Consider the following 144179-nt stretch of genomic DNA (forward strand, 5'->3'; position numbering starts at 1 on the left):
CCAAGTTTCTCCCAACTTCCTTCTTCGTGTGTGTGAAGTGCTTGTTGATGTCCCCCCCCCCCCAATCATCTTTTTCTTGCTTATACTTCATTTTTATTGAAAACATTCTGTTATCATGCCACGTTTTTATAGTCTGGGCTTCTAACCCCGAGTCAAACCGCAAAGCCTTTTTTCTCTGCTTTTGAAAGAAGATTAGCATTTTCTTCTGACCTATCCAGGTCTGGATCGTGGTTCTTCAATTAGCACTGTTGATTGAAATCAAGTGGTGCCCCGGCTTAAAGGAAAGGCCCACAAACAATCAAGAGGGGGGAAAAATTAGATGACTTTTGTAAACCGATACTGTGAGGTATTTTCCCCAAGAATAAATATTTGAGCAGGATGCCTCCACGGCCTGCTAGCTGATCTCAAATAACCCTGTTAAAAGGTGTGAAGTCATCCATCTGTCTATGCACCGTTTTCCTGTTGCTGTGGGTTCTTGTTTTTTAATTTCACTGTATATTAAAAACTGGCAGTCTGGGAGATTGGCTGCGAGCACAGGTCAACGCTTCCATAAGACTGAGAATATTTAATTGGCGAAGGGACGCGGTGGCTCAGTGGGTTAGGACGCTGAGCTTGTCGATCGGAAGGTCGGCAGTTTGGCGGATCGAATCCCGAGTGCCGCGTAACAGAGTGAGCGCCTGTTACTCGTCCCAGCTTCTGCCAACCTAGCAGTTCGAAAGCACGTAAAAATGCAAGTAGAAAAATAGGGACCACTACGGTGGGAAGGTAACAGCGTTCCGTGCGCCTTTGGCGTCTAGTCATGCCGGCCACATGACCACGGAGACGTCCTCGGACAAGCGCTGGCTCTTCGGCTTTGAAACGGAGATGAGCACCGGCCCCTAGAGTCGGAAACGACTAGCACGCATGTGTGGGGGAACCTTTACCTTTACCTTTATTTAATTGGCATGTTAGTGAAATTTGGCAGGACTCCTTAGAGAAGGAATAAGAAAAAATAATAAGGGAAGAAAACAACAACGTTCAGCTTGGAATGACACAAGAGATCCAATTCCCTTTGTCTCCTTTCCTTGTATGAATCCTTGGCGGTTCAAACTGCAGGCAAAACACCAGAGGAAGAGCTGTTTGCAAATGAGGGTGCACCAGCCTGGCTGCAGAGTTTGTGAGGCTCTGCAGTTGGATGGGGCGGCTGTTTTGGAAAAGGAAGCTTTTTTCCGGATAAATCCCAGAATGCTCACCTCGCAGATGGATTGTGGGAAAGGGAGAGCAGAAGAAGGAGGACAGTTGTAAAGAAGGAGGACTAGGGCTGACATGAGAGCAGAATTCCAGGGTTAGTGCGAAGTTTTATTTCTCCCAGCTTGTGGGCTGGTTTCCAAACGTTTCGGTACCAGGCTAGGTGGGGTCTTCAGCAGACTTTAAGGGACGTCAGTCTTTTCCTGCCCACAAGGGCTTCGTGTGTTCAGTGGGTCTTGTGATGAGAGGGTCATGTCAGGTGAGGGTCTTGTGCTGTGTTTGGGGGGGGGGATCAGGTAAGGGTCATGTGATGTGACTAGTGATGGGTTTTGTGTGGGGGTCATGGGTGGGTCACATCAGGTAAGGATCTTGTGATGGGTTTTGTAGGGGGGGTCAAGTGTCGATCACGTCAGGTGAGGGTCTTGTGATGGTCTAGTGATGGGTTTTCTGGAGGGGTCAGGTGTGGGTCACGTCAGGTGAGGGTCTTGTGATGGGTCTAGTGATGGGTTTTCTGGAGGGGTCAGGTGTGGGTCACGTCAGATGTGGGTCACGTCAGGTGAGGGTCTTGTGATGGGTCTAGTGATGGGTTTTGGGGGGTCAGGTGTGGGTCACGTCAAGTGTGGGTCACATCAGGTGAGGGTCTTGTGATGGTCTAGTGATGGGTTTTGGGGGTCAGGTGTGGGTTATGTCAGGTGAGGATGTTGTGATGGATTTTGTAGGGGTGGTCAGGTGTGGGTCACGTCAGGTGTGGGTCACATCAGGTGAGGGTCTTGTGATGGGTCTAGTGATGGGTTTTGGGGGGTCATTTGTGGTTCACGTCAGGTGTGGTTCACATCAGGTGAGGTTCTTGTGCTGTGTTTGGGGGGGGTCAGGTGAGGGTCATGTGATGTGACTAGTGATGGGTCTAGTGATGGGTTTTGTGGGGGGGTCATGGGTGGGTCACATCAGGTAAGGATCTTGTGATGGGTTTTGTAGGAGGGGTCAGGTGTCGATCATGTCAGGTGAGGGTCTTGTGATGGTCTAGTGATGGGTTTTCTGGAGGGGTCAGGTGTGGGTCAAGTCAGGTGAGGGTCTAACATGACCCACCCCTGACCCATTCCCTCACCTAATGTAACCCTCCCATGACCTACTGACCACTCAAAGCCCTTATAAGCAGAAGAACTCCAACACTGACATTCCCTAAACTCTGCTGAAGATGTTACCTAGCCTGCTAACGAACTGTTTGGAAACCAACCCATAAGCTTGGAGAATAAAGCTCCACCCTCATCCTATATGCCAACTACAGTATTCCAGTATTTGAGGAGTGCCCCAAAGAAGAGGCAGTCAAGCTGTTCTCCAAAGCACCTGAAGGCAGGACAAGAAGCAAGGAATGGAAACTAGTCAAGGAGAGAAGCAACCTAGAGCTAAGGAAAAACTTCCTGAAGTTAGAGCAATTAACCAGTGAAACAACCTGCCTCCAGAAGTTGTGGCTGCTCCAACACTGGAAGTTTTTAAGAGGAGAGTAGACAGCCATTTGCCTTGAGCAGGGGGTTGGACTAGAAGACCTCCAAGGTCCCTTCAGCTTCTATTCTGAACTGAATTGAAATCCTTGAGTTAAGTGACATACTGGCGCTCCAAAAACACACCGTTCTGTAACGTGAAGATGGCTTCATGCAAAGTTGACCTTGTCTTTATGCTCTTCTTAATTTCACCCACCCAGTTTAATTACTCCATTTTGCCATATTACGAATGAAATACAAACAAAGATACAGAGAGTCGTTGACTTACAACCACAGTTGGGTTTGGAATTACCGTTGGGAAACAAGGCAGTTGTTAAGTGAGTTGCATCCAAATTTTGGAACCATTTTTGCCATATTGTTAAGTGAACTATTGCGTTGTTCAGTGAATCGTGCCATTGTTAAGCAAATCTGGATTCCCACATTGACGTTTCTTGTCAGAAGCTGCCCAGGAAAGGCTGCAAATGACAACCTAGGACACTGCAGTCATCGTAAATACATGCCAGATGCCAAATGTCCAAATTTTGATGGCATTGCCATGGGGATGTTGTGATGGTTGTAAGCACAGCTGCTTTGGGAATTCTGGGAATTGAAGTCCACACCCCTTAAAGTTGCTGAAATTGAGAATCACTGCTTGGGGATCTTCTCCAACCCCAAAGTTCAAAGGAATCAATATTCTTCCTCTCCTGTTTCTTCAAGGCAGTGAGTTCCAGTCCTGCCATAGGCATGAAAAACCAGCTGGGTGACCTTCTCTCTCTCAGCCCAAATCCACCTCACAGGGTTGTTCTGAGGAAAATATTGGAAGAAGGCCCAAAGTGTATATACATTGCCTTGATTATTTAGTGAAAAGTAATAAAGGAGCAAGTTAAAAAATATTTTTTAAATATCTAATAATAAAGCTATCTAAACCATTTAGGATACTCCCAATGAAGAACTGTTGGACCAAATCCTGTGAAGTTTTAAAAACAAGTCTCCAAATTATGTACATCAGCAATTTTGTTTAGACATCCTGAGCAAAATTGAGCTTCATTTCTGTTATGGAAAAAAATTGTTAGTATCATGCTTTGTAGCTGGTATTCTTTGATCCCTGTTACATTCAGGCACAATGATAGCTGTGCTGTCATAGACATATTCATGCAATTGTTGGCATTTTTCAGTGAAAAAGGTTTTTTAATACACACACACGTGTGTGTGTGTGGATGGATAGATAGATAGATAGATAGATAGATAGATAGATAGATAGATAGATAGATAGATAGATAGATAGATGATAGATAGATAGATATAGATATAGATATAGATATAGATATAGATATAGATATAGATATATAGAGAGAATATATGTATTGTGTATTATAGGTAATATAAGTATTAAAAAACCTATTTCATATATATTTCAAATATATATGGGCCCAATTGACAAAAGAATGCTCAGGACCATATTGGTTGGAAATATGTGGAAGAGGCCTTCATCCTGCAGTGGGTAAGACTGGCTAGAAGGAGGATGAGGATGCTATATTCATATATATCATATAAGAATATGAATATATTATATATAAAACTGAACACAATTCAAACCACACTGAAGTTATTCCCCCGAATCGAGATGAAACATTTGCAACCTAATTACCCGGAGATCAAACCAACACCCCATCTATGAATATACCTGGATTAGGGGTCCTCAATCCCCGGGCTGTGACCCAATACCGGGCCGTGACCTATTGGGAATAGAGCCACGTGAATGGCTGCTGGAGCACGCCCGCGTGCAGCTGAACTTGTGTGAGCAGCGAGCCGGCGGGCACCTGTGTGCACATGCCAGCCCATCACCATTTATGTATGTATGTGAAGATCCTGTCAGCCAAATCAGTTGTCCTCAACCTTTGTGGTTTGGTGGCCTAGCTGGGAAAGGATGAGGGGAACTGGTCCACGCAAGTGACGGGCCATCCCACCGCTCACACAAGTTGAGCTGCACGTGGGCATGCTCAAGCCGGTCATTCATGCAGCCCTATTCCCGATAGGCCTTGGCCCGGTACTGGGCCACAGCCTGGGGGTTGGGGACCCCTGATCCAGGTCGCATTTGTCTTAAAGTTGCTTTTTTCAAAAGGCAACTGTATTTTGTTTTTCCTTGAAGATATTTCGCTTCTCATCCAAGAACTTCAGTCAGAACTGAATACTCTTCTTGGATGAGAAGCGAAACGTCTTCAAGGAAAAACAAAGTACAGTTTCCTTTTGAAAAAAAGCACCTTTGAGCTACATATACGTATGCATAGGCATGCTTAAATGAAGAGGATATTGACATTTTGCTGTATTTTGTCACATCCATAACCTCTGAAAGAGCCCTTAGTGAGGACAATTATATTGGAAGATGAAAATGATAAAAATTGGGCTTTTAAGCTACTGAATTTCAACGGTGTGATAATACAGGTAGTCTTTGTGTTACTATCGGAAGCTACCAGGAATGGTCAGATTTGGCCAACCCTCAACAACCCTGGTCAATATTGCTAATAGGGAGGGAAACAAGGAATTGTAGGGCCAAATTATGGGGTGACATTGTCTGCCCTGGAAAACCATTGCTCAGAGTAGGTACAGGTAATTGAACAGTCACTAAGTGAACTATTTTAAGTTGAGGACTATTCTGTACATCGTCAGAATGACTCTAACTCAGGGATAGGCAACCTTGGCTCTTTTATGACTGGTGGACTTCAACTCCCAGAATTCCTGAGCCCGCCATGCTGAGGAGAAATGGAGAGGTTTCCAAGCTGAGCCATGCTGGCTCAGGAATTCTGGGAGTTGAAGTCCATGAGTCATAAAAGAGCCAAGGTTGCCTACTCCTGGCCTAGGCCGCTTTATGACTCGTGGACTTCAACTCCCAGAATTCCTGAGCCAGCCATGCTGAGGAGAAATGGAGAGGTTTCCATGCTGAGCCATGCTGGCTCAGGAATTCTGGGAGTTGAAGTCCACAGGTCATGAAGGTTGCCTACCCCTGCTCTAGAGTTTGTGGCTGTCCCACACTTCATAATATGATGTCCTGAGGATCTTCTACTCATATATAGAAGGCGGCAGAACTGTCTAAAAGTTTTCCAAGCCTGTGAAAACCAAGAACTCACCTTACGAGCATAGACAGGTCGTTTTCAACTAACAACTATTCATTCAGTAACCATCTGAAGTTACAACAGCACTGAAAAAAAGTGACTTATGGCCGTTTTTCACACTTACGACCGTTATGGCATTCCCCAGGATCACGTGATCAAAATTCAGATGCTTGGCAACCGACCATTGCAGTGTCCCCGGGATCATGTGACCATTTTTTGCGACTTCCTGACAAGCAAAGTCAATGGGGGAAGCCAGATTCACTTAACAACCATGTTACTGACTTAACAACTTCAGCGATTCACTTAACAACTGTGGCAAGAAAAAGTCTGGCAAAACTCACTTATCAGCCTGTCTCGCTTAGCAACAGAAATTTTGGGCTCAATTGTGGTCGTATGTCAAGAACTACCTGTATAGGTAGTGCTTGTTTAATGACTGGTTACTTAGTGAACATTCTGAGTTATGACTGCCACGCAGATAACCCTCCCCAAAGTCACATGACTTCAATTCAGGATCACACTGCAGCATTCCCTGGCCATGTGACATGATATAATGCCTTTTTTTGCCAAAAGCTGGCTTTTACAGCCGGTTTCTACCAAAACATGCCCTTAGGAATGTATTGACCTGCTTACCGGCAACTCAGCCTTCCATCCTTCCGAGGTAGGTAAAATGAGGACCCAGATTGTTGGGGGCAATTAAGCTGACTTTGTAATAATGCCGCTTGGGGTGTGTGTGTGAAAGCCCTAATAAGCAGGCATATACACAGAATGAAGGCTACTGCTAAGCAGATTGATTTGTGCTTCTTAGATTGTAAGCCGCCCTGAGTCTTCGGAGAAGGGCGGGATATAAATGGGATTAAAATAAAAATAAAATAAACTATAATTTCCATCATCCTGAGCTAGTGGCAGAGAGTACGAGAGGCAGCAACTTACCTGTCCTTGCCATAGCGCTTATAGTTTATCTCTTTTTTCCCCAAAAAAACTTCTCACCCTTTTTTAATCTTTGCAGTGATTCAGTGAGATCAGGAGGTTTGAAAGAGAGACTAAGGCAGAAAGCATGGATGAAATTCACTCCAAGTGGAGATTCAGACCTATTTTGTGGAGTGTCCAAAACAATGTTTTTCTCTTTACTGCTCTCCTCTTTCACTCTGGCAATTCGCTCACTGAAAAGACGGAGGCTAATAACGGTACTTCAGCCCTGTCAGTTCACAAAAGAGACTTCTGTAGCCGTCAGGTGCCTCTGTTTAAGAAACCCTAAAGGCATCTTTCTAAAAGCATTTCTAAAATAGCTCCTTGATTGCAAAGAGTGAGCTTGGATACGTTTGTGGTCTTGATTTCCCCATTGACTCTGCTCTTGGGCTGAAGGACATTGCAAGGGCTTCAGGAAAAAAGCTTCCACTTGAAACTCAGGGCTTGCAACGTTGCCAAGTTATTCTTCCCACTAAATCAGCGGCCCCCAACTTCCAGGCACCAGGAATTTCGTGGAAGACAATTTCTCCACGGATCGGGCGGTGGCGATGGTTTTGCACGCAACCTGTCCATATATTTTATTTTTTTATTTATTTTAATTCCATTTATATCCCGCCCTTCTCCGAAGACTCAGGGCGGCTTACAAGCTTAGCAGTAGCCTTCATTCTATGTATATGCCTGCTTATTAGGGCTTTCACACACACCCCAAGCAGCATATATACAGATGAAGCTTTGCTCACTCACCCATTGCTTTGCGTGGCCCGATTCCTATCATGTTTCCCCAAAAACATATATTAATTTTTGCTCCAAAAGACACATTAGGTCTTATTTTGTGGAAAATACAGTACTAAATGCATCCGCCTGGCTGGTGATCTTAACTGGCTCTTATTTTTGGGATAGAGCTTATATTACGAGTGTCCTGAAAAACCTTGCTAGGGCTTATTTTCCAGTGAGGTCATATTTTGGGGGAAACACAGTATCAGGCCACAGACAGGGTTGAGGACCCCTGCCCTAAGTTTTATTTCTTTACTGTGAAGAGTGAGAGGGCAGTGGTGGTCAAAACGGAGCATACGATCCTGTCTTGTCTTCTAAAGCAGGGCTTTTCAACCTTTTCACCCACTGTACCACTTTTAGGATATGGCAACATCCGAGTACCACCAGTCGCCTAGCAAGGGGTCAAAAACTTGATGACCCAAAAAAAAAAAGGAAAAAAGTGATGAAGTACAGGTAGTCCTCGACTTACAACAGTTCACTTAGTGACTGTTCGAAATTACAATGGCACTGAAAAAAGTGCCCCCCAAGCCACAGCCGAGCAAGACACCTGCCAGCCCACCAGGCGGCGCTCTTCCTCCTGTCCGAAGTTTTCATTGTTGTGAGCGTTTCTGTTGAGGATTGGCAGCGGGGGTGGGGTGGGGGTGGGTGTTTGGTTTTTAATCCCCCCCCGCATGGTGGTTGCAGAAGGTTTTGGTCACTTCACATGACCCTGAGACACTGTGACAGTCATAAGTATGAATCAGTTGCCAATCATCTGAATGTAAATCACAAGACCCTGGAGATGCTGCAACATTCCAGCTGATCGGCGCTTCTTCTGGGCTTGGAAGCGCCAGGATGCATCCGGCCTGCGGACCACCAATTTGACACCCCTGTTGTAAAGGAAAGGTGGGGTACTATGGCTCTTATATGACTTGTGGACTTCTACTCCCAGGATTCCTTAGCCGGCGTGGCTCATTTATTGATCCTAACATTAGCAGTCCTAATTAACCCAGAATTTAGATTGCTGGCTCAGGAATTCTGGGAACTGAAGTCCACAAGTCATATAAGGACTGTAGTTCCCCACACCTGATCTAAAGTGTGTTCTCCATGTTCTCCATCTCTCATAACATCATCCCTTTCATGCTACAGAGGCAAACAAAGGCCTTTTTTGTCATAGCACGCTCAGAACGGAGTTCCGGCACCTTTTTAGGATGGAACCTTGTAGGGTAGGCAAGGCAGGTTGTATGACATGTGTGAGTTCCGGCACCTTTTTCTTTTACAAAAAAAGCACTGGGCAAACACACTCCCTTGATACAAATGTTCTGGGAAATGTGGCTATGCTAGTGTCATTGCAAGCCAGACCTGGATGAGTTCTAAATTCTGGATTAATTAGGATCCGTTTCCCCAGCTGCTTCAGTTGCCAAATCTTAATTAATGAAGCAGAGTGGCTGAAATGTTTCATAGAGGAAGCTACTATTTGGAAGAACAGCTCCAAGAATACTTTAAGATGGGATTTTGGCCACGTGACCATGGGGATGGTGCAACCGTCGTTAAGTGTCAAAAATTGGTCCTAAGTCACTCTGATAACTTCAAACGGTCACTAGATGAACTGTTGTAAATTGAGGACTATCTGTAATGTAAAATCTTTCTAAACCCTAATCCAGGGGTCTTCAAAATTGGCCCTTTTATGACTTGTGGACTTCAATTCAGTGTGCCTGACTGAGGAATTCTGGGAGTTGAGGTCCACAAGCAGGGGTCTTCAAACTTGGCCCTTTTATGACTTGTGGACTTAAACTCCCAGAATTCCTCAGCTAGGCATGCTGGCTGAGGAATTCTGGGAGTTGAAGTCCACCAGTCATAAAAGGGCTAAGTTTGAAGAGCCCTGCCCTAATCCCTGCTTTTACCTAGGCTGCGACAGGCTGAAACTGCTAAACTGTTTTCAAAGGCAGCCTCTCATAAATTGCAGAGTTCAAATATCCACAGCATAGATGCATGTAAAGCATTTTAAAATGTTTTATACAGTTGTTTTTATTGATTGTAAGCTACCATAGAGTTGACTCAAGGTGAGATGGGTGGCTTATAAGCTCTATCAATAAAAAAAATAAGTAAAGTAAATAAATACAGTTAATCCTTGACATACGACAGTTGGCCTAGCAACTGTTACACAGACCTTCCCTGGGCTATTTATGACCCATATTAAAAGTTTTGACAGCTGGCCTATCCCCCAGTCATGTGAACTCATTCGGCAATAATTTTAGCATACTCTGGTCACATGTACATGATTTACGATGTTTTTTTGTAGAAATCAGCATTTATTTCTGGTTTCTAGCAATCAATGCCAATTACGGACAATTGATTTGCTGAAATAATTCTGCATTCAATTAACAATTGCCACAAAAAGAGTCATAAAATCGGGCGCGGTTACATGGTGACCTTCTTAATGACGTAGGGCTATAAATTCCTTGTAATATCCATTCGCCCTTCAGAGTGCCAATATATTCGTGCCTCAAAAAATCAGAGTGAATAGACCTTGATTTTGTCAGCTATGAAAAGAAACCTTGAGTTATGAAAATAATTTCAACTTGCCCAGGAAAAGTACTGTTTCAATCACTGTCCTGCACACAGAGGCACAGAAAGTTTATTCCGCTGCGCTTATTCCCTGCCGCAGTTCGTTGATCTGGTTTTCTCTTTTTTTTTTCTTTTCACAGATAAATTTTGTGTTTCTGTTTAACATAGTTAGGATTCTAATGACAAAGCTGAGAGCTTCAACCACTTCGGAAACCATACAGTACAGGTAAGTACAGTAGTAAATGAGAACAGAACTTACGTTGCTAAGGGAGCTGATTGTTACATGAGTTGTGCCCAATTTTACAACCTTTTTTGCTCTAGTCATAAAGTCAAACACCTCGGTTGTTAGGTTACTCACAAGGTAGTTAAACAAATCTGGTTCCTTCCATTGACTTTGCTTGCTAATGGTGATAAAATGACCCTAGGATATTGCAACCACTGTAAATTAATTAGTGAACAATTAATCAGTGGAACAACCCGCCTCCAGAAGCGGTGAATGCTCCAACACTGGAAGATTTTAAGAAGAAATTGGACAACCATTTGTCTGAAATGGTATAGGGTTCTCTGCCTGAGCAGGAGGCTGGACTAGATGACTTCCAGGGTCCCTCCCAACTCTGTTATTCTAAGTAGTTCTAAGCACACGCCAAGCATCCAAATTTTGATCATGTGACCCTGAGGCTGCTGCAACGGTCATAAGTGTGAAAAATAGTCCTAAGTCACCTTTTGAAACTTTGAATGGTCACTAAATGAATGGTTGTAAGTCAAGGACTATCTGTATGGCATGCTTTGGTTGCCACAGTATAAAAAAGATGTTGAGGCTCTGGAAAGACTCCAGAGAAGAGCAACAAAGATGATTAGGGGGAAATGGAGTATAAAACATTCGGAGAACGGTTGCTGGAATTGGGTGTGTCTAGTTTAGTAAGGAGAAGGAGGTGGCAGAGGAACAGTCTACTTGAGAGGCTCCTACAAAGCTGAGGGGATCAAACTATTATACAAATAGCAATAGCACTTACTGTAAATACCACGTCATAGTGCTTTACAACCCCTTCTAAGCAGTGTACATAGCATCATGTCCTCAAAAATCTGGGGTCCTCATTTCACCGACCTCAGAAGGATGGAAGGCTGAGTCAACCTTGAGCAGGTCAGGATCGAACTGCTGACAGTGGACAGAGTTAGCTTGCAATGCTGCGTTCTAACCACTGCTCTTCAAAGCACCTGAAGGCAGGGCAACAAGCAACAGATGGGTTTGGAAGCATAGTATGTCTGGATTTTGTCTTGGTGCTGGATTTCATGCTTGATCTTTTGACTTCTCCTCCACAGGAAGGCCGTCAAAGCAACGTTAGTCCTCCTGCCACTCCTAGGAATCACCTACATGCTGTTTTTCGTCAACCCAGGAGAAGATGAAATTTCCCAGATCTTTTTCATCTACTTCAATTCTTTCTTGCAGTCTTTTCAGGTAAGAAGCCAGAAGGCTAGTATCAGGATTGTGTCATGGTACCACTTGACGACGCTTTAGGAAGGCCACACTTGGAATCCCGCATCCGGTTTTAGTCATCACACCATGAAAAAAAGATGCTGAGACTCTAGAACAGACATGTCAAACACAAGGTCCGGGGGCCGGATGTGGCCCGCGAAGTGGTTTCATCCGGCCCGCGAAGCCATCCTGGAAACAGTGAGGGAACGGCCCCCACTGCCTTGGCCCTGGCCCAGAGACCCTCCTCCTGCCAGAGACCCTCAGATCTGTCCCACTCCTGCCCAGGCCCCCATAGGCACCCTTGATGCCAAGGATGTAGAGCTGGCCACGCCCACCCAGTAGGCCACGCCCACCCTGGCCACACCCACCCGGCCCCCTGAGGGCAACCGCAATGCTGATGCGGCCCTCAATGAAATTGAGTTTGACACCCCTGCTCTAGAAAGAGTGCAGAGAAGAGCAACAAAAATGATCAGCAGGCTGGAGGTTTAAACATACAAAGAACGGTTGCTGGAATTGGGTGTGTCTTGTTTAATGAAGAGAAGGACTAGAGGTGACATGATAGCAGTGTTTCAATATTTGAGGGGGCTGCCCCAAAGAAGAGGGGGGGATCGAACTATTCTCCAAAGCACCTGAAGTCAGGACAAGAAGCAACGGATGGAAACTAATCAAGGGGGGAAGCAACCTGGAACTAAGGAGGAATTTCTTGCCAGTGAGAACAATTAATCAGGGGGACGATTTGTCACCAGAAGTTGGGGGTGCCCCAACACTGGAGGTTTACAAGAAGAGATTGGACGGTCATTTGTCTGAAATGGTATAGGGTCTCCTGCTTGAGCAGGGGGTTGGACTAGATGACCTCCAAGGTCCCTTCCAATTCTTTTAAGTCTGAAGGAGTGGCTCTCTAATCATGCCAAAATTCAGTTCAGCATTCATGTCAAAAACTGGACGCCTGTATGTAAAAGTCTAGATTATAATTTTTGTCCCTATCATCTATATTTGAAATGCATCCATCACTTGGACTAGTTTCTTGCACCTTAAATTCAGCACTGTTAATAGAGAGTAGAGTTATAATTAAAAGAATGCAGGCAAATTCTCAAGCTGAGAATCTACGTCTTAATATTTCTCTTTTTTTCCTAGGGGTTTTTTGTGTCTGTGTTTTACTGCTTCTTAAATAGTGAGGTAAGTTGTACTACCCCTGTTTTTATTAAACCATAGGGAATTGTTTGTGGAGAAATGAAACACATTGCAACAAACAACATATGAATTATTAGATATATTTATTCTCCAATCACACCAAGAAGAGCACCATTAATTTTATGAAGGGTAGAATAGAATAGAATAGAAGGGAAGGGAAGGGAAGGGAAGGGAAGGGAAGGGAAGAGAAGAGAAGAGAAGAGAAGAGAAGAGAAGAGAAGAGAAGAGAAGAGAAGAGAAGAGAAGAGAAGAGAAGAGAATAAGAAATAGAAGAGAATATAGAATAGAATAGAATAGAATAGAATAGAATAGAATAGAATAGAATAGAATAGAATAGAATAGAATAGAATAGAATAGAAGAATAGAATAGAATAGAATAGAATAGAATAGAATAGAATAGAATAGAATAGAATAGAATAGAATAGAATAGAATAGAATAATGGAATGAAGAATAGAATAGAATAGAATAGAATAGAATAGAATAGAATAGAATAGAATAGAATAGAATAGAATAGAATAGAATAGAATAGAATAGAATAGAATAATAGAATAGAATAGAATAGAATAGAATAGAATAGAAATAGAATAGAATAGAATAGAATAGAATATTATAGAAACTTTATTGTCACTTTAAATGGACAGTAATCAGCATACATTAAAATGAAAGATAAGTGGAAAATGAGTTATTATCTGCTGTAGGAAGAGGTAGATTTCAGTACGATGGGCTGATTCCAATGCCTGCCCTCAAATCCACATTTGTAGGATTATTCATTTTCTCTTTTTAATATAAAGATATATTAAATATAACATAAATATTTTAATATAATATTTATATTTTTAATATATCTACATTAAAGAGAAAGCGATAATCTTAATAAAAGAATATTTATATAATATTTATTATAACACAAATAATCTTTTATTAAGATTATCATTATATAAAAAACAAATGGAATGAGAAAGGGGAAGGACTGTGGGATAGAGGGGGAAAAATCATTGACTTCCAACCTTTTTCAGTGCAGTAAAATGCGAAATAAAATTAGAGCCTCAACTTCTTTACTTTTTCATACTTGGTAAGTATTAATAACTATTGCTATAACGACAAAGTTGTCAGCAAAACCTAATGCTGAGCTTTCATTTGTTTTTCTGTCTTGAGCATGAAATGTAGAAGTGGTTTCTAGAAACAAAATTAGATGTATCTTTTTTTTTTCTAATTACAGAAGGTACTGGACATACAATGAAAATTGAGCCCCAAATTTTCCACTGCTAAGCAAAACAGTTGTTAAGTATTTTTTTACCCCGATTTACAGCTTTTCCTGCCACAGTTGTTAAGTGAGTAACACGGTTGTTAAGGGCTTCCCCATTGACTTTGCTTGCCAGAAGGTCACAAAAGGGGATCACGTGACCCCAGGCCACTGCGACCGTCATAAGTATGAGTCAGTGGCCCAGGGTCTGAATTTTGATCACGTGACCCTGGGGATGCTGCAAGGATTGTGTGAACAATAACATAAGTCACTTTTCCCAGTGCTGCTGTAGTGGAATAAATGCTCTTAAGTGTCTTACTAAATATAAGACAAGGATTACTTGTAATTCTCTGGTATAACTCCATCATTTAGGTGGGATTATTTATTTTCTACTAGCAGTCCTATCAGCTTCAAGGAAGTGACAGTCAGTACTGCAGACTATTTGACAAACAAGGATAAATGCCAGATCCATCTTCATATTTACTTTAAAGGGTGGCCCTGATTTGTTGGCGGGGGGGGGGGGGCAGCAGAATCAAGATCACATGAAGTACTAATACCACTTTACAAGGCCTTGGTAAGACCACACTTGGAATACGGCATCCAGTTTTGGTCACCACAATGTAAAAAAGATGTTGAGACTCTAGAAAAGGTACAGAGAAGAGCAACAAAGATGATTAGGGGACCGGAGGCTAAAACATATAAGGAACGGTTGCTGGAATTGGGTATGTCTAGTTTAATGAAGAGAAGGGCTAGGAGTGACATGATAGCAGCCTTCCAATATCTCAGGGGCTGCCCCAAAGAAGAGGCAGTCAAGCTATTCTCCAAAGCGCCTGAAGGCAGGACAAGAAGCAACGGATGGAAACTAATCAAGGAGAGAAGCAACCTGGAACTAAGGAGGAATTTCCTGACAGTGAGAACAATTAACCAGTGGAACAACCTGCCTCCAGAAGTTGTAAATGTAAAAGTGGTTTTTAAGAAGAGACTGGACAACCGTCTGTCTGAAATGGTATGGGGTCTCCTGCCTGAGCAGGGGGTTGGACTAGATGACCTCAAAGGTCCCTTCCAGCTCTATTCTATTCTTTCTTGGAATCTCCCCAGATCTCTCAAGTTGGTACAAACAGGAAATCCTCGACTTACAGCCGTTAGTTTAGTGATCATTTGAAGTTACAGCGACCCTAGAAAAAAGTGACTTATGACTGTTTTTCATACATACGACCATTACCGCATCCCCATGGTCACGTTTTCAAAACTCGGACGCCGTGTCCTGGGGTTATGTGATCCCCTTTTGCGACCTTCTGACAAGCAAAGTCAATGAGAGAAGCCAGATTCACTTAGCAACAATTGCAAGAAAGTTCTTCAAACTACAAAATTTCACAAAATTTCTGTCTCGCTTAGTAACAGAAATTTTGGGCTCAATTATGGCCACACGTCAAGGACTACCTGAACATAGAAATCTCTGTCGGTTTTTTTTAAAAAAATTAGCAAACCCAAGTTCACAAATCTATATATGAAAAGGGGAAACAGGCACTGAAGTATTCACCCTTTTTTATTAGGGTAATTCTGATTTATTTTCACTTGGAGAAGCATCCCTGAATACACCACACCAGGCCTCTAACCAGATTCCTCTCTCTTTTTTTTGGATTTTCCAGGTGCGTTCTGCAGCTAGAAAAAGGTGGCATCGTTGGCAAGACCATCATTCGCTCCGGGTCCGTGTGGCCCGTGCCATGTCCATGCCCACCTCTCCCACCAGGATTAGCTTTCACAGTATAAAACAAACTGCGGCTGTGTGAACAAACCCAAACCCCTGGAGCATTGTTTCTCAACCTTGGTCCCTTTAAGACTTGTGGACTTCAACTCCCAGAATTCCTCAGCCAGCATGGGAGTTGAAATACACTCACTCTGGCTAGGGGATTCTGGGAATTGAAGTCCACCAATCCCTGCTGCAGAATCTGAAGTCCACTCACACTGGCTAGGCTATTCTGGGTGTTGAAGTCCATTCATACTAGCTGGGGGATTCTGAGAGTTGAAGTCCACTCACACTTGCTAGGGGATTCTGGGAGTTGAAGTTCACCCAATTTAGCTAGGAATTCTGGGAATTGAAGTCCACATATCTTAAAGTTTCCAAGGTTGAGAATCACTGGTCTGGAGAGAGCTGTTTTCCCTGGTGGCTTTCTCCCCTCCCAATTGAACCTGTATTTTTTCCCCTCATTTTTAATTCCCAAAAAAGCAACTTGGGTTTATTTCTGCAGAGAAAATTCTGTTTTAATGTGATGCTCTTTTTTCCAAAGGAACTGCAGTTTTTTTTAAAGGGGGGCAGTGGGCATTAAAAGGGATATTGGAGAGGGATATCAGCGAGGAATTTCCCTTGTTGTCCAAAATGCTAATTCTTTGGCTGGAAAGAATGACCAAGCGAGACACTGCAAGGGGAGAATATGTGGCTGGTGTCAAAAAAGTCAAGAGGGTAGCTAGGAAAATGCAATTGTGAAGCCCTGCCAGTTTTGAAAACCACCATTTACTTTTGATTTACATCCTGCCTTTCTTATGCAACTCACGGCACCCTAGCATCCCTTCCTCTGATTTTCCCTATAACAACAACCCTGTGAGGTGAAAGAGCTGAAAGAAAGAGACTGGCACAAAATTACCCAGCCAGATTTCGGACCTAAGGCAGAACTAGAACTCACCGTCTCCTAGTGATTGACTCTAAGTCTCCCAGCCACCTTTCAGCCTAAGGCAGGACTAGAACTCACCGTCTCCTGGTGATTGGCCCAAAGTCACCTGGCTGGTTTTGTGCCTAGGGCAGAACTGGAACTCACAGTCTTTCAATTTCTAGACCAGCTGTAACCACTACACCAAACTCTCCTCTCAACCTTTCCCTTCCCTCCCTCCCCCCCCCCAGTACTCTAGCCTTTCAAAAAGAACTAATAAAATTATTTATTTATATAAATTTCCCCCCTTCCTCTTTAACCGTTTTGTTGAGTCCGTTATTACAAACAAATGACTCACACACCTAAGGTGATTCTCAGAGACCGCCTGGAGAAGTTCCTGCCATTTTCCTTGGCAAGGCTTTTCAGAAGTGGTTTGCCATTGTCTCCTTCCTAGGGCCAAAGGAGTGACTGGCTCAAGGTCACCCCGCTGGCTTTGTGCCCAAAGCAGGACTAGAACTTACTGTCTCCTGGTTTTTAGCCTGGGACCTTTAACTACTGCACCAAACTGGCTTTCGGATTTGTGATTTCCCTCCTACATTTTTCAGGAATTGGGTTTTGCTTTGTTTTTCCCCCCTCCTGGATTTAACGCAGCCTATCTTGGTTACTCTGTGCTAAATACAGATTTAGCATGCAGACTCTGCTAATTTGGGACCCAAGGTAAAAGGTAAAAGGTAAAGGTTCCCCCGCACATGCGTGCTAGTCGTTTCCGACTCTAGGGGCCGGTGCTCATCTCCGTTTCAAAGCCGAAGAGCCAGCGCTTGTCCGAGGATGTCTCCGTGGTCATGTGGCCGGCATGACTAGATGCCAAAGGCACACGGAACGCTGTTACCTTCCCACCGGAGTGGTCCCTATATTTCTACTTGCATTTTTACGTGCTTTCGAACTGCTAGGTTGGCAGAAGCTGGGACGAGTAACAGGCGCTCACTCTGTTACGCGGCACTCGGGATTCGACCCGCCAAACTGCCGACCTTCTGATCGACAAGCTCAGCGTCCTAACCCACTGAGCCACCGCGTCCCTTTTGGGACCCAAAGGAACAGCTAAATAAATACATTTTATTCTACTTTTTATGAATAAAGAATCCGTGTCTGTAGTTTCACAGAGCAGGGGAATCTGTTCTTCAGAAGGCCCTAATACATGTTTATTCAAAAAGAAAAGAAGAAGAAAAAATGACAGGGAAATAGATTTATTGCTTTTTAGGTGAAAAAAAGAACACCTGGTTTTTTTTTTAGTGGGCATCAGAGATTAGTAATTTTGCTAAGCCATGGCTTGTTGGGGTGGTTCATACAACCTGCTAATATAAAAGCTAGAAAACTACATGATGGCTTTGCATGATGTTGAATGAAATATATATAGTGTATGTATACACACACACACACACGTACATATACATACACAGATAGCCCTCAACTTACAACCACTTGTTTAGTGACTGTTTGAAGTTACAACGATGCTGAAAAAAGTGATTTACAATTAGTCCTCAAACGCACGACCATCACGGTCTTCCCACAGCAGCAGCAGCAGAATTTGGCAACTTAGCATCCATCAGATTACGATTAGTGTCACCAGGATCATATTATCGCCGTTTCTGACTTTGCCAGCAGGGTATCTGCTGGCAAAGTCAATGGGGGAAGCCAGGTTCACTTAACAAGCATATGATTTGCTTAACAACAACAGCAGCAAAAAAAGGTCATAAAATTGGATGGCTCACTTAACAATCATCTTGCTTAGCGACAAGTTCCAGCTCCAAATTTGGTCATAAGTCGAGGATTAACTGAACTGTCTCTAGCTTGGTTTCTATAATTGATCAAGCTTAGTCAAATCTATGCTGAATCCAGTTTTAAGGTCTATGGGGTGCAGAATAACAGAGTTGGAAGGGACCTTGGAGGTCATCTAGTCCAACCCCCTGCTCAAGCAGGAGACCCTGTACCATTTCAGACAAGTGGCTGTCCAGTCTCTTCTTAAAAGCCTCCAGTGTTGGAGCACCCACGATTTCTGGAGGCAAGCCGTTCCACTGGTTAATTATCCTCACAGTTAGGAAGTTTCTCCTTAGTTCTAACCTGGTTTTGTCCTTGATTAGTCTGCACTGTCGCTTCTTGTCCTGCCTTCATGTAATTGCAAACAAACTTGCAAACACACACATTCATACAAACACATGTGAATGCTGCTGAGGTTTCTGTGATGGTTGGTTTATTAAATAAACCTTTATTGTCAAAGTACAACAAGTGTACATTGAGCTTAGCTGAGCCTCCCCCCCCCCGTGCTCTCTCCCCCCAACACACAGTGACAACAAACCCTCCATCCTACCACACCATCATTTAGAGCAGGGGTCTTCAAACTTGGCCCTTTTATGACTTGTGGACTTCAACTCCCAGAATTCCTCAGCCAGGCATACTGGCTGAGGAATTCTGGGAGTTGAAGTCCGCAAGTCATAAAAGGGCCAAGTTTGAAGACCCCTGATTTAGAGTTTCACTCCTGCCACCTTTTTGCACAGTGCAGTGGTTGTGAGCTACTGCAGGGGACAAGATCAACCCTTAAGATAAGATAAGATAACTTTTGTTGTTATTTTTTTTACCGTGGGCACAATGGCGCACATCAAAAATGAAATTTAGTTGCCCGTTCTCAAAGTGAGACACATACATGACACACACCTAAAACATACTACATACAACATATGTATAGACCCACACCCCTACATATACATAACAATAAAATATTAAATACTGTCCAACTTGAACGTATAAGAGAAGAAGAAAGCCTGAGAGTTCACAAGGTTAATGCTGTAATGCCTCATTTTGGCCAGGTGGACCTTGGCTGTGGGTTTGGCTAGAGTGGGACTTCAGTGGGAGGTAGTTACCCCGAAGAAGTAATTTAGCATATTTTGAAAGCTCATGGATAAATTTGTAATTGCCTTGTTTGTAAACAAGGAATCCAGTGTGAGAGTGTGCTGCTGAGATGTTTGTGTAAAACAATAGCCTGTTTGTTTGTTTTTGGTAGGGATAGTGATGTTATTTGAGACCAGTCAAAGAATTGGGTCAGTTGGCTTAAGAAGCATTGCTGCACAGGTCAAAAAAGTGAAAATGGGTCTTCAACCTCATGATATAAGCCAAGGTCTCCAAACTTGGCAACTTTTGAGACTTGTGGACTCCCAGAATTCCTCAGCCATGTTGCCATGTTTAGAGATCCCTCAGATAAGCTTGCTTTTCTTACATACTACTTCACTTTGCTCATTTAAAGCAGATGGGGCTTTCCTGACCTCTCCATTCCTAATCAGCTGACCCTGTTTTTAGGAACTATTAGCAGTCTTGAAATAGAAAGGTAGATTTTTTTAAAAAAACATCTGCTTTTTCAATATTTCTGGATTCTGTGTGGACAAAACAGCTGGGCTTTGATGAGGGCGATTTATACCTTCAAAAACAAGGTATTTAGGCTAGACTGCAAATTTGTCTGAATAAATTATGTTAGTGTATAATAGCCAAAATTCAAGAGGAATCTTATCGCCCCCTTTTCAGCTAAATTTTTATTTAAAGGCAGAAGTTTTCATCAGATGCGTAGTGTGGCTGTCGATTTTTCTCAAACTTGGCTCCTTTAAGAGGAATGGACCAATTCCCAGAATTCAATTCCCATTCCCATGACTGGCTGGGGAATTGGGGAAGATGAAATCCACACATGCTGGCTGGGGAATTTTGGGAACTGAAGTCCACACACCTTTGAGTTGTGAAGTTTGAAAACATGGACTAATTTGAGGTGAGATTTAAAATGGAAAGGAGAAGGAGAAAATCTGTGGCTTATAACAGAGTAATTGCTCTCGTTTTTGAGCCCCAGGCTCAAAAAGTTCACTTTTGTTTTATAAAGGGAAACTTTGTATTAAAAAATACTCAGAATGAAGGAAATAATGAATGACAACTTAATTCCAAAAGTTGTGTTACACTGGAATGATCTAGTTAGGCTCTCCTGGAATTTTTATGTGATGTTGAAATACAGTGTAAATATTTTCAATAAATAAACACTTCTGGATTTTAAGGTCTGTGTGATTAATTTTGGGGAAGGAAAGGGAACCAGTTCGTCAGCCCTTTAGAATTCAGAACAGGGACCCCAATAGGGTTTTTCCCCCCGCTGGGAATGGTTTAGTATAGGTCTACAAACAGTTATGAACCTTCTCAACTAATGAAACTTCTTGGATGAGAAGAAACGTCTTCTTCAAATTAAAAACAGTCTAGTTGCCTTTTGAAAAAGCATCTTTGAGATAACTATGACCTGGATGGCTGAGTATCTCCACAGACACTTTTCAACCATAAAGTAGAGTAGAAAGAATGGAACGGGATGAAATGGAGTGGAGTAGAAGGGAAGAGAAGAGAATGGAGTGGAGTGGAAGGGAATGGAATGGAATGGAAGAGAAGAAAATAGACTAAAAACTTTACTGTCACTTTCAACGTACACTAATAAGCATACATTAAAATGAAATTTCATTGCATTCAGCTCTTTAAAAAATATCATTTTGCATATACCCACATAAAGTAAAGGTAAAGTTTCCCCCGCACATGCGTGCTAGTTGTTTCCGACTCTAGGGGCCGGTGCTCATCTCCGTTTCAAAGCCGAAGAGCCAGCGCTTGTCCAAGGACGTCTCCGTGGTCATGTGGCCGGCATGACTAGACGCCAAAGGCGCACGGAACGCTGTTACTTTCCCACCGTAGTGGTCCCTATTTTTCTACTTGCATTTTTACGTGCTTTCGAACTGCTAGGTTGGCAGAAGCTGGGACGAGTAACAGGCGCTCACTCTGTTACGTGGCACTCGGGATTCGACCCGCCAAACTGCTGACCTTCTGATCGACAAGCTCAGCATTTATGACACAGAGAAACATCACAATATAGTTTGAATGTATACATATACGTGGCGGGGTAAAAAAAAAAGAATCCTGCGAATTCGGATGGCATAAGAAACAAAGCTCTTACAGAATCTAGTAGTTCTGCTATAAATACTTCAAAACCTCCTACCAGAGTTTTTGCATAACTTTCATTAAATGTGATCATATGATTGTGTGATGTTACAAATGACATCCACCCTCTGTTGGTTGTCCTCTTCTTCTTTGTCTTTCCATATTTCCAAAGAATACATAGAAATCTGGGTCTTTGTTTTGGGCCAACTTCTTTGATGATCTCTGAGTTTGTTTTCTTGGCTGTCTATCAGAAGTCTTCCCCAACTCCAACTTCCAAAGCATCAATACTCCCCTCCTGCTTCTTCAAAGTCCAACTTTCTCTTCCATAGAGGGTCACGGGGAATAGAGACAGTCCCCATGTTAGAACCATAACAAAGCCTGCCCTTCATAGCTGTGATGGTCATAAGTCAGATCGTCTACATGACTGATCTGATCTTGTGACTTTTTGCACGGTTGTTAAGCAAATACCGCAGTTCTAAAGATTCCACCATGATCATTAAGGAAATACCACACTCATTAAACAAACCAATGCTTTGCTATGAATTGTTTTTACTGAAAATGTGGAAGTAAATGCTGGTTAGTGACAAAATACATAATTACATAATAAAATGTAGCCGTGATCACAGGGCACTGCATATGCCGGTAAATGCAAGCAGTTGCCCAGTGCCTGAAGACAGTGATGTAACTGGGAAAAGGCCATTCTCAGAACTTCAAATTCTGGTTATGAGGAATATCCTTTATAACTTTGAACGGTCACCAAGCAGCCAGTCATAAGTTAAGGACTGTTGTGGGAAGTCAGCCCCCACCCCCACCCCCAGAGAAACAAAATATTTTTGGAAATATTAAAAGGAAGAATATTATATTTCCCCAAAGGATCTTAAAGGCAGGAAAACCCCGCCCCTGCCCCCCAGTCTCTCTGCCCCAAACAGAAACCAGGTCTGCAGAAATGCAGATGTGATAATCTTGGCAGAAAGATTGGAGTCAGGAAGCTGATGGGATTAGAAAGACAAAGATCCCTACAATCAACAATGCCTCACACCAAAAAAATCCAACACTCATCAGCCACAGCCCCAGGGAAGCAGGATATGACCTTTGGGATATAATTGGATTAACCCCCCCCCCCACCATCAGAATACCAGAAGGGCACACTCAGATTCAGGTCAAAGTTCATGCCACAGGAACAACTCCAAACAAAAGCCCAAGGAAGTATAAAAACCCACTCCCTACTACATGTGCTCTCACTCTTTTCTTCCAGAGCCATCTTTCTGTCTGGCTCTCCTCTTCAATAAACTACAACCTTCTTTCTAAAGCAGTCTCCATTTTGATTATTCCCAGCTTGGACTGGGCCCTGATGAAGATTTTTCTTTCAACACTTATCTACACCACAGGTTACAAAATTAAAAAACACTGGAGTTGAAAAGAGCTTGAACCATTGGACAGGGCATGAAAAACGTTCCAGAGCATTCTTGACGGTGACAAAAATCACCCTAAATCAAGGTTAGAACCATTGGAGACAATTCTGGGATGCAGCAATATATCCTGCGAGTTTTGATGTGAGAAAGGGAATTCTAAACACGCAAACAAAAGGAACCATACTGTAATACTTGCTGACCCTAGCTAATATATTATGCAGTCCTAAGGAACGTTTTTAGATCTGGGCATGGATTCAAAACTTTTCTGAGAGCAGATTGCTTCCATGTTAAGCTGTAAACCATTGTTGGCCGGGGAATTCTGGGTGTTGAGGTCCACAGGCCTTCAAGCTGCCAAGTTTGAAAAACACTGCTGTAAATCAAATTCTCAGCCGGTAATAGCAGATCTAACAATAGAAACAGGAACTTCAGAGTGGCTTAATCTAATTGCGGTTCTCACCGCCACCTTAGTTTAATTGGTGCTCCTATTAGAAATTGGAGAGAGTTACAAATGGACTTTTTTTTTGGTCCCATTGGTTCATAATAAATGCTGCAGGAGTCGGTTTCCTCCCTCTGTAGGATCATTTATAACAGCCTCTTCATTCTTTGCTGGAATCTCTTTCAGAGCCTTTGCAGAATTTTATCAGCTGCCAAGGAAAGTGCTGCGTTTAGCTCACACACACACACACACACACACACACACCCGTAAGCCACTAAGAGTCATTGACTTTGACTTCGGAGGAAGCTTCTGCTAAGCAGCTTACTCATCCCATTCCCTATTGTTCCGGCCTTCATTAAAGGAGAGATTAAAAAACGACGACTTTGCAGTACAATGTGCAAATGACTCAGCTCGTCTTGCAGGATGACTCAGCATTCATTAGCACAGGTGGCAACCCAAGAAGTCCTCGACTTACAACAGTTCATTGAGTGACCATTCAAACTTACGGCAGCACTGAAAAAAAAGAGGCTTATGACCGTTACGATCTATGACCAGGTGATCAAAATTCAGAGGCTTGGCAACTGGTTCATACTTAGGGCCATGGCTGCATCCCCAAGATCATGTGATCCCCTTTTGCAACCTTCTGAAAAGCAAGCACAAGGGGGAAGCCAGATTCGCTTAACCCCCGCTGCAGTGATTCCCTTAAGCACTGTGGCAAGCAAAGTTGTAAATTCACTTAACAAGTTTCTCACTTAACAACAGAAATTTTGGGCTCAGCTGTGAGCATCAGTTGAGGACACCCCTGATTTAGACAATTCATGCCCCGTTGGTTTCAGAGATATTTTGTTACCTATAAAAAGAAACAAAATAACCACAGGCAGGCAAACAGACTGCAGCTTCTGACTTCCTGCTGGAAGCTTCCATTGAGCTTCCTTGTGGGAACCTAGTAGAGAGTATCAGAAATCCTTCCTTCCTTCCTTCTTTCCTTCCTTCCTTCCTTCCTTCCTTCCTTCCTTCCTTCCTTCCTTCCTTCCTTCCTTCCTTCCTTCCTTTCCTCCCTCCCTCCCTTCCTCCCTCCTTCCTTCCCCTCTTCCTCTCTAGTATCTTCCCCTGCCCTCCCCTGCCCTCCCCTGCCCTTCCCAGCAGGCACATCAATGGCTGCTGGGTAGGGAAGGGAGCAAAGGATTGCAAGACTGCCTGGGAAACTGTCATGGAAGGTTAAAAATGAAGATTATTTAGCCACAGCAGCTGAAACAGCCACAACTTTCCCAGAATTTATTCCCTTGGGTGTCATAGGTCCTGGATATCAAACACGTTCTGTATGTTAATCCACCTTGGTTCAAAAATTGTTACCCTATGTTGCATCATTTTGCCCAGTAAAAGATCATGACAATGACAGTTTTATACACACAGACACACACACACCCCTCACACACATATAGCAATTGCAATAGCATTTAAGATTTATATACTGCTTCATAGTGCTTTACAGCCCTCTCTAAGTGGTTTACAGAGTCAGCATCTTGCCCTCAACAATCGGGATCTTCATTTTACCAACCTTGGAAGGATGGAAGGCTGAGTCAACCTTGAGCCAGTCAGGATCGAACTCCTGGCAGTGGGCAGAATTAGCCTGCAATAGGGGCATTCTAACCACTGCGCCACCAGGGCTCTTCTAGCACCTGAATTATGATCACATGATGCGTGAGGTTCTCTTTGATGCGAAAAATGTGAAAAATATTCTTAAGTCTTTTTTCAGTGCCATTGTAAGTTCAAATGGTCACTAAGCAAACTGCTATAAGTTGATAACTACTTGAATATATGTACAATAACTGAAATGATTAAAATTGGACCATAGAATTGAAGGTGTAAGAGCAACGTTTCGACGAAATCCCATCCGTCATCCTCAGGCTGGTGGCTTCTTCTCCCAGAAGAAGGAAGCTGAAGCCACCAGCCTGAGGATGACGGATGGGATTTCGTCAAAATGTTGCTCTTACACGTTTAGTTCTACGCGGGGAAAAACCCGAATGACCAAAGATCCACATATATATATATATATATATATATATATATATATATATATATATATATATATATATATATATATATATATATATATATATATATATATATATATATATATAGTTTACCACAGCATCTTATCTATCCCAAGTCAATAAAGCTAGTTTTTCTTTCAAAATCGCATTCTCTATTATTGGAGCCTAATTCAATATTACACTGCTAATTCAATCCTTAACTATGGTTTCTATTTCCCAGGGCTGTACAGATCGATATAATGATAGAAAAGAGCGGGATCAGATCACGTGAGTTGGGCACTCAATTTTCTTTTTACAGCATTAGATTGGTGAAGATTTAGCAGAAGAATGCAATGCATTTTCTCAAAGGTTTTCTACCTTGCAAGTGAGAGCGTCTTTGTTCTTTTTCTCCTCTTTTGCTCATATCATAGTTCACTGAGTTCATAAATAAATAAATACTGCAATATATACGCTTCCATTCAAATCTTCATCCATAAAAGAATATTTAAATAATAATCAGCAAAACCAAAAGCCAGAATAATCAGCTTTTAATAGATTTCTGGCAAAAAAAAATGTGGGTTTTTTTTTTCTGATCTTACTCAACATAGATCAGAATTCACTGGTAGATGGTGGTCCTATAGAAATAATAATATTAATAGCGAGAACAGCAATATAATTTATCAAAGTCATATTCTACTCGGGTCTCTGCAGCTCAGGAGGGCTCGAAAAAAATGCAGTCAAAAAATCACACCATCCATTTCTCCTTATTTCCTCTTTGGAATTTACTTCCCATCAGGCTTGGCAAAATTTTGGGTTGATTTATTAGAGCTACCTAAGATGCTTTTGAGGTTTTTTCCCCCCCCTGCACATATTTATTTTTATATACACAGGTAGCCTTTGATTTACAGTCCCAAATTTTCATTGCTGAGCAAGACAGTTGTTAAGTGACTTTTGCCTTATCTTACTACCTTTATGGCATGGTTGTCAAGCAAATCTCTGTAGTTGCCAGGTGAACCACACGGTCGCTAAGTGAATCTGGCTTTCTTCCATTGACTCTGACTGTTGGAAGCTGGTTGAGAAGATCTGAAGTGGTGATCATGTAATCCCAGGACAATGCAAGCATTGTAAATACATGTCGGTTGCTAAATGCCGGAATATTGATCATGTGTCCATGGGGAAAGCTGCAACAGTCGTAAGTGCGAGGACAAATCATAAATCTTTTTTTTTTCACTGCCAATCCCAAAGGTGCTTTTTCAGGAGGCACCTGGACTTTCTTGTGTTTCTTCTGAAGATGTTTCACTTCTCATCCAAAAAGCTTCTTCAGCTCTGACTGGATGGTGAGAAATGGGAGGATTTATACTCCTTGCAGACAGCTGGTCATTTGCATTCTTTGAGAGACTCATTGGGGACACCTGGAGTTTTATCTGTGTCGGCAGATACAGAGTGGTGCAAATGGGTGTGGAGCCTTCTTGGCTGCACGATGTTCTTCTGCCCAGTGTCCCTTCACGGTTGGAGTCACGCGGAGGCTATTGGGGATGAGTGTGTTGTCTGCATCTCAAAATGAAGTCCAAATCGTTCCTGTAGTCTGCCATGTTTTCTGGAAATCCGTTCATACTCCTGCACCATTCAAAGGGTGTTCATCCCAAAATGCGTAGCTAAAGGTCTATGGAGATTCTCAGTCATCCAGGTCATGGTTGTCCCAAAGGTGACCTTGAGGACACAGATAATCTTCCAGGTGGCCTCAAGGACTCCCTAAAAGATTGCAAATGACCAGCTGTCTGCAAGGGTATAAATCCTTGCATTCCCCACCATCCAGTTAGAGCTGAAGAAGCTTCTGAGATGAGAAGTGAAATGTCTTCAAAGGAAAACAAAGTCCATTTGCCTCTTGAAAAAGCATCTTTGGGACAACCATGAGCTGGATGACGGAAAAGCTCCATGGACATTTCACTGCCATTGTTACTTCAAATGGTCATTAAATGAAGGACTACCTGTAAAAGGTTAATCATGGAGATTAAAGGCGGGTGGTGAGCCCTCCAGAGCTAAGAATAGAAAGATATTTAATGAAAGCGCAGAAAGAATCTGCAGTACAAGAGTCTTCAAATATCATCCTGAGGGGCTGCCACAAAGAAGGGGGGAGTGGGGGGGTCAGCTTATTTTCCAAAGCCCCTGAAGGCAGGACAAGAAACAATGGATGGAAACTAACCAAGGAGAGAAGTAGCCTGGAACTAAGGAGAAATTTCCTAACAGTGAGGACAATTAACCAGTGGAACAGCTTGCCACCAGAAGTTGTGGGTGCTTCATCACTGGAGGCTTTTTAAGAAGAGACTGGATAGCTATTGGGTCTGAAATGTTATAAGTTCTCCTGATTGAACAGCAGTTTGGACTCCAAGGTCCCTTCCAGCCCTATTTTCATCGGTTGTTAAGTGAATCCGGTTTCTCCATTGACTTTGCCTGTCAGAAGGTCGCAAAAGGGGATCACGTGACCCCATGACTGTGGCCAAGCGTCCAGATTTTAATCACGTGACCATGGGGATGCAACAACGGTTGTGTGAAAAACAGCCATACAGCACTTTTTTCACTGCTGTGGTAACTTTGAATGGTCACTAAGCAAACTCTTGTAATACAAGGACTATCTGGAATAAAGAAAGGTGATGTTTTGTTTCACTATTGTTGGAGGCCTCTGGACAAGGAAAGTTAATCATGAACACAATAAAAAAAAACACCACACCCAGGGATCGTCAAACTATATATAATAATGAAGTAGAATTAAATAATGGCTGGAGTATTATGGGATGACTTTGCTTTGTGCAACTGCCATGGAACTTTTTCCTGTATTGAATTCTAGGAGTGGAGAAATATTGGTCTTGAATCAGCAACCGTCTTACTTTTGCTTCCTGTAGTGAATTGTATAAAAATAACTCAAAAAAGCCAACTTAGGAGAAATTTCCTGTCGATGAAAGGAATTAATCAGTGGAACAATTTTTGCCTCCAGAGGTGCTCCAACACTGGAGGCTTTTGAGATGAGACTAGACAGTCATTTGCCCAGAATGGTATAGCATCTAGAGCAGGGGTGTCAAACTCAATTTCATTGAGGGCCGCATCAGCATTGCGGTTGCCCTCAGGGGGCCAGGTGGGCGTGGCCAGCTCTACATGGTTCGCATCAAAGGTGCCTATGGGGGCCCGGGCAGGAGTGGGACAGATCTGAGGGTCTCTGGCAGGAGGAGGGTCTCTGCGCCAGGGCCAAGGCAGTGGGGGCCGTTCCCTCACTGTTTCCAGGATGGCTTCGCGGGCCGCATGAAACCACTTCACGGGCCAGATCCGGCCCCCGGGCCTTGTGTTTGACATGTCTGATCTAGAGGGTTAGGCTAGGGTTGGACTAGAGGACCTTTAAAGACCCTTCTGACTCTATTCTGTATTCTGTACCTACTTTCCAGTTTGCTTCTTGGGTGTGAAATCCAGAGAGGTCCTTTCCTGCTTGTGTACAGAAATAAAAGACCTTTGTCATTCCTCAATTCCTGTGTAAATCAGTGGCGTAGCGTGGGTTGTCAGCACCCGGGGCAAGGCAAGTAATTTGCGCCCCCTAACCGCACGCCTGGCACTCCCCCCTCCACAGTGGGCGGCGACCCGGCGGCTCGGATCGGATTTGCACAGCCAGCACTGCAGTGAGAGAGAGTGAGTGAGCCAGGCAGGGGCAGAGAGCTGCGAGTGCGAGCGCGCCCCCCCAGATGTTGCACCCGGTGCGGCCCGCCCCCCCTGCACCCCCTACGCTACGCCACTGGTGTAAATGTTGACTTTTCCCACATTGGGTTTCTCTATCTAGCCAGTTTCTGGATGACTAGAAGCCTACGAAAAATGTGAGTTCATAGGAACTAGCAACATTTTTTGGCTTGTTATTCCCCAAAACTTTCATGAAACAAACCCACAAACAAGCTTTTTGTTTCTCAGTCTTATTTCCAGCAGCTTCAGGAATCTTGGTCATCTAACCTTGAATTTATTCAGTCAGCGGCCTTTCTAGCTAATGAATTGCCAGCATGAATGAAAAGGAACAGGGCCAAAAAGGTGGAACTGCGGAAGGAAGAAAGCTTATCTCCACATGTGGGTTGTTGTTTTTTTTTTTGAGCTTCCATTCTCTGCCTGGCTGTCCAATTCTATTTCCCCAAACATTTTTTCTAAGCCTTTAATTGGATTCCCACAACCAAGACAGTTTATCATTCTAGGCGGTTGGTGTCATCCATTCAAAACGGTCCTTGAAAAATTTCCATCCGAAGGTGGATTTTCTCCCCCTCATGATTGTTTGGTGGGACGCAAGACTGAGCAACATCCAACTTCTTTCACCGCCAGCACTTGCAAAGTATTTTCATCCATCTTTCTGAAATAAAATAAAATTTAAAAAAGGAAAGGGCTTCTCTCTAGTTAAGATCCCCCCCAAATGACTTTCCAGGCCAGTGTTTCTCAGCCTGGGAACTTTTAAGATGGATGGACTTCAACTCCCAGAATTCTGTGTGGCTGGGGAATTCTGGGAGTTGAAGTCCACCCATCTTAAAGTTGATATGGTTGAGAAACACTGTCCTAGATCAGTGTTTCTCAAGCTTGGCAGCTTGAAGATGTGTGGACTTCAACTCCCAGAATTCCCCAGTCAGCCATACTGGCAGAGGAATTCTGGGAGTTGAAGTCTGCCCATCTAAAAGTTGCCATCGTTGAGAAACACTGATCTAGACAATTACAGGTATTCTTCAACTTGCAGCCATTCAGTTAGTGACTGTTCGGACAACTCTGAAAAAGGTGGCTTAAAACTGGTCTTCACAGTTACAACCATCATAGTCACATGATCAAAATTTGGGTGCTTGGCAAGTGGCATGTATTTATGCCAGTTGCACTGTCCCGGCTCATGTGATCGCCATTGGTGACCTTACCAACTAGCTTCTGACAAGCAAAATCAATGGGGAAAACTGGATTTACTTTTCAACCACATTGTTGAAAGAAAAATCTTCATCAGGGCCCAGTCCAAGCCAGGAATAATCAAAATGGAGACTGCTTTAGAAAGAAGATTGCAGTTTATTGAAGAGGAGAGCCAGACAGAAAGATGGCTCTGGTAAAAACTAACCACATGTAGCAGGGAGTGGTGGGTTTTTATACCTTCTGGGGCTTTTGTTTGGAGTTGTTCCTGTGGCATGAACTTTGACCTGAGTCTGAGTGTGCCTTTCTGGTATTCTGATGGTGGTGGGTTAATCCTGTTATGTCCCAAAGGTTATATCCTGCTTCCCTGGGGATGTGGATGATGGTTATGTCCTATGTTGGATTTTTTTTTTGGTGTGAGGGATTGTTGATTCTAGGGATCTTTGTCTTCCTAATCCCATCAGCTTCCTGGCTCCAATCCTTCTGACAAGATTATCACATCTGCATTTCTGCAGACCTGGTTTCTGTTTGGGGCAGAGAGACTTGAGTGGGGGAGGGTTCTGTCTTTTTAAAGAACTCCATTATTTCTTTGGGGAAATATATTCTGCCTTTTTAATATTTCCCAAAATATTTCTTTCTCTGGATTCTTCCCACAACATGATTCACTTAACAACTGTGGCAAAATAGGGTTTTAAAGTTGGGTGCAATTCACTTAACAACCTCCTTGCTTTGCAAGAGAAATTCTGGTCCTATTTGTGGATTTAAATAGAGGATTACCTGCATGGTAACACAGTTACTTCTTTCTGCACGGTAGCGAAGATAATTCTGTTTCAAAGGCAAGTCAATTTTCAGAAAACAAATACTGCAGTTGCTTTTGTCCAGCCCTACATAAATTCCAGCTGCTTCTTAGCATATTGAGAAGTGTTAAGGGACCTATCTAAATATAATGATTCCATATTGTTGCTTCTAATCTTCCTTTGATTTATTATAACCGTGCATGTTCAGTGCAAGGCTGCAAATGTGGAACGGATCTGTCAATTAGAGGAACTCAGGACAAAAAGGGGGTGTATTTTTTCTTAAGCAAAAATGAAATATTTCCCCATCTGCAAAAGATCTGAGATCGGCATAATAACCCATTAAAATCATCCTTTTTTTTTGCAGAATGAGTAGACCCTTGATAGGGAAGCTTCCAAAAACAAAGAGACCAAACACATTGTCAGAACCACTCCATTTTTTATTATTATTTTAATTCCTAATTATGGGTTTGGATCAGCTGCCACCACATGTCTCCCAGTTGTACCCATTTCAACTGCATGTTTTTCTGATGTGGTGGGTTAAGCCTCCCAGAATGCATTGCTGTCATGGCCAATCCCAGAATTCTTAAGCAACCGCTAGTTTCTCTCTGGAGATTCAATGTAGTCCCAATGTGAGTTTTGTGAACTAAAAAAATGCCTTAATATGTTTATTTAATACAATGGAGATGTCAGATCCACCTTAGCCAGATCCCTAGGGGGGAAAAAGACCCTCAACGCCATTAGGAAGTGATGGGTTCTTTTATTATTTATTTATTTATTTATTTATTAGTTGAATTTATATACCGCCCTATTCCCGAAGGAGTCAGGGCGATTCACAGGGCAAGTTAAAAACAATACAAAAGAGAGAATAAATCAAAATTAAATTAATACAGCCCACAATTAAGATAATATTTAAAATTTAAATTTAAAATTAATTTAATTTAATGTAATTTAATTTAATTTAATTTAATTAATATAATTTAAAATCCCTCAAGGGACGCGGTGGCTCAGTGGGTTAGGACGCTGAGCCTGTCGATCAGAAGGTCGGCAGTTTGGCGGGTCGAATCCCGAGTGCCGCGTAACAGAGTGAGCGCCTGTTACTCGTCCCAGCTTCTGCCAACCTAGCAGTTCGAAAGCAAGTAAAAATGCAAGTAGAAAAATAGGGACCACTACGGTGGGAAGGTAACAGCGTTCCGTGCGCCTTTGGTGTCCAGTCATGCCGGCCACATGACCACGGAGACGTCCTCGGACAAGCGCTGGCTCTTTGGCTTTGAAACGGAGATGAGCACCGGCCCCTAGAGTTGGAAACGACTAGCACACATGTGCGGGGGAACCTTTACCTTTACCTTTACCTAAAATCCCTCAGTCCAGGCCAGACAATTCAAACAACCAAGTTTTTAAGTCCCGGTGAAACAAGCGAAGGTCGGGGGCAGTCCGAAGCTCCATCGGCAGTTCGTTCCAAAGGGCGGGCGCACTCACAGACAACGCCCTCCCCCTGGGGATCACCCGCCGGCAATCTCTAACCGGCAGAACCCTAAGGAGGCCCTCCCTGTGGGTGCGCACAGGACGATGGGAAGCTGATGCTGGCAGCAGGTGCTCCCTAAGGTAATCCGGACCCATGCCATTTAGGGCTTTATAGGTCATCACCAGCACCTTTTACTAAGGATTACTGGTTGCAGTAAAAGCAGACTAGATCTGAAGTTCCCGCACAAAAGGTTACAAGCTTTTCCCCTTCATGTCCGCCCTCTCCCCTCAACCAGTTCGTCTTTGAACAATGTGTACCACTTAAGTCAGGGGTGTCAAACTGGCAGCCTACAGGCTGGATGTGTCATGCCGAAACTGCGCCCACCCCATGGCCGGCAATGGGGAAAAAAGTCGCGATACGTTACGACGCGTCACGTGACGTTGCGAGTTTGACACCCCTGACTGAGGCGTTTTGGAAATCATTCGGATGTTTGGAGCAATTCGCGTTCTTTTCCCAAGCTTCATAGCTTGAACAGGCTGGTTTCTCACACCTCTTGTTTCTGTCAGACCTGTTGTTTCCCCCTCCCCCCCCCAACTTTTTTTTCCTCATCTGTACTCCATACATGCTTATTGGCCATTTCTTCTCTTTCTCCCCTTCACCAAGCTAAAGATGGCAGATCTGACAGAAGAGTCCCAAAGGTGCTTTTTCAAAAGATGACCGGACTTTCTTTGTTTTTGCTTGAAGAGGTTTTGCTTCTGATCCAAGAAGCTTCTTCAGTTTGGGTGGAATTGAAGAAGTGGACCTTGGTGGAACTGAAGAAGCCTCTTGGATGAGAGGCAAAACGTCTTCAAGGAAAAACCAAGAAAGTCCAATTGCCTTTTGAAAAAGCAGCTTTGAGCCAACCATGACGCGGATGACAAGCATGGAGCATTGGTAGTCCTTGACTTACGACCCCAATTGAACCCAAAATTTCTTCTGCTAAGCAAGACAATGGTTAAGTGAGTTTTTGTCCCATTTACCACTTTTCCTGCCCCACCTGATCACTGCAATTCTTAAGTTAGTAACATGGTTGTTAAGTGGGTCATCCGCATTGACTTTGCTTATCAGAAGTTCGCAAAAGGGACGACGCCAGGGACACTGCAACCGTCATAAATACAAATCAGTTGCCAAGTGTCCAAATCTTGATCACATGATCATGGGGATTCTGCAATGGTCAAGTATGAAAAACAGTCATAAATCACTTTTTTCAGTGCTGTTGTAACTTTGAACAATAATTAAACAAATGATTGTAGGTTAAGCATAACTGTATTCTGTTTGGGCCACTCCCTCTGTTTCAGCCCAATCTACATCACAGGGTCGTTGTTATGAGGAAAGTAGGAGATAGACGTGGTTGGATATGTTTGACACCTTGAATTGTTTATAAAAATAATAAAGACGAGATACAAATAAATACAGAAATATTTCTGCATGGATAGATTTGCCAGATGGAGGGGAATATGGATAGTGAAAAGTGTCATTAAAGGTTTTCAAAAGCAGACAATCATTTGACAATCATTTGACCAGGATGGTATAAGGACTCTTGCCTTGAGCAGGGGGGCTGGACTAGAAGACCTCCGTGGTCCCTTCCAAGCCTACAATTCTATGTTCTAAGGCAAGGAAGTATCCATATTGGATAATAATATTAATAATGCTAATACTAATACTACTACTACTAATAATAATAAAGTTGGAAGGGACCTTAGAGGTCATCTAGTTCAACTCCCTGCTCAGGCAGGAAACCCTATATCATTTCAGACAAATGGCTGTCCAGTCTCTTCTTAAAAACTTCCAGTGTTGAAGCATTCACCGCTTCTGGAGGCAGGTTGTTCCACTGGTTAATTGTTCTCGCTGTCAGGAAATTCCTCCTTAGTTCCAGGTTGCTTCTCTCCTTGATTAGTGTCCATCCATTGCTTCTTGTCCTGCCTTCGGGCGCTTTGGAGAATAGCTTGACTCCCTCTTCTTTGGGGCAGCCCCTGAGATAGCGGAAGACTGCTAGCATGTCCCCCCTCGTCCTTCTCTTCATTAACTAGACATACCCAATTCCAGCAACAGTTCCTTATATGTTTTAGTCTCCAGTCCTCTGATCATCTTTGTTGCTCTTCTTTGCACTATTTCTAGAGTCTCAACATCTTTTTTACATCATGGTGACCAAAACTTGATGCAGGCCTTCCCAAGGCATTATAAAGTGGTATTAATGCTTCACGTGACCTTGATTCTCTCCCTCTGTTAAAGCAGCCTAGCACTGTGTTGGCTTTTTTGGCAGCTGCAGCACACGGCTGGCTCATATTTAAGTGATTGTCCACTAGGACTCCGAGATCCCTCTCACAGTTGCTACTATTGAGCAAGTTACCACCTATACCTGTGCATTTGATTTCTCCTGCCTAAATGTAGAACCTTCCTTTTTTCATCCTTGAATTCCATTTTGTTAGATAGCACCTAGTGTTCGAGTCTGTCCAGATCCTCCTGTATCTTAAGCCTGTCTTCTGGAGTGTGGGCTATTCCGTGCCAGCTTGGTGTCGTCTGCAAATTTGATGAGTTCCCCATCTATCCCCTTGTCCAAATTGTTGATGAAGATGTAGAAGAGCTCTGGGCCCAGAACTGAGCCCTGGGGCACATGATGTTGTCACATGAATAACAAATGGGAAAATCAAAGGGTCATTCTTGCAAAGGTGGTCCTTGACTTACAATAGTTCGTACTGACTGTTCAAAGTTACAACGGCACTGTTTTTCACACTTACGACCGTTGCAGCTTCCCCCTGATCACGTGATCAAAATTCAGACGCTTGGCAACTGACTTATATTTATGAAAGTTGCAGTGATAGTACAAGAAGTCCTTGATTTACAACAGTTCATTTAGTAACCGTTCAAAGTTACAGCAGCATTGGAAAAAGAGACTTATGACCGTTTTTCAAAGTTACCTATGTTCAGGTGATCAAAATTCAGACGCTTGGCAACTGGTTCATACTTATGACCACTGCTGTGTCCCAAGGTCTCGTGATCCCCTTTTGCGACCTTCTGACGAGCGAAGTCAATGGGAGAGCCAGATTCACTTACTGTCCTGTTGCTCACTTAACAACTGCACTGATTCACTTAACAACTGTGGCAAGAAATGTCATGAAATGAGGCAAAACCCACTTAACAAATGTCTCACTTAGCAACATAAATTTTAGGCTCAGTTGTGGTCGTATGTTGAGGACAACCTGTACTGCTGTAATCCCTAATTGATGCAAGCAGTCTTGATTTATGATCATAAGTGAGTGCAGAATTACAATCCTAAATTGTTGCAGTCATTAAATAAATGTGATCAGACCTGATTTTAAAGCAATTTTTGCAATGGTTGTTAAGGAAACACAATGTTCATTAAGCAAATCCATTTTCCCCAGACAGCATTTTTGGCTGGCAACAAGAAATAAATGCTGGAAAGTAGCAAAAAAAACAAACCATCAAATATCATGATCATATGACCGAGAAGGCTGCAGTCAGAAAGGTGAGCTGGTGGCCGAGCACCCAAAATGTGATCATGTGTTGGGGGAGGGGGCAGAACACAACTGAACCGTAATAACTTCAAAATTGGGTTGTAAATAGCCTTCAGGGGGTCCATTGTAACTTTAAATGCTTGCTAAGTGATCAGTCATAAATGAAGGACTGACAGCTTGAAACATGCAATTAGATAAAAAAATAGTAAAAAGAAATGTGATTCCTCCTCCTCCTCCCTTTAGTACTGATGTTGTTACCTAGTTGGGTCATGAAAGGTCTGCAAGAAAACCACCCAGCTCAGAGAGCACCAAGGACCCCACAGTTGTCGTCCTCCTCCTCCTCCTCCTCCTCCTCCTCCTCCTCCTCCTCCTCCTCCTCCTCCTCCTCTTGTAATCATTTTGAGACTATTAACAAAGGAAAATCATCATGAAAGATTATAAAAACCTCGTTGGAAAGAATGCTGAATCCTGGCCCACATATTTCCAGCTCTGGAGCTGAGACATCTGCATTCCTCCAATTTTTGTTTATTCCCAAAGTTTTCCCATTGGGGTCATTCAACAGACAGTCAACTCCATCATTTTTTCTCTCTCCAGGGTTAAGCTCCAGAACAGTTTGATAAGACAAAAGATGAATAATCAGCATGTCAAGAGCTAAATAAACTCTACATATTTCTCAGCTGAATCAAAAGAAATGGCTGAATTATTTATGATACTCCCTGTTGAGTAGAGAGGCTTGCCCTGTGTTTTAATCTATTTTAACGACTGGAGGCTAAAACATATGAAGAACGGTTGCAGGAATTGGGTTAGTCTCGTTTAATGGAAAAAAGGAGTCAAGCTATTCCCCAAAGCACCTGAAGGCAGGACAAGAAGCAACGGATGGAAACTAATCAAGGAGAGAAGCAACCTGGAACTAAGGAGAAATTTCCTGAGAGTTAGGACAATTAAACCGGTGGAACAACCTGCCTCCAGAAGCTCCAACACTGGAAGTTTTTAAGAAGAGACTGGACAGCTATTTGTCTGGAATGGTACAGGGTTTTCTGCCTGGGCAGGGGGTTGGACTAGATGACCTCCAAGGTCCCTTCCAACTCTGGTTTTCTGTTTGGAGTAATGTTATAATTGTTGAAATGTTGTGATTGTGAATGTTGTGATTGTGAGGTGAGTTAAAGTGCTATCCAAATATATGGAATTATTTATTAATTCTGATCACTAATCACTGCCCCATAACAAGGCTGATGAACCCTACTTATAGGGTAGGTAGTCCTCTCCTTACGACTTGTTTAGTGACTATTCAAAGATACTACAGAGGGCTGCCCCAAGGGTACTTAAGACCTGCTTCCAAAATTCTGACAGCCTCTCCTCCCCTCCACCCGTCACATTATCACATTTTATGTGCTCAATAATTTGCCTGAATATACAGACAATTGCAATGTCCTGTGGTCACATAACCACCATTTACAGCCTTTTTGCCCAAAATCAGCATTTACTTTCAGTTTCTGACAAAAATCGGTTTGCTTAATGACCACAGTCCACTTAACAGCCACAGATTCAATTAATGTATTACATGGTGATTCACTTAACAACCACCCCCCAAAAAAGGTTGTAAGATTGGGTCAGTCACAGGATTACCCTGCTTTACAACAGTCATGACTTACAACCTTAATAGGCAGTGTCCATAATGGTCATAAGTGAAGGACTCCCTATATTACTAATTATTGCAGGCCAGGATTTATTTATTTATTTATTTTAATTCCATTTATATCCCGCCCTTCTCCGAAGACTCAGGGCGGCTTACAAGCTTAGCAGTAGCCTTCATTCTATGTATATGCTTGCTTATTAGGGCTTTCACACACACACCCCAAGCGGCATTATTACAAAGTCAGCTTATTGCCCCCAACAATCTGGGTCCTCATTTTACCTACCTCGGAAGGATGGAAGGCTGAGTCAACCTTGAGCCTGGTGGGACTCGAACCTGCACTAATTGCAGGCAGCTGGTGTTACTTAAGGAGGCATTAGCCCACTGCTCCACCAATAATAATAATAATAATAATAATAATAATAATAATAATAATAATAATAATAATAATAATAATAATGATGATGATGATGATGATGATGATGATGATGATGATGATGATGGTGGTGGTGGTGGAAATAAAGAAGATAATAAAAGGAATAAATAATAATACTGCAGCCATGCTCTATGAGTTGATACACATACACATTAGACAGAACTGCAAGAATTAGGTGTTCAACAGAATGAAGGCACGAAGGAAAAAAAAGCGTCCCTAGGTCTAGCTGCAAAATAAAATAATACAATAAAATAAAAACGAATTTTAAGCACCCCAGTCCCCTGAAGAATTGAGGATTGAGTTCCCCTAGTTGTATTTTCCATCCCACCAAGCATAAACTAATGGAACGTGTGGATGATCTCAATCTCAATCAGAACAGAACTGGGAGGGACATTGGAAGTCTTCTAGTCCAGCCTCCGATCAAGCAGGAGAACTTATAACATCTCAGAGAGGTGAATGTCTAGTCTCTTTTTAAAAATCTCCAGTGATGGAGCACCCATTATTTCTGGTGGCAAGCTGTTCCACTGGTTGATTGTCCTCACTGTTAGGAAGTTTCTCCTTAATTCCAGGTTGCTTCTCTCTTTGATCAGTTTCCAACCGTTGTTTCTTATCCTGCCCTCTGGTGCTTTGGAGAATAATGTGACCCCCTCTTCCTTGTGGCAGCCCCTCAAAATTCTGGAATACTTCTATTATGTCACCCCTTCTTTTCTCTAGACTAGCCAAACCCAAATCCTGCAACCGTTCTTCATATGTTTTAGTCCCCAGGACTTTAATCCTCCTAAGTTCCTCATTTCTGCACACTTATCCAAAGCCTCAACCTCTTTTTTACATCCTGGTGACCAAAACTGGATGCAGTATTCCAGGTGTGTCCTTACCAAGGCTTTATGAAGCGGTACTAACACTTCACGTGATTTTGATGCTTTCCCTCTGTTCATACAACCTTAAAGGACCAGAGAAATGTGTTATGTATGTAAATAGTTAGCAATAGGCCTTGGAAGAGATTGCAAACACAGTGCAGCTTTGCAAGGTTTTAAGCGGGAAAATAAGGTGCATTCATTGGACGCCACAACCAAGGAGCGGGAAAAGAGACTGTTTGTATTGGTTACAGTTCAAACGCTTTCCCTATAAAAGGGTTGCAACATTTGACAGTTAGCAGTTGACTTTGTGTATTCAATAAACTCATTCCTTGTTAAACCACTCTGAGTCCTCGTCTATCAGAACTAAACAACTGGCGACGAAGGTGGGATAGACAGAAGACCAGAGAATCGGCAGAATTGTCGCGCAAAGGCGGCGGAATTCGAATACGTGTCAAGTCAACTCAGCGGCCGCGGCAGAATAAAAAAAATTCTCCGAATGGCGCAGATTGGGTCACTGAAGGAATTTGACCCTAACTTCCCCGAGGATTGGGAAGAATACATCGGGCAGGTCGAGGGATTCCTGTTGGTGAACGGAATCACCGACGACCGGAAAAAAGCGGCGGCACTCTTGACAATCTGCGGCACACCGGTCTACAGAGTTGCTGTCGGGCTGTGCCAGCCTCAACCAGTCTCCAGCGTGCCCTATGCCGACCTCCTCGCAAAATTAAAAGTTCACTTTACTCCCCGAAGGTCCGAACTCTTTTGGCGGCGCATCTTCGAGAAGCGGAATCAGAGACCGGGGGAGTCCATACAGAAATTCGTCGCTGCCGTCCGGGAAGCAGCAGTTCGTTGCAAATACGACAATTTAGAGATTAGAATTAGGGACAGAGTCGTGCTGGGCTTACGCGATGAACAATTACAGAATAGAATAATCGCCAAACCTACCGGCGATTTACAGGAAGTGTTAGACGAACTCCTCACGTATGAGTCAACCGGGTACCGCGACCCCCCCCGCAGTAGCATGGCGACAGCACCCGAAATTAACCAAGAGGGCTATGTGGACTGCGGGGAGGTGGATCAGCAGTGGGAGGAAGAGATCGCAGAAGTCTCCAGGCGATTCGGAAAGATGGCACCAAAACAACTCAGAAGCGAGGGGCCTGACCCTGGCCGCCGGCAACAACCCGCAACACCGCAAAGACCACCGACCGGGGCACAACGACCGTGGCGGGACACAGCAACCAGACCGCGCGACAACGAAACGCAGAACCGATGCGGCAGCTGCGGCGGCAACCATTCCCGCGCTTCCTGCCGATTTCGTACCGCCAAGTGCAGGGCTTGCGGCAAGACTGGCCACATCCAGGCCATCTGCAGAAGTCGCGGTCGGGACACCCGTCTGAACGAAGTCGATGTGTGGCCAGAGGGTAAGGTAACCCCTAATGCTAGTGGCAAGGAGATCCCTAAACCCCGGGTGGAAAGTCCAACTCTAAGGGAGGTGGCCCGCGTCAATCGGAGACGGCGGGGAAGGGGGCACAATTTTCCGGACGGAAAATTAAAAATTACAGTCCTTCTGCAAGGGGTCCCTTGCAGAATGGAAATCGACTCAGGGGCTTCAGTGTCGATAATTTCCACTGAAACCCTTGAGAAAATTGAACAACTAAGTGGAAAAAGAATTCCACTTAAACCAACAACTATTCAATTAATGGACTTCCAAAAAAGTCCAATAATCGTAAAAGGGAAGACCAGCCTTAAAGTAAATTTTAAGGGGTTTAAGGGGGTCTTAGATTTGGTAGTTACGGAGGGGAATAGGACCAGCTTAATAGGGCTTAATTGGTTTCCAGCCCTAGGAATTTGGATAGGAGGAATAAATTCAGTGATTAGAAATAAGACCCTCGAATCCGTCTGCAAAGAATTTGCAGACGTATTCGATGGATCTCTAGGCAAGTACAAAGGGCCCCCCATTAACTTTAACCTAGACCCCTCAGTAAACCCGATCAGGCTAAAGGCCCGGAGAGTGCCTTTTGCCTTAAAAGAAAAAATTGAGGCCGAGCTCGACCGGCTTGTAGGCCTCGGAGTTCTAGAACCTGTTGAGGGCGGTTTGTGGGAGACGCCGATTGTCACACCCCTCAAACCCAATGGGGATGTGAGAATCTGCGCCGACTATAAAGCCACCCTCAACATTGGGATGAAAAAACATGCTTACCCGGTCCCGACGGTGAAGCAGGTCCTCGCCACGATCCAGGACGCCGCCATCTTCGCCAAGCTCGACTTGGCGCATGCGTACTTACAGTTAACTGTTTCCAAGGAGGCTGCAGAGGCACAAACAATTGTTACCCACAAGGGGGCGTTCCGAGTCCACAGGCTGCAATTTGGAATTGCAGCAGCTCCAGGCATCTTCCAAGAAGTGATGGAGAGGACCTTAAAGGGCATACCTGGAGTATGCCCTTACTTTGATGATGTCCTAATAGCTGGAAAAGATGAAGGAATGTTAGTAGAGCGGCTGGAACAGGTACTGGGCAGATTTAGGAAGGCTGGGTTAAAATTAAAAAAGGAAAAATGTAGCATTGGGGTTAAATCCACTGATTTTTTGGGGTTCAGGATTGACAAAAGTGGAGTCCATCCTACCCCTGAAAAAATCAAAGCAATAAAAGGGGCTCCTGAACCAAGGAACAAGGCAGAACTACAGGCCTTCCTAGGCTTGGTAAATTTTTATCACACTTTTGTACCACATAAGGCTGCCATTGCAGAACCTCTGCACAGACTCCTAGATAAGAAGACCCCTTGGCAATGGCAGAACAAGCACAAAGAGAGTTTCCAAACTCTAAAAGACATCCTTTCCAGTAATTCAACTGTGACTCACTTTATTGAAAACAAACCAATCTTCCTGGCATGCGATGCTTCGCCTTATGGCGTAGGGGCGGTGATCAGCCACTTAGACAACCAAGGAATACAAAGACCCATTGCATACTACTCCCGCACACTAACCAAGGCAGAGCGGAACTATGCGCAAATAGACAGGGAGGCATTAGCTATTGTGGCAGGAGTTAAGAAGTTCCACGATTACCTGTATGGTAGGAACTTTACTATACTGACTGACCACAAACCCTTGCTGGGACTGTTTACCACAGATAAACAGACTCCTCAGATTATGTCACCCAGGATGCTGAGGTGGTCCATTTTCCTCTCAGCATACTCATTTTCCCTCCAATACAGGCCAGGTAAGGACATGGGTCATGCAGACGCTCTTAGCAGATTGCCTCTAAGCACAACAGAGGAGGACCCTGCCCCAGTGGGACAAATAATGTCCCTACAGGATATTCCTGATTTGCCATTAACGGCAAAAGACATTGCTGAGGCAACCAATAAGGACCTCATCTTAAGGAGAGTAATGGCCTGGGCCATGAGTGGTTGGCCCAACGCCAACCCGGACGTAAAATACAGTCCATTTTTCAGAAGGAAAGATGAACTATCAGTTCATATGGGGTGCTTACTCTGGGGAACTCGCGTAGTCATTCCGGAAATCCACAAATCAGCTATCCTAGTTGAATTGCATGAGGGACACCCTGGAATAGTAAGGATGAAGGCCCTGGCTAGGAGTCACTTGTGGTGGCCAGGATTGGACCACGACATTGAGGAATGCGTTGCCAATTGCCATCTGTGCCAACGCTCCAGGCCTGAACAACAACACATCCGCACACATAAATGGGAGCTAGCTAGGAATCCTTGGTCCAGGATTCATATTGATTTCGCGGGACCTTTCCAGGGGTTAACGTTCCTTGTAGTGGTCGACAGTTACTCTAGATGGCTAGAAGTAATACCGGTCAGTTCAGTAACGGCAGGCAGAACAATACAGGCATTAAGGGGCCTCTTTGCCACTCATGGGTTGCCAGATTTAATAGTGTCAGATAATGGGCCACAATTCACATCTATTGAATTTCAGGATTTCCTCAAGGCCAACTCGATTAAGCACAAGACTTCTGCACCCTTCCACCCCTCCACCAACGGATTGGCTGAAAGGAACGTGAGGACCACGAAGGACGCGCTTAAAAGGATCATTCGAGGTGACTGGCATCAGAGACTAGCTGAGTTCTTGTTGGCTCAACACACAACCCCCTGTTCGGCTACGGGGAAAAGCCCAGCTGAAATGAGGTGGGGCAGGAAAATATTGACCAAGTTGGACAGATTACATCCTGACAGACTCCAACCAAACATCGAATTTGACATTCCTAACAGAACATTTGCAGTGGGGGACTTGATTTGGGCCAGGAACTACGCCCAAGGGGACAAATGGATTCCAGGGGTGGTAACTGAAATCTTGGGTCCCCTATCTTACATCATTGAGGGGGAAGGGAATAGGATTTGTAAAAGACACGTAGACCAACTGAGGAAAAGATCGAGGGGGTGTGTGCCTGCTGAGGGGGACCAAGGATTAGTAAGGGGAAACAGTACAGACAACATTAGGCCTGGAAGCGTTGTGGGGGTTGGGCATGATAACACATTCCCTGATGCCCAACAACAACAATTCAGTCCAATTGATTGGGAAATACCCCTGCGAAGTAGGCCAGTGACCACTGAATTCCAAACACATCCTATTATTCAAGACAGTACATCTGTAGACAGTAACCCAGAGCCCAGGTCCAGTAGTAACCAGCAGCCTAGCAGTCAACCAGAAAGAAGGGTCCCTAATAGCCAAAGCAACAGATACCCGTCCAGAATACATAGGCCACCAAAATACCTAAGGGATTTTGTAAGAAAATGACATCAACTGGGGGGTAAGGGGTGTTATGTATGTAAATAGTTAGCAATAGGCCTTGGAAGAGATTGCAAACACAGTGCAGCTTTGCAAGGTTTTAAGCGGGAAAATAAGGTGCATTCATTGGACGCCACAACCAAGGAGCGGGAAAAGAGACTGTTTGTATTGGTTACAGTTCAAACGCTTTCCCTATAAAAGGGTTGCAACATTTGACAGTTAGCAGTTGACTTTGTGTATTCAATAAACTCATTCCTTGTTAAACCACTCTGAGTCCTCGTCTATCAGAACTAAACAAAATGGGTGCTGCCTAGGGAACAAACAGATAAGAGAGGGAGGAATTTGCAGTCACTTAAAGGGTCAAAGAAAGAGCCTGATTTTGATCAGGCAGTTAAAAGCAGAGAAGGGAGGTTCCTGCCTTCAGACCTGCAAGTTTCTGTTAATGTAGCCTTACAACAAAGCAGATTTAGCACACCTAATCATATCTCCTGTCTGGTTTATCCAGGAGGGCTGACATAACCTGCTGATGGAAATCACCCATTACAGTAGTCCTCGGTTTACATCAGGGGTCTTCAAACTCGGCCCTTTTATGGCTTGTGGACTTCAACTCCCAGAATTCCTCAGCCAACGTGCCTGGCTGAGGAATTCTGGGAGTTGAAGTCCGTGAGTCATAAAAGGGCCGAGTTTGAAGACCCCTGGTTTACACTGACAACCATTTGTTTAGTGAAGTTTTGAAAAAGTGATTTATGACCACTTTTCACACTGACCACCACTGAAGCACTCCTACACTCATGAGATCAAAATTTGGGTGTTTGGCAACTGGCATGTATTTATGACGGTTGCCAGTGTCCCAAGGTCATGTGATCACCGTTTGTGACCTTCCCAGCCGGCTTCCACAGAAAGATTCATTGCAGGGAGCCTGATTCGCTTAATGGCTGTGTGTTTCACTTAGCAACTGCAATGATTCACCTGGTCACTGTGGCAAAAAAGGTGGTAAAATGAGCCAACACTCACTTAACTTCCTCTCCTAGCAACAGAAATTTTGATGAGGGGGAGAAACAGACCCGCAACTGTTTAAAGAAGCAGTAACTCCTCTTTTCCAAAGGCCTGGAGACTAAAACATACGAAGAAGGGCTGCAGGATGTGGGTTTGTCTAGGCCAGGGGTAGGCAACCTCGGCTCTTTTATGACTCATGGACTTCAACTCCCAGAATTCCTGGGCCAGCATGCCTCAGCTTGGAAACTCTCCCTTTCCCCTCAGCATGGCTGGCTCAGGAATTCTGGGAGTTGAAGTCCACCAGTCATAAAAGAGCCGAGGTTGCCTACCCCTGGTCTAGGCTGAAGAAAAGAAGAAACAGGGGTGACTTGATAACATTATTCCAGTATTTGAGTGGCTGCCACAAAGAGGAGGGGGTCAACCTATTCTCCAAAGCGCCTGAGTGCAGGACAAGAAACAATGGTTGGAAACTGATCAAGGAGAGAAGCAACCTGGAACTAAGGAGAAACTTCCTGACAGTGAGGACAATTAACCAGTGGAACAACCTGCCTCCAGAAATTTTTAAGAAGAGGCTGGACAGTCACTTGTATGAGATGGTAAAAGGTTCTCCTGTTCGAGCAGGGGGCTGGACTAGAAGACCTCCAAGGTCCCTTCCAGCTCTATTCTATTCTATTCTATTCTATTCTATTCTATTCTATTCTATCTATTCTATTCTATTCTATTCTATTCTATTCTATTCTATTCTATTCTATTCTATTCTATTCTATTCTATTCTATTCTATTCTATTCTATTCTATTCCATTCCATTCCATTCCATTCCATTCCATTCCATTCCATTACATTACATTACATTACAATATAGTGTGTGTGTGTGTGTGTGTGTGTGTGTGTGTGTGTGTGTGTATAAAACTGGTTCACATAAATCTGAGATGGGTACATGACACTCCAGTTCACCTAAAGCCAGATTAAGAAAATTCCTTTCCCATGTTTGCAAATCTCGCTGGGCTTAAGAAATTAAGCAAAGCCTAATAACCAGGTTTTCCCAAAGCACCACCCATCCAGAAACCCCCAACTCCATTTTATCCCAGAATGAGATGTTTGGGCATTGACCCTCATAACTGACACCAAATTTTTTGTTGCTAAGTGAGACAGTTGTTAAGTGAGTTTTGCATCAGACAGTTGTTAAATGAAGCATTTGCAGCTGATAAGTTAGTGACATGGTTGTTAAGTGAATCTGGCTTCCCCATTGACTTTGCTTGTCAGAAGGTCGCAAAAGGGGATCATATAATCTCAGGATACCGCGACCGTCATGAATATGAGTCAGTTGCCAAGCGTCTGAATTTTAATGTGACCACAGGGATGCTGCAATAGTCCTAAGTGTAAAAATGGACATGTCCCTTTTTTCAGTACCATTGTTACTTTGAATTGTCACTAAACAAATGGTTTGTAGTTTGCCATGTTATACAGAATGAACCAGGAAGTGACAAGGCTTGGAGGTCTAAAGACTGAACTGTGGTGAATGACCCCTTCCTCAAAATCATAGGATAATTATTTCCACCCTCCCAAAAATTTATTAAGGTTGTCTTTCTGAACTAAAACCTCCAAGTTGCTTGCTTAAGGGGCCTCCCCATCTATTCGTCTACAACAATAGGAGGTAAATTATATTCTCATTTTCTTCAGCCCACTTCAAATTAGGTGAGAGGGGGAAAGGGGTTTAGCCACGCATATGACCCCAGAATAAAAGAACAGGGGAAACTGCATGCAAACTCACGGTGCAAGATCGAAGGCGTTCTTATGAATTCCCAGTGATATTAAAAAGGCACTTATTATATTATGTTCTTCTTTTGTTTTGCACTGACTACTTTGAGAGTAGAGGGGGGGGGAAATACAATTGCTGTAAATGTTCAGATGAAAAAGAGCAAGCAGGGATTTCTCCACCCCAAAAGATAAAAAGAAAATAGGAATTTGTGCAAAGGGATGCTTGTTTTTCTGTTGCTAAAATCTCGCTCAGCATCCCCTCCCCTCCGTGTCTGCTGCTGTTGTTCTGAGCATCTATCTAGACTACACGTAGTCCTCAACATATGACCACAACTGAGCCCCAAATTTCTGTTGCTAAGCAAAGCAGTTGTCAGGTGAATTTTGCCCCATTTTACGACCTTTTCTGCTACAATTGCTACATGAATCACTGGGGTTGTTACGAACCCAATTGTTAAATGAATCTGACTTTGCTTGTTAGAAGATGACTTAACAGGAACATATGACTCCGGGACAGTGCAACTGTCATAAATATGAGTCACGTCTGAATTTTGACCACGTGACCATGGGGAAGCTGCAACGGTCGTAAGTGTGAAAAACGGTCCCTTTGTTCAGTGCTGTTGTAACTTTGAGCAGTCACTAAATGAAGTCGGCAGTTGTATTAAGCAAATGGCTGCTGTTGTTAAGTGAATTATGCAGTCATTAAGCAAATCAGGCTTCCCCCATTGACTTCGTTTGTTAGAAGGCTGCCAAAGGGGATCACGTGATCCCCCAGGACATGGCAACGGTTATGAATACATTTCCATTCCCAAGATTGCCCGAAGTTTGATCATGTGACCACAGTAATTATGAGGGCTGGTCATAAATCACTTTTTCCAACACCATTGTGACTTTCAACGATCCCTAAAGAAATGGTTGTGAGTAAAGGACGACCTATTATGTACAAGATTATCACAGATGGCTGATATTTTTAAAAATTCGTTTCTCAAGGCGCAGGGGTAGGCAGCCTTGGCTCTTTTATGACTCGTGGACTTCAACTCCCAGAATTCCTGAGCCAGCATGGCGGAAACTTTGGCCCCTTCATGACTCGTGGACTTCAACTCCCAGAATTCCTGAGCCAGCCATGCTGCGGGGAAAGGGAGAGGTTTCCAAGCTGAGCCACGCTGGCTCAGGAATTCTGGGAGTTGAAGTCCATGAGTCATAAAAGAGCCGAGGTTACCTACCTCTGGCTTAGGCCTAGGCCGCTTTATGACTCGTGGACTTCAACTCCCAGAATTCCTGAGCCAGCCATGCTGAGGGGAAAGGGAGAGGTTGCCAAGCTGAGCCATGCTGGCTCAGGAATTCTGGGAGTTGAAGTCCACGAGTCATAAAAGAGCCAAGGTTGCCTGCCCCAGGTCCAGGCAAAGGAGAAATTTCCCTATTATTTCAAGATTTCATCCTTGAAGGAGACCATAAATAAGGAACAGTTAACTCGCCTGGAATTCATTCTTCCATTTGCTTTTCCTTGGGATTTTACGGAAATACAGGGAGTCCTCACTTAGTGACCATTTGAACTTACAACAGTACTGAAAAAAGTGACTTTTCAAACACATGACCGTTGCAGCATCCCCATGTCCACGGGATCAAAATTCAGACACTTGGCAACTGATTCACATTTATGATGGGTTGTGGTGTCCCGGGATCATGTGATCCCCTTTCCTGACCTGACGAGCAAAGTCAATGGAGAAACCGGATCCACTTAACAACCAGGTTACTAACTTATCGACAGCTGTGATTCACTTAACAACTGTGGCAAGAAAGGTCATAAAGTGGGGCAAAATTCACTTAGCAACTTAGCAACAGAAATTTTGGGCTCAATTGTGGTTCTAAGTCAAGGACAACTTATATCAAAATTCAGAAAGCCTACATATCTTTCGAAAGAAGATCAGCCAAAGAAAACCCTCAGGGGTTTTGGTTTAGAGGCTTCAGATGCCACTCTGTCTGGATGCAACCTGTCCAGTTTAGTAATTAATCGCCTTCCCCAGCGTAGTCTATATGAACCCGGGACCAGGGGGTATGTGTTTCCTCCCACCTATGAACTGGGGCTTGAGGCATTTCAGGCCTAGACCTCTGACAGGTATAGCAATCATGGACTTGATCCTCTACAGCCTTATCCAGGCCAGGCCACCACAGGTAGCTTCTAGCCAACACTTTCATCCGTACAATGCCTGAATGGCCTTCATGTAAGGAATGTAAGACTCTGTCCCTCAAGGTTGTGGGAATAATAACTCTGTTGCCCCAAAAACCCTTTAAATTTCACCAATAGAGTGGCTTCACCCTTAACTTTAACCCGAGCATTCTGAAAATCTGTTAAAATAATGTCTGACGGTCTTAATGTAGCCCACTGGTTGCTGCGTCTGCAAACAAGGTTGAATGTGTCCTGTGAAATAATTGAGACTGCCGAGCCGGAGTCCAATTCCATTTTGTATGGAATTCCTTGTAACTCTACTGAGAGCTTAAGTTTAGGCTTAAGGGGACAACGAGCCCCGGTGCAACAAACGCTTCTCCGGCTCCTGAAGAACCCGACAGTGGCTGGACCCAGGGCCCCAGTACCTTTCCTAGTCGGTTTTTCCGACTGATGCTTGGGTGGCCTGTCTCTCTGGCAAGCTCTGCATACCAACGCGATGTGCCCGGTCCTACCTCAAGCTCTGCACGTGGCCAAACGGAATCTGCAGTTTGCGCGGGAGTGGTTGCCTCTGCACCCTTTACATCTTGGTAAGAGAACTGCCTTGTAATTGTTCTCTCTTTGTTGATTTCCATGGTTTTGTGCGCTTGACTGTCTCTGGAGCTTGTTGATTTTGGGTTCCTCTTCTGACGATTCTCTGCCGCAAATGGTGACCTTGTGGTGTATGAAAACTTCTGTCTTTGGGGGTTTGGTGGGCTGTACAGTTTTTACTGCACCTCTGGCTGCTTTGTCAACCATGATCTTGTCTTGAGCTTCAGCGAATGTGAAGTTTGGTCTGGCAAATAATCTCTGCTGCAAGGTTCTGTCTCTTAGTCCGCAGACGAGTCGGTCTCTCAAGCGCTCCTCTAAATTCGAAAATTTGCAGAGACGTGCGGCCTGCCTTAGGCCTGCGATAAACTTGGATGTCGTCTCACCGGGAAGCTGCACTCATTGGTCGAATTTAAACTGCCAGGCCATCTCCGACATTTTTGGCTGGAAATGCCCGGTCAGCTTTTTCTTCAGGTCAGCAAAAGATACTACTTCAATGGGCGTTGGTGTGAAGAGGTTCTCGGCTAAATTGAAAGTCGCTGGCCCACATACACACAGCAACGTTGCAGCTTTTAGACCTTCCTCTGCTATCTGGTTAGCTCGTAGGTAATTTTCTACCTGTGAGAGGTAAGACGGCCAATCTTCTGGATGTTTGATGTCAAATTCTCTGAGTTTGCCAACTTTTGGCATTTTTCCTCAATTCCCGCTCTGCCATTGGATACTGCTTCTAGTCTCAGGGAACGCTTCCTCTGAGCACACAGCCGCTAGTGTAGTTTACTAGCCGGCTGGGGGGGGGGGAAGATGCCTCTTCCCTCCAGCGAGTAATGCCGTCCCCTCGTGAATTCAGCCCTCAGGCAGAGAAGCAGGATCCCATCTTCGTCGCCACTATTAAGTCGTGGGCTCTGATGAGCAGGAACAAGAACACGCAGAGGAGTACAGACAAACACATACTTTATTTAAGCAGAAACTGTACTAAGAGATTAGAGTCACCCTGACTCAATATATAGCCAGGCCCTATGGTATTAACCAATTGGATTGAAGCTATACATGCCGCCCAAAGTTGACCAATAGCAGGACTGGAGATGTCCTGTCTGAGTCGCTGGAGAACCGTTAGTTCTCCAGCAAAGCACGTGGTGATATTCCAAAAGCCCAGTACATAACAGTAAGGACAATTAATCAGTGGAACAGCTTGCCTCCAGAAGTTGTGGGTGCTCCACCATTGGAGACTTTTAAGAAGAGATTTGACAGCCACATGTCTCACACAGTGTAGGGCCCCCTGCTTAAACAGGGGGTTGGAGTAGAACAGGGGTGTCAAACTGCCAGCCCACGGGCCAGGTGCGTCATAGCAAAAACGTGTCCACCCCATTGCCAGCAATGGGGAAAAAAAGTCACAATACATCGCAATACGTCATGTGACATTGCAAGTTTGACACCCCTGGACTAGAAGATCTCCAAGGGGCCCTTTCAGCTCTATTTTAATTGATGTTAAGCGAGAAAATCTCAGCGCCTACTGATCAGTGTAATAAAATTCATGGGTTTGGTTTGCTCTCCGCCCTTGCTGACAGATGGTAATAAAGGCACAAATCCCTGCAGATTACAGACTAATTAGCTAATAACATCAACAATGCCCTCCCCCTAGGTTTTACACTTTTCATATAAGTGATCACTCTCAGTTTAATCCTGATAGGTGTAAATCAGGATTTGGGGTTTCCCAACACTCTCTCTCTCTCTCTCTCTCTCCCAACTTTCTCTTTTTTACCTGGCCAAGGGGCAGAAACACATTCTTAATTCCATGCAGCTTCCTTTGATTGTCTTACATTTTCACCTGTTTTTCAGAAATATAAAGAAGGCTCTGGTCACACCTGTGACAGACAACTTTCCCTGCTAATGGGGATATAGGTAGCGCTTGAATTAGGACAGTAATTGAGGCCTGCGATTATGGTTGTAAGTTGATAAGTTGTAAAGTGGATCATTATTTGTCCAGACGCGATTTTACACACTTTTTTTTTTGCAGAGGTTAATTACATGAAGCATTATTCACTATGGGCTTCCAGCAAAAACATAAATCACAGTTACATGATACAAATGGTCAAGCATTCAAATGTGGCCCCATGCAGCCATGGATGATACATCAGAACTTCAGAAATGGCATGTAAGTCGTTCTTTAAGGGGACACATAACTGGTTGGATGGATGGATGGATCTGTAGCTGCTGACAAACGTACTCAATGAGTAGTTCCCCAATGGCGCTATATTCTTCCATCCATCAAAGAGAGAAGCAATCTGGAATTAAGGAGAAACTTCCTGACAGTGAGGACAATTAACCAGTGGAACAGCTTGCCTCGAGAAATTGTGGGTGCTCCATCCCTGGAGGTTTTTAAGAAGAGACTGGACAGCCATTTGTCTGAAATGGTATAGGGTTTCCTGCCTGAGCAGGGAGTTGGACTAGATGACCTCCAAGGTCCCTTCCAACTTTATTCTATTCATTCTAACGGTTGTAAGTCAAGGATTACTTTTTTAGAGTATCTCTCAGTTTTGACACATTTTGGTCAATACGGGTGATCCTCGACTTATGATCATAATTGAGTCCAAAATTTCTGTTGCTCAGCAAGACAGAAGCAAGTGGTCTTAAGAGACCACCTCTACAAATATGGCTTTTTCTGTTCTTCTGAACCTGGCAGCCATTGTTACTGGATGGATCTTTTCGTGTTAGCATTGTGCCACCTAGTGGCCCTCTTAGGAAATGCTCTCTATCTCTTTCCATTCACCAACTTTTCCCCAACATAATTATCGGCTTACAACAGTTCGCTTAGTGACCGTTCAAAATCACAACGGCACTCAAAAAGTGACTGATTGGTTTTCACACTAATGACTCTCACAGCATCTTTGTGGTCACGTGATCAAAATTCGGACATTTGGCAACTGACTCGTATTTATGATGGTTGCAGTGTCCCGGGGTCATGTGATCCCCTTTTACGACCTTCTGACAAGCAAAGCCAATGGGGGAAGCCTGATTCACTTAACAACCGTGTGACTAACTTAGCAACTGCAGTGATTCACTTAACAACTAGGGCAAGAAAGATCGTAAAATGGGGCAAAACTCACATAACATTTTCTTTCCAAAGATCTGCAGGCTTTTGGAATTTTGAAACAGGCAGTCATCGACTTACGACCACAATTGACCCCCTCAAAAAAATTATGTTGCTAAGCGATACAGTTGCTAAGTGATTTTTGCCCCATTTTACAACCTTTATTGCCACAGTTAATAAATGAATCACTAGAGTTGTTAAATTTATTTATTGATTGATTGATTTATTTTATTAAACTTATATACTGCCCTTCTCCCGTAGGACTCAGGGCGGTTCACAAGATTTTTTAAAACAATACAACAAATTACAAAAATTAAAAACAATTAAAATAATTACACTAACCTTGAAATATAACCCAATTACAATTAAAAATACAATTAAAACCCCAGTTAATACTCTCAGTCTAGGCCAGAAAGCTCAAAGAGCCAGGTCTTCAGGTCCCGGCGGAATGAGCGAAGGTCAGGGGCAGTCCCAAGCTCTACGGGCAGCTGGTTCCAAAGGGCCGGCGCACCCACAGAGAAGGCCCTCCCCCTGGGTATTGTCCGCTGGCAATCTTTTACCGGCGGTACCCTGAGGAGACCCTCCCTGTGGGAGACCCTCCCTGATCAAGTTAGTAACATGGTTGCTAACAACTGTCTCACGTAGCAACAGAAACTTTGGGCTCAGCTATGGCTGTAAACCGAGGACCACCTATATGCTCATCTCATGCTACACCACTTTTAAGACAAACGTGGTTGGTTAAACACATTTATTGGCCAGATTCACACTTCACACTAATCCCCCAGACCTCACTTTGTATGTGATTCTAGAACAAAAACAAACCAATCTATTGTGATGGTGCACACGATAGGCCAGTGCTCTTTCTTTCGACCCACCAGCCATTTTGTGAAAAAAACTATCCTTTTTCTTGAAATGCGACTCATTCATATCACTAGCCCAATTCTCACAACCGTGACATCATCACCTCATGCAATGAAAGTGTGACACATTGGAAGGGAAAGGGCACCTACAGGAGATCATAGGGGCAGCAATGTCTTGCGCACGATAAGGTCATAGTGCTAATGTTAGGATGACATGGTGGTGTGCCTGGTATCCTTGTGGCTTTGATCAGAGATCTCTGAGGTTGGGAAATTCATTGAAAAAAATTAGTATATTCATAGGACTTTGGGGAGGGATGTCAAAAAATGTCAAGATGGTGGCCAGACTCAGACTCAGCTGCCGTCTTTTGACCACTCCCAGACTTCCTTGTACAGGTAACTTGGACCCATTCATTTAGTGACCGTTCAAAGTTACGGTGACACTTTAAAAAAGTGACTTAGGACCATTTTTCACACTTACAACCATTGCAGCATCCCAGCGGTCATGTGATCAAAATTCAGACACTCGACAACTGACTGACGGTTGCAGTGTCCCAGGAACAAGCCATTCCCTTTTGTGACCTTCTGACAAGCGAAGTCACTGGGGAAGCCGGATTCACTTAACAACCATGTTACTAATTTAACAGCTGCAATGATTCACTTAAGAACTGTGGCAAGAAAGGTCGTAAAATGGGACAAAAGTCATGTAAGAACTGTCTCACTTAGCAACGGAAATTTTGAGCTCAATTGTGGTCCTAAGCCAAGGCATCAGGATTTATTGGCCAAAATCATTAATGTAAGATTGGGAATGCTTAAAAATGTAACTTTTTCATCAGTTCCTCTTTTAACAGTTAGCTAACCTTTAGAAAATAATGATGGCTTTATTACCAATGATTTCTTTTCCCTTAAGAGACAATAACCTGTGTATGTACATTTCATAAAAATTAGTAGATGCCTCTTTCTTTTTTTGGCACAACTTAGCAAAAGAGCATTTTGCTTCATTAAAATATCACTTTGGAACAGAGCAACACTTTTTTTAAAAAATAAAATAAAATAATGAAGCTTATTTAATCTGTGAAACAATGCCAGGAGCATTTAAAAATGATGGGCCCTTTCCTCCCCTTGAAAGAATATCTACAATTATATTTAGCCCTCTGATCAACCTTTAAAAAACAGACAGAAACCTGATTCTAATAGATAATTGCTCTGATTTTCCATTTGGTATTCTTGCAAGTGAGGACTTTTTTTATAGGCAAAAACTGAAGCCAATCAAATCAAATAAAGTGGAAATCACAAAAAGCTGTTATCTGTAATTTATTCAGTTTGATTGTTTTTAATTGAACAATTGAATATCTTTTGATATTTGAGCAGCCCTCCCCCATTTTTTTTTAACACTTCTACCATTCATGGTAGTTTCAAACTCAGATGGATATAAACATCTGTCATCTTTGTTCTCCAAAAATTATCAAATTGAGGCAAAAAGCATTTCCTTCCAGTTAGGAAACATTGCACCTTAAATGCTGAACAATAGCATGAATCCAAATTATCAAGAGGAACACAGATCAAATTCTAAAGTTGCCCTTAGGTGCATCAACTATTTCCAAAGCACATTCTTGCAGGTGACATGATAGCAGTATTCCATTATTTGACGGGTGAACAAAAAAAAAAGAGGGACTCAGCCTATTCTCCAAAGCGCCAAAGGCAGGACAAGAAGCAACAGATGGAAACTATTCAAGGAGAGAAGCAACCTGGAACTAAGGAGAAACTTCCTGACAGTGAGAACAATTAACCAGTGGAACAACCTGCCTCCAGAAGCTGTGAATGCTTCAACACTGGAGGCTTTTAAGAAGAGACTGGACGGCCATTTGTCCAAAATGGTGTAGGGTTTCTTCCCTGAGCAGGGGGTTGGACTAGATGACCTCCAAGGTCCCTTCCAACTCTGTTATTCTGTTACCTGTTTGAGAAACAGAAGGTTTCAGAAAACCATTAATCCAGAGAGAGGTGAAGTAAGACTGCCACATGTTTGCATTTTAACAGTCTTACTAAGATTAATCTATTTTGCTTCCTGTCAATTTGCTAAGAATAAAACCAGCTGCTTTGAGGAGGGACATTGGGTTCATTAAGTGCAAAAGGCAATTTAATTCCACCCACTCTCTTTATATTATTTTAAGGTTTCCTGCCATCTAATTCTGCATTTTTTATTCCGTGCCAGATTTCAACCTTGTTATTGCTATTTATTGTGGAAAGCATCCAGACTGAACAATTTCTATTAAGTGACAGTAAAATCCACCAGCAATTTATTAATCTATAACTAGAAGTAAATTAATTTTAATGAGACCAAACTATGACAGAGGTAGTCTAAACTGTGCTTCTGAATTCTCTAAACAACCAGCTTAGAAAGATTGTGTGCAGCGAGATATTAACTAAATAAATATAAAAGGCTGCCCTTTGTTCTCATAACATACATGGTCCTGATCAGAGATGTGTAGAATGTAATGTATTAAACTTAACATGGGCCCCATATTATTTTGAGCAGGCAAAACAGGGAGGGATGGGGAAGTGAGAGTAAACTTTAATGGACAAAGCAGCAAAAGTGTAGGTAGTTTTCAACACACAGCCACAAATGAGCCCAGAATTTTCCATTGCTAAGCGAGACAGTTGTTAAGTAAATTTTGCCCCATTTTACACTCTTCCTTGCCACAGTTGTTAAGTGAATCCCTGCAGTTGTTAAGTGAGTAACATGGTTGCTAAGTGAATCTGGCTTGGCTTGTCAGAAGGTCTCAAAAGGGGATCACGTGACCCCGGGACACTGCAACTGTTATAAGTCAGTTGTCAAGTGTCTGATCACATGACCGTGGGGACGCTGCAAAGGGTCATAAGTGTGAAAAATGGGCATAAGTCACCTTTTTCAGTGCTGTTGTACCTTTGAATGGTCACTAAATGAACTATTGTAAGTCATTCCCGTAGTTGTAGTTGTTCCCTCAGGGGTAGGCAACCTTGGCTCTTTTGTGACTCGTGGACTTCAACTCCCAGAATTCCTGAGCCAGCCATGCTGAGGAGAAATGGAGAGGTTTCCATGCTGAGCCATGCTGGCTCAGGAATTCTGGGAGTTGAAGTCCACGAGTCATAATAGAGCCAAGGTTGCCTACCCCTGCGTCTCTAGGTCATTCCCATCTACCATTTAAGTTCTCTGTTAACATTTACTCATTGAGCGACCATTCAAAATTATGGCAACACTTTGTGATAGTGCTGAACAAGTGGTACTCGTAACAAGTTCGAAGTTCCAGCCATCACGATGGCCCGCAGTCACGTGATCATGATTTGGGTGCTTGGCAACCTGCTCACACTTACAATAGTTGCAGAAACCCGGCTACAGCAGCCACTAACCCCACCCCATCCCGGCCTGCTTGCAAGACATCCAGGACTTTTGAGCTTTCAACTTCCCCAGTGACTTTGCCTGTTGGAAGTCGGCAGGAAGCTGTGACAAGGTTGTCACTTAACGACCCGCAGTCCTCACTTAATGGGGGGTCCCAGCATTGCCGTCGCTAAGAGATGTGACACTGCACTTTATATTGTTTTAGTGAGAGAAATTCCTGATTTTTGTCGTTAACCAAGAACTGCCTCTGCGGACTGTTCGTTTAAAAAAGAAAAAAAATAATAAATTTATGGCTTTAATTAAATTTATGGATTTGGAGTGGAAAGATAAGATGGGAATAGAAAAAAGAAGGAAGCTATAATTCTCTTTCCTTTCCTTTCTCTTCCTTTCCTCTCCTTTTTTCTTCCTATTCTATTTTCTCCTTTCCTTCCTTCCCTTCCTTCCTTTCCTGGTTTTCCTCCCATATTTTTTTCTTTTCTCCTTTCCCCCCCTTCCCCTTCCCACCCCTCCCCTTTTCTTTAACTTCTTTCCTTTTTTTCTTTTTTTTCTATCTTTTTTTTCTTATTTTGTCTTTAATTTTCTTTCTTTTATTGTATTCGAGAACTCAAATAAATATTTTCTTCCTTCTCTGAGGCAATCCCCTTTAAAAATAGGCTAGTGACTGTGATGAGGGTGAGATTGTGTCTTATCCCTCCATCTCCCTTGCCTGCTCATATCACAATCTCTGGCTACTTTGTGGGCTGTTTGTTTGTTTGTGTTATCCGCTCCAATTTAAGGGAGCTGATATTCTGTTTGTTGTCCCTTTGCCACTCCACATTCCAACCATCTCTTTCATGTCTTAAAATTTGTTCCCTGTTTTTCCACAGCCGGTCTCCATGGAGGCTGAAAGCTCCAACTCTCTTCACAGGAGATGAAAAGCAAAAACAGTCCTTAATGCAGTTTCAGAACTGTGCGGCAAACGAGGAGAAAGGACTCTCCAACAAGCATAGTTTTACATTTGCCAAAGAAAGCATAAAAATTGTATAAGATGGAGTCTTCTCTCTACCAAAAAAAAGGGCCCCAAAAAACTAGTCCTGGATTTTGTAACTTCAGTTAACCAAGATGATTAAAGAGCAACTAGGATGATTAAAGGCCTGGAGACTAAAGCATATGAAGAACGGTTGCAACATTTGGGTTTGGCCAGTCTAGAGAAAAGAAGGATCAGGGGTGACATGATAGCAGCATTTCAATATTTGAGGGGCTGCCACAAAGAAGAGTGCGGGGGGGGGCTCAACTTATTTTCTAAAGCAACTGAAGGCAGGACAAGAAAAAAATGGATGCAAATTAATCAAGGAGAGGTGCAATCTGGAATTAAATAAATAATAATAAATAATAATAAACCTTTATTGTCAAAGTACAACATGTGTACATTGAGATTAGCTGAGCCTCCCCCCGTGCTCTCTCCCCCCAACACACAGTGAACCAACTACACCACACACCGGCCTCCCAAGTCAAAGAGAAACTTCCTAACAGTGAGAATAATTTATTAGTGGAACATCTTCCTTCAGAAGTTGTGGATGCTCCAACCTTGGGGGTTTTTAAGAAGAGATTGGACTGGTCTCAAATTATATAGGGTTTGCTGCTTGAGTAGGGGGTTGGACTAGAAGACCTCCGGGGTCCCTTCAAACTCTATTCTGATTGAATCCCACATTATTTCCCACAAATATACTTGATGCTTAAAGCCTCACAGTTCAAGATCAATGTTTTCCATTGTATTAATCATGTCTTTCTACAGCAGGAAAGCATTATAATTAATCTCCCTCATTTACATGCAGTATTGTTTATGCATAGGTAGTGACAGATTTTATTTTCCTGGGCTCCAAGATCACTGCAGATGGGGACTGTAGCCAAGAAATTAAAAGACGCTTGCTCCTGGGGAGGAAAGCCATGGCAAATCTAGACAGCACACTAAAAAGCAGACACATCACCCTGTCAACAAAAGTGCGTATAGTCAAGGCTATGGTCTTCCCAGTTGCAATGTATGGCAGTGAAAGTTGGACCATAAGAAAGGCTGAGCGCCAAAGAATGGAGGCCTTTGAACTATGGTGCTGGAGAAGACTCCTGCGAGTTCCTTGGACTGCAAGGCGATCAAACCGGTCAGTCCTAGAGGAGATCAACCCTGACTGCTCTTTAGAAGGCCAGATCCTGAAGCTAAAACTCAAATACTTTGGCCACCTAATGAGAAGGAAGGACTCACTGGAGAAGAGCCTAATGCTGGGAAAGGTTGAGGGCAAGAGAAGAAGGGGACGACAGAGAATGAGGTGGCTGGATGGAGTCACTGAAGCAGTAGGCGTGATCTTAAATGGGCTCCAGAAGATGGTAGAGGACAGGAAGGCCTGGAGGAACATTGTCCATAGGGTCGCGATGGGTTGGACACGACTTCGCAACTAACAACAAATTGTTTATGCTTCTGTTGAGATATAAGATATTAGTGGATGCAAACACTGTCACAGCAAATTGAAAAGGCCTGTTTTAATTTTTCTAAAAGCACTGTGTGAGGAAGAACGGGATTGATTATTCTGAATATCACTGCAAAATTCTCATATTCTGTACTGTATTCAATTTACAACCACAGCAGAGCCCAAAATTTCTGTCGCTAAGCGAGGACAGTTCTTAAGTGAGTTTTACACCCTTTCTTGCCACCATTGTTAAGTGGATCACCACAGTTGTTAAGTTAGGCAAGCGGTTGTTAGGCAATGCTTCCCCCATTGACTTTGTCAGGTCGCAAAAGCTGAACACATAACCCCAGGACACTGCGACCGTCATAAATAGGAGTCAGTTGCCAAGCATCCAGATTTAGATCACAAGACTGTGCGGATGTTGCAACGGTCATGTGAAAAATAATCATAAATCACTTTTTTTCAGCGCCGTTGTAATTTTGAACAATCACTAAATGAATTGTTGTAGGACTACAAAATTCTATAAAATCTTCTGTTTTGTTTAATGCCATCGAGTCTCACTTTGGATTAGCTTTGGAAAGTTTGTTTACAGCTGGGGAGAAGCAGTAGGGGAGAAATAATGATCCAAGCTGGTCTGATCTCCTTTCAGTTATCTTCTGAACAACCCTGTGAGGTAGGCTGGGCTAAAAGGGACCAGTTCAAAATAGCCCAGGCAGGATCCATGGCTGAAGTGCGTTCACACCTCAGACTTCCCAGCAGCACAGCAATTGAATAACCAGGTTATTGAGTGTTGCAGGTGCTGGAGAGACCATGCTGAAGTGTGGCTGTAGCTTAGTGTTTCCTGAGGACTAGTCCCCTGAATTGAATGCTACAAATATTACAAGCTTTCATCCTCTTACTTGTCTTAACAAAATAACAGTCAGATTGAATTCCCCTAGTTGTATTTTCCATCCCACCAAGCATAAAATAACGACGTGCGGATGACCTTTCTCTTCTGTCAGAATAGAGCTGGGAGTGACTTTGGAAGTCTTCTAGTCCAGAGGTCTCCAACCGTTTGGGCACCAGGGACCACTTCCGTGGAGAAAGTTTTTTCCACGGACCGGAGAGTGCGTGGTTTTGTGTGCTGCCTGCATCCCACGGACGGGGCTTTGTTTGTTTGTGCGGACCGGTTGCTGGCATGCCCCAGCCCGGTACTGGTCCACGGACCAGGGATTGGGGACCCCTGATTTAGTCCAAGCCCCTGCTCAAGGAAGAAACCCTATACCATTTCACACAAATGGTTGTCCAATCTTTTCTTAAAAACTTCCAGTGATGGAGCACCCAGAACTTCTGTCAGGAAGTTTCTCCTTAGTTCTAGGTTGCTTCTCTCCTTGATTAGTTTCCATCTGCTGCTTCTTGTCCTGCCTTCGGGTGCTTTGGAGAATAGCTTGACTGCCTCTTCTTTGGGGCAGCCCCTGAGATACTGGAACATTGCTATCATGTCCCCCTCGTCCTTCTCTTCATTAAATTAGACATAAACCAATTCCTGCAACGCTTCTTCGCATATTTTAGCCTCCAGTCCCCTTGATCATCTTTGTTGCTCTTCTCTGCCTTCTTTCCAGAATCTCAACATCTTTTTTTTTTTAATATCGTGGTAACCAAAACTGGATGCAGTAATTCCTGGACTAATTTACCGGACTGTCTTTAGCGTATCCTCAATTTCAGCCATCCGGAGACGGACTGAAGGTTCCCCCAACACGGAGCCTCTCTTTCTTTGGGAATTTGGGGGCTGGGGAAGGGTCGTGCGGGCAAGAACTACAATTCCCAGGAAGCCTTGCGTCCCCGAGCCCGTGCCAATGTCCTGGCATGCCACCGTGTTTCTGGAGAAGGCGATTTCCGGGGGGTGGGGGAGCGAGATTCCGAAGGGAGACACCCCTTTCCTCGCCCAGGGACGCCCTTTGTACGGATCCTCACGACTGGATCACCCGTCCCTGGTCCTGCCCGGGGCAAAAGTTGCTTTTCCTTTGTTTAATTCAGCCACCACCACCACCCCTCCACCCTTGCCCCGTGTCCCAGCGCCTTTCCCACGGGGCCGTCTCCCCTCCTGCTGGACATCGCCTGCTTTTGCAAACGAGAGCTCAGCCCGGAAGGATTGCACGGAGCTCGGTAAGGCCGTTTCCACGTCCTCCTCCTACCCACCCGCGTCCGAGTTTGCATTCGTCTCGCCCCTTCAATGAAGCCGTTCCGCCCGCACCCCCCTCCCTTTTCTCCCCCCCCCTTGATTTCCATTTGGACGGGACTCTATGGCGCGTTCACACGACACGCCCGACGAAGTAACACGGGATTCCGCCGGTTGTGGGAACGCAGGCATGCGGTGGGCCATTAAAACTAGGAGCTGGGCTTGCTTGAGCAAGGCCTCCTGAGCGGAGGCAGCCGATGTGGCACCTTAGCTCTGGTTTTGCAGATCGTGTGAATCTGTCCAAACCTCTGGGGTTGAGGCTGTTGGGAGATATTGGATCTGAGGCAATGCATCTCTGCTGAAACAGCAGATCTCAAACACTGCTGGTGCCCCCTTGGGGTGATGGGATCTGACGGTGGTCCTTCTTAGGTTGAAGCTGGCTCAGATAACAGTTTTGCCCATGTCTTCAAGGGAAGCCCATGGCAGTAGTCAAGGCTGCACTGAAACCATTGGACCAATCATGGCTGCATTCACTGGGCAAAAACAGCTGTGAGTTGGTTTAACACCTCATGTTTTTTTTTCTTGTTTTAATCTGTATTAAGAGTGTTTTCATAGAATAAAAGGGGAGGGAGGAAGGACAGAAGAAGGAAGGAAGGAAGGAAGGAAGGAAGGAAGGAAGGAAGGGGGAAAGAGAAGGAGGAGGAGGAGAGAGAGGAGGAGGGAAGGAAATCAAACAGATAAATATTAAGAAACATATGAATAACTACCAATCTTCTTTTTTAGAGGTCGTTAGAATTGTATTAGGGACGCGGTGGCTCAGTGGGTTAGGACGCTGAGCTTGTCGATCAGAAGGTCAGCAGTTTGGCGGGTCGAATCCCGAGTGCCGCGTAACAGAGTGAGCGCCTGTTACGCGTCCCAGCTTCTGCCAACCTAGCAGTTCGAAAGCACGTAAAAAATGCAAGCAGAAAAATAGGGACCACTCCGGTGGGAAGGTAACAGCGTTCCGTGTGCCTTTGGCGTCTAGTCATGCCGGCCACATGACCACGGAGACGTCCTCGGACAAGCGCTGGCTCTTCGGCTTTGAAACGGAGATGAGCACCAGCCCCTAGAGTTGGAAATGACTAGCATGCATGTGCGGGGGAACCTTTACCTTTTACCTTTTAGAATTGTATTGTTCCTCCTTCCTCGTGAATTTTATACATCCCTTCTTTCCTTCATTTAATCCATGTTTTTCTTAAATCTTCAAATCTAGAAATCATTGCATCATTTCTTTTCTTTCAGCAAAAAAAAACTCCATATAAGGTTTTCCAGCCTTTCAGACCAGCTTTATTGGAGGGTTTGTTTGTTTGTTTTTTGGGGGGAGGGGTTGTTTTTTATTGCATTAATTACAGCCCCTAACCCTAGGAAAGTATTTTAATTAATCTGCCCCCTTAATTCAGTGCAATATTGTTAACGTCTGGTGAGATGTAAGATATTAACAGGCACAAAAACCGCTAATAGGAAGCAGACGGACCTATTTTAATACGTTTTCAAAAAGTAGGGAAAGAATATAACTTTACTGGATTCACCAAGGGAATCCCCTCTCCCCAGTCTATTTCTTCACACACACACCACCTCAATGGGTCACACACACCCCATTCCCCATTCTCTAGGCCAGGTCCACCAGTCTTCACCCACACTTATATCAGGTTTTTTTTTAAGGCAAGGGTCTTCAAACGTGGCAGCTTTAAGACTTGTGGACTTCAACTCCCAGAATTCCTCGGCCAGCCAGGGCTGACTGAGGAATTCTGGGAATTGAAGTCCACAAGTCTTAAAAGTTTCCAACTTTGAAGAACCCTGGTTCATGGGAACATGGGGGCATCTACCAGGAAGTCAAAAAAATCAAGATGGCAGCCCAAATTATTCAGTTACATTCAGGTAGTCCTTAACTTACAACAGATCATGTAGAGACCATTCAAATTTGCAACGGCACTGAGAAAAGTGACTTACGACCATTTCTCACACTTATGACCGTTGCAGCATTCCCCATGGTCACATGATCCAAATTCAGATGTTTGGCAGCTGAGTCATATTTGACGGTTGTGGTTTCCTGGGGTCATGTGACTCCCCTTTTGCGACCTTTTGACTAACAAAGTCAATGGGGAAGACAGATTTGCTTTACAGCCATTTCACTTAACAGCTGTGTTACTAACTTAACAGCTGCAATGTTTCACTTAACAACTGTGGCAAGGGAGTTCGTAAAATGGGACAAAACTCACTTAACAAATGTTTCACTTAGCAACAGAAATTTGGGGCTCAATTGTTGTAAGTTTTTGACCTAACTCCCACTGGACCTTTGCCAGATGTTTCTTCCCCCTTCTACCTGGAAAACAATCAGATATCTTCCAGCTATACTGAGATTATATCCCTAAATAAATTACAATTGGGTAGTTCTCATCCCATTTGTAATTTTAGGTTTTGTTCCCATTTGTAATTTTAGGCCTGAAATACAAAACAGAACGCAGGGAGGGAATTAAAGTAAGATGGAACAAATAAAAAAGGCTGCAGATAAACACTTATGACATGTTTCTTTCTTTCTTTCCAATCAAACAGATAATGGCTAAGAACATCATCCAAAGAAGTCCATGAGTACATTGTCTACAATAGTGCATCTCCTATCATAGTGGAAGAATGAAGGTGTTAATGAAAAATCCGAGCTGAAAGCAAAAGAAAAGATTTAATTGAACAAAGTTGAGCAAACTTTTGTTTCATTTCTCAAGGAAAAGAAAGAAAAATTAAGAAATTATGTCAGTGACACACGTAACAAGAGTTTTGGCATTGGGAGATCATCTGCAGATCTATCAAAATAATTTCCAGGGGAAAAAATTGATCCGGCCTATGACAGGATCTCTGATTTAAAAAAAAATTGTCTATCTTGAGCCATTAAGTCTTCCTTTATTCTGAATTTGAGGTAAGTTTCAAAAATCATAAAAGGTCTTCAAACACGATGAAAAGGATATTGAGGCAATGTTAATCAGACTTGCTCAGGGGGAAAAAAGTCTGGATTTGACCTCATCATTTCACTTTTCTTCCCAGGAAGTTTGTTCACGTACATGGCCCTTGCGAGGAAAGAGTACCACCAGGTGATGGAACCAACAGGTTAATTTGGTTCCAATCAACACAGAGCAAATCGGAGTTTTCCTTGGCGATGCCCAAAACTCAGGTGCAAATGGCATCGCAGGAGAGAGATGTTTGGGAAACTGCAGGCAATCCAAAGATGGTTAAAAATTCCTGGGCAATTCAGAATAAAAAGGAAAGAGAGATGAGTCCGGAATGGAATCTTCCTATGGAAGAGGGTCTGGCTTTACATTTGGAGTCTCTTGGAAACAAATCCCTGGACGCAGCCGAGCAAAAAAACTCACCAAAGAGATATTCCAATTTTCCTCTGGAATTTCAACCGGAGGACGAAGAAGAGAATATTGCAATACATGCCAGTTGCCTAGCGGGCGCATCCCAAATCAGCATCAAAGAGGAAGACTTAGAACACCCCGAATATGAATGGGCGCTGTGCCAAAACTCTGTCCCGTTTCTGGCGCAAAGGATCAAAAAGGAAGCCAACGCAAACCCCCCGCTGAATTCAGAGTTTGGGGAAGACGTGGACGCGCCCTCGATTTTCCTCAAAAGGTGCACTACTTCCATGCTTGTAAAACAGGATGGGGGCTTTGCCAAATCCCAGGAAAATATCCCCCTAATGCTGGAAGAGCCGAAAGCAGAGAAAACGTTCCCCTGTCCTGTTTGCGGCAAAGAATTCAATCAAAAGTCTAATCTTACTCGGCACCATAAAATCCACACGACCGAAGGGTCGTACAAGTGTACCAAGTGCGGGGAAAGCTTTCGTATGAATCGGCAACTGCTTCGACACCAGCGGATGCATCTGAGCGACCCGTTCAAATGCACCGAGTGCGGGAAGAACTTCAGCCGGAGGTCCAATCTGATCAGGCACCAAAGGATCCACACGCGGGAAGCGCCGTACCAGTGTCCCGAGTGCGAGAAAACCTTTAACCAGAAAACCAATCTTTTCAGACACCGGATGATCCATATCCAGATGGGACCTTGCAACTGTACCAAGTGTGGGAAACTTTTCACGCAGAGAAAGAATCTGGTGAAGCATCAGAAGCTGCATCTGAGCGAAGGGGACCAGAAATGCTTCATTTGCGGGAAGCAATTTCGGCTGAAAAAATACCTCCGGCGACATCAAAAAATCCACAGTCGGGAGATGCCAAATATTCATAAAACTCAGATGGAGTGAGCAGGTTTGGCAAAAAGAACTGGAATTACAGACCGGTAGTCCCAAAGACGCTTTTCCACGAGGCAACTGGACTTTCTTGGGGTTTTTTTTGAAGACGTTTCACTCCTCACCCAAGAAGCTTCTTCAGCTCTGACTGGATGGTGGGGAATGGAAGGATTTATACAGCCAGAGCTGAAGAAGCTTCTTGGATGAGGAGTGAAACGTCTTCAAAAAAAACCAAGAAAGTCCACTTGCCTCCTGAAAAAAGCACCTTTGGGACAACCGTGACTCGGAGGAGTGAGAATCTCCATAGACATAAAGGCTGGTGGAAAAATCGAAATGGCAGTTCAGGTTGTTTTCACTTAGCGACTGCCTCTTTTAGTGACCTTTGCAGTTACGACAGGGGATGAAATAGTAACTTTGCAACCAGTGCTTCCACTTACGACCTTTGCAGGTTTGTAAAGCAAAGGAAACCTGAAGGAAGATCAAAGCCACACTCATGATTTTATTTAGCAATTGCTTCATTTAACGACTGAGTTGCCAATTATGGTTGCTAAATGAGGACTACTTGTAGACATACCTGGAGATGCGGACACCCAAGTGAAAAATGGAGGTTTCATATGCTTAATCACATTTGGAAAAAAAAAAAACAGTCCTCCTCCTTGCAGCCATCTGGGACGTAAAGCAATGCGTTTCACTGTGTGTGTGTGTGTGCGCGCTAATTCACAGGACTAATTTTGTGTGTATTCCCAGGAACGCTGACGGTAGCACTAGGATGGAATAGAACCTTTGTCGTTGTGAATTTATGCCCTGGGCACCCTACAGTGGGCACCGACTTTCTGCTTGCCAAGATACTTCCCCCCCAAAAAAATGGAATTAGAAAAAGTTCCTAACTAATTTGATTTCTGTTGGTTACGCATCTTGAAGCTTTCATTCTGCCGAGCCATTTACCTCCTCCTCCTCCACCACCACAGCTAACAAAAATTGTGCAAAAAATAAGCGAGGTTATATAAATGTTTTGGACTTGTGTAAGACGTGCAAGATGATTTCACGATTGCTTTGGGTGGAAAGACACACACATGTATAATTTTCCTTTAGCATCTCAGCCCAATAACTGTGATTTAAGAAGTAGGCGGTTCCCATTTCCTGTCATTTCTAGCCAACGTGTCAGGTCTTATGGGGGCGGGGTGGGGTGGGGGGTAAATAGGTAGGATGATCTCATCCTACTTTATTCAAAAGCTGCATTAACAGAAGTCTCAAAGTGAAAATCTGCTCTCTTTCTGGTCCCTTCTGAGCCTTTCGCGGGCGCATTGTGCAGCTGTGTGCCATCTCTTACCTGGCCCTTTTCTTGGCAATGCTTCTTTGCCCAGTCTCCTACGGACAAACCATGCCACTTGGCTTAAAGACGAGGGGATTTTAAAACATCTGGTCCTCAAATGTAGTTTTGCAAGGGCTTGAATAAAACTTCCATTTCAATCCTGCTTCCTGAATTATGCAACAAGATTCCTTTTCTGCAATTGCAGGTGATCCTCGACTTGCAATAGTTTTATTTAGCGACCGTTCGAAGTCGCAAGGATACTGGAAAAAGTGACGGCCGTTTTTCACGGCAGCATCCCCTAGCTCATGTGAACAAAATCCAGGCGCTTGGCAACTAACTCGTATTTTATGACGGCCGCAGCATCCCGGGGTCACGTGAACCCCTTTTGCGACCGTCTGACAAGCAAAGTCAACGGGGAAGCCAGAGTCACTTCACATTTTAAGCACAACGTGAAAAACAGGGTGAACGTCGGCTCGCCTGTTCTCTAGTTACGATTCTTGTGATTTTAATATATCCACCCGTGCAGCTTTTCTGGCAGATCCACGAAGGAAGAGAATTGCGGTGGCGTTTTTTTCCTGTTTGGTCTACAAGCCTGGGGATTTGCTGGTGTTGCCATCTGAATATTGGGCAAAGCATGGGTTGAACGATAAATAAACTGAATTATCGGTGGCCTCTTTGCTTTAGTCTGTAATGCATCTTAAAAAGTCAAGGGTTTCTCTCTCCCCGCCCCCCCCCCCCGGGTATCTGATGTCTTCCTGGATTTTTCTTATCAATAAAAAAGTGGTTTCTCTCTTCCTCCTCTTTGTGAACCCCAACCCCTTCTAGCATGGATGATATAACCAAGTTTTGTAATGAAACATCTGTAAGAAAACAACCAGGCTCACAGACCACCAAGGAATATACTCAGTTGTTCTCCTCCTTTAATTGCTGCTCTTCCCGTCTTCCCCTCTTCTATTTTCTCCTTTTCCTATCTTCTGCTTCACCTGCTCCCAGCCCTTTCCCATTGTAGCCAAAGCTCTGGAGTCTCCTAACAGGCTGTCATGTCACAACAGGTAGTCCTTGACTTACAACAGTTCATTTAGTGACTGCTCAAAGTTACGACGGCACTGAAAAAAAAAGGGACGAGACTGTTTTCCAGACTTAACCACCCTTGCAGCCAGCATCCCCATGGTCATGTGTGACCCAAATTCAGACGCTTGGCAATTGACTCACTTTTATGACGGTTGCAGTGTCCCGGAGTCACACGATCCTCCTTTGCGACCTTCTGACAAGCAGTCAGTGGGGAAGCCAGAGTCACTATACTAATATGTAACTATGATTTATGACCTATGAACCTATTACTTATATGTATATTGTGGGTCTACGCAGAGACAAATTCCTTGTGTGTCCAATCACACTCAAGCAATTATTTTTCTTTATATCGTCTATCTACTATCTATAATTTATCTACCGTTGTCATATCCACCCATCTATATCATCTATCTAATTTTACAACTGCAGTAATTCACTTAAAAACTGGCAAGAAAAATCCTAAAATGGGGCAAGGCTCACTTAATAACTATCTTGCTTAGGAACAGAATTTTTGGGCTCAAATTGTGGTTTGCAAGTCAAGGACCAACTGTACTAGGCAGACCACCGTAGCTATGGTGAGATTTGCCATCACCCCCTCAATTTTTCCTCTAGCCTCCCCCCCCCCCCCCAATCTGAAATTCTGGACAGACCTAATTACTTAGCAAGGCCTTAAATCCAGCCAAGACTTATGTTTTGGTTTTACCTTGATTTGTAAAATCAGTGGCACAACGACTTGTTCAGGCTGGTGGGAGCAGGTGGGTAGGAAGAAACTGCATATGGATCACAGCTAAGGATGCAAAACTGGGTCACTAATCCAGCAGCAATGGGCATTTTAATCCTTCCTGAGCGAGAGTTTAAAAGGAGCCAGGCCTAGTTCCTTTGCTTATGGAAACCGTGGCTTTAAAAATAAAACCCACCTCTGTGTAAACTTTGATCCTGTTAAGAGAGGTCAGCCGAAGGATTAACCTGCTCAAAAACATTTTGTCTTTTGGGCAGGTGCTGAGAATAAACCTTGGAGATTATCATTAGATTTAACACCGGAGAATATTCAACTCTGTTCTCCATTAATAATCCATAAAGAGCAAAGAGAATAAAAGTTCTGTGTTGCTACTAGGAAATCGTTTTTTTTCCCTGCAATGAATACAGGTGTTTTTTTTTATTTAAACTTATTTTCTAGGGTACATGTTGGAACAGAGTCCTGATCTGATGCCTCCTATTCCAGGCACCTGTAGCTATATATTATGTATTTTTAGTTTTTAAAGAACAAAAGAGAGCCAAAATCTTATTTCAGCAATTGGAGAGGAGGTGAGGTTGCAAGTTCAAGAGGATTGGACACTCCCAAATTATGGGGTACAATTCCAGACGAAGTAGGGCATGGATGGTGTTTTTTTCCTGGATGGATTAAAGTGCTTTTTTTTCAAATTTGGTGAATGTTAAGATGTGCAGACCTTAATTTCCCAAAATTCCCCAACCGCAGTAACTCTTAGAATTACGTTTAGATAAAGGCAAAGACTAGTGATGTAAATCGGAGGGGGGGGAAGAGTATATACTGTGTCTTTGTGGGTACGGTGTTTGAACGTTTGTAACTGTCATTTAATTTAACTTAACATGTCAAGGTTCAGACCACTAGATTCCACAATGACTCTTGAGTGACTTAGAATTTAATAAAGGAATAAAAAAGAAAATTACATATGACAAAGAGAACAGAAATTACCTTTATGTAACATGCAAGATAAAAGATGAATGGAAAGAAAACAGGGAAAGGAAAGGAAGAGGGGTGGTGAGGAAGGAGGGAGAGGAGGAAAGAAAGAAAGAGGAAGGAGGGAAGGAAATGGGTATGAGGAGGGGGGAAAGTGGGTGTGAGGAGGGAAGAAAAAAAATGAAGGAAGGGAGAGAAAGAGAAAGAAAGCAAGAAAGAAAGAAAGAAAGAAGAAAGAAAGAAAAAAAGAAAAAACAACAACAAGCAGATGCTGGTTCCCAAGACACCTGCAGCTGTTCTCAAAAGCTGCGTCTGGCAATGCTTTGTCCTGCAGCATTTGAACCCACTGCCTTTCCCTTTTTCCAAGGATCTTGTTCTCCCCTTCGCACTGGCTGCCTTTAGTCTCTGGAGGCCAAGTCTAGGAAAGACTCTGCAATCGCCAATTTGAGGAGGGGGGCTTCCAGCAATAGCAGCCCCCCAGGTGGTCCACAGGCCACAGGTTGGGAGCCACCGTGGTCCCAGGACAAACTCCAAAAGGCACTGATCATCTCTGTCTACACAATTGTCAGAGAAGAAAAAATACCGGACGGTTAATGGACAGAAGACTTTGCTCTGAGGTCACCAAGTAGCTAAGACATCCATCGTTCCAATCTGCACATTCCTTGGCTGGGCCCAAGAAAGTTAGTCCTCTACTCACAACCACTTGTTTAGTGACTGAAGTTATAATGGCACTGAAAAAAGTGACTTTTTTTGACACGGGATGACTTTCGCTGCATCCCTGTGATCAGCGGCATCAAGAAAAGTAATTTATGACTACTTTTCTCACCATCATCGCAGCATCCCCACGGTCACGTGATCAAAATTCAGATGCTTGGCAACTGACTCGTATTTGTGACGGTTGTAGTGTCTTGGGGACACGTGATCTTCTTTTGTGACCTTCTAAGAAGCGAACTCAATGGGGGAAGCCAGATTCACTTAACAACCGTGTCGCTAATTTAACTACTGCAGTGATTCTCTTAACAACTGTGGCGAGAAAGGGGGGGGGGGAATTCACTTAACAAGCCTCTGACTTAGCAATGGAAATTTTGGGCTCAATTGTGGTTGAAAGTTGAGGACTACCTGTAGCGCAAGAATTTTTGAAAATGATTCCTGAAGATGCTACCGTATGAAGTTGCATTCCCAACTATTTATTTTCCAGTACAAAGTCCTCAGCTTATGATCACAACGGAGCTCAAAATTTATGAGACAGTTACTAAGTAAATTTTGCCCCATTTTACAATCTTTCCTGCCACAGTTGTTAAGTGAATCGCTGCAGTTGTTAAGGTAGTAAGATGGTTGTTAAGTGAGTCTCACTGCCCCATGGACTTCGCTTGTCAGAAGGTCGCAAAAGGGGATCACATGACCCCCCCCAGGACACTGCAACCGTCATAAATATGAGTCAGTGGCCAAGTGCCTGAATTTTGATCACATGACCACGGGGAGGCTGCAATGGTTGTTAAGTGTGAAAAACAGTCCTAAGTCACTTTTTTTTCAGTGATGCTAAGTTTGAATAATTGCTAAATGAATTGTTGTAAGTCAAGGACTGGCTGTATTGTGAAACTCTGCCATTGCTTTCTTCCAGACTTTGTCCTGCTGGTCACACAACCATCTAACCAGGCAAGATAACAATCTGATATCTGATCGTTTCACCTACTTCAATATTTTTGAAGGCATTTTCACCCTAAAGTCAAAGTCAACCACATCTGCTCATGGGTTACTATGCCTTGTATCCTCCATGAGAGTTTGCAAAACATTGGCATTTTGGCCAGAAATGTTAGGTAAACAGCCAATAAGTAAACCGTGGTCAAATCATGGCTTGCGAAGCTTCTCACACCTTTAATATTGGGGGGAAGAGAAAAACCTGTCTTCTTTTTCCAGAAAGGAAGACTAAAATAATTACCTGAGAAGACTTGGATCTGAGGAACGGTTGGCTCAAGGAAAGCTGACAATGGGGAATTTGCCCTGGATATTAATCCAAGGAAAAGGTCACCTCTATCTACTTAAAAGAGGGAAATATTCTGAACTTTAAAAACAAATAGCAACTTTCTAATTATGAGAAATTGTTTTAAGCAAGTTGTGCCCCCAAGGGATGCAGAAAGGGGGTGAAGGGCTAATTCCACCTCCTACATCAACTGCAGTTTGGCATGGACTCCTTTCAAAATGGGAGTCGGCTTGTAGAAGACAGCTTTGGCTAACGCCAGTCCTCGACTTGTGTCCATAACAGAGCCTGGAACTTCTATCGTAATTCATAATGGTTGTAAGTCAAGGCACCCATTTGACTAACTCAATTTTACAATCTCTTTTGCGGTAATCATTAAGTGAACAACATGGTTGTAAAGCAAAAAATGGTCATTTACCAGGTGCTGTGGTCATTAAGTGAGATGATACATTCCTGTGTGTGTTTTTTTGCCAAGAAACAGCTGAAAAAGCCAGTCTCCAGCAAAAAAATATTCTAAATCACATTATGGATAGTCCTTGACTTACAACCATTCATTTAGTGACCATTCAAGGTTACACCAGCACTGAAAAAAGTGACTGATGGCCATTTTTCACACTTACGACCACTGCAGCATCCCCCTGGCTAGGTGATTAAAGTTCAGATGCTTGGCAACTGGTTTCTATTTATGAGGGTCGCATGTGATCCCCTTTTGCGACTTCTGACAAGCAAAGTCAATGAGGATTCACTCAACAATTGTGTGACTAATTTAACAACTGCAGTGATTCAGTTGGCAAAATGTCTCTCTTAACAAAGGAAAATTTAGGCTCAGTTGAGGTTGTAAGTTAAGGGCAATCCAGCTGTGCCCACCCATGGGAGTTTTGCCAGATGTCTCTCTCCCTCTTGAACCCAGCAAACAGTGTTCTCTAATCCAGATATATCTTCCAGCTAAATTGGGATTACATCCCAAACAAGCCACAATTGTCTGGTTGTTCTCATCCTATTGACATAACCATGTTTGGTCCCTAGCTGCAATTTTATGCCTGCAATGCAAAAGAGAATGTCTGGAGGGAATTAAAATAAGGTGTGTGTGTGGGGGGGGGGGGAAATGGGTGAAGCTCACTTAACAACAGTCTTGCTCAGCAATGAAAACTTTTGGCTCAATTGTGGTCGTAAATTGAGGACTATCTGTATGTGTTTATGAAACACCGCAACCGGCTTATAAAGGTGAGCCAGTTGCCACGCACCCAAAATGTGGTTAACTGACTTGAGCGTGTGTGTTTGCTCCAGAATCCAAAAGGTCATCTGAGTTTAGTCATAGTTTTGAACAGCTTCTGTGTGAGGGTAGAAGAAAGTACACTCCTGTCCTATTCTGAAAAGGAGCAATTGCAGCTTCCATGGAACCTTTAAGTCCTGTAGCGCCATCTGCTGGAAAGGAGGTACAATGCACTGAAAAACAAATACAGGCAGTCCTCGACTTACAAACACAATTGAGCCCAAAATTTTTGTTGCTAAGTGAGACATTTGTTCAGTGACTTTTGTCCCATTATAGGACCTTTCTTGCCACAGTTGTTAAGTGAATCACTGCAGCTGATACATTGGTATCCCGGTTGTTAAGTGAATCTGGCTACCCCCATTGACTTTGCTTGTCAAAAGGTTACAAAAGGTGAAGCCCCATTTCCATCTGTCCTGTTTGCCATCGTTCACTCCCTAGAGACTAAAATGGACAATGTGAAATTTGAGCGGGCCACGATTCTACAAGGAGTATATATCGGAGGTGGTGACCCTTTGAGAGCTGTATGCAACGAAATTTCATTTTGATGTATGCCGATTGGTGTACATTCAAAGTGACAATAAAGTTATCATCATCATCATCACGTGACCCCAGGACGCTGTGACCGTCATAAATACGAGTCAGTTCCCAAGGACCTGAATGTTGATCACATAATCTGCTACAAAAGTCGTGTGAAAAACTATTTTTTTTTCCTTCAGTGCTGCTGTAACTTAGTAAAATTTCACCTGAGAATCTTGTTTTAATGAAGGGCAATGCCATTCTGCAAGTTAAGAGATTCTGGCATGGAGAGTTCACTTTTTCTACAGTTAGTCCTCGACCTACGACTGCAATGGAGAGAGAAGAGATGTGACGTTAAGACAGCAACAGTTAAGACAACCTGGCATGTTTTCAGCCATTTTAATTGTGGTTATTGGAGATGGGGAGTTAAAATCATGTAGAGATGAGGGACTGGATAACCAGAGGCTCCCTGATTGTGCGAACAAAGCCATGACAAATAATACATGTCATAAAACCTCTTATTAATGTGGACAATTAAAAGTGGACTTCATAGTGAGGTTTTCCTTCCCGGCATTAGCTTCAGACCTCCGCTGCCTCCTTTTTGCCCGTCTCCTGTCCCTCAAAGGGAGGATACTTGGTCTCCACATCAGCCCAAGTTATGTTGCCGTTGGCCAGGCCGCCCACCAGGGCTGGCAGCTCTGAGATCTAAAAGGAGGAACAAGCGACATACCGATCAATCCAGGATTGAGTGTCCGTGTTTCGGAGATTCTTTCAGAATGCTGGAAAATCATGCAGTGGGACTGGCTGCCCAGCAAAAGGATTTATTCCTCTGGGATGCGTTTCTCCACCACAAAGCCAGAGGCAGAAAGGCAAACACATACCCCGTGTTTCCCCGAAAATAAGACCGGGTCTTTTGGGGGGGGGGGAGGGGGGGCTCCAAAAGAGGCACCAGGTCTTATTTTCAGGGGGTGTCTTTTATACTCAACTCTGACACCAACAGCCCCACCCAGCTGGTCCACTTCTTCTGGGGCCAAAGTTCTGCAGCTGCATTCGGGCCTGCATTTTGCAGTCAGGCCTTTCCAGAAGGCCTAAGCAGCCAAGTACTGAGCTATGGATTCAATCTATGGCTCGGTTCTTGACTGCAGTGGCCTTCCGGAAAGGCCTGTGACTAAGAAATACAGGCTTAGCTGCAGAAGACGCCACAGAAGTGGGCTAGCTTATTTTCGGGGTAGGCCTTGCTTTTGGGGAAACAGGGATACCACTACCATAAACAAATCTAAAAGGCAACCGGACTTTGTTTTCTCTTTGGAAATGTTTCGCTTCTCATCCGAGAGGCTTCTTCAGTTTTCACTTTAGTTCTTCCATTAGAATTGAAGAAGTGTCTTGGATGAGAAGCGAAACGTCTTCAACGAAAATCAAAGAAAGTCCAGTTGCCTTTTAGAAAAGCATCTTTGGGACAACCACGACCTGGATAGACTGAGAATCTCCAGATGTTCACCACCAGAGAAGAATTTCTCCTGTCCTCAAGCAGTCTCCACCCAAGAGGGTGATTCTGACCACTCTACATGGGCCCTTGTCTCCTTTCTTAATTGGTCCTTTTCGCGATATGAGAAAGAAGTCTTGGAGACTTCTCTCCACAGAAATATCTTTATTTAAAATATTTATAATACACCTACCACCCAGATCTCGCAGCAAGTTATAATTCATAAAAGAATTAGAAAGAGAAATGTTTCCAACAGTATTTCTCAACTTTGACAACTTTAAGACGTGTGGACTTCAACTCCCAGAATTCCCCAGGCAGCATAGCTGGCTGGGAATTCTGGGAGTTGAAGTCCACATGTCTTAAATTTGCTAAGGTTGAAAAATGCTGGTTTATAGAGATGGATACGGATTCTGTTGGTATGTGTTTGTGTGTGACTTTCTTCTCTCTCCACCTTTCATTCCCAAGGACATATTTTTATTTTCTGCAGATTTTACTCCCCCATCCTTTGCAAAAGCTGCCCAGAGTCCATCATACCTCGGCCCGTATCTGCCGCATGGAGTCGCGATCTCTTAAGGTGGCTGTGTGGGGGGTTTTATTGACCGTGTCAAAGTCAACTGTAATCCCGAATGCCACCCCGATTTCATCCGTCCTCGCATACCGCCGACCGATAGATCCAGAAGAATCGTCCACTTTGTGGGAGACCCCGTTTCTGGTCAGAGCTTCAGCTGGTTAAAAAAAAAATTATTACATGCAGAGTCCGTTACTGATTTGCCTCGTCTGAAAAAAACTTTACAGGTAGTCCTTGACATATGACCATGGTTGAGCCTGGAATTATGGTCATTAAGAGGGTCATCACGTGACTGCACCACGTGTTACAATATTTTGCGTGAATCGGTTAAGTGAACATGTGATCGTTAAGTGATTGCATTGTCCATGATGGGCAGTTTTTGCTGGAAACAGTAAGTAAATGCCAGTTTTCAGCAAAAATGTCATAATTCATCGTCAGGTGACAGCAAACAGCCATAAATGTGGGCCAGTAGCTAAGCAATCAACTGATTGTAGTGGCGCAGTGACTAGAATGCAGCATTGCAGACAAACTGTGCCCACTGCCAGCAGTTCGATCCTGACTGGTTCAAGGTTGACCCAGCCTTCCATCTTTTTAAGGTCAGTAAAATGATGACCCAGATTGTTGGGGGCGATATGCCGACACTGTAAATTGCTTAGAGAGGGCTGCAAAGCGGTATATAAATCTAGGTGCTACTACTATTGTGAGGGACAGTTATTAGAGCTTTGGTCGTCAATAGCTCTTGGAGAGTCTTGTCGTAATTTTGAATGAACGCTAAACAACTGGTCATAAGTCAAGGACTATCTGTAAAGGTGATTGCAATACACATCCTCAAACTGCTGGCTAGGAATCTTAGCTTCTGTAAGTTAAGGACAGCCTTATTTACAGGACGAAATCTTTAGATAACGCAGCCCTTCTCACGTCCCAAAAATGCAGCATAAATTCTACATCAGTGGCCCCCTGATCCTTTGGGCAACCTTGGAGAAAGGTTTTTCCATGGACCAGAGCGAGCGTGGTTTTGCCTGCTGCCTGCATCCTACAGATGGGGTTTAGCTTGTTTGTGCGGTCCGGTTGCTGGCATGCCCCAGCCCGGTGCCGGTCCAGGGACCGGAGGGTTGGGGATTCCACAAGCTTTCCCCAAATGGAAACCAAAATAAAAGGCCAAAATATCCTAAAAATCCATTTTGCATTTCTTAATGTCCAATGGAAAAGGAAAGGAGAGCTTATGCCAAATGGGGAAACTTTAGCAAGAGGTAGTTGGTGCAATGACAAAGAAGGCACCAGCCCAGCTCCGTCCAAGCTCTTGGTTTTCAGTCCGTGTTCAACTCTTACAATTTTAATTGTTGTTATAATTATATATAATTCCGTGTAATATTTATAATTATATATAATTCTACATATTCTATATATTTTACTGCATTGGGAGCTGCCTGGAATTACTCTGGATAGTGAGATGAGTGACATATAGATTTGATGAATAAAAGGTAATAATAAAATCAAATAATACTAAAAAAAAGAAAGGAAGAGTTTTCAAAACAGGAGAAGCTGGAAGAGCATAAAGTACAGGCCTCTCATCATATTTCCTACCCTGTGCTGGGTGAAACCATAATACAGGTAGCCCTCAAACTTTTAACCATTCGTTTTGTGAGCATGGCAATCACTGACATATGATGCTTCCACCCCATACAGGTAAGTCCACCACTTACAACTGTTCAAAGTTACAACGGCACTGGAAAAAAAATGACTTATCACCATTTTTCACACTTATGACCGTTGCAGCACCCCAATGGGTCACGTGATCAAAATTCGGACACTTGACAACTGGTTCATATTTACGACAGTCGCAGTGTCCCGGGGGTCAGGGGATCCCCTTTTGCGACCTTCTAACCAGTAGAGTCAAAGGGGGAAGCCAAATTCACTTAACAACCACGTGACTAACTTGACAACTGTAGTGATTCGCTTAAGAAACTGTGGCAAGTGAGGTCGTAAAGTGGGGCAAGATTCGCTCAGCAAACGTCTCTCTTAGCAACAGAAGTTTTGGGCTCAGTTGTGGTCATTTACGTCAAAGGCGGCGTGTAAGTCCCCCTTTCCAGAAGCGATTCACCCAAACCATCTTATTTGCAGGGAAGCCTTTTACTCACAGAGCTCCTTCACGAATGGAATAAATTCCTGATTCTGACTCAACGGAAGAACGGAGCACTTGAAAGGAGCCACCACAGCAGGAAAGCTGAAGTACTGGTAGAAAAGAGGAAAAACAAGCAGACATTCAGAAAATTAAGATAATAATAATAAGTTGGAAGGGACCTTGGAGGTCATCTAGTCCAACCCCCTGCTAAGGCTGGTAAAGCTAATCTTAGTATGGCGACTTAGGACTGGCAGACTTACCCAGTTTGAAACATTTTTTCCCCAAGAAATTTTATTGAAATATATTATGAAACACCAAAGGAAATAAAGATCAGGAAAGAAAGGGGATGGAGGGGAAAAAATTCCAACTTTGGTCAGTATAGCACAATTCTTAAGTATAATTATAGCCTTAACTTTTTGCTCTGCATTTCTATACCGTTTTGGTGTAGTGGTTAAGCTGCTGGTTTAGAAACCAGGAGACGGTGAGTTCTAGTCCCACCTTAGGCATGAAAACCAATGAGGGAGGGGGGGACTTTGAGCCAATTCCTAATTCCCACTTAACCACTGTGGCAAGAAAGGCCGTAAAATGGGAGTAAAACTCACTTAAAAACTGTCTTGCTTAGCAACAGAAATTTTGGGCTCCATCGCGGTCGTGACTTGAGAACTACCTGTGAATCAAGAGTTGCCTTATGGCCACAAGAAACCCTACCGTTCGCTGCTCATCTCCCTCCCTGATGCGGAACGTGTGCTCAAATATCGTGTACATGATTCTTCCAAGCCCAAACGAAGGCTCAATCACATTGGGGACGATCTCTTCCACTGGAAAATGAGAGACAAAGAAAAAACCTGCGTTCCTGGGTCAGCTCCAGTAAAGAAACAAACTGTGTAAGTTCCCAGGCTGAAGACTGTTTTTATCAGAAGAAAGGAAGGAAGGAAGGAAGGAAGGAAGGAAGGAAGGAAGGAAGGAAGGAAGGAAGAAAGAAAGAAAGAAAGAAAGAAAGAAAGAAAGAAAGAAAGAAAGAAAGAAAGAGAAAGGAATTGTTAACAGTCTGCTGCCCTCTCAAAGATCTTTTTTTTTGGGGGGGGGGCAAACTTCAGCAGAGATGGCTCTAGTTTTCGAAGAGCTGAGGGGGAGGAACACTCACCATGCAAGGTTTTCTGGAATCTCTTCACGGCGACCATGTCCTTCGTTACCTGAAAGGTTTTCCCTTCTGTCTCGATCATAAATTCCCTACCAAGGAGAGGGAGAGAGAGAGGGGGGGGCGGGTTGGTCAAAAGGATGCTTAAGTGCTTCTTTCTACTGTGGGATCTAAAGGGGCATTTGGAAGCCTCCACTGGTGCGGGACACGCCACGCTTCCGGAGCTCCCCTTGAGCAGCTTGTGTGACACGCTGCTGTGTGAAACGGCACAGGTCCAGAGGTGTGGGTCCAGAAGAGCCTTTCCTGCTGTGGCTCCCCCACCCCACTTTGGGACACGGTGTCCTTTGAGGGGGAGATCCACCCCTCCCCTCCTGGCCTTCCAGAGGGGCCTTCACACCGTCGTTTAGGTCCCAACGGAGGTGTCCCACTCAGGAAGTGGAATAGCAGGTGAGAAGGTCCCACCTCCATCCTGTTCACATACGGCTCCCTTCTTATCCCAGCCTTTTGTTAATTTCAGAACTAACCAACATTCCTTATTGCAGAACGTTTTAATGTTGCTTCATGTTTTGACCCCTTATAGAGAGAATCTCGTTCATTCAGCAAACGGTGCTCCCAAAAATGCATTTTCCAAAAGGCAACTGGACTCCTTTTCTTTGTTTTTTTCTCCTCTGAAAACATTTTCCTTTTCACTCCAGAAGCTTCTAGAATGCAGCATTGCAGACAAACTGTGCCCACTGCCAGCAGTTCAATCCTGACTGGTTCAAGGTTGACCCAGCATTCCATCTTTTTAAGGTCAGTAAAATGATGACCCAGATTGTTGGGGGCGATATGCCGACACTGTAAATTGCTTAGAGAGGGCTGCAAAGCGGTATATAAATCTAGGTGCTACTACTATTGTGAGGGACAGTTATTAGAGCTTTGGTCGTTAATAGCTCTTGGAGAGTCTTGTCGTAATTTTGAATGAACGCTAAACAACTGGTCATAAGTCAAGGACTATCTGTAAAAGTGAATGCAATACAGATCCCCAAACTGCTGGCTAGGAATCTTAGCTTCTGTAAGTTAAGGACAGCCTTATTTACAGGACGAAATCTTTAGATAACACAGCCCTTCTCACATCCCAAAAATGCAGCATAAATTCTACATCAGTGGCCCCCTGATCTTTTGGGCAACCTTGGAGAAAGCTCCAAGGTTGCCCAAAAGATCCACTCCAGAAGCTTCTTCAATTCACTGATGAGAAGTGAAATGTTTTAAAAGGGGGGAAAAAAGAAGGAAAGTCAAATTGCCTTTCGCTGTTTTTTTTTATATGATGCTTTTACGATGCTGCGAGTCGCCCAGGCTAGCTTGACAAGTGAGATGAGCAGAATATATAGCTGATTAGTAAGTAAACTAATAAATCAATAAACAGGCAACAGGGAACAGGCAGTGGGGGCTGCAATCCGTGTACTCCGATGCTAAGAGGAAATTTCATCTCCTCAAAAGCAGAGAAATTCCTATTTCTTGCACCAAGAGAACCTATTTAGCTCTGTGGCTTCCACACTCACCAGCTCACTTTTAGCTGGCTGCAAGTCTCTTTACAAGAAGCTACTCTTGCAAGTCACTTGGAAACTGCTGGTTATTGTGACTGGTTTTATTACTGTTTCTCTGAAAAGCGCTCAAAGTCTTCTGAAGAAGGGTAGCTGGGTATCCATCAATAAGTATTGTGAGATAAGAGGTTTTTTCTTTTCTTTTTATGACCCCTGTAATCCCTTTTTTTAGTGTGGAGCCGGAGTGACTTGAATGGAGCTTGAGCGTTTACTAGCCGGATGCCCTTCCTGATACCTATGCAGAGTTCACAGTAGATATTTTCTCTTTGTGCCCTAACAGAGAGACATATGTCACTGCCTAGGATTGAACTCTCAACCTTCCAAATGGAAGGCACGAGTCTTCACCTCTAGGCCACCATGCCGCTCTAAGAGAATGAACTCCGTAAAATCACACTGGATTTCAACATTTATTGCGTTTGAACGCTGGGTTTAAAAATCTTGGCTCGCATGGCTCCCAAAGAGATTTGAGATCTTGTCAGGCTCGGCTTACCCTTTTTCGCTGAGCTGTGTCTCCATCTCACTGATGTAACACTCGTCACAGATGGCAAGGTACTCCAGGACCAGCTTGGCATCTTTCTTATACGCTTTCCCAATGGCTCCCTTGTTTGCTTCAAACTGAACCACGTTGGCGATCCTGTACAGGTGGCGCTAAGGAATCCGACTGCAGGTGTGTCTGTGCCTAGGATGTCACACGGGGCAGGTAAAATGCTTTTTTAACTGGTCTTTCCCACCACTTCTTTTGCACTTTTATAGGTAGCCCTCGATTTACGATCACAGTAGGGAGCAGAGCTTTCCGTTGCTAAGCAAGGAGGTTGTTAAGTGAGTCACACCCAATTTTACGACCTTCTCTTTAGGCTTTTTACAGGTAGCCCTGAATGAGTGACTACAACTGGGACCAGGATTTGCACTGCTAAGCAAACGGTTGTTAAGGGAGCCGCTCCAGTTTTAAGACCTTTTTTTGCCATGGTTGTTAAGTGAGTCATGTAGCTGTTAAGTGAATCCAGCTTCCACCATTGAGCTTCTCAGCTTTCATGTCGGAAGCTGGCAGGGAAGGTCGCAAATAGTGATCACATGGCCCCGGGACACCGCAAACCATCATCAATACACGTCAATTGCCAAACACCCAAATTTTGACCAAACAAGGGCTGGTTATAAGTTACTTTTTTCAATGCTACTGTAATTTTGAATGATTGCTAAACAAACGGTTGTAAAGGGAGGACTACCTCTCAACATGCAAAAGTCTGATTAGGGATTGTAACATTTCTCCCTCTGGACCCAGCTGTTCTGCAGCTGTTCAGGGGCTTCACAAAATTAACTTTCAAATCCAGAAGCAGCTCAAGCTGTCTTCTCTGTGCAGTCCTTGAAATCATTTGACAATTTCAACTTAAAAGGACCGGATTAGCCTCCTAAGAGGACACTGGAATTCAAGGAAGTGGGGCAAGTAGCTCTATACAAGTAGTCATCGAGATAAGACCAAAACTGAGCCTGTAATTTCGGTCGTTAAGTTGTGACAATCATAAAGTTAATCCCCACACGACTGTACCCAATTTTACAAACCTTTTTTTTGTGTCGGTCATTAAGCAGATGCCACAGAGATTAAGGCAGAGGTCTTCAAACTTGGCCCTTTTATGACTTGTGGACTTCAACTCCCAGAATTCCTCAGCCAGGCACACTGAGGAATTCTGGGAGTTGAAGTCCACAAGTCATAAAAGGGCCAAGTTTGAAGATCCCTGGGTTAAGGGAACTCATTATGCACTATATAGCCTATTTTGTTTAAAAAAACCAAACCAAAAAACAGGAAATAGCGGTCACATGACCACAGGACACTGCAAAGAATTGCAAGTGAGGGTCACATGCTGAGTGCCTAACATGTAGTCACGTGACTTGAAGAGGCACCTGATTGCCCAAATGATGAATCCCGGCCACAACTAGCTTTTTCAGGGTCTGTTGTAACTTCGAACAGTCACTAAGCGACCAGCTGTAAATTAAGGACTACGTGTGCTGAGATAGTTGGTATCTCATTTCAAGTTCCAAGCTGGCATCACGGAGAAATCACAGAGTTCAGAGCAGTTCCCTGATTTCCTCCTGGTGGCCTCGAAGGCTCGTACAGCTCATCCACACCGAAATGGATGGAGCCAGCCTTAGAAAACAGACATGGCTCTATTCCAGAAAAGGATATGGGCTCCTTCAAAGGCTTCTCAGCAACGAGGGGGACTTTGGTGGCTCTGGCGTGGCAGGAGAGGTCGTAGCAGGAGCGGTCAGCGCAGCCAACGATTTCAATCCACCCCTGGAAAGAGCCAAAAAATGAAGCCTTCGCTTAGACAAATCATGACGTTCAAGCTATCCTGCACAACGGGCCCTTCACCCTGGACCTAAGCTCTAAGAAATGTTTTCATTTTGTTAAATAATAAATAATAAGGCACTGTGGAGCGGTATATAAGTCCAAGTGCTATTGCCAGTGCTTTTTTTGTAAAAGAAAAAGGTGCCGGAACTCACACCTGTCATACAACCTGCCTTGCCTACGCTACAAGGTTCCATCCAAAAAAGGTGCCGGAACTCCGTTCTGAGCATTCTATGAGAAAAAAAGCCCTAGATAGATAGATAGATAGATAGATAGATAGATAGATAGATAGATAGATAGATAGATGATAGATAGATAGCTTTTTTTGTAAAAGAAAAAGGCGCCGGAACTCACACCTGTCATACAACCTGCCTTGCCTACGCTACAAGGTTCCATCCAAAAAAGGTGCCGGAACTCCGTTCTGAGCGTTCTATGAGGAAAAAAGCCCTAGATAGATAGATAGATAGATAGATAGATAGATAGATAGATAGATGATAGATAGATAGCTTTTTTTGTAAAAGAAAAAGGTGCCGGAACTCACACCTGTCATACAACCTGCCTTGCCTACCCTACAAGGTTCCATCCAAAAAAGGTGCCGGAACTCCGTTCTGAGCATTCTATGAGAAAAAAAGCCCTAGATAGATAGATAGATAGATAGATAGGTAGATAGATAGATAGATAGATAGATAGATAGATAGCTTTTTTTGTAAAAGAAAAAGGTGCCGGAACTCACACCTGTCATACAACCTGCCTTGCCTACCCTACAAGGTTCCATCCAAAAAAGGTGCCGGAACTCCGTTCTGAGCATTCTATGAGAAAAAAAGCCATAGATAGATAGATAGATAGATAGATAGATAGATAGATAGATAGATAGATAGATAGATAGATAGATAGATAGATAGATGATAGATAGATAGCTTTTTTTGTAAAAGAAAAAGGTGCCGGAACTCACACCTGTCATACAACCTGCCTTGCCTACGCTACAAGGTTCCATCCAAAAAAGGTGCCGGAACTCCGTTCTGAGCGTTCTATGAGGAAAAAAGCCCTAGATAGATAGATAGATAGATAGATAGATAGATAGATAGATAGATAGATGATAGATAGATAGCTTTTTTTGTAAAAGAAAAAGGTGCCGGAACTCACACCTGTCATACAACCTGCCTTGCCTACGCTACAAGGTTCCATCCAAAAAAGGTGCCGGAACTCCGTTCTGAGCATTCTATGAGAAAAAAAGCCCTAGATAGATAGATAGATAGATAGATAGATAGATAGATAGATAGATAGATAGATAGATGATAGATAGATAGCTTTTTTTGTAAAAGAAAAAGGCGCCGGAACTCACACCTGTCATACAACCTGCCTTGCCTACGCTACAAGGTTCCATCCAAAAAAGGTGCCGGAACTCCGTTCTGAGCGTTCTATGAGGAAAAAAGCCCTAGATAGATAGATAGATAGATAGATAGATAGATAGATAGATAGATGATAGATAGATAGCTTTTTTTGTAAAAGAAAAAGGTGCCGGAACTCACACCTGTCATACAACCTGCCTTGCCTACCCTACAAGGTTCCATCCAAAAAAGGTGCCGGAACTCCGTTCTGAGCATTCTATGAGAAAAAAAGCCCTAGATAGATAGATAGATAGATAGATAGGTAGATAGATAGATAGATAGATAGATAGATAGATAGATAGCTTTTTTTGTAAAAGAAAAAGGTGCCGGAACTCACACCTGTCATACAACCTGCCTTGCCTACCCTACAAGGTTCCATCCAAAAAAGGTGCCGGAACTCCGTTCTGAGCATTCTATGAGAAAAAAAGCCATAGATAGATAGATAGATAGATAGATAGATAGATAGATAGATAGATAGATAGATAGATAGATAGATAGATAGATGATAGATAGATAGCTTTTTTTGTAAAAGAAAAAGGTGCCGGAACTCACACCTGTCATACAACCTGCCTTGCCTACGCTACAAGGTTCCATCCAAAAAAGGTGCCGGAACTCCGTTCTGAGCATTCTATGAGAAAAAAAGCCCTAGATAGATAGATAGATAGATAGATAGATAGATAGATAGATAGATAGATAGATGATAGATAGATAGCTTTTTTTGTAAAAGAAAAAGGTGCCGGAACTGACACATGTCATACAACCTGCCTTGCCTACCCTACAAGGTTCCATCCAAAAAAGGTGCCGGAACTCCGTTCTGAGCATTCTATGAGAAAAAAAGCCCTAGATAGATAGATAGATAGATAGATAGATAGATAGATAGATAGATAGATAGATAGATAGATAGATAGATAGATAGATAGATAGATAGATAGATAGATAGATGATAGATAGATAGCTTTTTTTGTAAAAGAAAAAGGTGCCGGAACTCACACCTGTCATACAACCTGCCTTGCCTACCCTACAAGGTTCCATCCAAAAAAGGTGCCGGAACTCCGTTCTGAGCATTCTATGAGAAAAAAAGCCCTAGATAGATAGATAGATAGATAGATAGATAGATAGATAGATAGATAGATAGATAGATGATAGATAGATAGCTTTTTTTGTAAAAGAAAAAGGTGCCGGAACTCACACCTGTCATACAACCTGCCTTGCCTACCCTACAAGGTTCCATCCAAAAAAGGTGCCGGAACTCCGTTCTGAGCATTCTATGAGAAAAAAAGCCCTAGATAGATAGATAGATAGATAGATAGATAGATAGATAGATAGATAGATAGATAGATAGATGATAGATAGATAGCTTTTTTTGTAAAAGAAAAAGGTGCCGGAACTGACACATGTCATACAACCTGCCTTGCCTACCCTACAAGGTTCCATCCAAAAAAGGTGCCGGAACTCCGTTCTGAGCATTCTATGAGAAAAAAAGCCCTAGATAGATAGATAGATGATAGATAGATGATAGATAGATAGATAGATAGATAGATAGATAGATAGATAGATAGATAGATAGATAGATAGATGATAGATAGATAGCTTTTTTTTGTAAAAGAAAAAGGTGCCGGAACTGACACATGTCATACAACCTGCCTTGCCTACCCTACAAGGTTCCATCCAAAAAAGGTGCCGGAACTCCGTTCTGAGCATTCTATGAGAAAAAAAGCCCTGGCTATTGCTTACATAGGAGGTTTTGGACTCCGCATCCCAGCAGTCGCAGGCGTAGTGAGCCATCTCGTTCTCCATGTGCTGGCGGAAACGAAGCTTCTCTGGTAAGATGCCAACTTTGATGAGGTAGAGATAGATGCGGCCGATGAAGTAGCCCAGGACGGAATTGTTGATCACACCCTGGGAAAGCAAAGAGAAACAAAGAGGACAAACGCTGTAAGGAGTTATAAAGGATCGGAAAACATCCCAAGCCTTGACCTCTTTAAGGGTCATGGGCAACGCAATTCCGCAAATTCTTAGCCAGCAGAATACAAAATAACAAGAGCTGGAAGAAGAGGTCTTCTAGTCCAACTCTCTGCTCAAGAGGAGATGTTACACCATTCCAGACAAGTGGCTATCCAGTCTCTTTAAACAAAAAAAAAAACCTCCAAAGATGAAACACCCACAACTTCTGGAGGCAAGCCGTTCCACCGGTTGATTGTTCTCACCGTCAGGAAATTTCTCCTTAGTTCTAAGCTGCTTCTCTCCTTGATTAGTTTCCATCCGTTGCTTCTTGTCCTGCCTTCAGGTGCTTTGGAGAATAGCTTGACTGCCTCTTCTTTGGGGCAGCCCCTCAAATATTGGAAGACAGCCATCACGTCACCCTAGTCCTAGTCCATGTCACCCCAACACCCCTGGGAAAAGATGTCTGCGTTTCCCCTCAAAATTCTGAAATCTCTTCTTAGATACACTTTATGTGGGCTCCTTAAGGCACGGTGATTATTGGAATCATGATTGATTTCTCAACATTGATGCATGGACTTCATCTCCCAGAATTCCCCAGCCATCCGTGCTCTACCTTAAGTCTGCCAAGCAGCCTTGCCAATGTGTTGCGGCCCAGGTTTTTCTGTTCTTAAACCCCAGCGGAAGATAAAACAGTGACGGCTACAGATGATGGGACTTGAAGTCCAACCCCTCAGCAGGAACCAGGTTAAACCCAGCTGCTATAAAGCAAAGAGCTTGGACATTGCCATGAATTCAGGCGTTGTGTGTTTCTGCTTTCATTCTCCTTCCACCCTGAATGTAACTAAGGGAGTTTGTCTTCACAGAATTCAACAGAATTTGTCTTCACGTTCGTAAGAACGCCCCAAGTACTTACCTGCTCAACAGCATCCCCCAGGCGCATGAGACGGGCTGGCTGCCCGCTGGTCTGGGCCTTGGCAGAATACAAGAGGATATGGAGGTCAGCTACATTCTGAAACTTAGGATGACATTTTTCACTGGGGTCCACAAAATGTTCAATTTCTGCCATCGTGAATTCCCTGAAACACACAAGAGAAACGCTTCGGATGGGGAATGTCTGTTTGATAAAGAGAGCAAACCTTACGGGGATATGGATAATCCTCGATTGACGACTGGCTGCTTAGCGACTGAAATAAAGTTACGACCTGCCTGAATTGGTTCACTTAACAATTGTGGTGATTCGCTCAACAGGGACAAAAGAAAAAAGAAAAGAAAATTCACTTTTTTTTTAATCGTACACTGTCCAGAGGTTCAAAAAAATGTGAAAAATAAAAAAAAAGGCTGTAAAACCGGGGGTGGCTCGCTTAACAATCGTCTCGCTTAACAACAGAAATTCTGTTCCCAATTCTGGTCAGGACTGCCTGTTTATACCTCCCTGTCCCACCAGATCCAGCAGTGATGACCTATGGTGGTTTGGGTCCACTGAGTTTCGTTTGGCAGGCCTTTTCGGTTGTGGCCCCTGCTTTGTGGAACAACCCCCACCTCCCCAAAGCAAGGCTGACATCATCCCTTCTAACTTTCCAGAGGTCCCTAGGGACCTGGTTGTGTCATCAGGTCCGCTGCAGTAATTGAGTGGGTAGTAATGAACACCTGCTCTTAATCAAGTATTTTTTTAATTTTTAGTTTTGTGTCCCTTACAGTTTCAAAGTTTTTATTAGTACTTGTTTGTACAAGTAGCCCTCAATTTACAACAGGTTCACTTAGTGATCATTCAAAGCACAACAGCACTGACAAAGTGACTGACGACCATTTTTTTCACACTTAGTGACCGTCTGCAGCATCCCGACGATCACTTGGATCAAAATTGAGACGCCTGGCAACTGACTCATACTTATGACCGTTGCAGCATCCCGGTGTCATATGATCCCCTTCTGCAACATTCTGACAAGCAAAGCCAATGGGGGAAGCCAGATTCACTTAACAACCATGTTGCTAACGTAACAGCTGCAGTCATTCACTTAACAACTGTGGCAAGAAGAGTCATAAAAATGGAGCTAAACTCATTTAACAAATGTCTCACTTAGCAACAGAAATCTTGGGCTCAGTTGCGGTCGTTAAGTCGAGGACCACCTGTATATTATTTTAGCTTTTGTTGTATACCACTAGAGTCGCTTGATTGGGAAGTGGGTGGCTATATAAATATGATGAACCAATAAAGATGAAATAAACAAATCTATCAAATCCAGTAAAAGGACCAAGTTACCTCTCACTTTTTGCCCAAATTTTCAGAGCAATTACCTGACTCTGATGAGACCTGAGCGAGGAGATATTTCATTCCGGAAGGAATTGCCGATTTGAGCAGCAGCAAAAGGCAGTTTGCCTTGGTTGAATTCCAAAAGGCGTTTGAAATTCAGAAATATGCCCTGTGCGGTTTCTGGCCTCAAGTATCTATCAGGAGGGGAAAAAAATCAGTAGAAATAGAAAACAGGAACACTTAGCAGCTGATAGTAAGGTAGCCTCATTTCCCAAATATATCTCTGTGAAAATTTCTCCTAGAACAGACATGTCAAACACAAGGCCAGGGGGCCGGATGCGGCCCGCAAAGTGGTTTCATGCGGCCCGCGAAGCCATCCTGGAAACAGTGAGGGAATGGTCCCTACTGCCTTGGCCCTGGCCCAGAGACCCTCCTCCTGCCAGAGACCCTCAGATCTGTCCCACTCCTGCCCAGGCCCCCATAGGCACCCTTGATGCCAACGATGTAGAGCTGGCCACGCCCACCCAGTAGGCCACACACACTCTAGCCACGCCCACCCAGTAGGCCACGCCCACCCTGGCCATACCCACCCGGCCCCCTGAGGGCAACCACAATGCTGATGCAGCCCTCAATGAAATTGAGTTTGACACCCCTGTCCTAGAATGAGGAAGTAATAGTTAAACAGGTAGCCCTCAAATTACAAGCATTTGTTTAGTGACCGCTTGAAGTTATAAAGGCAGTGAAAAAGCCTTACGGCCGGTTTTCATCCCCATGGTCACGTGATCAAAATGTGGATGCTCGGCAACTGGTTCATATTTAGGATGGCCGCAGTGTCCTGAGGAAAGCTCCTAAAATGGGGTAAAACCCACTCTACAGCTGCCTTGTTGAGCAACAGGGAAATTTTGAAGTCAGTGGTGGTCGTAAGTCAGGGACTACCTGCAATAACTCCTCCTGGTGGAGTTCAGAATAGGATTCCCACTCTCAGTTCACTTCGCCCTGGGTCTCTGGAGCAGGGTCTCTGAGACAAAGTAAACTTCAACCTCCAGCATTACCCCAGACTATCTGTAATGTACACCCCCAGAGCATTACGTTTGCTAAGGTAAAGGTAAAGGTTCCCCCGCACATGCGTGCTAGTCGTTTCCGACTCTAGGGGCCGGTGCTCATCTCCGTTTCAAAGCCGAACAGCCAGCGCTTGTCTGAGGACGTCTCCGTGGTCATGTGGCCGGCATGACTGGACGCCAAAGGTGCACGTAACGCTTTTACCTTCCCACCGGAGTGGTCCCTATTTTTCTACTTGCATTTTTACGTGCTTTCGAACTGCTAGTTTGGCAGAAGCTGGGACGAGTAACAGGTGCTCACTCTGCTACGCGGCACTCGGGATTCGACCCGCCAAACTGCTGACCTTCTGATCGACAAGCTCAGCGTCCTAACCCACTGAGCCACCGCGTCCCTTTGGTAGATCTTCCCAAATCACAGGAGGAAACTACAAGGCAGAGTTTCGGGGGCTGGCATACCTTGCTGTTTATCTACCTTTCTTTTCTCTTTGGAGGGGTGGGTCATCCTGTTCCCCCAGAATGAAGCAACGACCCCCAGATCCTCCCTCAAATAAGGAAACTAAACCAGCTGGAAGCACAAATGCAGGAACAAATTCAAATCCAGTGAAATCCAAGCACCCCCTTTTCATACACCCACATACCCAGGCATGTTTCCTCCTGGGCCAATAGAAGTCTTGAACATGAGATTGAAAGACACCGGAGCAGTGAGGTCATTTCCTGTTAGGGGGGACTTCACGTTGTAATTGACAAACAGATCTGCAAGTTGTTCCTGATTGTAGTTGTCCAGCTAGCAGGGAAAAAACAAAAATAAAAACAGAAGACAATCTTATTGAAAATACGAATCAGCCTAATACAAGCAGCCTTCAATTTACAAAAGTTGCATTTTGTGACTGTTCGGAGTTACAATGGCCCTGAAAAAGGGGACTTATAACCATTTTTCACACTTAGGGCCGTTGCGGCATCCCTATGGCTGTGTGATCAAAATTCAGATGCTTGGCCATATTTATGACGGTTGCAGTATCCCGGGGTCATGTGATCATATTTTGCAACCTTCCGATAAGCAAAGTTAATGGGGGAAGCCAGATTCGCTTAACAAGCGTGTGACAAACTTCATAACTGAATAAGCGATTCACTTAACAACTGCGGCAAGAAAGATCGTAAAGTGGGGCAAAACTCATTTAAGAACCGTCTCTCTCAGCAACAAAAATTTTGGGTTCAACTGTGATCCTAGATCAGGGTTAGGCAACCTCGGCTCTTTTATAACTCGTGGACTTCAACTCCCAGAATTCCTAAGCCAGCATGCCTCAGCTTGGAAACCTCTCCCTTTCCCCTCAGCATGGCTGGCTCAGGAATTCTGGGAGAAGTCCACAAGTCATAAAGCGGCCTAGGCCTAGGCCAGAGGTAGGCAACCTTGGCCCCTTCATGACTCGTGGAGTTCAACTCCCAGAATTCCTGAGCCAGCCATGCTGAGGGGAAAGGGAGAGGTTTCCAAGCTGAGCCATGCTGGCTCAGGAATTCTGGGAGTTGAAGTCCACGAGTCATAAAAGAGCCAATGTTGCCTAGCCGTAGCCTAGATTGAGCAGTACTTGTATTATCCTGGTCCTCCTGTTGGAAATCTACCCGTCTGTCCCCCCCGCCTTCCCATGCCCTTGAAAAGCAAAGGCCACCGAGTGCTTATTGAACTGACGGAAAAACCACAAAACGCAGATGGTTCTATAAAAGCCTCCTTGCGACAGAAGAAATGCACAGTCAGAAACAGCTCCCGTGCTGTTTCAAAAGATGTGCTGTGGAGAGAGCTTCAGAGGTTCCCTGGGATCACAGTCACGTTTTCTGGGGCATGAGTGTGTGTGCCTTTCCTGCCTGCCAGATCGCCGACTGACCTGCGTGATCACGTTCTCCATTTCCATCTTTTTCTCCGCGGTGCATTTCTTGTCTGACATCAGCTTCTGTAAATGAGCTGCAAAAGGAGAGAAGGAAACAGTGTCCATAGATGTTTTTTTCCCCCCCTTTTAGTCAATCAATCCAAATACAGCTGGAAGGGACCTTGGAGGTCTCAAGCAGGAGACCCTATGCAATTTAAGACAACTGGCTCTTCTTAAAAACCTCCAGTGTTGGAGCACCCATAATTTCTGGAGGCAGGCTGTTCCCCTGGTTAATAGTTCTTACTATCAAGAAGTTTCTCCTTAATTCTAGGCTGCTTCTCTCCTTGATTAGTTTCCATTCATAGTTTCTTGCCTTGCCTCCTGGTGATTTGGAGAAAAAACAACAGATGGAAACTAATCAAGGAGAGAAGCAGCCTGAAATTAAGGAGAAACTTCCTAACAATAAGGACAATTAATCAGTGGAACCACCATGTGATCCCTAGCATCAGGGTAGAGTTGGGGTGACTTGAATGGAGATTAAGCGTTTGCTGGCTGGATGCCCTTCCTGCTGCCTATGCAGGGTTTGCAGCAGACAATTACTCATTGCTCCCAGAGAAATATCTGCCACTGGCCTGAATCTTGATCATGTGACCATGGGGATGCTGCAACAGTCGTAAGTGTGTAAAACAGTCATAAGTCACTTTTTTCAGCGCTGCTCTAACTTCGAGCAGTCACTAAACTAACCAAAGAGACGCAACCTAGAACCAAGGAGAAACTTCCTGACAGTTAGAACAATTAACCAGTGGAACAACCTGCCTCCAGAAGCGGTGATTGCTCCAACACTGGAAGTTTTTAAGAAGAGACTGGACAGCCACTTGTCTGAAATGGTATAGGGTTTCCTGCCTGAGCAGGGGGTTGGACTAGATGACCTCTAAGGTCCCTTCCAACTTTATTATTATTATTGATCATTTCACAGCATACAAAGTCAAAATTGAGAAGACAGCAACAGACAGTAAGTGCTGCCTATGCAAAGAAGCTGAAGAAACAGTGGACCACCTGGTGAGCTGCTGCAAGAAGATCGCACAGACTGACTACAAGCAGCGGCATGACAAAGTAGCAACAATGGTGCATTGGAAGATCTGCAAGAAATATCATTTGCCTGTAAGCAAGAACTGGTGGGATCATAAAATAGAGGAAGTCATAGAAAATGATGATGATGATGATGATGATTATACAAATGGTTATAAGTTGAGGACTATTTGTATTGCCTTCTCTTGCAATGTCATAAGGAAGAGCTGGGTATGGACCAAGCCATGCCCCGCTTCAAGGAAGCTGCAGGCAGTCCTCAATGTACAACCGTTCATTTTAGTGACTGTTTGAAGTTATAACAGTGCTGAAAAAAATGAATTTATAACCGATGCAGCATCCCGAGTCATGGGATCAAAATTCAGGCGCTCGAGAGCCAGCATATGTTTATGACGGTTACAGCAGGCTGAGAGTCACGTGATCTGCTGTTCATGGCCTTCCCAACTGGCTTCAGACAAGAAAAGTCAATAAGGGAAAGCTGGATTCGCTTAACGACCACTTGATACGTTTTAACATCCATACTGATGGCAAAAAAAGACAGTAAAACTGGGCATGATTCACATATCAACCACTCTGCTCAGCCATGAAAAATCTGATCCCAATTGTGGTCGTAAGTAGGGGACTACCTACTTAAGACTACCTCCACCTCCTCTACTTATGACCTCAATTGGGATCAGATCTACGTAGGACAGTCAATCCCACATTATCGTTAAAATCAACTAGAGGGCAAGAGACTAGAGCAGCATTCCTCGTGCTGTGTAAAAACAAACGCAAAGTGGAAAGAATGCCGTGGAGATAAAATCTGAACGTTGCTACGCTAGACCTACAGATAAAATTAAGCCATTCCTCTGCCAAGCCATTTCTAGCTGGTAGGAGACCGAGTTAAGAATGCCTCAACCTCTACTTCTTAGAATATGAGGTCCACAAAAATAGTGAGGTCTTATTCATCGTGAGAATTTAGTTGAGATTCCTCACAAGTCAGGATGTGAACATATGACTGGACGTTGGCTGAAACAAACTGCAGTTTTTATTCCTTCTATTTAGCATCTGTGCTGACAGTAACAAGATTCTCCCCTCCTCAGAGATGAAATTTAAAAGGGTTTTTCTAACCGTTCAAGATACAGGAACCAAGTCCCAGAACTCCTATGGGAGTACCTGCCCTTTTGGTCTTTAAAGGTAAAGGTTCCTCTGCACGTGCGTGCTAGTCGTTTCCGACTCTAGGGGCCAGTGCTCATCTCCGTTTCAAAGCCGAAGAGCCAGCGCTTGTCCGAGGACGTCTCCGTGGTCATGTGCCGGCATGACTAGACGCCAAAGGCGCACGGAACACTGTTACCTTCCCACCGGAGTGGTCCCTATTTTTCTACTTGCATTTTTACGTGCTTTCGAACTGCTAGGGAAGCTGGGACGAGTAACAGGCGCTCGCTCCCTCTGTTACGCGGCATTCGGGATTCACCCCGCCAAACTGCCGACCTTCTGATCGACAAGCTCAGCGTCCTAACCCACTGAGCTACCGCGTCTTTAGGAAAGGCCTAAAACCTTGGCTGGGCCATTGTGGCTGGGAGCCACAGCAGTAATACTGAACCTTAGCAACGGTGATTTTAAATGGACGTATGATTTCTATTCACTGGTTGTGATTTTTATTAAAGTTTTGATCGTATTCTTGGGATAATTGCTTGGTGTTGGGCTCATTTTTTAAAAAAATGTTTCTGTGGTTGTTTTGTTATGAGCTACCCAGAGTCACATTGGTAGCACAGGCGATTATAGAAATTATGCTGTTGTTACTATTATATCAGTCGCCATTTCGGTAACAGAATCTACACATTTAAAAATGGCCACAAGCTGGCAAACAATGGTTTAAAACAAGCCAATCATAGCTCCGTTCTTGCAGAGCAATATCCATAGCTGCCCAGCCTAGGTTTTTACTGCTCTGACCTTTTCGATTTTCTGCAAACTGTTTTTTTTTTAAATTTATTTATTCAATTTGTATACCGCCCTTCTCCCGAAGGACTCAGGGCGGTTAAAGAGACTTAAGCTTTTAAAATTAAGGATTTAAAGATAAGGATGGTGATTGAGCCCCTTTGGATTACGGTTCTGCCGTCTAATCAGATGGCGTTTTACCCTTTAATATGCAGGTGGTCCTGGGCTTACGGCCACAACTGAACCCAAAATTTATGTTGCTAAGCGAGACATTTGTAAAGCAAGTTTTGCCCCACCGCATGACTTCTCTTGCCACGTTTGCTAAGCGAATCACTGCAGCTGTTAAGTGAGTGGCACGTTTGTTAAGTGAATCTGGCTTCCCCGTTGACTTTGCTTGCCAGGTGGTCGCAAAAGGGGATCACGTGACCCCTGGACACTGAAAATGTCACAAATAGGAGCCACTTATCAACTATTTGAATGTAAATCACATGACCATAGGGACGCTGAAACAGTCGCAAGTGTGCAAAATGGTCATAACTCACCTTTTTCAGGGCTGTTGTAACTTCAGTCACTAAATCAACAGTTTTAAGTCGAGGACTACCTGCATTCTTTTATTCCAAAGGTGCACTTTTTTTTTTGAAAGGTAACCGAACTGTTTTTCCCCCTGAAGGAGACATTTTGCTTCTCATCCAAGAAGCTTCATCAGTTCTTACAGGATGGTGGGGGGGGGGCGATGGAAGGATCGTTATTTCTTTACAGTCATCTGGTCGTTAGCCCTCTCTCTGAGAGCTCTTGAGGCCACTTGGAGGCTTATCTGTGCCCTCAAGGTCACCTGAATCACGAGTGCAAATGGGGAAGGAGGACCTTTCTTGGGACTGCTGAAAGGGCTGCCTTGTAGAACAGGGATTCTCAACCTGTGGTACAGATACCACCTGTGGTACAATGGCACCTGGCCGGTGGTACGCGACCATCCTAGAAAAGTGGTAGTGGGGGAGGGGAATGAGCTGAACCGGTGGCAGCACCGCACAAGTCTGAGCGAAAGACGGCTGGAGCTGCAGGGCTGTCAGGGCTCAGCGGAAGCGCCGGGATCAGCGCCAGGATCTAGCTCAGGGGTCGGCAACCGGAAAAAGGAAAAGAGCCACTCAGAACCGGTTCTATCACACAAACAAAAAAGTGGGAGCCGCAAAAAGTGCGCGCGCGTGCGTCCACTCACGCGCATGCGCAAAAAACATTTTGTGCATGGGCAAAATGGGAGGCACCTGCGTGGCGACGGATCTCCCCTTTGGAGAGGTGCGCGCCGTCCCGTTCAGAGACCTGCCGCGTTCGTCAAACATGGACGAACGCGGCAGCTGCGCAAACGGGATGGCGGCGGTTTGGAGAGTGCGCGCGCACCTCTCCCAAGCCGCCGCCGTCCGTCGGCAGGTCTCCGGACGGCGGCGGCTTGGGAGAGGTGCGCGCGCACTCTCCAAACCGCCGCCACCCCGTTTGCACAGCTGCCGTGTTCGTCCATGTTTGACAAACGCGGCAGGTCTCCGGACGGGACGGCGGCAGCTTGGAGGTGCGCGCGCACTCTCCAAACCGCCGCCATCCCGTTTGCACAGCTGCCGTGTTCGTCAATGTCTCCGGATGGGATGGCGGTGGTTTGGAGAGGTGCGCGCGCACCTCCGCCCTTCGGAAAGGTGCGCGCGCATCTCTCGGAACGGGCGGTGCCACTCTCCATTTGGAGAGGTGCGCGTGCACCACTGCCCGTTCGAAGAGGTGCGCGCGCACCGGGCGGCTGGGAGCCGCAGGAGACGGCTCAAAGAGCCGCATGTGGCTCCAGAGCCGCGGGTTGCCGACCCGTGATCTAGCTGGAGTTCGGCACTGATCCTGGCACTTTTGCTGAGCCCAGAATAAGCACCGATCGGCTAGAATGTTGCAGCATCTCCAAGGTCTTGTGATTTACATGCAGATGCTTGGCACCTGATTCATATTTATGACGGTCACAGTGCCCCAGGGTCAATAAAAACCAAACACACACACACACCCAGCCCCGCTGCCAATCCTCAACAGAAATGCTCACAACAATGAAAACCTTGGACAGGAGGAAGAGTGCCACCGTGCAGGTGGGCAGGCGTCTTGCTCGGCTGTGGCTTGGGGGGCACTTTTTTCAGTGCCATTGTAACTTCGAACAGTGACTAAGCGAACTGTTGTAAGTCGAGAACTACCTGTACTTCATCACTTTTTTCCTTTTTTTTTTTTGGTCATCAAGTTTTTAACACCTTGCTAGGCGACTGGTGGTACTCGGATGTTGCCATATCCTGAAAGTGGTACAGTCGGTGAAAAGGTTGAAAAGCCCTGTTGTAGAGACGACAGGTGGTGTTGTACGCTTCCCCCTCTCTTAACATAATGTTAACACAAATGGCCTCTTTTACCCCTTCCCAACCAGCAGTCCTCTCTGCCCAGAATATGGACTTTTCTGTCTTTGAAAGCCATCTTCTTCCTCAAGGGAAAAAAAAACAAAGTCCAGTTGCCTTTTGGGGAAACCATGAGAATCTCCACAGACATTTTTTGCTGTCTTTTAATTTTCATCTGTAAGATGCCAACAGCTGCTGTGGAGTGCAGTGGATGTTAGGACAAGAAGAAGTCAAGAGACAGGCCCTAAACCTCATTATGATGAAATTAGGTAGAGAGGATGAAATAATCTAAAGAATACCCTTCAGGAGGTGATCAGCTCGGAAGCATTCTCCGCTTTTTACATCTTTCACCATGAAGTCTGCAAATTTGTCCACATGTCCAGAGGTCCTGCAAGGAAAAACACCAATATTACCCAACGCAGAGCAAATACTAGTAACGTAAGACATTCGTTTAGCGACAGATACGATGACATAGGAAAATGTGACTTGCAGCAAGTCCTGGCACGTACAAGGATCCCCAAGTGACGTTGTCAAAATTCAGTCCCTTGGCAACCAAGTCTATTTATGATGGCTGCAGTGTCCTGGAGTCACAGGACTGCTGTTTGTAAACCCACTGCCCTACGGTTTCTGGTGACCAAAGTCAATGGTGGAAGCCAGATTCGCTTAACAACGGTGTGATTCACTTAATAACTGCAGTGGTTTTAAGAAGAGACTGGACTGCCATTTGCATGAAATATTATAGGGTTTCCTGCTTGAGCAGGGAGTTGAACTAGACGACTTCCAGATCCCTTCCAACTCTCTTACCTCAACTCTAGCACCGACAGCCCCACCCAGCTGATCCACTTCTTCTGGGACCAAAGTTCTGCAGCTGCATTCGGGCCTGCATTTTACAGTCAGGCCTTTCCAGAAGGCCTAAGCAGCTGATTCAATCCATAGCTTGGTGCTCGGCTGCTGACGTCTTGCAGAACTGAGCTATGGATTGCATTCATAGCTGAGTTATTGGCTGCACACGCCTTCCAGAAAGCCCTGTGACTGAGAAATGCAGGCCCGGCTGCAGAAGAGGCCTCAGAAGAAGTGGCCCAGCAAGGAGAGGCCTGGCTGCAACTCCACACCCCCACCCCAGCTTGATTTTTAGGTGTGTGCCTTGCCCCAAAGCTAGGGCTTATTTTGGAGATAGGTCTTACTTTTGGGGAAACACAGCTAGATCTCTAAGAGGGCATTTTCCTCTTTAGCACCAATCTCCAGAAATACCTTTCAACAGAGTTACACCTGCAGCCTGATTTATCTACCTTTTAAAAGACATTACATAGCAAAAGCACTTAGACTTATAGACCGCTTCACCCTGCTTTGCAGCCCTCTCTACGTTGCCCCCAGCAATCTGGGTCCTCATTTTACAGACCTGGGAAGGAGAGAAGGCTGAGTTCAACCTCGAGCTACATTAGGATTGAACTCCTGGCTGCGGACAGAGTTAGCCTGCAATACTGCATTCTAACCACATCACCACAGCTCATAAATCATTTGTCATGGTATTGTGAGACACTGGTTTCTGTATCAACTTATGAATAGTTTTTGCTAGATCTAGGTGACAGTGACCACACTGGCATGCATGGGGACACCAAGTTGAGGACAGCAGCCTTATATATATATATAAATCCCATTTATATCCCGCCCTTCTCCGAAGACTCAGGGCGGCTTACAATTTAAAGCACAAATCAATGTGCTTAGCAATAGCCTTCATATGTATTATTATTATTATTATTATTATTATTATTATTATTATTATTATTATTATTATTATTATTATTATTATTATTATATGCCTGCTTATTAGGGCTTTCACACACACCCCAAGCGGCATTATTACAAAGTCAGCTTATTGCCCCCAACAATCTGGATCCTCATTTTACCTACCTCGGAAGGATGGAAGGCCGAGTCAACCTTGAGCCTGGTGGGATGCGAACCTGCACTAATTGCAGGCAGCTGGTGTTACTTAAGGAGGCATTAGCCCACTGCTCCACCAAGGCTCTGTGTATATTGTATTAATAAGGAATCTTACATAATAAAGAGCCCTGGTGGCGCGGTGGTTAAAGCGCAGTATTGTGGGCAAACTGTCCATAACCTGGAGTTTGATCCTGACAGGGTTCAAGGTTGGCTCAGCCTTCCAGCCTGTTGAGGTCGGTAAAATGAGGAGCCAGATTATTGGAGGCAAAACACAAATAATGCTTCTACATTGTAAACCATGCACAGGGTGCTATAAAGCACTATGGGGCAGTATATAAGCCTATATACTAGGTTATAATAATCCTCAGAAAAATCTAATGGCAAAAGTGATGTAATTTGATGAGGAACTAAGTAGGAAAGAAGGGCTGTCAACTTAATGAAGCTACTCCTGGAGAAAATCTATCTAAAGTCAACAGTTCTTTGACGGCATGCATGCAACCAATCAATCGATTTATGATGTGCAATAGAGGAACTTAGACTGACTCTTGAATTTTTGTGGGAAGAAGGAGGGACAGTAGCTGGAAGAGAAGTGGGGGAAAAACAGCACTAGCAATTATTTTATTTTTTTATTTTTATTTTAATTCCATTTATATCCCGCCCTTCTCCGAAGACTCAGGGCGGCTTACAAGCTTAGCAGTAGCCTTCATTCTATGTATATGCCTGCTTATTAGGGCTTTCACACACACACCCCAAGCGGCATTATTACAAAGTCAGCTTAATTGCCCCGAACAATCTGGGTCCTCATTTTACCTACCTCGGAAGGATGGAAGGCTGAGTCAACCTTGAGCCTGGTGGGATGCGAACCTGCACTAATTGCAGGCAGCTGGTGTTACTTAAGGAGGCATTAGCCCACTGCTCCACCAAGGCTTATATGCCACCCAATAGTGCTTTGCAGCCTTCTCTAAGTGGTTTACAGAGTCAGCCTATTTCCCCCAACAATCTGGCTCTTCATTTTACTGACCTCAGAAGGATGGAAGGCTGTCAACCTTCAATTGGTCAGAATCGAACTCCAGGCTGTGGGCAGAGTTAGATTGCAATACTGCATTCTAACCACTGCACCACCACAGTGGAGGGAGGGAGGGAGGGAGGGAGGGAGGGAGGAAGGAAGGAAGGAAGGAAGGAAGGAAGGAAGGAAGGAAGGAAAGCAAATTGTACTTTCACGATTCTTCAGGGAAGACAAGTTAATATGATTTCTGGACACAGCGCCTAGGCATATAACCAGGTTCAAACTTTGCGGTTTTCAGATGATGAATGGGATTTTCAGATTTAGGACTACAGATACTCCTCAATTTACGACCACAATTTATGTCGTTAAGTGAGAAATTCATTAAGTGAGCTTTGCCCCCATTTTATGGCTTTTCTTGTTAAGTTAAGCACTTCAGTTGTGAAATTAGTCATCCGATTGTTAAGTGAATCTGGCTTCCCCATCGACTTTGCCAAAGTGACCCTGGGACACTGCAACCGTCACAAACATGAATCGATTGCCAAGCGCCTGAATTTTGGTCACACAAGCATGAGGATGCTGCAACTGCTCCTAAGTGTGGGGGGGAAAAATCACTTTTTTCAATGCTCTTGTAACTTTGAACGGTCGCTAAATGAACTGTTGTTAAGGGCAACATGTACATCATCTGCTAAATGTAAGGACCAGCCCTCTTGCTCACCACTTCCGCAGTCTGTTCTCACAGGGGCCCATCAACTGCTCCTGAAGTCCGCCAGTCTCCCAGCAGACAGCCTTCAAAGGGGAACCCCACTGCCAACAAGGCTAATAAGAGTCCTGGATCTCCAGGACCTCCAAGAATAGGTTCAATCCGTTTCCGAAGCCCACTAAACTGGTCACCAGCGGCGCAGATCACAGGAGAGAATTCCAAGTCATTATATTTCCTTTTGGTCTGTCCCAATTCTTCCAGCTTCTCATTTCACTGGGTGACGTCAGAGGGTAATATTTTTTTTTTTGGAAAGAAGAACATAGCTTCCCTTTTTCATTTGATTCCCTACTACGCTTAATTCTGGGCGCTTAAATCGTGTCCCTTCTCGTTTGCCTTCTTTCCAGAGCTAAAAGGTCCAAATGTCGCAACTTTTCCTCCTACGAAAACTGTTGCAACCTCTGGATCATCTTAGTTGGCCTCCCCTAAACCGAAGCCACACTTTCAACCCTTTGCGGTGCAGTGACCAGCAGGGAACACAATATTACGGATGCAATCACAATTTACTTTTAGACCATACAGACCACATTTTGTAATAGCGAGATTATGACTCCCTGAGAAACCAGGTTTGTAGACAGTCGCAGTAAGAGATGGTTCTAACAAACGTTTGAAGAGACTGAGGATTCGGAAACCTAAGCGTTTTACGCAGAGACGTCTGTGCTTACTTCAGAACAGATTCGGGTGTCAGCATGGTACAATCTATCTCAAAAATCTGCTCTTCTTGGATGAAGTGCTGCCTCCAGGCTTGAATTATGTTGTTCTTCAAAGCACAACCCACAGGACCAAAGTCATACAGGCCACTCACTCCTGCAAGAAACAAAGCAGGCAAACAAAAATCCACAAATCCTGTTAACAACATCTTTCGTTCAATCTGATAAGGGAGGGAGGGAGGGCGGAAGAGAGAGACAGACAGACAGAAAGAAAGAAAGAAAGAAAGAAAGAAAGAAAGAAAGAAAGAAAGAAAGAAAGAAAGAAAGAAAGAAGGAAGGAAGGAAGGAAGGAAGGAAGGAAAGAAAGAAAGAAAGAGGTGTGAAGAGAGGTAGGAAAGAAGGAAGGAAAAAGAGAGAAGAGGAAGAGGGGAATGAAGCAAGGAGGAGGACTAGATAGGAGGAAGAAGGAAGGACAAGAGGAAAGAGACAGGAGGAGAGAATAGGAAGAAGGGAAGGAGACAGAGAAGGGGGAGATGGCAGGGTGAAGACAAGGCAGGTGGGAGGGAGGGAGGAAGGAAAGAAGGAAGGAAGAAAAGGAAGGAAGGAAGGAAGGAAGGAAGGAAGGAAGGAAGGAAGGAAGGAAGGAAGGAAGGAAGGAAACCACTTTTGGAATCCTAGGGAGTAAAATCAGATTGTCAGAATACAAAACGTGCATCTAGCCTGCGCTTACTTCAAGCCACAGGTCACAAGAGAACTGAGCTTCATTTATTGTTCCTATGAAATTATAACGCTGCAGGTTTGTATTATCTCCATCATTCTGTAGGTGGTGGGGGAGAAGAAAACCATTCTGTCCCTACATGCTTCTACCTCTCTTCATGGAGAATGAAACCACTTTTTCTCCAGCACTCTTTCAGCTGAGTCCAGCAGTCCACTTTGAGGCTTTCATGCAGGGGTTCCCAACCCTGGGGGGGGGGTGCGAGACGATATCCCAGGGGGTGCAAAAACTTGGGTTTCCAAAATTATGGTGTATATGCATAATTTGTTGCCGTTACTTTCGTAAGGGGTGCGAGAATATATCGGAAGCGTTCTAGGGGTGCGGGGTACAGAAAAGGTTGGGAACCGCTGGTTTTAATGCCTGGCTTCGTTATTTAAGTGTTGTTGTTTTTTCCCCTTTATGTTTATTCATTAAACAAATTTATATGGTTGCCCAACTCGCACACAGTGACTTAGGGAAGTTTTTTTAAAAATTAATTTTTTAAATCCCATTTATATCCCACCCTTCTCCGAAGACTCAGGGCGGCTTACAATTTAACTACAAACCAATGTGCTTAGCAATAGCCTTCACTCTATGTATATGCCTGCTTATTAGGGCTTTCCCCCCCCCCAGCGGCATTATTACAAAGTCAGCTTAATTGCCCCCAACAATCTGGGTCCTCATTTTACCTACCTCGGAAGGCTGGAAGGCTGAGTCAACCTTGAGCCTGGTGGGACTCGAACCTGTGCTAATTGCAGGCAGCTGGTGTTACTTAAGGAGGCATTAGCCCACTGCTCCACCAAGTGTCAAACATTAAAATAAGTGACTTAAGACATTAAAACAAGATTTTTCCCTTGCTTTGAGTTGGACTGAGAACGTTAGGATATCTACTGCTAATTAAATATTTTTTATCTGTATACATATTAAATATATTTTTTTTAATAAATGACACGTATGTAATAAAACTGACGGCTAATTACAAGGAAGAATGCCATGCTATGGAGAGGTATATAGTACCTCCATAAATAGAAAAGGCCTGGTCGTAGAAAAATCTTCGTTTCAAAGTATCTTCCATTTTAAGCCTGTCCACAACGTCGTCCTTAGGCTGCAGAGCCAGCTCCTAAAAAACATAAAACACAGAATCATGTGCAGCCATGATGTCCAGTTATACACTGCGGCATCTCCTGTGGTCGTCACGTGATCAAAATTCAGACGCTTGGCCCCTGGTTCGTATTTATGACGGTGGCAGCGTCCCGGGATCATGGGATTCCCCCTTTTGCAACCTTCTGACAAGCAAAATCCAAAGGGGAAGCCAGATTCACTTAAACAACCGTGTGGCTAACTTCACGACTGCAGTGATTCACTTAACAACTGTGGTAAGAAAGGTCTCAAAATGGGGCAAAACTGAGTTAACAAACGTCTCACTTAGCCACAGAAATTTTGGGCTCAATTGCGGGCCGTAAGTAGAGGACCTGTGTTTTCAGAAAAGAAACATAGGGAAGCTGATTTCCAAACGAGTACAAAGGGACAGAAATACCAGCCAAAATATTGGTCTGATCAAGCTAGAAAGCAAGGAGCAGTGGCTGCTGCAATCCCAAATTACAAGGTTGAGCCAGATGAAGGTCAGAAAATTTAGTTTCCGCTGTAATTAACTTCAACTTGTCCTTGCATCTGCTGGTCTGAAAAAGTGGATATTAGTTTTTATACGCAGCCATCGGCACTTGCCAATCTCAACCCAAAATACGGCCTTATCTGGACTTGGATGCCTTACGTACAGTCACCCATGCTCTTGTGACCTCTCGCCTAGACTATTGTAACGCTCTCTACATGGGGCTGCCCTTGAGATCCACTCGGAAGCTTCAACTGGTGCAAAGTGCAGCGGCACGGACACTCTTGGGAGCCTCCCGATACTCCCATATCACACCTCTCCTCCATGCGCTGCACTGGCTTCCAGTTGCCTTCCGTGTGAAGTTCAAGGTGCTAACAATGACATACAAAGCCCTACATGGCATGGGTCCGGACTACCTACGGGAGCACCTTCTGCCGATGTCAGCACCCCACCGTCCTGTGCGCTCCCACAGAGAGGGCCTCCTCAGGGTGCCACCGCTCAAGGAATGTCGGCTGGTGGCCCCCAGGGGGAGGGCATTCTCAGTGGGTGCGCCAGCCCTCTGGAACAGCTTACCAACCGAAATCCGGATGGCCCCCGACCTCCGCACCTTCCGGCGCGAATTAAAAACTTACCTGTTCCAGCAGTCCGGCCTGGCCTGATAGCTCTAATTGGGGTCCCAGTTTGTATTTTACTATTGTTTTTTCACTATTGTTCATTCTGTATGCCTACCTTATTCTGTACACCGCCCCGAGTCCCTCGGGAGAAGGGCGGTTTATAAAAACAAACAAACAAATAAATAAATAAATAAATAAATAAATAAATAAATAATAAACTGTATTTCGTTAAAAATGAGGATTTTTTTTTTAATGTGTGTGACTTTGTTGGGGGAACTGAGGAGAAATGTAGAATCCTGCTGCGTATTTTACTCTGCAGATACGAAACGCTGAATTAAGATTTTATGGGTGAAATAAGCCATTTACTCTGGATAAAATAAAATAATAATAATAATAAAAAAAGAAACAGGGATGGGAAGTTTGATTCCAAGACTCACCTTGGCTTCTAGGAGCCTCTTCCGAGCTTTGAGTTCAGCCACAGCTTTATCTACATCCATCTGGGGAGCCTTCTCATCCTTCAGCTTTCGAACAAGCTCTCCCTTGGAAGAAAAAAAAAATCATTCAGAGGCGAATTTTAGGCCAGGGAACCTTAGAACTCATCTCTTGAGGGCATCATGTTCAACCTCCTGCTCAGGTTGTTGTTGTTGTTAGCTGCGAAGTTGTGTCTGACCCATCGCGAACCCATGGACAACGTTCCTCCAGGCCTTCCTGTCCTCTACCATCTTCTGGAGTCCATTTAAGCTCACGCCTACTGCTTCAGTGACTTCATCCAGCCACCTCCTTCTCTGTCGTCCCCTTCTTCTCTTGCCCTCCATCTTTCCCAGCATTAGACTCTTCTCCAGTGAGTCTTTCCTTCTCATCAGGTGGCCAAAGTATTTGAGTTTTAGCTTCAGGATCTGGCCTTCTAAAGAGCAGTCAGGGTTGATCTCCTCTAGGACTGACCGGTTTGATCGCCTTGCAGTCCAAGGGACTCGGAGGAGTCTTCTCCAGCACCAGAGTTCAAAGGCCTCAATTCTGTCCTGCTCAGGACAGAAATCTAAATTCAAGGATCTGCGACCGATGGCTGTCTGCTCTCGGCTGAAACACTAGAACAATCCCAAAAACGTGGTGTGGGGGAGAAACTGCACAGAGACCGGGGGGGGGGGGAAGGGGGAAAGGAAAATTAAATAGGAAAAGACATGCAGCAAATGAATTTAATATTTATTTATTTTTAACTTTCTGAAAGAGGCGAAATAAAGAGCAAATTATGAAGGTAATTTCATTTTACAAACCAAACACCAGACGTGCCTTGAACTTCATAACACTCCTAGGCGGCCGAAAGCATCATGTTTCCTCTTGGAGACACAGGTAGTCCTTGACTTACAACAGTTTGTTTAGTGACTGTTCAAAGTGAAAAGGGCACTGGAAAAATGGGACTTATGACCGTTTTTCACAGTTACAACCTTTGCAGCATCCCCATGGTCACGTGATCAAAATTCGGATGCTTGGAAACTGGTTCATATTTATGACGGTCACTGTGTCCCCGGGTCCTGTGATCCCCTTTTGCGACCTTCTGTTAAGCAAAGTCAATGGGGAAACCAGATTCACTTAACAACCAGGGTATCGACAGCTATGATTCGCTTAACAACTGTGGTAAGAAAAGTTGTACAATGGAGCAAAACTCACTTAAAACATCTCGCGTGACAACAGAAATTTTTGGCTCAGTTGTGGTCGTAAGTCAAGGACTGTTTGCACTAAGTGAAAGGAAAAAAAAGAGAGATCCTCTCCTTTTTACTCTCTCCTTTTTTAAACGTCTATACCCATATTTTGGCATAAGATGAACAAATAATAATAAGAACAACAACAGCTTCCATCCTGCAACGATATCTGTAATACCATCAAACACCCACATCTGCCTATCCCAGCTCCTTGGTAAGGACTCGACAGGTAGACAAAAATGCCAAATCCAGTCTGAACATCTGGCAGACTGTGCAATGAATAATAATAATAATAATAATAATAATAATAATAATAATAATAACAACAACAACAACAACAACAACAACAACAATAACAACACCAACAATAATAATAAAGTGGGAAGAGACCTTGGAGGTCACCTAGTCTAACCCCCTGCAAAATGATGCACATTTTGTCATTGGGCTATTGCACAATAGAATCCAAACCGGAATTGTGATAATTCGGAGTGGCCCATGTTGTGAAGTGTTTAAACAGGACTGGGAAAATCCCCTCTTCAACGATGACACTCCAGGAAAGAGTTCAAATTGGTGGCCTGAATCAATAAAAAGCCTGCGGACTACGTGTTGGACTACAACTCGTATTTACAATGGCTGCAAGCATGTTGAGATCACGGGATCACCGTATATGACTTTGCCCAGCTGGCCTCTGAGAAGCCAAATCAACAGGGGAAGCCAGATTCGCTTAACAACCACATGATTCATTTAACGATCATGGCAAAAATGTTTCTAAACTTGAGCACGACTCACTTAACAACCACCTGGCTTAGCAATGAAAATTCTGTTCCCATTTGTACTCGTGCCTGTACTGCATTCATTTTCTTAAAAAAAAAATCTCTTTTACACCACCCAGTTCTGGTTCCCCAAGCAGAGATGAACAGGATAGGGGAAATGGCCATTTCTCTGAAATGGTATAGGGTTTCCTGCCTGAGCAGGGGATTGGACTAGATGACCTCAAAGGTCCCTTCCAACTTTATTGTTGTTGTTGTTGAAGGGAGAAAGTCAAATTTGAGTTGAAAGCTATGGATAAAAGCACAACTGAAAGTGGACAAGGAATTGGTTATTTTACAAGAGGAGGAGGAGGAGGCAGCTTTGGAAGAAAATGCAGAAAAGAGTAACTAAAATAATTAAATAAAAGCCTGGAGACTAAAACATATGAAGAAGGGTTGCAAGAACTGGGTATGGCTTATCTAGAAAAAAGGACGAGGGGGGACATGATAGCAGTGTTCCAGTATCTCAGGGGCTGCCACAAAGAAGAGGCAGTCAAGCTATTCTCCAAAGCGCCTGAAAGCAGGACAAGAAGCAACGGATGGAAACTAGTCAAGGAGAGAAGCAACCTGGAACTAAGGAGAAATTTCCTCACAGTAAGAACAATTAACAACAGGTAATCCTCAAACCTACGACCACAATTGGGCCCCAAACGTATATGGCTAAGTGAGACATATGTTGTGAGTTTTGCCCCATTTTATGACCTTTGTTGCCACAGTCGTTAAGTGAATCATTACAGCTGTTAACTTAGTAACATGGCTGCTAAGTGAATCTGGCTTCCCCATTGACTGTGCTTGTCAGAAGGTCGCAAAAGATGTTCACAGGACCCCAGGACCAGGGCTTTTTTTTCTCATAGAACGCTCAGAACAGAGTTCCGGCACCTTTTCTGGATGGAACCTTGTAGGGTAGGCAAGGTGGGTTGTATGACATGTGTGAGTTCCGGCACCTTTTTCTTTTACAAAAAAAGCACTGCCCAGGACAATGTGACCGTCTTAAACATGAATCAGTTGCCAAGTGTCTGAATTTTGGTCAAGTGACCATGAGGATGCTGCAACAGTCGCAAGTGTGAAAAACGGTCGTAAGTCACTTTTTTCAGTGATGTACACTTGAGCCATCACTAAACGAACTGTGGTAAGTTGAGGACTACTTGTAGTGGAACAGCTTGCCTGCAGAAGTTGTGGGTGTTTCATCACTGGAGCTTGTCTGTATTGGTATAGGGCAGGGGCCTTCAAACTTGGCCCTTTTATGACTTGTGGACTTCAACTCCCAGAATTCCTCAGCCAGGCATGCTGGCTGAGGAATTCTGGAAGTTGAAGTCCACAAGTCATAAAAGGATCCAGTTTGAAGAGCCCTGCTTGTGGACCTCAACTCCCCAGGCATACTAGCTGAGGAATTCTGGGAGTTGAAGTCCACAATTCATAAAAGGGCCGAGTATGAAGACCCCCTGGTATAAGGTCTCCTGGCTTGAGCAGGGGGCTGGACTAAATATCCCTCCCGACTCCTATTCTGATTGACAATGCTGTTATCCATTCAGTTGTGTCAGATTCTTGGCAATCCCACGGGCTGGGTCTCTCCACAAGAGGGCAAACTCCAAATACGATAAATCTCAAACCTAACAATGCAAGCGGGGAAAGGAAGAAGAATGCCAGTTCTCAAGAACTGCCTCTATTTTTAAAAGAAAGCTGCAGTTGCAGGCAAACGTGGCAGGAGGGTTTTTTTTTAAAGAAGAAGAACATTCAGACAGTGTCAGTTGGAGGAAAAGGGAGGACAAGCATTGCTATTGCAGGAATCGGAGCTGTAGATCTGCAGTGCTCTTAGTTCTAAGAGCGAAAGCGAAATAGAAAGGAAATCCCCAGTAAAGCATACATGCCTTCTGAAGGGATATAAGATACTGAGATCTCTTCAAGCAGCAGAGAGAGGAGAACTGGGGGTGAAGAGTGGAGGGAGGATCAGCAGGCACCCCCTTCTTCCAGCCCCACATACTGATGTGGCAAATTTTAGGCCAGCTCTGTCCTATCTATCTATCTATCTATCTATCTATCTATCTATCTATCTATCTATCTATCAATCAAAAGGACCCGCCCTTTTGTTTACAGTCCCTTATTGCATCAGGCACCACTGCAGCAGGAAAACATTAACCCCTCCCAGCCACACTGATCTCTAATCAAGGAGACTTCCAGGGTGGAAATCAAGAGAGCTCTACTTCCTGTCCCTCTGAAATAAGCAAGGCTGACTTTACAGCAGTGTCTTCTCAACCTTGGCAACTTTTAAAATGGGCGGACTTCAACTCCCAGAATTTCCCAGCTAGCAGGGGGGAATTCTGGGAGTTGAAGTCCACAAACGTCGCTATAAGCATCCTCTTCATTGGACAGACCAAAATGCCTCTTTTGGCAATGTTACATCACCATGTGATTCTTCAGTTCCATCATGGATCAGCCTGAATTTAAAAAATTTCTCCCTTAAGTCAGCAGGAAAAATGCAGGAGTATTTCCACGAAAAAGCCACTGCTCATTCTTCATAGTTGCTTCCAAGCTCTGAAGCCAGCTCCTTGGCTTTTTCACTTCAACCACTTTTTGTAATTCAATCAGTTTTGGGAGGTGCAGGATGATTCAGAAAAAGACAAAGCTTATTCCAATTAAGATGCTACCAATCCTGTTCCCTAAAAGACATTCTGACGCATTTTTTCCCCCTGTGACTTGCTAAGCAAAAAATAAGAGGCACACGGAACAGAACTATCCATTTAATTAAGTGTAAATCTTGAATAAACAGATCTACAGTCTATAGTCCTCAACATATGACAGTTTAAACTTACAATACCCTCAGAAAAAGTGACTTATGACCCATCCTCAAAGTTATGACCGTCACACCACCCTTTCCATCATGTGACTGCAATTCTGGCCCTTGTCAACTCATTTACATTTACGATGGCTACAGCATCCTTCCCAATCTGACAAGCAAAATCGGTTGGGAAAGCCGTATTTACTTAATGACTGTGTGGTCTATTTAACAATCATGCAAAAATGGTTGTTAAAAGAAATCAGGTCAAGCGACATGACGACTTGCTTAACAGCCACACCTGACTTAAATTCCAGTCCCAATTAAAGTCATAAAACAAGGACTACCTCTATAGAACACTTTGCTTAGCCGTCAGATTTGACAGCTGTGTCAAATAAACACAGGCCTTTTAAGAGGGACAATTTCCATTTGAGAGGCTGGCTAAGACATAAAAAGCAGATCCAAGGAAAGGAAATTTCATCCTAACAATTGGAAGGGCCTCTTCTCCTCCCCCCCCCCCAAGAAAACAAAAGGCTACGTCAGTCAGTGCAATGGATGAAACGTGTGTGCCCCAAAACTTCCAAGACAGGTACACTTCTGGTGGCACGTTTGTGAGGTCAAACTTACAAAACTGAAGAAAGGTCGCAGGGAGATCAGTTACTTGAGAAGACCCAAGCACATCTTCCAGTGCAAGAAGCCAAATCAAATTATACCCAAGAGCACCAAAACGGAGCGTTTCATTGGGACAAGAACATAACAAATCAACCCCTTCAACAAAAGCCACTGGATCTGCTCTTGGGAAGTGGCACTAAGTGACCCAGATCAATCACGGAGGAGGTGAGATGACCTCAAAAGGCAGATAAGGCAACTCTAGAGATGAGCAACCTCAAGATAACAGACCTCAATGGTTCAAGGCGCAAGCAAATGGGGAAAAGAGTGATAAGAAAGATTTACTCCCAGCACACCAGGGAAGATTAATTGGGGGCGTACATTGCCTTAAAGTATCTTGAGGCCAACATCAAGAAATAAAGTGGTAATTATTTAACTGGGGGGGTTCCCTAAAAGCCTTAAGATCCAGCATCTAAGCAAAGCCCCCCCATCATAAAAATTGGGCTTTGGGGGGGGCAAGGATAAAACATCCAGGAGGCCCTTTCGATTCAGAATCTATTTCTTCCCAAAACTCAACCTCCCCTTAGCATAGGGACACATGCTGGACTTCAACTCCCATCTTCCCCAGCCAGCACAGATGGGAGTTGTAGACCATCTACATCTTGCAGCGGAGGAGCCCCTTTTCCTAAAAATAAAATAAAAAAGAGCCTTGGTGGAGCAGTGGGCTAATGCCTCCTTAAGTAACACCAGCTGCCTGCAATTAGTGCAGGTTCGAGTCCCACCAGGCTCAAGGTTGACTCAGCCTTCCATCCTTCCGAGGTAGGTAAAATGAGGACCCAGATTGTTGGGGGCAATTAAGCTGACTTTGTAATAATGCCGCTTGGGGTGTGTGTGAAAGCCCTAACAAGCGGGCATATTGCACTGTTTTAATTTGCCCTGTAAACCGCCCTGAGTCCCTCGGGAAAAGGGCGGTATATAAATCGAAACAAATAAATAAATAAATAAATAAATAAATATACATAGAATGAAGGCTACTGCTAAGCTTGTAAGCCGCCCTGAGTCTTCGGAGAAGGGCGGGATATAAATGGAATTAAAATAAATTAAATAAATTTTCCTCTCCTGGGACCACTGGGGGAGGAGAGGGAGGGGTTGGACTACACCCCCCATCATCCCCTGCCCCCGATTCAGGAGCTTTGCAGTCCAAGAGATCTGAGGGAGCGGGCGGGGGGGGGGAGGGAGGGAGTCCTATAGATCAGGGAAGATCGGCTGGGACCCTCCCCCCCCCCGAGCCCATCCTCCAGAGATGGGACATGTAGTCGGAGCGATGGGCGGAACGGCCCGCCAGGCGGCCCTCACCTGCAGCCGCACCGCCTGCCTGAGCGGCGCCAGGAGCGCTTCGGCGGCGGGTCCGTCCATGCTGGCGCCGAGGCCGGGCTCCGGCGGGGTCGGGCGGCGAGGCCGGGTGCTGGCGGAGGAGAGCTGGGCCGCGTGTAGCCAGGCGCGGGGCAGGAGGGCGGCCAGGAGGCGGGCGCTGCTGCTGCTGCTGCTGAGGCGGCCGATCACAACGCAGAAGCGCCACGGCATGGAGCGGGCGGGCTGGCAGGCCGAGGGGGAGGCGCGGCCCTCCGCATGATGAAATCGCAGCCGGCGACGTCGCCGCCTCGCCAGCTCCGCCTAGGCCGGCTCAAGAGGGGCGGCGCCACGCATGCGCGGCTCCACCCCACCCCCGGGGCCCAGGACGGTTGCTTAGCGACGGCCCGCCTGCGCCTTCGGTCTGCCCGGCGCGCGTTCCAAGCCGCAGGAGAGGAGGCGGAGCGCGCGCGCGCGCGGGCGCCAGAAAGAGAGAGAGGAAAATAAGAGAGAGAGAGAGAGAGAGAGAGAGAGAGAGAGAGAGAGAGAGAGAGCGAGCAAACCCCGCCCCTCCTCCTGCCCCCGCCCGCAGGGAAATACAGGTAGTCCTCGACTTACGACCACAAGGGAGGAAAAACCCCCCCCCAAAAAATTTTTTTCCGTGATTAAGTGAGACATTTGCGAAGTGAGTTTGGCCCCATTTTACTGCCCTTTCTTGCCTCAGTAACCTGGTTGTTGAAGCGAATCTGGCTTCCCCATTGACTTGCTTCGTCAAAATTTCGTAAAATAAATAAAAAAAATGATCCCATGACGGGGATGGGGGGTGGGGGTGGGGAGAGAGAGAGAGACACACACACACAGCAATTGCCATTTTTTAAAAAAAGCCTCAGTTGCCAAGGATCTGAGTTTTGATCCTGTAACAGTGGGGGATGCTGCAACGGTCATAAGTGTGGGAAACGGCCATGCGTCTCTTTCTTTTTTTTCAGGGCCACTGTAACTCTGAACGGTCACTAAATGAACTGTTGCAAGTCGAGGACTTACCTGTAGAGATTGGCAAAGCTTTTTGAATTCTTAGGCGAATGAGCCACTAGGAGGCGATCACCCACCATCCTTGAATGCCCAGCTGGGAAGGGTTCCTGAAGGTCATCTAGCCCAGCAATTCCCATTGGGAGGGAGCGGGGGGGGGGGGGGGAAAGAGGGGATGGTTTTGTGCGAAGGGCAGGTGTGTGCACACGCACAGCTTCATTGTGGGGCTGTGAGTGCTGCAGCCCAGTTGCAAATAGGCCATGGTCCGGTAATGGGCCACAGCCCCATAAGTTGGGGACCCCTGACCTAGCCCAACACCCCACCCACCCACCCCACTCCATCCAGGGCAGGCATCCACCTCTGCAGCATTATTTATGGATTTATTTCACAACTAATGGCTGCTCAACTCAAACAAGTGAAGGAAAGTAAGGGAGAGAGGAAGGGAGGGAGAGAGAGAGAGAGAAAAGGGAGGAAGGAAGGAAAAAGAAGTGGGGGGGAAGGGAGGTGGCGGGAGGGGAGGGAGGGAGGGAAGGAAGGAAGGAGAAGGCGAAGAGAAAGGAGAAGGGGAATTGGAGATGGGAAGGAGAAGTTTTATGCATTTCCTATTATTTTTTGTAAGAATAACAAGGTGTGCACATACAAACTGAAAGAGAGAGAGAGGGGGGAGGGAGGGAGGGAGGGAGGGAAGGAAGGAAGGAAGGAAGGAAGGAAGGAAGGAAGGAAGGAAGGAAGGAAGGAAGGAAGGAAGGAAGGAAGGAATCCCCAAAGGTGTTTTTTTACAAGGCAACTGGACTTCCTTTTCTTCTTGGAAGACCTTTCACGAAACGTTGTCAAAGAAAAAACAAAGTGCAGTTGCCTTGTAAAAAAGCACATTTTGGATAACTATGACCTGGATGACTGAGAATTTCCTTAGACCCGAAAGGAAGGAATTATAGTTCTCGTTTTTGAGAAGCTCTTCTTGGATTGCTTCTTGCAAAAAAAAAAAGCAGCTTCCACAATTTTATGCAACCCCCCCTGCCCGCTTTATTTTTTGTTCTTTCATACTGTTTCCCTTTGAAAACCACTCTTTTCCTGGGGAGATTACGCAAGTGCAGGTGTGCAGCAGACCGTTGTGGCCACGAGATGGCAGCCATCCTCCTTCCGTTGGCTCTGCTTCTTCCCCCTCAGCAAAGCCTCTGTTGACAGTTTCTTCTTTCTCTCTGCTGTTTTCTCCCCCAACTGCGATTCTGTTCCCCACGTCCCCTTTACCTCCCTCTCCCTCTCCCCTTCTTCCTCTCCCCCTCCCCCTCCCTCTTCCCCTCCCCTCTCCCCATTCCCATGTCCCTCTCTCCCTGTCCCCCTCCCTTTCCCTGTCCCTCTCCCCCTCCCTGTCCTCCCCCTCCCTTTCCCTTTCCCTCTCCCTGTCCCTCTCCCTCTCTCCCCCTCTCCCTTTCCCCTCTCCCCTCCCTCTCCCCTCCCCCTCTCTCTCTCCTAACACAGACACACTGTACTATAGGATATTTGGTTGTGTGGTATGTTTATGTGTGTGTGTGTATATATGTATGTGTATATATATATATATATATATATATATATATATATATATATATATATATATATATATATATATATATATATATATATATATATATATATATATATATATATATATATATATATGTTGTTGTTAGTTGCGAAGTCGTGTCCGACCCATCGCGACCCTATGGACAACGTTCCTCCAGGCCTTCCTGTCCTCTACCATCTTCTGGAGTCCATCTAAGCTCACGCCTACTGCTTCAATGACTCCATCCAGCCACCTCATTCTCTGTCGTCCCCTTCTTCTATTGCCCTCAATCTTTCCCAGCATTAGGCTCTTCTCCAGTGAGTCCTTCCTCCTCATTAGGTGGCCAAAGTATTTGAGTTTTAGCTTCAGGATCTGGCCTTCTAAAGAGCAGTCCGGGTTGATCTCCTCTAGGACTGACCGGTTTGATCGCCTTGCAGTCCAAGGGACTCGCAGGAGTCTTCTCCAGCACCATAGTTCAAAGGCTTCAATTCTTTGGCGCTCAGCCTTTCTTATGGTCCAGCTTTCACTGCCATACATTGCAACTGGGAAGACCATAGCCTTGACTATACTCACTTTTGTTGACAGGGTGATGTCTCTGCTTTTTAGTGTGCTGTCTAGATTTGCCATGGCTTTCCTCCCCAGGAGCAAGCGTCTTTTAATTTCTTGGCTACAGTCCCCATCTGCAGTGATTTTGGAGCCCAGGAAAATAAAATCTGTCACTACCTCCATTTCTTCCCCATCTATTTGCCAGGAATTGAGAGGGCCAGATGCCATGATCTTGGTTTTCTTAATGTTTAGTTTCAACCCAAGTTTTGCACTCTCCTTCTTCACTCGCAACAAGAGGCTCTTTAGTTCCTCTTCACTTTCTGCCATTAGAGTGGTATCATCTGCATATCTTAGGTTGTTGATGTTTCTTCCGGCAATCTTAATTCCAACTTTTGATTCATCTAGCCCTGCCTTTCTCATGATGTGCTCTGCATATAAGTTAAATAGGCAAGGCGACAGTATACAGCCTTGCCGGACTCCTTTCCCAATTTTGAACCAATCAGTGGTTCCATGTCCAGTTCTCACTGTTGCTTCTTGGCCTGCATATAGGTTTCTCAAGAGACAAATAAGATGGTCTGGTATGCCCATCTCTTTAAGGACTTGCCACAGTTTGTTATGATCCACACAATCAAAGGCTTTAGCATAGTCAATGAAGCAGAAGTAGATGTTTTTCTGGAACTCTCTAGCTTTCTCCATGATCCAGCGTATGTTAGCAATTTGATCTCTAGTTCCTCTGCCTCTTCGGAATCCTGCCTGTACTTCTGGTAGTTCTCGATCCACATACTGCTGGAGTCTAGCTTGTAGAATTTTAAGCATAACTTTACTAGCATGAGAAATGAGTGCAATGGTGCGATAGTTTGAGCATTCTTTGGCACTGCCTTTCTTTGGAATTGGAATGTAAACTGATCTTTTCCAATCCTGTGGCCACTGTTGAGTTTTCCAAATTTGCTGGCAAATTGAGTGTAGCACTTTTACTGCACTGTCTTTTAAGATTTTGAATAGCTCAGCTGGAATACTGTCACCTCCACTAGCTTTGTTGTTGCTCAGCTTTTCTAAGGCCCACTTCACTTCACATTCTAGGATGTCTGGCTCGAGGTCAGTGACCAACTCATTGTGATTGTCAGGGACATTAAGCTCATTCTTGTATAGTTCTTCTGTGTAATTTTGCCACCTCTTCTTAATCTCTTCTGCCTCTGTTAGGTCCCTGCCATTTTGGTCCTTTATCATGCCCATTTTTGCATGAAACGTTCCCTTCATCTCTCCAATTTTCTTGAAAAGATCTCTGGTCCTCCCTATTCTATTGTTTTTTTCTATTTCTTTGCATTGTTCATTTAAGAAGGCATTCTTATCTCTTCTAGCTATTCTTTGGAATTCTGCATTTAATTGGGCATATCTTTCTTTTTCTCCCTTGCCTTTTGCTTCCCTCCTTTCCTCAGCTATTTGCAAAGCTTCCTCAGACAGCCATTTTGCTTTCTTGCATTTCTTTTTCTTTGGGATGGTTTTGGTTGCTACCTGTTGTACAATGTTGCGAACCTCTGTCCATTGTTCTTCAGGCACTCTGTCTATCAGATCTAATTCCTTAAATCTATTTGTCACCTCTACTGTATATTGAACAGGGATATGATTTAATTCATACCTGATTGGCCTAGCGCTTTTCCCTACTTTCTTTAATTTAAGGCTAAACTTTGCAACAAGAAGCTCATGGTCTGAGCCACAGTCAGCTCCTGGTCTTGTTTTTACTGACTGTATAGAGCTTCTCCATCTTTGGCTGCAGAGCATATAGTCAATCTGATTTCTGTGTTGACCGTCTGGTGATGTCCATGTGTAAAGCCGTCTCTTGGGTTGTTGGAAAAGAGTGTTTGCTATGACCATCGTATTCTCTTGACAAAATTCTATCAGCCTGTGCCCTGCTTCATTTTGTACTCCAAGGCCAAACTTGCCTGTTATTCCAGTTATCTTTTGGCTTCCTACTTTAGCATTCCAATCTCCCATGATGATAAGGACATCATTTTTGGGTGTTAGTTCTATAAGGTGCTGTAGGGCTTCATAGAACTGATCAATTTCATCCTCTTCAGCACTGGTGGTTGGGGCATAGACTTGGACTACTGTGATATTGAATGGTTTCCCTTGGATTCGAACTGAGATCATTCTGTCATACATATATATATATATATACATATATACATACATATACATATATATATAGATCATTCTGTCATACATATATATATATATACACACACACACACATAAACACACCACACAACCAAACACACACACACACAAACGTGTGTGTGTGTATATGTATATATGTGTGTGTGTGTGTGTATGTATGTATATATATGTGTGTGTGTGTGTGTGTGTGTGTGTGTGTATATACAGGGCTTTTTTTCTCATAGAACGCTCAGAACGGAGTTCCGGCACCTTTTTTGGATGGAACCTTGTAGGGTAGGCAAGGCAGGTTGTATGACATGTGTGAGTTCCGGCACCTTTTTCTTTTACAAAAAAAGCACTGTATATATATATATATATATATATATATATATATATATATATATATATATATATATATATATATATATATATATATGTGTGTGTGTGTGTGTGTGTGTGTGTGTGTGTGTGTGTGTGTGTGTGTATGTATATGTATATGTATATGTATATGTATATGTATATGTATATGTATATCACAGTTGAATCAACTTTCTAAAAATAAGATGATGACTCTTTTTGAATATCAGCCACCATTTCTTTGGAAGGACAGAATGGCTTGCAGTAATGAATGAGTCCTCTGGCACATTAATTTCACCTTGCATAATTCATTGTGCAGGTGCTGCACATTATAAGGGCTGCTATAAGTGATGAAGGAGGATAGAAAGCCGTGAAAGATCTAAAAATCTGGGGAAGAATTCGCACTGATTACCCTACTAGGAACTGGAAAAGATTGGTAGTTGCAAATTCAATTTCAGGTCCCAGAATTTGGGAACGAAGCGCCTGCCGTCTTCTAAGTGTGTAAACCTATTAAAAAAATAAAATAAATAAATAGCAAAAATGTCTTTACAGGAGGTCCTCAAAGAAAGGTGCAAAACTCATTTAACAAATGAGCAACAGAAATTTGAGGCTTAATTGTCGTCGTAAGCCTAGGAACACTCATAGTTATTGACTTGGGATGATCAGAGTTACTTCTTAATTCTGATTTAAAGCCAACACCTTTTGTACATGTCCTTTTGAGAAACATCTTTGCATTTCAGAAAGCTGGCTTCTGGGTTTCTATAAGAGAGGTGAGTTTTTCGCAGCTCTCAGGATGGGAAGTTTTAAAGCTGTGTGTTTTGGAATGCAAAAACTGAGTGTCCTTCTCATAAAGAGATATTTGCCAATTATGACTTTTTACAGGGATACAAAAGAACAGCCCAAGCCTGTTATAGCCCCCAGATGACATATTCAGAACTCAAAAATGAATCCACTCAAAAATATTGCCAGGAAGTTGCCTGGCATCTGATTTGAAGACACCCATGCTTTGAAGCGCATATATATTCTATTCTATATAATTTATTCAGAAATAAGCATTTATATGTTGGTATTGCAGCTCAAATATTTTTTTACAGGCAAAGGCGTGCAATTAAAATAGTTTGGAGAAAAATGTTTTAGCAATGTTTCTCCACCTGGACAACTTTAAGAGGAGTGGACTTCTACCACCAGAACATAGGTTGTCCTCGACTTACAACCACAATACCTGTTGCTAAATGAGACATTCGTTAAGTGAGTTCTGCTCCATTATGCGACTTTTCTTGTTAACTGAACCACTGCAGCTGTTAAGTTAGTCACATGGTTGTTAAGTGAATCTGGCTTCCCCATTGAATTTGCTTATCAGAAAGGTCGCAAAAGGGTCCGGGACATTGCAATTGTCACAAGTATGAGTCAGTTGCCCAGCGTCTGAATTTTGATCATGATGCTGCAATGGTTGTAAATGTGAAAAATGGTCATAAGTCACTTTTTTCAGTGTAATTGTAACTTCGAAGGGACACTAAATGAACTGTTGTAAGTTAAGGACTAGCTGTAGTGGCTAGCCCCTGCATAGGAAAGTGGCAGAATTAATTTTGCAACCCCATGCTCGAATCCACCATTTCCCACTGGAGAAATTCCAGCCTGCTAAATTGCTGACTGCTCTGTTAGTCACTGAAGATGGTAATAAACTTCGGACAATTCCTGGTTTCTCAGAATACATTCTGTTAGACTACTAGCCCATGGTGCCTCAGCCTTGGCAGTCTTAGGATATATACAGACCAACTCCCAGAATTCCTCAGCCAGTCACGCTTTCTGAGGAATTCTGGGAGTTGAAGTCCATACATCTTAAACTACCAAGGCTGAAAAACAGTAGAATAAGGGGGGAAAAAACAAATCAGAGTTCGGATCCTGCAAAATTATAATCTATGTGCTGTATCATCCAGGGCTGAGATGTTCAGATTCAGTTACGTGAGATAGCTGTTAAGTGGAGTTTGCCCTGTTTTACGCCCTTTCTTGCCACGGTCGTTAAATGAATTACTGCAGTTGTAAATTTAGTAACATGGTTGTAAAGTGAATCTGGCTTCCCTGTTGACTTTGCTTGTCAGAGGGTCGCAAAAGGGGATCACGTGACCCCGGGACCCTATGACTGTCATAAATACCAGCCAGTTGCCAAGAGTCTGAATTCTGATCACGTGACCGTGGGGATGCTGCAATGGTCGTGTATGGTCACTAAACAAACTGCTGTAAGTCAAGGACTTACCATCTTGCCATTTTAGTGGATTCTGAGAAAGCAAACCATCCTTTTTTAATCTGTTTTGCAAAATGATCCTTGCCCATTTTCTCTGTATGATAAAACCATCCTACTTTTCTATTCAATCCTAATTTACCAACTAGCAATCCATTTTTAGCTTCTTGTTATTAGCATACTAGCTTTTTAAAATCCTCCTTATTTATTTATTTTGTATTTATTTTGATGTTCCCCCCCCTCCCCCCCCCCGGGGTCAAATTCTGAACTGGGCAGAATCCTGTTCTTTCATAGACTTCTCACGGTCTTCTGGCAGTCATTCATTCTGGCAGTCATTCATGGTAACCAAAACTGCATCCAGTTTTGGTCACCACGATGTAAAAAAGATGTTAAGACTCTAGAGCAGGGGTGTCAAAGTCAATTTCATTGAGGGCCGCATCAGCATTGTGGTTGCCCTCAGGGGGCCGGGTGGGTGTGGCCAGGGTGGGCGTGGCCTACTGGGTGGGCGTGGTTAGAGTGCGTATGGCCTACTGGGTGGGCGTGGCCAGCTCTACATCCTTCGCATCAAGGGTGCCTATGGGGGCCTGGGCAGGAGTGGGACAGATCTGAGGGTCTCTGGCAGAAGGAGGGTCTCTGGGCCAGGGCCAAGGCAGTGGCGGCTGTTCCCTCACTGTTTCCAGGATGGCTTCGCGGGCCAGATCCAGCCCCCGGGCCTTGTGTTTGACATGTCTGCTCTAGAAAGAGGGCAGAGAAGAGCAACAAAGATGATCAGGGGACTGGAGGCTAAAACATGAGGAACGGTTGCAGGAATTGGGTATGTATGGTTTAATGAAGAGAAGGACGAGCAGGCACGTGATAGCAGTGTTCAAGTATCTCATTTGTCTGAAATGGTATTGGGTTTCTGTTCTGAACCAGCCTGCTACCGGCCTTGCAATAAGGCAAACCCCTGTTCAAACAGTAGAGACTGGAGAGCGTCTGAGACTGGAAAGCGTCTGCCAAGATTTATTACAGGACAAGAAACAAAACACGGGAACTTGAAACCTCAAACGGAAGAGTTGCTTTTAGCAACCAGCCCCTCCCCAAACACTCCTTTTATTTAGAGTTCAGGGCGTGGTCTCCCTGTGCCTCCTCCCGAGGAGTCCCACAGCCTTTCTCTGCTTGGTCCTGCTCGACTGCCTCCTGCGTCGGGCGTCCTTGAACAGGGCCAGCTGTGGGTCATCATCCTCCGCACTATCGGGCTCACGCAGCTGAGAAGAGGGCCCCGGCTGGGGGCTCTGCGAAGCCTCCAAGCCGTCATCAGCCAGTTCGTCTTCCACACCCTCCTCCTCCCCCTCATCTGAGTCATCCGAGACATCTGAGCCGGCTGCCGGACCCACAGGCTGGCCCTGAGTCACAACAGTTTCCTGCCTGAGCAAGAGGTTGGACTAGATGACCTCCAAGATCCCTTTCAACATCATCATCATCATAATCATCATCAATCATTATTATTATTATTATTATTATTATTATTATTATTATTATTATTATCATTATTATTATTATTTTGATGATGTTGTTATAGCTATTGTTATTTCTTGCAACAGACCACATGCTGTCCATTAACCTTCCACCAGCCTTCACCCATCTTAAAATGTCTCCGTCCATTTTCCATTCCTAGTAAACGTTTCACCCCCGAATGCCTGGGAGTCGGAATCTCACACCCTCTAATTTATCCTGTCTGGTAAACATTTCACCAAAGAACGCAGATTCTTCCCCTTGCCCCAGTTTGTTGTCATTTCTGCCTAATTTGCAATCATGTGCTCCATTTTCCTGTCAAATGCTATGGCTTTGCTTTGATTCGTTAATGCCCAGATCTCTGCTTCATGACTGACTCATGCAATTGTTCAGATTCTCAGGCAGCTGCACAGCATCAGCCCCATAAAAAAAGGGATCCTTCAGTTCATCTCCCGGCTAAACTCACCACCTCTTTGCCAAGGTATTAAAAACATGGCTTTGCTATCAGACAGAGGGCCCTGAGAGTTCAGCGAAGAAATTTAGGTACCAAAATAACAAGGACGGGTAGTCCTCCACTTATGACCACGACTGACCCCCAAATTTCTGTCGTTAAACCAGACATTTCTTAAGTGAGCTTTGTCCCGTGTTACATCCCTTCTTGCCTCAGTCCTCACAAAAGGGGATCACATGACCTTGGGACAGAGCAACAGTCATAATCTGAATTTTAATCACATGATCATGGACGTAACTGTGAAAAGTGGTCATAAATCCCTTTTTCCAGTGCTGCTGTAACTTTGAACGGTCACTAAACAAACTGTTGTAAGGACTATCTCCACAAAAAAAAAATAGGTGCAGCTTTTCCACAGAAAGGGCTTATCCATGGCAACTTTAAGATATGTGGACTTCAATTCCCAGCATTCCACACTGACCATGGAATTCTGGGAGTTGAAGTCCACACATTTTGAACCTGCCAAGTTGAGAAACACTGTTTAAGAGTGTGGTTGTGGTGCTGAGTGTACCCTTGGTCTTGTGTTCGGAATCTGATGAAGCTCAGCTGTCCTCAATTTCACTTACAGTTACTTCAAGAATTTACAAGGTGCTGTTTGAACATTTCTTTAACGGCCATTCAAAATTATAGCAGCCCTGAAAAAAGTGACTTACATCTATTCTTGGAACTTATGAACATCCGCAGCATCCCCACGGTCATGTGATCAAAATTTGGGCGTTTGGCAACTGGCATGTATTTATGACTGTTGCATCTTGGGATCATGTGACCACCATTTGCGACCTCCCCAGATCCTGACAAGCAAAATTCATGGGGAAAGCCAGATTTGGTTATCATCTGTGACAGAAAAGGTTGTAACATCAGGCACAATTCAGTTAACCTTGCTTAGCAATGGAAATTCTTGTTCTAATTGCAGTCATAACTCAAGGACTTCCTGTACACAGATGTAGCTTCGGATGTTAATATATGAAATAAAATAATGTCCTTCAGCGGTGACGCTTCTGTATAGATAGAGGGACACAGCAATACGAAAACAGTTGCTAAGTGAGACAGTCATTAATGAGTTCTGCTTCATTTTACTACCTTCCTCGCCACAGTTGTTAAGTGAATCACTGCAGATGTTAAGTTAGTAACCCGGTTGTTAAGCGAATCTGGCTCCCCCATTGATTTTGCTTCTCAGAAGGACGCAAAAAGGGATCACATGACCCTGGGACACTGCAATGGTCATAAATATGAGTCAAGTGTCTTGAGTTTTGATCACGGAACCATGGGGATGCTGCAACGGTCGTAAGTGTGAAAAACGGTCATATGTCACTTTTTTCAGTGCCATTGTAATCTTCAAGCAATCACTACATGAATGGTTGTAAATTGAGGATTACCTGTTTGAGAAATGTGGTAACTTCATGTCCTCCCCAGATTTTCTTGTTGTAATGCCAGCCACACAGCTATGCCCACTACTAAAAGAAAAAAAATCCTACATTCTCTCTTTTTAAAAATTGTTTAGCATATTTAAACTTTTTCCTGTGTGGGAGGAAATGGAGAGAAAGTTTACCTCCATAACACTCAAGAAGATTTTTTTTTTACAATTAGTTCTTTTTCTTGAATGGTTTCTCTCTCAGAAGGAATCAAAATTTTGATTACGCTGTGTTGATTGTGTTTCCTATCTGCAGAAAAAGTGCTAATTAGATTTCTTTTTCTTTTAACCAGGGACATGTAGAGCATATATTATAGAACAAAAACTCTGTTTGCCCTCAAAGATTCCCTTTAATCTCGTTGAACACTTTCCCAGGAATAAAATGCTAAATCTATAGGGCAGGGGTCGGCAACCTGAAAAAGCAAAAGAGCCACTGGGAACCGGTTCCATCACACATAAAAAAAGTGGGAGCTGCGCGTGTGCATCCACGCACGCGCATGCGCATAAAACAAAATGTTTTGCGCATGTGCAAAACGTTTTGTTTTTTGCGCATGCACATGCGTGGATACACGCGCGCGGTTCCACTTTTTTTGTGGACGCACCTGCACGCCAGCGGCAACGGGTCTCCGTGGTGACGGGCGCTGGGTTGCGGCGCCGCCTTCAGCCCGGGCGTCGCCGGAGCCACCCCCGGGACCTCCAAACTGCCGCCCGAACACCCGTTTGGAGACCAAACCGCACCTCCGCCCGAACACCAGCAGGTCTCCAAACCGCACCTGTCTTTAATTTTGTCTTTTCTTCTTTCAATGAAAATCCATATAAGACTTCAATTTTTCCCCCAAAAAAAATACTTTATTTTTTTCTTCCCTGGTCTTTGGCAGCTTTTTAGCTGATTTTGCTATGTTTAATTCAACTTCCCGATCTAACCTTCAGCTGTGAGATTCAAAGTTACAATGGCATTGAAAAAAGTGACTTATGACCATTTTTCACATTTAAAACCATTGCAGCATCCCATGGTCACGTGATCAAATTTCAGACGCTGGCAATTGAATCATATTTATATGATAGTTGCAATGTTCCGGGGGTCATATGATCCCCTTTTGCGACCTTCCGATAAGCAAAGTCAATAGGGAAGCCATATTCACTTAAAAACCGGATTACTAATTCACAGCAACGATTCACTTAACAACTGTAGCAAGAAAGGTTGTAAAATGAGGCAAAATTCACTTAACAACTGTTTCACTTAACAACAGAAATTTTGAGCTCAGTTACGGTCATGAGGCAAGGACTACCTGTAACTGTATGCATAGATATTCTCTCAGCTCAATGCATTACCTCTTCGAACAAGCTGGCCTGGCCTGATGGGATGGGGTTGGGTTTTATTAATGTGTTTTAACTTACTTTTTAAAATGTGTTTTAACTTATTCGTGGGCATTTTGTTTAATCTTTTTTAATTTTTGTACTTTGTCTTTTGATATGTACTGCCCTGTTCACCGCCCTGAGTCCTTCGGGAGAAATGCTTGTTAACTATTTTTAGATTACCTTGCTAGGCCCCAAACATGGGACAAATCTTTATTTCCTGTGTCAGCCTAACCTGAAGGCCATCGACAGGCAGTAGTCACACCGGTGACAGGTCATATTTGTGTAATTTTTTTTTAAATTGCTAACAAAGAATTAAGGGAGACTGATATGCATTTCAAACATATTAGTTTTCATCAGTCTCAGAAGGGTATGGCTGACTGATGAAAACTAATAAGTTTGAAATGCATATCAGTCTCCCTTAATTCTTTGTTAGCAATTTAAAAAAAAATTACACACACACACGATCTTTGCCCACCAGGTTTCCGGGTGCTACACCGGCCTCGGGCTCATGGTAGGGGCGGGGGAGTGGCGGTAGTTATTAGGGAGACCTTATGTCCGCGGGAGACCACCGTTCCCCAGATAGTCGGGTGTGAGTCGCTCTTTTTGAGATTTGGTCCAGGGGCGCAGTTGGGCTTGCTGCTGGTGTACCTTTCGCCTAGTCGCGCAGCGGCAGCCCTGCCTGAGCTACTCGATGTCTTCTCTGGGCTGGTGGTTGAGTTCACCAAGCTTATAGTCTTGGGAGACTTCAATCTACCATCCCTTGGAGGTTCATCTGAGTTAGCTCGGGAGTTCATGGCTTCCATGACGGCCATGGACCTGACGCAGGTAATTTCTGAACCAACTCATGAGGGAGGCCACACCCTTGACTTGGTTTTTTTATCTGGACGGTGGTTTGATGATCTTGGTGGGGGCTCTCCAATTATCATGCCCCTGTCATGGACCGATCACCACCTCCTGCGGCTGGTCTTCCGCTTTGCCACCCCCTGCCATGGGGGTACGGAGCCAATTAGATGGTACCGCCCCAGGCGCTTAATGGATCCTGATAGGTTCCAGGCAGCGCTGGGGTCCCCACCTGCCTCCGTTGCTCACAACTCGGCGGATGCCCTAGTGCAGGGGTCGGCAACCTAAAAAAGGAAAAGAGCCACCGGGAACCGGTTCCATCACAAATTTAAAAAACTGGGAGCCGCGTGCGTGTGCCCATGCACGCGCATGTGCAAACGCACGCGGTTGCCAATTTTTTTAAAAGTGAGATGGAACCGGTTCTCGGTTGCCCGACGGCGACGGCCCGTCTGCAAAGCTGCTGCTTTCAGCAGCTTTGTAGACGGGCCGCGGCAGCGTCCTCAAAGAGCGACGCCGCGGCCCGTTCGCGCGGAGGTACGCGCACACCTCTCCAAAGGTTTAGAGAGGTGCACGCGCAGCTCCGCCCATTCGGGGAGGTGCGCGCGCACCTCTCGGAACGGGCCGCGGCGTCGCTCTTTCAGGAAGCTGCCGTGGCCCATATGCAAAGCTGCCGCTTTCGGCAGCTTTGCAGACGGGCCGCGGCAGCGTCCTCAAAGAACGACGACGCGGCCCGTTCGCGCGGAGGTACGCACGCACCTCTCCAAAGGTTTGGGGAGGTGCGCGCGAAGCTCCACCCATTCGGGGAGGTGCGCGCGCACCTCTCGGAACGGGCCGCGGCGTCGCTCTTTGAGGAAGCTGCCGTGGCCCATCTGCAAAGCGATGGAACATTTTGAATGTCCCGGGATGCCGGAATGTACAGCCACTCAGTCTTGTCAGGGTTGAGTTGAAGTCTTTTCCTCCCCATCCAGACCCGAACCGCCTCCAGGCAACGGGACATCACAGCGAGGGCATCACTGGGGTGGTTTGGGGTCGAAATGAAAAGTTGGGTATCATCGGCATATTGATGATACCCAACTCCAAAACCACGAATGATCTCACCCAGCGGTTTCATATAGATGTTAAACAGGAGAGGCGAGAGAACCGACCCCTGAGGAACTCCACAAACGAGAGACCTAGGGGTCGATCTCTGCCCCCCTGCCAACACCGACTGCGAGCGTCCCAGGAGATAGGAGGAGAACCACCGAAGAACCGTGCCTCCCACTCCCAATCCCCTGAGACGACGCAGCAGGATACCATGGTCGATGGTATCGAAAGCCGCCAAGAGGTCTAATAGGACTAGGACAGAGGAATATCCCCTATCCCGGGCCCTCCAGAGATCATTCACCAGAGCGACCAATGCCGTCTCCGTGCTGTACCCGGGCCTGAAACCCGATTGGTACGGGTCCAAATAATCCGCTTCATCCAGGACCAGAGGGAGCTGATGCGCCACCACACTCTCAACAACCTTCGCAAGAAAGCGAAGGTTGGAGACTGGACGAAAGGAGGGAGCAAGTCACCCTAAACAGGGCGGCCGGGCGATTATCTGCGGACGTGATGAGGGAAGAGAAGTAATTACACCTCGCCGCCCTTAATCAGGAGGTGAGGGAGGAACCCTTGCAGGGTCGTGCCGAGGAGTTTGGTCAACATCTGTTGGATAAAATCGCTCGGATTCGGACCGGTCTGGACTCCAACTGGGCAGAGTCCGACGATCAGGACACGGGCGGTCTTGTCAATGTTATCTGGGAGGAGTTTGATTCTGTGACCCCTGAGGAAGTGGACAGGATTATGGGGAGGTTGAGCTCCACCACATGTTTATTGGACCCGTGCCCTTCTTGGCTGGCTTATGCAGCTAGGGAGAGGACACGAGGCTGGTTCCATGCAGTTATATCTGCTTCTTTGAGTGAGGGCAATTTCCCCACCGTCTTGAAGAAGGCGGTGGTGAGACCTCTCCTCAAGAAGCCTGCCTTGGACCCAGCTGTGTTAAACAACTTTTGTCCGGTCTCCAACCTTCGCTTTCTCCCAGAAGAAGGAAGCAGAAGCCACCAGCCTGATGATGATGGATGGGATTCCGTCGAAACGTCGCCCCTACACCTTTAGTTCTACGCGGGGGAAAAAACCCGAATAACCAAAGATCCACATACGAACACCCGCGAAAACCTCAGAAAACATATATATATATATATATATATATATATATATATATATATATATATATATATATATATATATATATATATATATATATATATATATATATATATATATATATATATATATATATATATATATATATATATATATATATATATATATATATATATATATATATATATATATATATATATATATATATATATATATGTATGTATGTATCTTTGGTCATGGGATTCCGTCGAAACGTTGCTCCTACAAACAAAAGTAAAAAAGAGTCCCTGCGGATTTTTACTCTGCTAGTTGTTGCCAATTTTAGGGGATGGTGTTTCAAGGGCATTGAGCCAGTGCTATCCAAAGACATTTCCACCATCACATGGCTAGCATGATGTCATGGAGTGCTGTTACCTTCCCACCAAAGTGGTACCTATTTATCTACTCACATTTGCATGCTCTCAAACTGCTAGGCTGGCAGGAGCTGGAGCGAGGACAGGTGCTCACCCCATTGCATGGCGCTGGGTCTCAAACCTGGGCTGCCGGTCTTCTAGCCAATGCACCCAGCGTCTTAACCGCTGAGCCCCATGCCACCCTCGTACAAATAAAAGTGGGGTATAAATCTAATACAGGTAGTCCTCGACTTACGATCACAACTGAAAACAGATTTTCCACTGCTGAAAGCAAGGCGAGTGTTAAATGTGTCACACCTGATTTTAAGACCCTTTTTTGCCATAGTATTTAGATGAATCATTGCAGTTATTAAGTGAAACAGACAGTCATTAAGCAAATCTGGCTTCCCCCTTGACTTTGCTTATCTGAATCTGGCTGGGAAAGCTGGAAATGGCAATCACATGACCCCAGGATGCTGCAAATGTTGTAAATATAAATACACCGTGGCTGCCAATTGCCCAAATTTTGATCATGTAACCTGGAGATCCTGTGATGGTTTGGGGACCGATCACAAATCACGTTTTTTTCAGTGCTGTTCAAACAGTTGCTAAAGGAACGGTTGTAAGTCAAGAAGTACTAATAATTACAATAATTAAAACTAGACTCAGGAAGCAAAAAGACATTTAGCATGAGAGTAAGCTGAAATCTATCACCTTTGAATAAGTCACAAATCCCTTCTCAAGATGAATTATTTGCAAATGGTATTACAAGGATTCAAAAGCATAAACAATGTCGCGTACATTTCACCATAAAATCCTTAAAAAGAGAGAAAATAGTTAATTTCAGGCACAGCAGAAACAGGTCACATTTTAAATGCCATGGCAAAGAAATATCTGTCTAAATTTGCTGAGCGATAATGAGCCCAAATGTCACTGTCAGAAAACACGAGTAGGCCATTAAAAATCCTGCAGCCAGAAATTCACAAGGGCACCGTGATTTTTGATACATTAAATGGGACAGGAGAGTTTTACTCCGACAAGCTACTGAAAACGGAGAATGAGGCATTGTTTGAACACAGAAACTATACAATCTCTCAGGGCAAAACAGTTGGAATTTGAATTCCATTCCGAATGAATAATGGCTGGATTTGGTCAGCGGCCATGAAAATAATTTGAATGCAGGTTGTCTTCTCTCGTGTAAAATTATGAATATAAGAGTTGAAGACAACAAAATGAATTAATTCTTCAAGTTATTTCAAATCAACATCGGACTCTGATGTTAATGGTTTCTGCTTCTCCTCTTTCTCTTTCAAAGGGTCAAAGATGGGGGGGGAAATGGCAGAACATACAATTATAAACCAAACTGATAGTAGTAACTGTGAGAGGGATCTCGGAGACCTAGTCAGTGGACAGTCCCTTAAATAGGAGCCAGCCGTGTGCTGCAGCTGCCAAAAAAGCCAACCCAGTGCTAAGGCTGCATTAACGGATGGAATCAAGATCACATGAAGTGTTAATACAATGCCTTGGTAAGGCGACACCTGGAATACTGTATCCAGTTTTGGTCACCACGATGTAAAAAAGATGTCGAGACTCTAGAAAGAGTACAGAGAAGAGCAACAAAGATGATTGGGGAACTGGAGGCTAAAACATATAGGGAACGGTTGCTGGATTGGGTATGTCTAGTTTAATAAAAAGGACTAGGGGTGCTGCCCCAAAGAAGAGGGAGTCAAGCTATTCTCCAAAGCCCCTGAAAGCAGGACAAGAAGCAACGTATGGAAACTAATCAATGAGAGAAGCAACCTGGAACTAAGGAGGAATTTCCTGACAATTAGAACAATTAATCAGTGGAACATCTTGCCTTTAGAAGTTGTGAATGCTCCAACACTGGAAGTTTTTAAGGAGAGATTGGATAACTGTTTGTCTGAAATAGTATAGGGTTTCCTGCCTGCGCAGAGGGTTGGACTGGAAGACCTCTAAGGTCTCTTCCAACTGTATTATTCTGGTGTTCTGTTATTTCTCAACCTTGGCAACCTTTGACTTGTGAACAGAATTCTCATCCATAGCCCTGCTGGTAACTCTGCTTAAACCAGGGTTTTTCAAATAGCGTTCTGTGGAATCTTGGATTTCAATAAAGACTTGACAGGAGTTTGTGAGCAACGAAATGCGTCCCGTTTTTCATCACCATTCTTTTGCCTCTTGATCAGGGCTTCTGGGATCCTTGTGTCTTCCTTTTTTTAAACTAACATGTTCCTGCAAATGTTTGGAAATTCCTGGTCTGGACTGCCTGTGGGATTGTCCAGTATGGTTTACACTTTCCTATTTCTAGCAGATTGTATCTCCACGTCAACCACTTTAAGATGTGTGGACTTCCATTCGTTTTGCAAAGCAAGCATCCTGTAATCAACCAAGAAAGAAAAGCTTACGACTTACGACTTTGTGCTTTTAATTTCCTTATCATTCAGGCTGAAGTGCTCTTGTTGCTTCTTTCGAGGGGGGGAAAATGCAAGGGGGCCTTTGGAGCAAGATAGGGGATGCATGAGTCAGAAGACTATGGAGAGCATTTGTTAAAAAAGTGTGTGTGTGGGGGGGGAATTCCTTTTCGCACCTGAAATGTTTGACGGTGGGTGGAGAACATCTGTCTCTGCAATTGCTAAGAGTCAACTTCAGCTTAATGCCTCCAATCTGCCAGTCGGTCATTGGAGGTTAAAATCAGCCTGTCTTAGGCCTGCAAAAAAAGCAAGGAGGGTTAAAACTATGAGGGGGGTGGGGTGAGGGGGGTGGGGTGAGGAAGGTCTGTATTTCCAGAGCAAAGTGGGGTCCAAAGGAAAGGCTCATAAAATGAAATTACAGACAATCCTCAATTTAAGATCACATGGAGGCCAAAATTTCCATTGCCGAGCAAGGCAGTTGTTCACTGGGTTTTGCTCCACTTGAAAACCTTTCTTGCCACAGTTGTTAAGTGAATCACTGCAGTTCTTCAGTTAGCAACACGGTTGTTAAGTGAATCTGGCTTCTCCATTGACTTTGCTTGTCAGGTCGCAGTGTCCCCAAATTGTCATAAATAAAGGATCCAAATTTTGATTGTGTGACCACTACGGTCGTTAAGTGTTAAAAACGGTCATAACTCTCTGTTTTCAGTGCCGTTGTAATCTGAAGGGTCACTAAACAAAAGGTTGTAAGTAAAGGACTAAGGGACGCGGTGGCTCAGTGGGTTAGGACGCTGAGCTTGTCGATCAGAAGGTCGGCAGTTTGGCGGGTCGAATCCCGAGTGCCGCGTAACAGAGTGAGCGCCTGTTACTCGTCCCAGCTTCTGCCAACCTAGCAGTTCGAAAGCACGTAAAAATGCAAGTAGAAAAATAGGGACCACTCCGGTGGGAAGGTAACAGTGTTCCGTGCGCCTTTGGCGTCTAGTCATGCCGGCCACATGACCACGGAGATGTCCTCGGACAAGCGCTGGCTCTTCGGCTTTGAAACGGAGATGAGCACCGGCCCCTAGAGTCGGAAACGACTAGCACACATGTGCGGGGGAACCTTTACCTTTACCTTTAAAGGACTACCTGTATTCTGTTCATAGGAGTGGAACTGCTCACTTGCTTGATCATATATGAGCCAGCCGTGTGCTGCAGCTGCCAAAAGAGCCAATGTAGTCCTAGGTTTTATCAATTGAAGAATAGCATCAAGAACATGGGCACTGTTAGCGAATGAAGCCCAACAAAGAGGCCATGACAGCTGTCTTCCAGCACTTGATGGGCTGTCACAGAAAAGAATGGGTCAATTTATTCTCCAAAGCACCAGACAGTGGTGCAAGAAGTAATGGGTGGAATATTGTTAATGAGAGGCCCAGCCTAAACATGAGAAATTTCCTGACAGTGAGAACAATGAATCAGTGGAACAGCTTGCCCGCAGAAGTTGTGTGAGCTTCACTTTAACAAGAGACCGGACAGCCATTTGTCCAGAAATGCATAAGGTTTCCTGCTATTGAACTAGAAGATGTACAAGTTGCTTCCAGCCCTATAATTCTATTCTATTCTAACTTATTCGGACTGAGGAATTCTGGGAGCTGAAGTCCATCCATGGTGGCTGAGGAATTCTGAGAGTTGGAGTTTTACCCATACTGGCTGAGGAATTCTGGGAGCTGAAGTCCATCCATGGTGGCTGAGGAATTCTGGGAGCTGGAGACCATCCATGGTGGCTGAGGGATTCTGGGAGCTGGAGTTTTACCCATACTGGCTGAGGAATTCTGGGAGCTGAAGTCCATCCATGGTGGCTGAGGAATTCTGGGCGTTGGAGTTTTACCCATACTGGCTGAGGAATTCTGGGAGCTGAAGTCCATCCATGGTGGCTGAGGAATTCTGGGAGTTGGAGTTTTACCCATACTGGCTGAGGAATTCTGGGAGCTGAAGTCCACCATTTTAAAGTTGACAAGATTGAGATGTTCAAATTTCCTCAACATACTGTCCTTCTGATGGAGAAGGAGTTGAAGTTATCTAGCCTTCCAGCTAAAAAGATTGAGTAAATTTCACTTCACCCATGATCAGTTTCACTTCAGCCTGCCCACATATATCCAAAATACATTGTTCCGAATATTATTTTTCATTATCCAGTGTCATATTATGGTTTAGCTGGAGTTGGGGATTTAAAGCATTGTAGCCATTTTATTATGGAAAGCTGGAGGTGTGCACGCGGACTTGTGTTTTAAATATACTTTATTATTTGGTGGCAAAATAGGAAAACTGTCCCTTTCTTTTTTTTAAAAAATTTTCAAAAGCACGCACACCATAATCAGCTAAGAAAGAAAAGCTTAACACTTGAAGTAGCTTTTTTCTTTTACTTCCCTTATCATTCAGGCTGAAGTGCTGTTGCTTTTCTAACGAGACAAAGAGGTATCTTGTCATTACTATAAAAATGTTATGGCTCCTATGTGGGGAAAAATAGGGAAGGAGACGTTTTGAGGAAGATAGAGGATGTGTGAGTCTGAAGGCTATAGAGTGATTTCTTTTAAAAAGGGAAAATATTTTTTCCTTTTAACACCTGAAATGTTTGACGGTGGGTGGAGAACATCTATCTATGCGATTGCTAAGAGTCAACATCAATGCCCCTAATCTGTCAGTCGGTCATTGGAGGTTAAAATCAGCCTGTGTTGGAGGTGCGGTGGCGAGGACGCGGCGTGCTTTCATATATGGTGGACCTGTAAAAAGGTTAAAGCTTTTTGGATTAAGGTCTGGTGGAATATGCAGAAGATATTTGAGAGGGGGATGGAGTTTTGTCCGCAATTGTTTTTACTGGGCATAATTACTGATACTACTGTTGTGGACACTAGGTTGATGTTGAACTTAATTACGGCAGCAAGACTTTTAGTAGGTCAATATTGGAAGAAGGAGGAACTGCCGACTATAGAAGAATGGACTTTAAAAGTTTCTGACCTGGCGGAAATGGCAAAGATATCTGTGTACTTGAAAGACCATTCGCAACAACGTTATATTACGGAGTGGAAGGGGTGGATTGATTGCATCCAGAATAAATATGGGACTGAAAAGTTTCATTTAGCATTTGCATAAGTATTGATGTGATATTAGTATTGCTTGTAGTCATTTTATATGAGCTAGAGTGCGATAGATTTAATAGCTTATTGTTGTCAGCATATGGCTGTTTATGATTGTTTTTACTTTTATACCTTGTATTTAGCTCTGGGAAGTCGGGGACGGGGAGGGGGGGAGGGTCGGGAAGGGTTGGGTAGGGGGTGGGGGGGAGGGGTTGTTAAAGATAAAATGTATTGAAAAACTTTTCAATTAAAAAAAATCAGCCTGTCTTAGGCCTGCAAAAAAAGCAAGGAGGGTTAAAACTATGAGGGGGGTAGGGGCTGGGGAAGGTCTGTATTTCCAGGGCAAAGGGGGGTCCAAAATGAAATTACATATAATCCTCCATTTCAGACCACATTGGGCCCAAAATTTCCATTGCTAAGCAAGAAGTTTGTTCGATGAGTTTTGCCCCATTTTACAACTGCAAAATGGCTGAAAATGTGGGTCAGTTACTAACAGACATTATTCACACGATCTTGGGACACAGCGACTGTCATTCATACGAACCAGTTGCCAAGTGTCTAATTCTGATAATGTGACCATGGGGATGTTGCATTGGTCGTAGGTGTGAAATACACCCATAACTCATTTTTTTGCAGTGCCGTTTTAACTTTGGTTACTAAATGAACTGTTGTAAATCGAGGACTATCTGCACTGTCAGGTTTTGCTGTTATTGTAAATTCACTGGCGCTCCTGTATTCTAAAGAACTAGTTGTGCCTTGTTCATTGAGAGTGCTTTGTGTGTGGCTGTTTTCTGGGCCTGTGAATTTGTGAGTTTTTGACCACAATCTGAACCTGGGACCACGTGTATAACACTAACCCCCCCCCCATATGTTGGAAAGAAGGAACATGTTTCTCTAAACTTTCTGTGACACACAGTGCTACCGAAAACAAACAAAACACAATTTATGGACATTTTCCGTAAGCCCCAAGAGCTGACATTATGTCTCAAGGAGCAAGGAAAGGCTTGCGATGCCTCTGAGTAATTCACAGCGATTCTTCCTGTGCAGAAGGACCTCCGGCTCCAATTTAATATCATTATGTTTTCATTCTCCCACGCTTTCCAACTGGCTGATCCACTGAGGTTTCCTTGGACTCCAGAAACTGCCAAGCAAATAGACCGCGTTTGACCCAAACTATTTTTAGTGATCTTTGCAGTTTTACACATTTCTATTCTTCTTTCTAAGACAGACAAATTATGTAGTCATACAAGAAAAAGAAAGAAAGAAAGAAAGAAAGAAAGAAAGAAAGAAAGAAAGAAAGAAAGAAAGAAAGAAAGAAGGAAGGAAGGAAGGAAGGAAGGAAGGAAGGAAGGAAGGAAAGAAAGAGATAAAGGAAGGAAAGTGAGATCAAGAGAGAGAAAAAGAAAAGAAAGAAAAAGAAAGATAGAGAAACAAAGGAAGGAAAGAGAGAAAGAAAGGAAGGAAAGAGAGAGAAAGGAAGAAAAAGAAGAAAGAGAAAGAAAGAAAAAAGAAAGGAAGAGATAAAGAAAGGAAGGAAGGAAAGAGAGAGGAAGGAAGGAAAGAAAGAGAAAGAAAGGAAAAAAGAGAGAAAGAAAGAAAGGAAGGAAAGAGAAAGAAAGAAAGAAAGAAAGAAAGAAAGAAAGAAAGAAAGAAAGAAAGAAAGAAAGGGAAGGAAGGAAAAGTGAGGAGAGAATGAAGGAAGGAAGGAGGGAGAGAGGGAAGGAAGGAAAGAAAGAAAGAAAAAAACAGAGAAAGAAAGGAAGGAAAGAGAAAGAAAGGAAGGAAAAAGAAAGAAAGAAAGAAAGAAAGAAAGAAAGAAAGAAAGAAAGAAAGAAAGAAAGAAAGAAAGAAAGAAAGAAAGAAAGAAAGAAAGGGAAGGAAGGAAAAGTGAGGAGAGAATGAAGGAAGGAAGGAAGGAGAGAGGGAAGGAAGGAAAGAAAGAAAGAAAAGAAACAAAGGAAGGAAGGAAAGAGAAAGAAAGAAAGAAAGAAAGAAAGAGAAAGAAAGAAAAAAGGAAGGAAGGAAGGAAGGAAGGAAGGAAGGAAGGAAGGAAGGAAGGAAGGAAGGAAGGAAAAGTGAGAATGAAGGAAGGGAGGGAGAGAGGGAAGGAAGGAAAGAAAAGGAAGGAAGGGAGAAGAAAGAAAAGAAGGAAGGAAGGAAGGAAGGAAGGAAGGAAGGAAGGAAGGAAGGAAGGAAGGAAGGAAGGAAGGAAGGAGGGAAGGCAAAGAGAGAGAAGAGGAAGGAGAAGGGAGAAGGGGAGTAAATCAAATGCAAAGAGCCCTTTTTCAGAATCTGGAGCTGTTTGCCACCCATCCATTGGGAGCCATGTTGACGTCCTCACAGGCCATGAGATAGTTGCAACATATTGTGAACTAGGGTTTCATTTTGAAGATTATAAATTTTCCATAATATTTGACCTACACATCTTCAGAAAACTAAGCTCTTTTAAAAAATGTAAATACAGTAAATCTTCACTTTAGCAAACAGACAGACTTTGGATGCTAGGGCCAAAACTGGTCCATGAATTACCTGTGTCTGGTTAAAGGCATCAGGGACTTTCGGCAGAATAGTGCGAGTTGTGTCATGCCATTCCCATTTCGTATAAGGGGTTGACACCACATACAGGCAGTCCTCGGCTTACGACCACGATTTAGCCCAAAATTTATGTTGCTAAGTGAGAAATTTGTTAAGTGAGTTTTGTCCCATTTTATGACTTTTCTTGCCACGTTTGTTAACTGAATCGCTGCAGTTTTAAATTAGTTACATGGTTGTTAAGTGAATCTGGCTTCCCGCAGTGACTTTGCTGTCAGAAGGGTGCAAAACGGGATCACGAGACCCAGGACGCTGCCACCGTCATAAATGCGAATATAAACCAGGTGACCATGGGCATGCTGCAAGGGTCATAAATGCGAAAAATCTATTTATTTTATTTATTTAATTTCTATACCGCCCTTCTCCCGAAGGACTCAGTGATAAGTCCCTTTTTCCGGTGGTGTTGTGACTTAAAATGGTCACTAAATGAACTGCTGTAAGTCGAGAACTACCTGGAGAAAGGGGGCAGAGCTTGCAGCCCAACTTTTTTATTGTCCCATCCCTGGCCTCACCCTTTGATCCACTTTGTAGACCCTTCTACTGCTATGCTGGCTTAAAACTACATTTGGCATTTCATGCAAAGATGAAACCTATAAAACATCCCCAAAATTCAGATTTAATGGATTTTTGGCTTTAACAAGTATTCTTCAATCATGATTGTATTTCGGTCTGCAGTAAAACATTCCTGCATATGTAAAACATTCCTGTAACCTTGGAATTAAATAAATTGACTGAATAAATAAATTGTTACTTATTAAACAGAGTTGGAAGGGACTGTCAGAATCCATTTATATCATATTCATAAATGGAATGTTTCAAACATTATTCCATGGATTCTGCCATCTCCCGAAGAGAAGAGAATGGATGTGTATTGAACCGGTATTAGGCATTTCAAAGGAAAGGAGAAGCCTTTTAAACTGGGGAAACAAAAGGGGGGGGCTAGCATCTGGCTTGTGTCACGGAAGAGAGCAATAAACATGAAGGGTCCTAAGTTCCTTTTTCCCACGAGAGGGATGATACGAGATAAAGTATGGGGGACTGACCAAATGGGGTTAAGGGGGGTTAAACCGGGAACTCTTTATAAGGGTTTACTTCGTGGGATAATATTAAGTCCTGTCTCGTTTCCTACAACCAAGCATGTCATAGTAAAGATTCTTTTTGGAATAGATTTGACTCCAAGAATTTTGTCTTCCTAAGACGTGGTTTGGGGTGGGTCCTGACAGGGACCTTGGAGGCCTTCTAGTCCAACCCCATGCTCAGGCAGGAAACCCTATACCATTTCAGACAAATGGCTGTCCAGTGTCTTCTTAAAAACTTCTAGTTCTGGAGCATTCATAGCTTCTGGTGGCAGGTTGTTCCACTGGTTAATTGTTCTCACTGTCAGGAAGTTTCTCCTTAGTTCTAGGTTGCTTCTCTCCTTGGTTAGTTTCCATCCGTTGCTTCTTGTTCTGCCTTCAGGGGCTTTGGAGAATAGCTTGACTCCCTCTTCTTTGGGGCAGTCCCTGAGATATTGGATGATCTATGAGGTCCCTTCCAACTCTGTTCCTCTGTTATATGTGGTTAGAAGTCTTCAGAATCCGAATCTGAATGTTAGAAATTTGCATTTCGTAAACAATGACAGGAAAAATAAAACCCACGGTAACAATGAGAGTGAGTCATCTTCTCAGCTGGGAATACAGAAGGATGTGACAGCCTTTCAGATGTTAACAGATTATAATTCCCTCAACTCTGGCTTTGTCATAGAATTGTGCCAAAGGCGGGAGTTACCTATAAAAATAATGTGTTATTATTTTATACTTATTATTAGTATAAAGTGCTAATTTTATACTAACAGGCAGAATAAAAATCTAATAAATAAAATAGGTTAAGGCAAAGCCTGTTCTTCTGGGCTTGCCTTCTGACATCGGATACAAGAATGGAAGATGCGTGTCGTGATCTCGTGATGCCAATACAGGTAGTCCTCGACTTGCAGCCACAAATTGAGCCCAAAGTTTCTGTTGCTAAGCGAGACAGTTGTTAAGTGAGTTTTGGCCCATTTTACGACCTTTCTCGCCACTGTTGTTAAGTGAATCACTGTGGTGGATAAATTAGGTTCCTTCTGTGGGTCAGGATGCATTTCATGTGGCCTATTCTGAGCTTTTCCTCCTGTCTCCCAAGTCCTTCCCACACGCCGTTACATCACTGGACCTATTGTCAACCCACACACGCACCGACAACTTCTTGAGTGCCACAGTTTCATGACGTGGCCTTCATCTCATTCCCAGCCCGTGAGCAAGATAGGAGTTAGTCATCTTTAGTTGTCCTTTTGTTAAAAGCGCCTTTTCCTGCTCATTCTGACATCATCCAAATGGAGGCACAAGGTGTGTGAAATTTATCACCCTTTATCTTGGAAAGAAGCCAATGGATTGGCAAGGACAAGGAATAGGGATAATCAAGGCATGGGAGGGAATGGGTGCCACAACATTTGTGCGGTTTTGTTTTCTGCTAACTCAAGAAGAATAGAATAGAATAGAATAGAATAGAATAGAATAGAATAGAATAGAATAGAATAGAATAGAATAGAATAGAATAGAATAGAATAGAATAGAATAGAAATAAGAATGGAACGTAACATAACAGAACATAACATAACAGAACAGAACAGAACAGAACAGAACAGAATAGAATAGAATAGAAGAATGAAGAATAGAATAGAATAGAATAGAATAGAATAGAATAGAATAGAATAGAATAGAATAGAATAGAATAGAATAGAATAGAATGGAATGGAATGGGATGGGATGGGATGGGATGGGATGGGATGGGATGGGATGGGATGGGATGGGATGGGACAGAACAGAACAGAACAGAATAATAAAGTTGGAAGGGACCTTGGAGATCTTCTAGTCCACGGCTTTTCAACCAGTGGTACGGGTACCACCTGTGGTACAGTGGCACCTGGCAGGTGGTACGTGACCATCCTAGAAAAGTGGCAGCGGAGGAGGGGAATGAGCTGGACCGGTGGCAGCACCGCACAAGCCTGAGCGAGAGACGGCTGGAGCTGCAGGGCTGTCAGGGCTCAGCGGAAGCACCAGGATCAGCGCCAGGCTCCAGCTGGAGCTCAGCGCTGATCCTGCCACTTCTGAGCCCAGAAGAAGCGCTGATCAGCTGGAATGTTGCAGCATCTCCAGGGTCTTGTGATTTACATTCAGATGCTTGGCAACTGATTCATATTTATGATGGTCACAGTGTCCCAGAGTCATGTGAAGTGACCAAAACCTTCTGCAACCACCCTGCAGAGGGGGGGAATAAAAACCAACCCACCCACCCCACCCCCTCTGCCAATCCTCAACAGAAATGCTCACAACAATGAAAACCTCGGACAGGAGGAAGAGCGCCGCTGGGCGGGCAGGCAGGTGTCTTGCTCGGCTGTGGCTTGGGGGGCACTTTTTTCAATGCCATTGTAAGCTCGAACAGTCACTAAGTGAATTGTTGTAAGTCGAAGACTACCTGTAGTTCATCACTTTTTTCCTTTTTTTTTTTGGTCATCAAGTTTTTGACCCCTTGCTAGGCGACTGGTGGTACTCGGATGTTGCCATATCCTAAAAGTGGTTCAATGGGTGAAAAGGTTGAAAAGCCCTGTTCTAGTCTAGTCCAACCCCCTGCTCAGGAAGGAAACCCAGTGGTGGGATTCAGCCAGTTTGCACCAGTTCGGTTGGACCAGCAGCTAATGTTTTGTTGCCCATGCCCAGAAAAGACTTCCGGAAGCGGCATCCACACAAAGAACCAGTTGTTCACATATCTGAATCTTACCACTGAGGAAACCCTATACCAGTGATGGCGAACCTTTTAGAGACCGAGTGCCCAAACTGCAACCCAAAACCCACTTATGTATCGTCAGGTGCCAGGTGGGTGTGGCCCATTGGATGGGTGTGGCTGTAGTGTAATGGCAGACTGGGTGGGACTAAAAAGTTCAATCAATCAATTCCAACTTTGAGAGATCTTTTTTTCCCCCGAGAAGTTAAAATTGATTGATTGATAGATTGAACCTTTTTTTTTTGCACACAGAAGTGGAGGCCTAAAGCGGAAAGGTTTTATAAAACCCAGCTGAAGGCCTAGGACTGGGGCGATGGGGCGCGTGCCCACAGAGAGGGCTCTGCGTGCCACCTGTGGCACACATGCCATAGGTTCACCACCATGGACCTATACCATTTCAGACAAATGGCTGCCCAGTGTCTTCTTAAAAACTTCAGTGTTGGGGCATTCACAACTTCTGGAGGCAGGTTGTTCCACCGATTAATTGTTCTCAGTGTTAGGAAAATTCTCCTTAGTTCTAGGTTGCTTCTCTCCTTGACTAGTTTCCATCCGTTGCTTCTTGTCCTGCCTTCGGGCGCTTTGGAGAATAGCTTGACTCCCTCTTCTTTGTGGTAGCCCCTCAAATATTGGAACACTGCTATCATGTCATCCCTGGTCCTTCTCTTCATTAAACTAGACATACCCAATTCCTGCAACTGTTACTTATCTGTTTTAGCCTCCAGCCCCCTAATCCTCTTTGTTGCTCATCTCTGCACTCTTTAGTCTGGTTGTGGGATATATTCTTGTTGGAGGCTAGTCTGCTCTATTGTGTTCCCTGTAGCTACCTGTGGTTGTGAAAGTTCTACCTTAAATAATCGAAACAGGAAGAAAATCAACTCATTTGAGCTGATTTGCTGCTGGAAAGGCTGCTGCGTATTCCTTGGACAGCAAAGGTGAACTAACACGCAAACACTGGAGCCCCAAACACCAGACGCATCCCTGCAAGGCAAAAAACACGAAACTGCCTCTCGCTTGCTTTGGCCATGGCATGCAGGAGAGTTCACGAGAGAAAGCAATTAAGTTGGGAAAAGTTAGTGGTAAAAGGAAACCATCATCATCATCATCATCACCATCATGATCATCATCGCTTCATCAAACACGTCCCCTGCAGCATCTTCTGGTGTTGCATTTCCAAGAACTATTCCTGCAAAGGTGAGAAAATAGGTCCATGTTCAGTTTGCATAAGAGCTTTGGCAAATAAACACTCACTAAGCCAATGAATTAGAAAATGGATGCAACTAGTGCCAGGTGGCTTGAGCCGAAAAATAAATAAATAAATAAAAAACAGTGCGCAGGAGAAATTATTCAGGCGTAGGCATTTGATGGAAATTTTCAGGGCTTCGGTCTAAATTGCTACTTGGCATCAGAAGACAATCCACACGCAATCTGCATCGATACAGCAGCAAGGCTTACCGACTCACAGAAGCGTCAGCCACAATCATAATTGGCTTTGTCTTTCACGAAAGGTTGTGCAAGCTGAAAGCTCAGATCTCCGATGGCACCTTGGACAATGTCCTCCAAGCACCTCTGAAGGTTTCTACACAACTCGCAAAGTTTAATGCAAAACAGGGGGAAGGATTTCACACCGTCAGTCTTCATCAGAGAAAGGCCAGTGAGCTGGGTGACTTTTAAAATTCACATTTTCATGCAGTTCGCATTTTGATGGTTCGTTTGTGTGCTTATTTATTTTGGTCACCACATGACAAAAAAATAGAGAACTCAGACTTTCGGAAAAAGAAGAGCAGCCAAGATGATTAAGGGCCTGGAGACTAAAACATATGAAGAACAGTTGCAGGATTTGGGTATGGCCAGTCTAGAGGGGGGAAAAAGGACTAGGGGTGACATGATAACAATATTCCAATATTTGAGGGGCTGCCACAAAGAAGAGGGAGTCAAGCTATTCTCCAAAGCACCTGAAGGCAGGATAATGGTGAAAAAAGTAAGGTTCTACATTTAGGCAGGAAAAATCAAATGCACAGGTATAGTATAGGTGGTACCTTGCTCAATAGTAGTAACTGTGAGAGGGATCTCGGAGTCCTAGTAGACAATCACTTCAATATGAGCCAGCCGTGTGCTGCAGCTGCCAAAAAAGCCAACACAGTGCTAGGCTGCATTAACAGAGGGATAGAAGTACTAATACCACTTTACAATGCTTTGGTAAGGCCACACTTGGAATACTGCATCCAGTTTTGGTCACCACGATGTAAAAAAGATGTCGAGACTCTAGAAAGAGTACAGAGAAGAGCAACAAAGATGATTGGGGGACTGGAGGCTAAAACATATAGGGAACGGTTGCTGGAATTGGGTATGTGCAGTTTAATGAAGAGAAGAGTGAGGGGTGACATGATAGCAGTGTTCCAATATCTCAGGGGCTGCCCCAAAGAAGAGGGAGTCAAGCTATTCTCCAAAGCACCTGAAGGCAGGACAAGAAGCAACGGATGAAAACTAACCAAGGAGAGAAGCAACCTGGAACTAAGGAGAAACTTCCTAATAGTGAGAACAATTAACAGAATAACAGAGTTGGAAGGGACCTTGGAGGTCATCTAGTCCAACCCCCTGCTCAGGCAGGAAACCCCATACCATTTCAGACAAATGGCTGACTAATCTCTTTTTGAAAACTTCTAGTGTTGGAGTATTCACAACTTCTGGAGGCAGGTTGTTCTACTGGTTCTGTCAGGAAATTCCTCCTTAGTTCTGGGTTCACCTCATGTACATATTCTGGAGAGTTCTGTGAGGAGGGAGGGGCTTCAGCAGAAGCCCAAAAGTTTTGAAGAATAAACCTTTGGTCCCCATCACCGACTCAGATTGGATCCTTAGCCAATTTTTCCGTCCTGGTGTTATGCCCTTCATAAGACAGGAGAAGAAAGGCCCATTCAGCATTTTGTGTCGCAAAGTGGCCAATTGTAGTGCATATGGAAAGCTCACAATTTCCAGATTGTCATCAGCAATTTCATGCAGCTACTTTTCAGCAAACAAGCATTTAAGTCCTGCTGTCTTGCTGAAGAAGCATCACATATTAGTAATTCAGAGGCTTGTTCCTTCTCCTTTTAAGGCCATCCAACTGGCTGCCATCCACAACAGCGCAATTCCGCAGTTGAGTTGTGCACAGGGGGCAAAACACAGCCTTCTGATAGGAAGTCCCAGGCATTTAGTTTCACTACCGGTAGCGGTCAACTTACGACCACAATTGGGCCCCAAACTTCTGTTTCTAACTGAAATATTTGTTAAGTGCGTTTTGTTCCATTTTACGACCTTTTTTGCCAAGGTTGCTAAGTGAATCACTGCAGTTGGTAAGTTAAGTAACACGGTTGTTAAATGAAACCGGCTTCCCCACTGACTTTGCTTGTCAGAAGGTCCCAAAAGGGGATCACATGACCCCAGGACACTGCAACCGTCATAAACACGAGTCAGTTGCCAAGCGTCTGAATTTTGATCATATGCTTGTGGGTGTTGTGATGGCTGTAAGTGTGAAAAATAGTCATCAGTCACTTTTTCCAGGGATGTTGTAACTTTGGATGGCCGCTAAATGAACTGTTGTAAGTCAAGGACTACCTGTATAAGCAGTGAAATCCACAAGGCTGCTGGAAAACTAATTGCATCGAATTTTCTTCCCGAGAGGGGACCCAAAATATGTGCGACAAACTGAGGGGAATCCTATTTAGGATGTGCTCCCTGCAATAAGAGCCTTGGTGGAGCAGTGGGCTAATGCCTCCTTAAGTAACACCAGCTGCCTGCAATTAGCGCAGGTTCGCATCCCACCAGGCTCAAGGTTGACTCAGCCTTCCATCCTTCCGAGGTAGGTAAAATGAGGACCCAGATTGTTGTGGGCAATTAAGCTGACTTTGTAATAATGCCGCTTGGGGTGTGTGTGTGAAAGCCCTAATAAGCAGGCATATACATAGAATGAAGGCTACTGCTAAGCTTGTAAGCCGCCCTGAGTCTTCGGAGAAGGGCGGGATATAAATGGAATAAATAAATTTCCATCAGTACTTTCATCAATATTTGTCAATAGGAATACTTTCAACATTTCCTAATATATTTTAGTTACACAAGTCAACCTTTAAGTCAATTTAGAAATGCCTGTTGGGGTGGGCTACGGTTCGTATGTCATTTTTCAGTATAATTTATCCAGGTTTCTGTGTCAGATACTGTTAAGTAGGTATTCACACGGCTCATCACTTGCCTCCATCTTGCTGGTTCGAACGGACAGAGAGAAAGTCAGGTCCTCCTCAAGCTGCAACACAGTTGGGACCAGAATTTCCTTTGTTCAGCAAGATGCTCGTTAAGCGAGTCAAGCTGAATTTTATGACCTTTCTGTCATAGTTATTAACCAAATCGTCAAAGTTGTTAAGTTGATCAGGCTGCTGTTAAGCGAATCCAAGTTCCCCCATTGACTTTGCTAGCTGGGAAGGTTGCAAATAGGGATCATCTCTCCCTCCCTCTCTCTCTCTCTCTCTCTCTCTCTCTCACACACACACACACACACACACAGAGAGAGAGAGAGAGAGAGAGAGAGAGAGAGAGAGAGAGAGAGAGAGAGAGAGAGAGAAGATGCTGCAACCGTTGTAAATACATGGCAGTAACCAAGTGCCCAATTTTGATCACTGTGTGGATGCTGCAGCGGTTGTAAGTGCGAGGACCGGTTGTAAGCAGTTTTTTTCCAGTGGTGTTGTAACTTCAAACGGTCACTGAACAAATAGTTGTAGGTTAAGCACTACCTGGACCAGAAAATCTTGTGGGTTTGTGCAAGCACAGGCATTTTGGAGTTTAGAGATGGGAGTTTGGGGGAGGGGCTTACCTGAAGCTCCGTCCTTCCCTTCTGTCAGTTCAGGGAAATAATTGGCCTTAGTGAAAATAATTCCAGCCCTAACAGATTCTGCTCTCAAGCTGCCAGATAGATTTCTTACACTCTGAGTACAAGTGGTTCTCAACCTACAACCACAATTGATTTCACAAAAGGTTTCTGTTGCTAAGTGAGACAGTCGTTAAGTGAGTTTTGCCCCATTTTATGACCTTTCTTGCCACAGTTGTTAACTAA

The 144179-nt window shown here is 44.1% G+C and overlaps 4 protein-coding genes across 5 annotated transcripts in view; 3 read left to right on the plus strand and 1 right to left on the minus strand.

Moving 5' to 3' along the window:
* The window catches only part of CRHR2 (corticotropin releasing hormone receptor 2), a gene marked incomplete at its 3' end in the record, with an annotated part of 152012 nt that extends 136211 nt beyond the window's left edge, over window positions 1-15801 (plus strand). The window contains exons 10-13 of the mRNA XM_081345633.1: window positions 10243-10328; window positions 11423-11558; window positions 12711-12752; window positions 15661-15801. Of these exons, the coding sequence (XP_081201759.1) occupies window positions 10243-10328; window positions 11423-11558; window positions 12711-12752; window positions 15661-15801 (405 nt within the window). The remainder of the gene's footprint in view (window positions 1-10242; window positions 10329-11422; window positions 11559-12710; window positions 12753-15660) is intronic.
* Window positions 15802-39624: 23823 nt separating this feature from the next.
* Window positions 39625-43119, plus strand: LOC308677925 (uncharacterized protein; the record flags this gene model as incomplete). The annotated part of the gene is made up of 2 exons (XM_081344633.1): window positions 39625-40549; window positions 43066-43119. 2 exons carry the CDS (start codon window positions 39625-39627, stop codon window positions 43089-43091), a joined length of 951 nt encoding a protein of 316 aa, XP_081200759.1. The 3' UTR covers window positions 43092-43119.
* A 17946-nt stretch (window positions 43120-61065) lies between these two features.
* LOC308678434 (uncharacterized protein) lies at window positions 61066-67043 on the plus strand. Of its 2 annotated transcripts, XM_081345632.1 has the most exons (3): window positions 61066-61282; window positions 63888-64245; window positions 64371-67043. In XM_081345632.1, exon 3 carries the CDS (start codon window positions 64483-64485, stop codon window positions 65581-65583), a length of 1101 nt encoding a protein of 366 aa, XP_081201758.1. In that variant the 5' UTR covers window positions 61066-61282; window positions 63888-64245; window positions 64371-64482; the 3' UTR covers window positions 65584-67043. The 2 variants fall into 2 exon arrangements, with proteins under 2 accessions (XP_081201758.1, XP_081201757.1); XM_081345631.1 differs by having other exon boundaries at window positions 63888-67043.
* A 2553-nt stretch (window positions 67044-69596) lies between these two features.
* GARS1 (glycyl-tRNA synthetase 1) lies at window positions 69597-111415 on the minus strand. The gene is made up of 17 exons (XM_081345613.1): window positions 111127-111415; window positions 104320-104421; window positions 102677-102779; window positions 100921-101062; window positions 96851-96939; window positions 91171-91247; window positions 89932-90077; window positions 88280-88429; window positions 86898-87060; window positions 85775-85939; window positions 82490-82598; window positions 80802-80946; window positions 78735-78820; window positions 78299-78408; window positions 77607-77700; window positions 75435-75625; window positions 69597-74122 (listed from the first exon to the last, which is right to left on the minus strand). Exons 1-17 carry the CDS (start codon window positions 111352-111354, stop codon window positions 73997-73999), a joined length of 2226 nt encoding a protein of 741 aa, XP_081201739.1. The 5' UTR covers window positions 111355-111415; the 3' UTR covers window positions 69597-73996.
* Window positions 111416-144179: the final 32764 nt, after the last annotated feature.

This window comes from Vipera berus, assembly GCF_964194415.1.
Source record: "Vipera berus genome assembly, chromosome: Z".
Classification (NCBI taxonomy): Eukaryota; Metazoa; Chordata; class Lepidosauria; order Squamata; family Viperidae; genus Vipera; species Vipera berus.

Excerpts from the sequence above, each read along its gene's own strand:
- LOC308678434 (XM_081345631.1), top strand. The coding sequence starts at position 64,483 with ATGCCCAAAACTCAGGTGCAAATGGCATCGCAGGAGAGAGATGTTTGG.
- GARS1 (XM_081345613.1), bottom strand. The coding sequence starts at position 111,354 with ATGCCGTGGCGCTTCTGCGTTGTGATCGGCCGCCTCAGCAGCAGCAGC. Across the intron at positions 87,061-88,279 it reads TCAGGTCTCATCAGAGTCAG|GGAATTCACGATGGCAGAAA; the intron begins GTAATTGCTCTG and ends TGTGTGTTTCAG. Across the intron at positions 78,821-80,801 it reads ACACAGCTCAGCGAAAAAGG|GGAATTTATGATCGAGACAG; the intron begins GTAAGCCGAGCC and ends TCTCCTTGGTAG.